General features: G+C 31.0%; 12 protein-coding genes, 1 long non-coding RNA gene and 2 other non-coding genes across 21 annotated transcripts; 10 read left to right on the top strand and 5 right to left on the bottom strand.

Annotated features, from left to right (window-relative positions):
* Nucleotides 1–2,806: 2,806 nt before the first annotated feature.
* Nucleotides 2,807–5,322, top strand: LOC108472681 (pectinesterase). The gene is made up of 3 exons (XM_017774235.2): nt 2,807–3,198; nt 3,556–4,158; nt 4,396–5,322. Exons 1-3 carry the CDS (start codon nt 2,886–2,888, stop codon nt 5,082–5,084), a joined length of 1,605 nt encoding a protein of 534 aa, XP_017629724.2. The 5' UTR covers nt 2,807–2,885; the 3' UTR covers nt 5,085–5,322.
* Nucleotides 5,323–10,923: 5,601 nt separating this feature from the next.
* On the bottom strand, nt 10,924–22,646 carry LOC108451515 (1-phosphatidylinositol-3-phosphate 5-kinase FAB1A-like). Of its 5 annotated transcripts, XM_017749200.2 has the most exons (15): nt 22,464–22,641; nt 22,285–22,347; nt 21,928–22,033; nt 21,054–21,757; nt 19,984–20,721; nt 19,176–19,329; nt 18,673–19,017; nt 16,437–17,354; nt 16,019–16,350; nt 14,955–15,078; nt 14,697–14,867; nt 12,983–14,518; nt 12,476–12,742; nt 11,626–11,998; nt 10,924–11,455 (listed from the first exon to the last, which is right to left on the bottom strand). In XM_017749200.2, exons 4-14 carry the CDS (start codon nt 21,665–21,667, stop codon nt 11,663–11,665), a joined length of 5,535 nt encoding a protein of 1,844 aa, XP_017604689.1. In that variant the 5' UTR covers nt 21,668–21,757; nt 21,928–22,033; nt 22,285–22,347; nt 22,464–22,641; the 3' UTR covers nt 10,924–11,455; nt 11,626–11,662. The 5 variants fall into 5 exon arrangements, with proteins under 5 accessions (XP_017604689.1, XP_017604703.1, XP_052886510.1 ...); XM_017749214.2 differs by lacking the exon at nt 21,928–22,033 and having other exon boundaries at nt 22,464–22,646; XM_053030550.1 differs by having other exon boundaries at nt 10,924–11,998; nt 21,928–22,090; nt 22,464–22,645.
* Nucleotides 22,647–43,361: 20,715 nt separating this feature from the next.
* On the top strand, nt 43,362–49,956 carry LOC108486218 (AT-rich interactive domain-containing protein 4-like). Its single transcript, XM_017790172.2, has 15 exons — nt 43,362–45,040; nt 45,146–45,337; nt 45,593–45,646; nt 45,768–45,856; nt 46,046–46,319; nt 46,420–46,476; nt 46,783–46,814; nt 47,055–47,190; nt 47,280–47,453; nt 47,726–48,277; nt 48,608–48,745; nt 48,818–48,916; nt 49,139–49,239; nt 49,330–49,420; nt 49,541–49,956. The coding sequence occupies exons 1-15, from the start codon at nt 44,885–44,887 to the stop codon at nt 49,634–49,636; spliced, it is 2,241 nt and encodes a 746-aa protein (XP_017645661.1). The 5' UTR covers nt 43,362–44,884; the 3' UTR covers nt 49,637–49,956.
* Nucleotides 49,957–50,409: 453 nt separating this feature from the next.
* On the bottom strand, nt 50,410–53,764 carry LOC108483576 (uncharacterized). Of its 2 annotated transcripts, none has more exons than XM_017787052.2 (8): nt 53,581–53,764; nt 52,221–52,853; nt 52,062–52,154; nt 51,885–51,986; nt 51,721–51,786; nt 51,396–51,461; nt 51,194–51,262; nt 50,410–51,103 (listed from the first exon to the last, which is right to left on the bottom strand). In XM_017787052.2, exons 2-8 carry the CDS (start codon nt 52,797–52,799, stop codon nt 50,615–50,617), a joined length of 1,464 nt encoding a protein of 487 aa, XP_017642541.1. In that variant the 5' UTR covers nt 52,800–52,853; nt 53,581–53,764; the 3' UTR covers nt 50,410–50,614. The 2 variants fall into 2 exon arrangements, with proteins under 2 accessions (XP_017642541.1, XP_052887062.1); XM_053031102.1 differs by lacking the exon at nt 53,581–53,764 and adding an exon at nt 52,959–53,034.
* Nucleotides 53,765–66,085: 12,321 nt separating this feature from the next.
* Nucleotides 66,086–73,441, top strand: LOC108459249 (phosphoinositide phosphatase SAC3-like). Of its 2 annotated transcripts, none has more exons than XM_017758603.2 (17): nt 66,086–66,389; nt 66,476–66,825; nt 67,039–67,243; nt 67,334–67,499; nt 67,722–67,944; nt 68,060–68,136; nt 68,267–68,454; nt 68,555–68,652; nt 68,883–69,016; nt 69,145–69,273; nt 69,582–69,942; nt 70,562–70,683; nt 70,893–71,003; nt 71,451–71,618; nt 71,922–72,098; nt 72,524–72,635; nt 72,874–73,441. In XM_017758603.2, the coding sequence occupies exons 2-17, from the start codon at nt 66,712–66,714 to the stop codon at nt 72,991–72,993; spliced, it is 2,505 nt and encodes an 834-aa protein (XP_017614092.1). In that variant the 5' UTR covers nt 66,086–66,389; nt 66,476–66,711; the 3' UTR covers nt 72,994–73,441. The 2 variants fall into 2 exon arrangements, with proteins under 2 accessions (XP_017614092.1, XP_017614098.1); XM_017758609.2 differs by having other exon boundaries at nt 66,479–66,825.
* Nucleotides 73,442–73,551: 110 nt separating this feature from the next.
* On the bottom strand, nt 73,552–74,826 carry LOC128295344 (uncharacterized). The gene is made up of 2 exons (XR_008285711.1): nt 74,580–74,826; nt 73,552–73,767 (listed from the first exon to the last, which is right to left on the bottom strand). It is a non-coding gene; the product is annotated as an uncharacterized LOC128295344 (long non-coding RNA).
* Nucleotides 74,057–74,128, bottom strand: TRNAP-UGG (transfer RNA proline (anticodon UGG)). The gene has a single exon. It is a non-coding gene; the product is annotated as a tRNA-Pro (tRNA).
* An 804-nt stretch (nt 74,827–75,630) lies between the features above and the next one.
* On the top strand, nt 75,631–80,663 carry LOC108481007 (sucrose synthase). The gene is made up of 11 exons (XM_017784171.2): nt 75,631–75,746; nt 75,832–75,946; nt 76,611–76,762; nt 76,831–77,476; nt 77,539–77,712; nt 77,796–77,912; nt 77,995–78,161; nt 78,275–78,499; nt 78,581–79,144; nt 79,247–79,385; nt 80,386–80,663. Exons 1-11 carry the CDS (start codon nt 75,682–75,684, stop codon nt 80,416–80,418), a joined length of 2,397 nt encoding a protein of 798 aa, XP_017639660.1. The 5' UTR covers nt 75,631–75,681; the 3' UTR covers nt 80,419–80,663.
* Nucleotides 80,664–85,233: 4,570 nt separating this feature from the next.
* On the top strand, nt 85,234–85,966 carry LOC108485179 (auxin-responsive protein SAUR76-like). The gene has a single exon (XM_017789026.2). It carries the CDS (start codon nt 85,309–85,311, stop codon nt 85,681–85,683), a length of 375 nt encoding a protein of 124 aa, XP_017644515.1. The 5' UTR covers nt 85,234–85,308; the 3' UTR covers nt 85,684–85,966.
* A 13,471-nt stretch (nt 85,967–99,437) lies between these two features.
* On the bottom strand, nt 99,438–100,989 carry LOC108485233 (protein SMALL AUXIN UP-REGULATED RNA 10-like). Its single transcript, XM_017789071.2, has 3 exons — nt 100,718–100,989; nt 99,786–100,315; nt 99,438–99,708 (listed from the first exon to the last, which is right to left on the bottom strand). The coding sequence occupies exons 2-3, from the start codon at nt 100,242–100,244 to the stop codon at nt 99,694–99,696; spliced, it is 474 nt and encodes a 157-aa protein (XP_017644560.1). The 5' UTR covers nt 100,245–100,315; nt 100,718–100,989; the 3' UTR covers nt 99,438–99,693.
* Nucleotides 100,990–102,601: 1,612 nt separating this feature from the next.
* TRNAA-UGC (transfer RNA alanine (anticodon UGC)) lies at nt 102,602–102,674 on the top strand. Its single transcript has one exon. It is a non-coding gene; the product is annotated as a tRNA-Ala (tRNA).
* A 10,864-nt stretch (nt 102,675–113,538) lies between these two features.
* Nucleotides 113,539–120,414, top strand: LOC108481484 (respiratory burst oxidase homolog protein E). The gene is made up of 14 exons (XM_017784612.2): nt 113,539–114,688; nt 114,801–114,960; nt 115,297–115,345; nt 115,606–115,719; nt 116,164–116,586; nt 116,670–117,056; nt 117,136–117,231; nt 117,307–117,422; nt 117,508–117,678; nt 117,758–117,914; nt 118,010–118,219; nt 118,332–118,460; nt 118,786–118,864; nt 119,949–120,414. Exons 1-14 carry the CDS (start codon nt 114,058–114,060, stop codon nt 120,056–120,058), a joined length of 2,832 nt encoding a protein of 943 aa, XP_017640101.1. The 5' UTR covers nt 113,539–114,057; the 3' UTR covers nt 120,059–120,414.
* Nucleotides 120,415–123,029: 2,615 nt separating this feature from the next.
* Nucleotides 123,030–123,599, top strand: LOC108472669 (uncharacterized). The gene has a single exon (XM_017774226.2). It carries the CDS (start codon nt 123,030–123,032, stop codon nt 123,597–123,599), a length of 570 nt encoding a protein of 189 aa, XP_017629715.2.
* A 5,889-nt stretch (nt 123,600–129,488) lies between these two features.
* Nucleotides 129,489–130,288, top strand: LOC108481948 (pectinesterase inhibitor 3-like). The gene has a single exon (XM_017785049.2). The coding sequence runs from the start codon at nt 129,578–129,580 to the stop codon at nt 130,142–130,144; it is 567 nt and encodes a 188-aa protein (XP_017640538.1). The 5' UTR covers nt 129,489–129,577; the 3' UTR covers nt 130,145–130,288.
* A 762-nt stretch (nt 130,289–131,050) lies between these two features.
* LOC108452875 (uncharacterized) lies at nt 131,051–137,710 on the top strand. The gene is made up of 17 exons (XM_017750656.2): nt 131,051–131,723; nt 131,835–132,354; nt 132,445–132,702; nt 132,803–132,894; nt 133,206–133,415; nt 133,490–133,894; nt 134,155–134,321; nt 134,415–134,508; nt 134,631–134,687; nt 134,833–134,967; nt 135,082–135,153; nt 135,322–135,588; nt 135,688–135,816; nt 135,964–136,065; nt 136,166–136,245; nt 136,375–136,509; nt 136,876–137,710. Exons 1-17 carry the CDS (start codon nt 131,238–131,240, stop codon nt 137,459–137,461), a joined length of 3,795 nt encoding a protein of 1,264 aa, XP_017606145.1. The 5' UTR covers nt 131,051–131,237; the 3' UTR covers nt 137,462–137,710.
* Nucleotides 137,711–144,179: the final 6,469 nt, after the last annotated feature.

The raw sequence follows: 144,179 nt of genomic DNA on the forward strand, positions 1-144,179 counted from the left end.
AATGTTATGCACAAAATACCCAATAATTCATTTAAAGATGTATTAGGTACCATGGTTTTCCATTTCCTTCGGCAATGTGTGACTTTATTTTTGTTTGTGAGAGATTTGACCATGTAAGTTGCCCTTGGTTCACACTGTGATGCTATTCTTTTTCATACTAATTACAATAAATTTAAGAGAAAATTTATATATTTACATAAAGGGTTGAATGCTTAAATTAGGTTGCATATTTTAAGAGTTGCTCACATAAGAGTTAAATATTTCAAAATGATCCTATAAGGGTCTAATATTTATAAAAATACTTAAATGAAAACTTTTCACGCGTTTTAACTCAGTTTAGTATAAAAGACATAATAGTTGAATCAAATATTGTTTAAAAGAAAAGAAAATAATAAAAACATAATTTAAAAATTAATATACGACGTTTGAGAAGCCCTTATTTGAGCACATTTAAAAAAGTTTACCTTTATTTTAATATTTTTGAAAAGGCTTAGCCCTTATTTGACTATTTTAAAAAGTTTGACCTTTATTTGAGCACATTTGTAAAGATTAAGCCCTTGTATGACTAATTTAAAAGGTTTGACTATTATATGAGTAGCCCTAAAATGTTGGGTTCCTACTTGAGCATTAACCTTACATAAAGTGATACTTGAAAAATTAAAGTTCTTAAAATCTCAACTTTACCATTGAGCCAAGTTCTCATTGGTCAGATTCTCCTTTATGAATAAATTCCTGTTTAAAAACTTATGACATATGTAACTCTTGTCATGCACTTATAATAATATAATAATATATTAACTATGATATAATTAGACCTATTTATAAATCGGGTTATTTGTCCAAGCCTTAAGATCCAATCAATTTTTGGGAGGGTTTGGACAAAAATATTATACACGAAAAATGAAATTGGACAAAAAAATTAGGCCCATTTAAAATATAGACTAGGCACGGGCTCAAATATTCAAGGCCTGAGCTTAGCCTAAATTATTTTCTATATTTATAATATATTTTATTATGCTATTTATATATATTATAATTTATAAAACATAAAAAACTAAATCTATTGTAATATATAATATTATAATGTAAACACTAAAAAATGTTAAAATGCCTATATATATAATTTTAATAAATACCAACAAGTGTTGGATGCAGTGGTAAGGCACATTATACTTCCAATGGAAGAACAATGTTGGAACCTTGGAGACAACATTATTGGGAGGGGCAACCATAAACCCCAAACATGGACCATAAAATAGATATGAAAAGTACCAAAAAAAATAAAATTTTAATAAATGAAGAAATATATAAGATTATTAAATATTAAATTTAAAATAATTAAATATTGTTAAAAAATCTAAAAATATGGACGAGTCTAAAATGAGTTTGAGTTAGCCATTTACAAATATAAGTGGGTTTAGGCAAAATTTTAAACTCATATTTTGAGCGGAGACAAGTTTGAGTAAATATAAAGTATGTTAATATCATCCTTAAACTCAACTTGACCCATAAACACCTCTAGTTATAATCATATGTTTCTCACGGCATTATTTAGAGTCAAGGTAAATATAGGATATTAATATATGGTTTAATATATAACTTCTATATATTTAAAACATTATATATGTAATACATATCATATATATATATATGGGTTAGTATTTGGTACATTAGTAAAATATTTTTTTATTCCACAAACAAGTATTAAAAATTGTCATATATCTTTTTTTAGAAATTAATTTTTTAATATTTTACTATACTTTTTAGAATACTTGTCGATCTTTAACCTTACTTGCAAACTCTGAAAGCTCCACTAGTATCAAATATTTCCCCACATATAAATATTCTAAAAAAAGTTAAAACTAGTAGTCTCTTATGCAGGTCTTTGATGAAATTAAAGACCCATAAGAAGTACAAGTAGTATAGGCTGGGAAATGGCTAAGAAAATGATATGAATGGAAGGGATAAAAGGCGATCAGGAATTTTTTAATCAATTTCCTTCGAGATCAACTCATAAGAAAGGATCAAGATACTTTGATTTCTTATGTTTTCGAAAACATGATGTAGATTCCAACATATTGTACATGCTAATTCAAATTGGTGAATCTTCTAATTTAATATTATTAATATTACTTATTCAACAAAGTTGATTGATTGATACGCGTTGATTTTCTGTTACTATAAATCGAGGACATAATAGTTGATCCAATAGCTGCTTCAGCGGTTGCAATAACTATAACAAAAATTGAGAAAATATTTCCTTTTAATTGTCGACTATAAAAAAAAATCAAAAAATGCTACAAAATTTATATTAACCGCAATCAAATTAACTTCTCAATACAAAGATTTAAGTAATTTTATTATATGTTTTGATCATATCTACTTTTTTTATACAATACCTAGAAATATCTATAGCCCTTTTCCAACCCATAAATAAGATGATAATGCGCTTCAGCGCACTCAAATCTATATTCTTCTGCATTGACAATAATACTCATGCCAATTATGTTAAAATTCAATTAACTCTTCAATTTTCGTAAAATACAAAAATCAAATTTCAGTAAATTAAAGTAAAATTACAATATCACAATTTTAATAAAGTAGCTCTTAAATATATACCATGTACATATTGTTATTATAAATGACTTGAGAGAGAAATTTTACGAAATAGATGACATGGACATCGATCTTAGCAACATTGCCATGTCATGTACGGTCGTAGAAAAAATAGACACTTAAACTAACATGTTTTATGCCACGAATCATTTAAGTCCAAAACCAGGCATCCCTCCCTATAAATATCGACACCCCATAATTTCCTACAACTCACAACACATTCATACAAGCTACATTACTTGTCTAAATTCGGCATAGCTGCTGCTTCTATGATAAATTTCTCAGAAACGACAATGCTGGAATTCATCACTATGTTTAGGGTAATGGGTCTTGTCCTAATGGTGACCCAAGGTTGTTTAGCCGCCAACCAAAAACATGTTGATGAGCAATGCAGGTTTACTAGATACTCTACCCTTTGTGTTGACACAATGACAGGGTTGGGGTCTGAAAATCAAAAGCCTGACATTTTGTCAGCTCTTATAAACAAAACCATCTTAGAGACCCAGCTTCCTACTTCCTACTTCACCAAATTCACCACTGATCTCCATGTCGATGAAGCCCAACATGTCAATTCCATCACAGGTTTGCCGACAAAACTCAACACTTTTTTGGCTAATGTATATGATGTGGTAATTTAGTTTTATATAATTTGATTTTATTATATTATATTATACATATGATGTGGTAATTTAGTTTTTACTATTATAAAATTTTTAGTATGACTTAATCAGTGACATTAATTATATTAATTTAACTAGATTGTGACACATTAGGTAAAAATTATTATATAACAAATATAAATTTATAAATTCGAGTCGATAAATACAGAGAACTTTATATTACATGTTTAATTGACATTAATTTCGGATTCAATCCTTGAAGAATCCTTTCTGTTTTTCCTTTCTTTTTTAGCTAAAAAGCACAACGTTTCTCATGCAGGATACTGTGAAGGGCTATTGAGCATGTCTTTAAAGCGGCTCGACCAGTCATTATTAGCTCTTAAGAATTCTCGTAACAAAAACAAACATGACATCCAGACATGGATAAGTGCTGCCTTGACATACCAACAAGCTTGTAAAGACTCTGCCGACGGTCATAATTTCTCCAATGGTGACTTGATGAGACAAATATCTCAAAAAATGGATTACTTGTCTCAATTGGGCAGCAACACTTTAGCCCTTGTCAATAGGATACCTAGTGGGTTAACCCATTTCACCAAGTCCCGCCGGCTAGCTGAGGCTGATCGGGTTTTCCCTGAATGGTTATCGGCGAAAGATCGGAAACTACTTCAAGTGCCGGCAGTAAAAGCCAATGCTGTAGTGGCAAAAGATGGATCGGGAAATTATAAAACAATCTCGGAAGCTATTAATGCTGCTTCTGGGGGACGATTTGTGATTTACGTAAAAGCTGGAGTTTATAAAGAAAAAATTCGTACTAATAAAGATGGTATTACTTTAGTTGGAGATGGTAAATATAGTACTATCATCGTTGGTAGTGACAGTGTAAATGGTGGCTCTTCCATGCCCGGTTCCGCCACATTTAGTAAGTTTTTTTTATCTCTTATAATCTTGTCCTATATTTTAAGGTCTAATTGTGAATTTAATCCCTCTATTATGTTGAAATTTGATATTTAATCTTTATAATTTAATTTAACATAATATGATCACTCTATTTTTATAATGTTATTAATTAGTCTAAATCAATAACATATTTAATTGTTGTCATTAAAGAATGTCATCAATTCTAATTGTTTTCTTCGACTTTTCTTGTGATTCTTAGCTGTTACCGGTGACGGATTTATAGCTCGAGATATCGGATTTCAAAATACAGCCGGTCCTCAAGGAGAACAAGCCTTAGCTCTTTACGTTGCCTCCGATCGTTCGGTTTTCTATAGGTGCAGCATTGCAGGGTACCAGGACACATTGTACGCACTTTCCCTGCGTCAATTCTATAGAGAATGCGATATTTACGGCACAGTCGATTTCATATTCGGTAATGCGGCCGCAGTTTTCCAAAGTTGCACATTGGCACTTCGTCGCCCTTCCGGCTACAATGTGATCCTTGCGAATGGACGGTCGGATCCCGGACAAAACACCGGCTTCTCGGTTCAGAATTGTCGGATCGTGCCAAGCTCAGATTTTTCTCCCGTTAAACATAGCTTTGAATCATATCTTGGTAGGCCCTGGAAACAATATTCTCGAGCAGTAGTCATGGAATCAACAATAGACAATGCCATCGCTTCAAGAGGTTGGGTCGAATGGCCCGGAGAAGGGGGTTACTCAAAATCGTTGTATTTTGCCGAGTATGCAAATGTCGGACCCGGAGCTGGAACTTCCGGGAGGGTAACCTGGCCAGGATTCCATGTTATGGGGCGTGATGAAGCTGCCAAATTTACAGTTGATAGGTTCATTGCTGGAAATTTTTGGCTGCCTTCAACTGGAGTAACTTTCATCTCAGGCCTCCAGTAATTTATGTAGAAAAATAAATATAAGGGCATGGATTAATTAATATCCCCTACATACACAAATTACATGGTTATTATTGTACAAGGTGTAAATATAAGATAAGATATATATATATATACATACATATAAAGCATGAATTATTATTCGGTCAATTATTATTGAAATAAATAAAAATTTGACATCATTTTAGACTCGTTTGTATTTATTTTTACTTTAATGAATAAAATAATTTTTCATTAAATATTATGTTACCCCATATTATAACGATGACATTAAATATTGTTATTGTGAGTTTAAAGTTAGAGACTAGATATATATTTGGATTCTAATGCAGCAATTGTAGTAATTATTGAGGGTATTAAACTAAAAACAATTATATAATTAAAATTTTGAGTTATTTAATTTTTATAAAATTATTGAAAATATATTAAATTATAACTTCATTAATAAAATAATATGTACAATATTTTTATTATTTATGTAAAGATCATTTGCTTATTTAAGTAATAATATAATTTTTATTTTACATATTTATTAAATTATTAAGGAAAATTATTTTATAAATTTATTATATAATAAATTCCATGACTTGAATAATAATCCAAAAGAGTTAGAAAATATAAAACAACCCAAAAGGGTTATACTTATAAAAAGAAAACCCAAATGGGGTTATAAATGTTAGTTGTATATTTATTATATGATAAATTTAATTCTTTAACTAAATAATAATTCATTGTATATTTGGTATTATAATAAAAATTAAAATATATAGTTAATTTAAATGATATTAAATAATTTAAAATAATAATATATGAAATATATATTTTAAATAATTAATTATACATAAAATATTACAAAAAATTAAATATAATGTTAACTATATTTAAATAATTCAATATAATTATATTTTTAAATAATTTTGAATAATTTAATATAATAATATATTAAATATATATTTTTATAATTTAAGTAAAAATCTTTTGACTGATTTTGACTTAAAGTAGTGGCTTTGGATGGATGAAGAAAGAAAGGCCCCAAAAGACTTTAACCGTTAGTTGGTCAACGTCTCAATATACAGTGCTTAATTAATGTGGTAACAGTTCCATCTTGATGGACTCAACTCACATGTGCCCAATACAAGCTGTCCACCTCTATTTATTACAATTCTTTTGGGTTATATATTCATTTCAATTTTGTTCGGATATTAAAAATCTATTAATATATTAATTTGAATAAATAAATTAAATTAATCTCTAAATAAATCGTTTAGAATTGGAATTCAGAATAAAAAGCGATAGTTAAATTTATTTATAATTTTATCGATTTTAATTATTTATTTAAATGTTATTAAAATAGTGATCGAATTAGTTGAATCGAAGGTTATATCTTATGCTTATATTCAAATGTATTTTTCTACATTTGAGAAACAAATATTTCAATGTATTGATGGTGAATAAATTTATACATAATGATGAATTATGTGATGTCATTGTTATTAATTTTAATTCATTATTGAAATAATAAAATTTAATTATTTATATTTTTTCAAAAAATTAACAAGATTTCCACATAGATCTATGTTGTGATAATGTAAAAATATATATTAAATTGTGGGTGAAAACATTTATATAATAAATTTATAAAAGTAATTGATATAAAAATTGAATTTGATTTGATTTTGATTGAAATGATAAAATTGAGAGAAGTAAGATTTTGATGTTTTGAATTTAAATTTTATAATTTTTAATTATATACATATTTTTAAATTTATCAAAATATAAAAAGCATAAATACCTAGGCTATGGAGGGCTTGGTTCGCAAGTTTGAACGGGTCCTTGAGAAAGCTCCTATGGAGGATGATACATCATTTATTGAGGAGGTTATGGTCGTTGAAGATGCATGCAATGATGAGGTGAATGTTTAATTTTGTGTGTTCACTTACGGCTAAACATGCTGCAATAGAAAATCTCATGCTTCAGTTATTTGAAGCTCCACTGGATTCGACAAAAGATGTGTTGATTGTTGATTGTAATGGTTCTAATTCAGTTTAATATGAATTGGTTGATGTAATCGCTTTATGTTGTGTTTTAATCTACAAAAAAAAAGGCATAAATACCTCTAAATTTATATTTATTATTTTATAAAACAGAAAAATATTTGATAATTTTTAATTGAATTGATGGATACTACTTGATTCAATCAATTTTATTATTTTAAAATCAAACCAACCGAATAAATCTAAAACCAATAAAATTAATAAGGTTAATAAAAATTGGTCTAATTAAATTAAAAATTAATAATTTAATCGATTTGACTATTACTCTGATTTAGGTAACCTTAACAAAACCTATAAGTTAAATGATGAAGTGGAATATGATGATGAGTTTTGTTATGATAAAAGTTTGCACTTTTTGCTTTTGTGGAATACCTTATTGTGAGAATGGGGTCATGTCTGCATTCAAATGAGTGTAGCTTTTAAACAAATTCCAGCCTCTTATTAGACCTTCATAAATGTATGTACATATATTGGGTGGTTAGGGAAATAGATCATAATTTGGGTTTACAATAATATTTTATTTGACATTTTGTTAGATTATGTGTGGTGTCATTTCCACTGCTATAATTATTATTGTAATATCTATATTATTTAATTTTTATTAAAATAATATTACGAGTCAATTGAATAGAAATTATTACATTACCTTTACATATAAGAAATAAACTATATTTTTATAAGATTTAGAAAAAAGGTATAAAATCTGCATAATTTGAGATTAGAACTCATGGCACCAGCATTTATAAAAATTAACTAACACTTTAACCAATTCTTTAATTTGGTCAATTTTAATTTTCATATTTTTAAAATTTTAAATTTTAATCTTGATCCAATGATAACAATTAAATTTATTGTGTTAAATTAAAATACAAGTACTAAATTTACAATTTACACTAAGTATAAGATCTAATAACAAAATTTAACATTTTTTAATTCTATAAGAGTCTTAATAAAAGTTGGTGTGAATAAAATTATTTCGAAATAAGGTGAAGTTGATTCAAATTATAAAACTTTTTATCATTAAATTAAATTTAATTTAATTTGAATTTTTAATTTCGGAGTAGACTTAGAAAAATATCCATTGACCATTAGAGTCTTAATGCTTGAAATCCCGTAGGCCCTAAAGTGATTAACTAGTGCCCCAAAAAACAAAAGCTAAAAAGCAAACTCTCCTTTGCCACACAAATCATCGAGAAGGTGAACATGACAGTTTTAGATTAATACGATAATTAATGATAAATAAGACGGTTTTTGGAGGAAAATAAATGGTTACAACTAATGTGGTTCGAACTGAATTAATTAGATTAAGAATTGATCGGTATATAAATTCAAAAGAAAATATTAAATTGTTAATTGAGTCTTAACTTGATTGATATGGATATTATTACCAATACAGGAGGATGTGGGTTTGAGTACGCTGAAGCACATTACTCTCCGATTTATAAGTTGTGGAGGAATTATAAGTAGATTTAAATATTATGATAAAACGACACGGTATGATCAATATCTAACATCAATTTGATAGCTAAATATATGCAATACACACCACAAATTTTTATACCAATACTAAATGAGCATAAACCAAAGAAGATGGGTGGTGATTTTAGTCCTGCCTAAGTATAAATCAATTATATTGGAAAAAAATAAATAAATAAAAAAAATTTTGTCGACCTTATGCACTTCTAATAAATTTCGTGAATTTCTTTGGGCTCTCATCAGAATTGGGAGACAAATCTCCTAAGCTAAAATTGAGCATAGACATCTCGAGAACAATACTTCCACCGTTGAGGGTGAGACCGACCTTCTCTTAAAAATACTATTTTCTTTTAAAAACTACCATTACCTTCTTAAAAAAATTATCATTAATTGAAAAAAAATTTTCAGTATTCTTTGAAATTTGAAATTTTATCTTTTGGCATAATTTAATCTCTACTTTTATAATATTATTAGCAACTCCAAATTGATAACACTATCAATTGTTATCATTGAAATAATGACATGAATTTCTTTAACTGTTATCTGGTCACACGGTCAATGTCATGAAAATCCAATCAATCATGTTCAACCAATAATAAATATTTATATACTTGTCGACTGATACTTAAGACCATTTTTCTTTAATCCATTTCATCAATTTAACAGTAATAACTAGTAGTGTTATTATTTTGGTCCTCTTAACAACATTATAAAAATAAAGAGATCAAATTATGTCATGTTAAAATAGATGGGATCAATTCTAACTTTCATCATAGTAGAGAGACAAAACCACAGTTAAACCAAAATAAAAAATAATGGGAAACAATATATATGGGTTAAAATACTTGGGAGATCCCTGTATTATCGGGATTGTATCAAATTAGTCCCTATATTATTAATGGATCAATTTAGCCCCTATACTATTAAAAAGAATTAAATAAGTTCAAATTGTAATAGAGTTAACATTTGTTGTATAAAAAATATCTTGAATTTTTTTTTTCAATTCTACACAAAAGGCTTCATTTACAAAACCATAAAAACTTTAAAAATATTAACTCTATTAAACCGTAAATGTTGACTCTGTCAACTTGACCCTATTTAATTTTTTTAATAGTACAGGGATTAAATTGATCAATTTGATAATAAAGGGACTAATTTGATACAACTCCTATAATACAAGGATCTCATGGGTAGTCTCACCCTATAATACAGGGATCTCATAGGTACTCTCACTCTATAAACGTTTGGTTGTTTTTGTGGTTGGAAATCAATTTGGTTGTTTTTGTGGTTGGAAATCAACTTCCTTTTTTTCTTCTCAAATTTTCAATTTTTGGATCCATTCTTTAGTTTCTCTTTTTGCTTTTTGCTTTTTGCTTTTTGGTCCACCATGGAAACATAATTTTCCATCAAATGTACAATTGTAAACCTTTTTTCGAAGGCAATTAAGTTAAATTGGAATTTAGCAATAATGGTGAGATATGGATTGCAAAGAATTGAATGAGATTAGTCTATTTCTGTTAGCCTTTATGAAACTTGGAAAAAGTGTTTCTTGAGAGGAATGCTTACCCACAAATGGGGTGGAGATGATTTGTTTTAATTATTTCAAGTTATTTTAAAACGAAACATATAATTAATTTTGATTTGATCTTAGCTTATTCAACAACTAAATCATACTTTTCACTATCTAATCACACGAGAAAGCTCTCAAATGGGATAAGTAGGGCGAGATTAGTCTTTAATATCATACCAAACGTTCCAAAATAACGACAGTGGACCACCATTAGATTAGTCTCAAATAGGTCGATTTTCTCTTTAAAATTTTCGAAACCAATTGCATTCTAAAATTATGACTCATATTACAAAATTCATTTTCTAATCACATCTCAAAATTTGAAGATTATACTAATCAAGTTTTTTTTTTTAAACTATTTTTAAAAGAGCTGTGGAAAGTTTTTTCCTTTTTACTTTTGCCTTTTTTTTTTGTTAAGGTTTAATTTTTTTATTTTTAAATTATCCATATAGGATCTTATGTGTCAATGGTGAAATTAACGGTTTAGTACCGAAAAGACTTGATTAATATGATCATTAAAATTTAAGAACCAATTTAAAATGTGAAACATAATTGAAAACGTTTGAATTTAAGGGTTAGCTTTATATACAGTTAGTGAAAAACTCTAATCCCACAAGTAAATTCAACTACAAACACCTATCCCTTTTCTAGTAAAAGAACTTATTTTTCTTTATTTTATTTCATCCAAACTGTAAGGACTAAATTAGTAAATAGAAAAACTAATAACAATGCAAAATTAATTTATGTTACAAATAACCATTCCGCCTATCTTCCATAAATATTTTAAACATGCCAACAGAACTGTTGTTTTTTTAAGAATAATATCACAATACCTGTACTTTGAAAACGTCCGAAAATGTCCAATACCTTAACTATCAATGCTTGTTCAATTATAATACTTGTACTTTCATAAATTGTCAAATATTGTACTTGTACTTTTTAAAAAAACATAGTGGTGCTTCTACTTTGAAAAAGTCCAATATGGTACCTGAATTGTAAAAGTACATATTGATAGTTCAAATACTACAATGAAAATTTCCAAAATATAAACACCGCATTAGACATTTTTAGAAAATAAAAGTACCAAATGTAATATTATCCAAAAGAAAAACCTTATTTTATAATATAAAAATATATACACATACATATAATCTGTAAAACTTGTTAAACACGATTATAACAAGTGTTTATAGTAAACACGAGCGTAACATGAATATTTGGATTACCTTATTTGACTGGATATCTCACTTGAATTAAACATCCTGCTTATAACTAAAAAAATAACAGATGCATACATTGATGATGATGATGATACAAAGTGGCAGCCATTTAGAAATTACAATTGGATGGAAGAAAAAAAAAAAAAAAAAAAAAGAGGCAAAAATTATATTTTCTTTTAAAAAATAAAAGAAGGTGAAAAGAAAGAAAGGTATTGAACTTACATATTGAGTCTTGACACACAGGCAGAAGGATTGCACATCATTGTTGAAGGAGACCACTTTGTGTACTGTTATTATTTTCTTCACAAAGGTCTGTCTGTGACCCGCTTGGAACAATCGTTGGAGGAGACCACTGATCTGGCACCATGAGAAAATAAGCTGTCATGGCTTTTCTGAATCGTTTCTTGTATTGTTGGGGTGATATCACTGTCGGTGAGGTGTTTTTAGGCCCTCCAAGGATGCCTGAGGTCTTCACCCATGTTTCAAGGTGTTTGTCCCATGTGTATTGCCTCATGAAATCGATTATTCCGAGAATAAGCTCGTTTTTTTCCTCATCCACACCAACAAGTAATGAGTAGTCCATTACATCGATTAACTGTGAAATGTGACTATAATCGTTAGAAAAATAAGCATTCAACTCTAACTAGCAAATGTGACCATTGGATCAATTTAATTAGCTTGCATGCCACTGGCAATGCATTGAAACCCATAATGTAAAACATTCTATGCATGGAACGCAACTAGAACTCAGACTCAAGCCCTAACAATGAACCTCAAAAAAGGAAACTGGATGAATGGAAATGGCTATCCAAAGTAGGAGGGTCTCCTACCATCGTACCTGTTATGCCTAATAATGAGAGCAAGTTCCAGAAATAGAATAAATGTGAAGAGTTTCATCTATGTTTAATTGCAAATAAAAACAGCACAAGCAAGAAAACTCAAACCTACATTTTCAGACAGCCCGCTAAAATATATGCTACACCACCAGAACAAAAATTTTCCTTACCAGGAGCTTGAAAGAACTAAAATTTAAAAATAAAAGGAAATTCTTCAAAAAGGGATTGAAACTTACTGCAAGAAAGGAAGTGTCATTCCAGACAGCCCTCTCCAACAACCGTTTTGCCTTGCTTCCAACAAAAATTGGAGAAGTCGGCATTGCTTCAATCAAATTCTGATCCAGAAGAACTTTGTTGCTGCCACTTGTATCAGGATTATACCTAGACCGAGATGATCCTTTAAGGTCATAAAGCCTTGTAATATTACGCCTGAAGAGAAGATTTTCCATCACCAACATGTCCATTTTGGACTCCTTCCCTCCTTTAAGGTGCTTTGATGAAACCTTAAAAACAATGACCCCAGAAGAAAATTTAAACTCAAAAATCAAGGTATCACAAAATGAGAAAAGTGTAATTTAGTTTCGGAACTCTAATTCAGTAAAAACTAAAATAGAACAAAGCATGCAAAATTGAAAATCTCCTCGTCCTGATGCACTCAAGCTACTCCTTTCCTAGATTTCAAGTGATAACATAGCATATTTTGACACAAATAATTACAACAGTAATACTAAAAAAAATAATACCTGGTACATGCCCAATATCTTGGCCAGGCAAGTTGGGCTTCTTGTATTGATTGACTCAGACAAATATTTGAAATAAGCTGGTCCAAACTTAACAAATGATTCTAATTCTGTCTTTGTAACTTGTTTGATGATAAACCGATCATCTAAAGTTTTTGCAAAGAAGACATTGCTCTTGCCACCTTGGGCACCCCACTTCTTACAACGACTGAGAGACCGTACAAAATCTAGCTCAGAAGGGCAGCAAGTCCTCCTCAAGCTCTCAAACCGCTTTGCATAATAGCATGTTACAGAATACTTCACCTTCCCAAGGGGACCATCATCTGTAAAAGAAACCCTAGCATGCAGATCTTTTGTATACAAGAGAGGGTCAGAAACCAGGGAGCCTGACCCAGACAAAGACAAGATACTATCATCACCAGATCCAAAACTTCTGTAAGCCTCAGATGATACGTCACTAAAAGAATTAAGTGAGAGTAGATTTACTGATTCAAAAAGCGACGATGAAACTGCAGAATCTGCAGCATCTTTTGGTCTCTCCACCTCAGACATCTGTGAATGATAATCTGATGAGACAAGTGCATAGGCTATAATACTAGTGGGCTCATCATCATAAACAGGCACTACTGTATCATTAACACCAAGAGGAAGCAACAACCTGGCACCACATTGCCTTTCCAACTCCATAAATGAAGATACATAAACTGGACTATGGTCGTTGATACTTAGCTTTCGAGGATTGAATGAAGAGTTCTTGTTAAATGAGCTGTAGAAATTTGGAAATGGCATGTTTGCCCAGCTCATTGACTTCTCCAGGCTTTCAAGTTTCTTAGCAGGCAAAGAAGGCTGAGGAGAACGAGTCACCTCCCCTTCACCACGATCACTAGCAAGAACTCCCAGATCCAAATTTACTGCACCTGACACATCCACTGCAACTGAATCAGGAGCAGAGTAACCATTCTCCTTAGAATTCATGCTAGCTGGGTGACTTTTACCAGTCCATGCTGCCTCAAGGGTGTCAGATAAATTTGCCATAATTGGCAATTCCCCTTCTGACCGGGCCCTTTGTACTACTTTTCCAGATTCAGGAGAATCAGAATTCTCACTGGTATTTATACTAGAAGAAACAGAAGGTTCAGCCTCCTTCCTGTTATTAAAATCCTCGCCTATGCCCTTTTCTGGGTGATCTCCACCTGATTTGTCAATTACACCAGCATTGCCTCCTTGATTCATTTTTATGTTAGGCTTGGTCTCAACTAGGGCAGATTCGCAACTATTGAAGGATTTACTTGGTTTGGGACTGACATTCATCTCAGGAAGCTTTTCCATAGAATTTACAGGCTTCAACCCAAGTTTAGGAATGGGGCTGCTCATAACTTCCTGTATATTATTGTTAATTGAACCGCATACATGTATCAGTCGTTGGTCCCAAACATAAGACAGAAAGAGTATTTGCCTCCGTAACTTATTCATCTCAAGAATGTCAATAACAGGATGGCCAGCTTTAAGCTCCTTACAAAGTGCTTCCTGTAAAGATTCCTAAGGGAACAGTAAACAGATTAAAAACCAGACAGCATGTCAGACTGATTTATGCATAAAAGAAAGAGGAAATAACACAGGATTAAACTTCTGAACAGGTAACTGGTAAAATCTGACAGCAACTGCTGCTCAAAAGGGAAGGGGAGAGTGGGCAGATGGTGCATAAAAAAGCAACTACCTGAAGTTCTTCTCTATCCTTTTGGAGCATTGCTTCCAATTCCTCGATACAGATGTTTCTTTCAGGTGCCTTAATGCCACAATCTTGTGACCCTGGGCCTGATAGTTTCTCTGAGATCTTTCGAAGAGCATTGTACATTTCAGTAAATAAAAATTCTGCCCTGTTACTCACCTGCAAACCAAAATTAATGGTATTGTAGGTATTATCTTATTCAAAAATAACTTTAAGAACTTGAACAGGGATTTATGATATTCAAACCTCATTTGCTTCACATTGTATCCACTCCTGATTATCATAATTAAATTCCAGTTTTGAAGGTGGAAGATATACGGAATGAACATCAATGGAGGCATATCGAAAACAAGCAACCATTCTCCCGAAACTGCACATGGTAAAACAGTACAATAAGAGGACACTTCACTTGATCATATCAAAACATCTTTTCCATTTTTTAATTTATATTCCATACCACTAATGAACCTACCCTTTGCATCCCCTTAATGGCCAAAAATTCTCCTTATCCAGAAGGTACATGCAGGGAGTTTACCTTAGGAAATCAAACCATTAGGCTTATCTTGAGGCAAAAACCACTAGGCCAAGTTCAGGTCACACGTGTACAAAGGTATATGCCCTTATCAGTGCTCAAACTACATAATGAACTTGTTTTCCTCATCACTTTCTGACCAATAAACTATACTGTGAAAGAACAGCATTATAGCAACAAGGAGACTCAAGAACTAATATGGGCATAAGAATGTAGCCGGGCTACCTGGATGAATCCACTGATGAGTAACAAATTTCAGAAACCAACTTATGCCAACAATCTATATTCCAAACTCCCAAATAGAGCACAATCATGCAATTCAGAGTATATATTTTTTGGGGAAATAAGTTAATGCATTTTCCGTTTTGCAAAAATAAAATACACATAGATGAACACACATCTGGAGTTGGGTGACTTGTGTTGCGTTATCCCTAGGACTTTTATACTAAGTAAACATAAACCACAAGAGAATCAAATAAATCAGCCACCTTCCCCTCTGATTAAAGCATAGCTCATGCTTTTTGACAATGTGCTTCAGAAATACATAGTTAACACGGAACCACCAAAATGACACAAATAAATAACATTCAATCAATGGTTCACAGAGAAAGCAAATTGATTGCTTATAGATTAGATAGAAATCATAGGAACAGACTAAACAGAAGAAAAAGACCACTCTTCCAGAAGCACCATCTTTGCTAGTGATCACTCAATTCAAAACAGTAATATTTACTCTTTAATATAAGCAATACTTCATATTTCTTAAGTAAAAACTTACCCATAGAATCGAAGACAATCTCTGTGAAGGGAATGACCACAGCTTGCAACTCTGCTAGCAGCTGCATGGTTAGAAAAGCTCAGCTCCAAAAATTTCCCAAAGGATAAACCCCAAGCAGCATCAGACATTACAACTCTTCGAGTGGCTGGAGGGAACCCATTGGTCCGAGGGCATTTCAAGCACCTATGCCACATCCAAATCTTGCCTTCCCGCTCTCCGGATAAGGGAGGCTCTGACAGCTTCTTAACAGATATTGTCAGGCTACCTTGCCGATGAGTATAACAATAAACATGTGCCTCAGATGGCATCTCACATGAACGACAATGGAAGCTCTGATAAGAAGAATAATAAAGTTGTAGTAATGAGAAGAAAAGAGTAGGATAAGTTCTATACATGAAATAACAGAGATAACAATTACCTGATCAAACAGATTATCTCGTAAAAATCGCCCCAAAGGCTTATCAAAGCTCCCATAATACTTGATTCGAAAGAGAAGGGATCGTTCACACACAGATCCCTTCAACACACAACGTGTTGATAAAGACACCAAAATGCTCTGGTGGTCTGAAGGTGAAAGAGGAAACTCTTCCTTCGAGGACCCCATCTCTTCAGATTTGTTGCTAATCTCTTGCTTTGAGGATTGCAACTCTCTGCTGCCCAGATGATTGGCAGCCATCACGCTACTGCCATCAGCATGATTACTGCCACCAGGATCATCACATTGCTCTGCTGCTTCTGATAATCTTTGACAAAGAGAAATAAATGGGTCACTCATTATAGCTTCTCCATTGCTAGTTGTTTTAGTTCGAAGAGATTCTTTAGGATCCACTTTATTGTCCTTACAAAATGCATGACTTATGGAGGAAACACTGTTATAAGAGATATCATCCCTCAAAGCAGAGAGTGAATTCAAGGAAGCAATAGCTTCATCAGAGTCCGAGGCAGATTCCTTGGACGTAGTGTGAGGACCTTTTGACAAGCTAGATGAACTGACCCCTACAGATTGGCAAGGGGGGTCAATGTTGGCAGATGATGAGCTATCTGAGATGACAACTTCGTTGGATTTCTGAAAATTATTTATAGGTTGAGAAGCCACAGGCTTCCCAGAGGATGGGACGGTAAAACCAGGTATGGTGGAAATAGACCTGTCAATACTTGATGGTTTATTGGGTAAGGCAACATTTATAGGAGACTTTAAAGGGAGCTCCGGAAGTGTAGCACCTTCATCTGCAAGAAATGATGTTTCGAGAGCCAAGTGATAAGCTGCAAAAACTCCATATTGGACCACATGTTTTACCTTTTTCAGTTCATCTCCATGGGCACCCTTGAGCAAAATCTGAAACAAAAGTAAGCATTGGACCGACCTTAGCACCAAACATCTTTACCTTGGAAAATATATTACAAAGATCAAGAAATGTACTTGCCATATAAGCGGCATGACGTGACCCACTATAGCTTTATGCAGTCACACTATATGTATCTAAGCATCCTAAGTAGCAAACCAACCTGATTGTGAACAACAATAATTTAATCCCGAAATTGTGCATCACAAAGAGCACCTAAGTGGGCTATTGCTGTCACATGGTGCTCTAATTGAGAGTTTAAAAAAATGGTCTGGAGGATGTGAATATTGAAAGGCATGTTGAGGTGGCAGAATTATGGAGAAATAGCAGATGGGTTCTCCCACCTGAAAGCTATAGGACACACAAAAATGATGCCAGATGGCCAGAGCATCCCTTTTTCATATTAACAGAGGAAGGTAATTTGTCATCTATGATAAAGGGAATTGCTCTATTGGAAGAGTTTGAGGGTGGTTAAAATAAGTAGTGAAGCCATTTCTTGGTACAAAACTTTTAGATGAAAAGCAGGTTGTCCCCGAAAAAGTGTTGCTTGCTTTGAAATGTGGAGTGCAAACTAAGATCATATAAAATAAACGCATCATAGGGAGAAGAAATGTAAGTTATCGATCGGATGAAGCTAACTGCATCAGCTCTTTCTCAGATTGCAGTTACTCCAGGTAGATTTGGCCAAGTATTCTACGAAAAAGACACAGTAGTAGGCAAGTCTAAAGCTAGAAAATGGTAGTTAATTGGAAGATTGAAATTCATAATATGATTGTAAAGCTCCATAGACAGTAAGAACTACTTCGGCTACAGCTGTGTACAACATGGATGGAAAGGAACACCAGTGTTCATCAAAATGCAAAATGACTTCTCTGAAATGTTAACTAAAAGAATTGCAGGTATTCACATGCACTTAAAAGACGTTAAAATAGTGGACTTGGGGGTTAGGTGGCAAATGAATGTCGAGTATACTTCCATGATTGCTCACTATTTTTACAAAACCTGGCCTCTTTACCCCTTTCTTAAGTTTAGCCTGAAGGTTGTTTTAGAATTTTTTGAGTTTCGATTAAGGTGTTTGCGTTGCAGAGCATGTTGTATCTTTAATGCATCTTCAATTACCAAGAACATCATAAATAAAATATAGCCTAGGTAAAATATATAAACAATAGCCCTACTTTCATGCAAAAGTTTAGATGACTAAAATGTTAGTATAATCACAAGTTATACAGGAAAGATTTTCCAAAACACAAACAGATTTTGTATCTCAGCACTAGGGCAGATATTTGTGCCAGGTAAACTGAAAAGACTTACAGTATAACCCAGAGGCTTTGGGCAACCCTCAAAAAACATTAGAGTCTTTGTCAATTTCTTCCCACCTTGACCAGCACTTCCATGCTCCTCAAGAAATTTCTCCACATGGAACACATCGCAGTACCCCAGCTTCGGCGATGTTAGATGATCAATGGATGGAACTATCTGAGCACCAGTGCAGCGGGCTATACGCTCTAAGAGTGGCCTCTTAATATTGAGAACAAGTGATATGTCGTTGGAAAGAAGGTACTCTTGAGCATACCGTGACACAGATTTTTCCACCAAGAGAACATTAGGATGATGTGCATCGATTTTAGCAACTGCCATCTTCAAATGGTCCATTTCCTGAAAAAGAGGGTAAGCTCGTAAAAGCAAATATTAGCGTTAACTGCTTCATGTTCTAGCAGGTGGGACCAAAGGAATATTTCCTGGCTTTGACCCTTATTAGGAACCTGGGGTTAATAAACAAACCAACATTGAAGGAAAGAGACAAAAATACAAACCTGCTGCAACAATGTATCAAAACTTGACAAGTGGTTAGAAATACGCTGATATTCCAGAGCTCCTCCAAGGATTAGAAAACGAGGTTTATCTTTTTTTGATGACATTCGACGATGGGCCACATTTTTCTTACAGACAACTCCTCTAACCACAGCACTAAAACAGTTGTTTAAAAAAATCAGAAACTCATCTGCATAACTAAATGGTAGATAGAAAGAAGAATATAAGAGCCACAGAACCTACAAAAGCCTTCTTTTGGCAACACTTGCATTAATAATTAACTGTACTTTCTTTTCTATTAAGGCCAATATATATAACTACCACGCGAAAGAAATACACAATCACTCTAAGATTATTATCTATCAGTTGCCTCAGATAAACATTAAGAATCATTGCAAAAGCGTTCTGAATACTAGGCTACAGAGGAGAGAAATTCACAAATGATGTCTGATCAGATATGTGAGGGATATGATTGCCAAAGAACTTTAGACTTGTGTGCCACAATAAAGTCAAAGAACTAGGATCAGTGCTCATCACAGGAGGAAAAACATATGAACCATTTAATATTTTGGAAAATAATCAAACTTTAACACATATATTATATAGATACTGGAAGTATATTCAAACAATATAATAAATATCTTCAAGACATAATGAGTCAGCTCATGCCATGAAACATAGTTAACTCTCTGAATTCAATAATTGAATCTATTACTAACAAAAAACTTTCTAAAGGTGCTCATACAGGTGAAGTTGCATCGTTTTCACAGAACAATTAGCAAATTTTCAAATTGAGTTCAGTGATATTACCTTTCACAGCGACGCCCAGAAGCTATGCATTTAACTTTCACATATCCTCCTGGATCCATTCCTCCTCCCTTACTTGTATCTGGCTTCAGAAGTGTTGCGGCTTCCCATGACAAAGATGTGATTATATCCAACCAACTCTCTCCACCATCCTCGTCACCCACATGGATGTTTTCAACCTGCAAAAGCTGAGATACCAAAGCCCTAAAATGCCCTTCCACCACATTTTTCATGGCTTGTCTATGCTCCTCACCAGACTTAACCCTACTACGATACTCCCCACTTCCAAAGCTATTTGAAGGGCGTAAATATCCCCACTCCCCTGTAGCACCCTCATCATCGTCCTCATCATCAAATAGAGCAGCTTCTCTCTCATCCTCTTCATCTTCAGGTTCTGGAAGGAGCCACAGTAGCCCATTGTTCTCAAAATCAACAGGCTCAGCATCTGTACCATCCACATAATAAGCAAGAGCTTCATCCTGATCAGTGTTTTCTTGCTCATTTACTTCTTCAAATTTCTTGATTCCGTCCACACTTTGTGTATCGAAATTCTCAGCTAATGGTGAACCACTCAAATTTTTTGAGTCAATGTCCTCGCCATCAGGATGCACTTTATCTGATTCATAAACACAGCCAATTTTGTCGATATTGATAGCACTAGAAAACTCCTCAGCAAGAGCATAACGCCTACATTCTGAATTTGAACGATATGCACCATAACCACCATCTTCGTCATCACTCCTGAAACCAGCAGTTAAGAAAGTAATAAGTATTGAGCAATAGCTCAAAATCATCATAAAATAAAAGCACAAGAACTCAAGATTATGTATTCCAGTCAAGGCAGGCTGTGTTATTCGAACATGAATTGAAAAGGTAACACAAAAGCATGGAGCAAATAAGCAATGGTTCGTGTAGGCACAATCTAAATCGTGAAGAATGCATTGCTCAAACCCTCACCCCTCTCAACAAGCATTGGGTAAAAACATATACAAAGGCATGTCAAATTAAAGGGTGAGATAGGTAAAAAAACACTTTATGCCGACTCAAAAATATGTTAGCAGGGGGGACGGTACCTGTAACTACAAAGACCAAAATGGTTGGAAGAATCCACCATGGCTGAACTTGGATTTGTGCTCATCCCAGATGTCTCATTGTTTTGTTCAGTAGGTGCATTCATCTGGGCAGATTCACAAGGACTAAGACCAGAATTATAGTTCACACGGTGGTATGGCCCAGTTGAAAACAGAGTAGAACCAACAGTGCTGCTACCACTATTACAGGTGCAGCTGGACTTGGTACTGACCAAGCTTGTTGCAGATGGTGATGGACTGAGACCAGGACTAGGCGCCTTGGTCTCGCTATCAACAGCTGCTATGCCCTGCTCCCATTGCTTGAAGCAATAATTGCATACTCTAATCCTTTCCCAATCTTCCCGACCAGTCCTCGGCTCAGCAGATGAGGCAGGAACTGAGTTTTCTGTACACTTGGCACAAAAAACTCGGCCACAAATTCGACAATGATGCCTACGATTAAATACTGTAAATTGGGAATCACACTCGTAGCATACCCTACAACTATGATCAGGCATCCAAAAATCCTTTGACACATTCGGTGGCTCAGTCCTCCAAGGTATCCACGACTTAACTATATCAACCAGGTCAGATAGTTTGTTGTCAGGGGAGCCCATCGACAACTATTCCATCTAATCCCAGTCATCATACTTCATTCATTCTCCACACTCCCAACCACAACCACAGGAGTTGACTACCCCCAATACCTGGCCATATTAAAACCTCAAACAAATTAGAAAGATTAAACAAGTTCTAACCGTAACCACAACTCTGAAACTTATAAATCTAAACAAAAATGGGGGAACCACTTGATCAACTTGCAATTACATCAAAAGCGTTACACTAATTATACGTTTTCAAAAGAAAATCAAACTACCTGAAATACTAGCACTTCAAAGTTCAAATTCCAACATCCGAAGCCCTAATACAATCTCTTGCTCCTTTTTTCCCCCTTCGTCAGTTATACTGACAACTTCTCTTCACTGCTCGATCCAATAAACAAAGAAATCCAACAATCAATGAACTGGCACTTATAAACCCTAAAATACAAATTAATCAGCTACCTCTCAGTAAGACCGATTTAAAAAAGTGAAAAAAAAGAACCATATAATCGGATTAAAACTCCAATTGGATCTTCTAGCACCGACAAATCCCATCAATAAAACTAAATTGCTCGTGTAATTATTCAAAGCTCAATTAACACGTCAAGTACTTGTATAAAAAGGGAACTTACATTGGAACTGCAGAAAGAGAAGAATCGAAATCAAAAATGGTTCGCCGCCAGACTTTAATTTCGCTGCAAAATATGACGGCGCTGATGAAATTAAACTCAAATATACACGATTTAATTTTCCAAAAATAAACAAAATAATATGAATTTTAAACAAAAAGATTCATAATATTTGAATATACCTTCTTATTTTCTTCTTCGATTAACGTTTTTTTTTTTCTTTTCTCTGAAAGTCTGCTTTTTGTTGTATCCATTTCCTCGTTTATTTGATTTTTTAAGTATTTTTAGATTTTAACTTTTTCTAGATTAATTTTCATAAATACAAACTGTCCTTTTCTTTTTAGTTGAATGGTATTACATTTTATTATATATTTTTTTCTTACAAGATGTTTTAGATTTTTGTTCTTTTCTTATTATAATTCGTGTAATAAATTTTCGTCAAATTATTATAAATTAATTTAAATAATATTACCACGAAATCTGGAAAAATGTAGAAAATGTTTTCAAATAATATTATATTAAATTTTATACCATTGTTTTATTATTAAAATTATTTAATTTAAGTAAAAAGCCCTTAAACTTTTTAAAAGAACAATTAAGTCCCGCTTTTTTCACTTTGTTGAGTCAAAATATATTAAATAGGCCCTTGGCTATTAACTTTAACGATTAATGTTAAAAGCCACTCACATCACATTACCACGACATGATATGTGACAAAAATTATAAAAATAAAAATTATAGAAATTATTAAATTTTAATAAAAAATATTTAAAATTATAAAATTGTAAAATATAAAATGGTAATTTTTATAAAAATCATAAAAATATAAAATGTATCAAAATGTCATTTAACTATTAACTTTAATCGTTGACCGTTAAAGTTAACAACCTCAATTTTTTAGTTAAATTCATCACATATCACAACACGAGTGACACGTGGCGAAAAATGATAAAAATAAAAATAAATAAAAATTTTAGAAAATTTATAAAATGTTTTTAGTACAATATTTTTATAATTTTCTTACGACTTTACAAAATGTTATATTTTTTATATTTCTATATATTTTGTTTGATTTAAATTTTATAGTTTTTTATAATTTTAACGATTTTTATAAAAAATTAGTTTTAATAAATTTTAAGTAGTTTTTTATTAAATTTTAATAATTTTTGTAACTTTTATTTATTTTTATCAATTTTTTGCCACATGTAACGTGGTTATGACACGTGGTGGCTTTAATTGAAAAAAATTAGGAGCGATTAACTTTAACTGTCAATTTTGTTAAAGTTAAAGGTCAAAGAGCTTTTTTTGATTCATTTTAGCAGTTCAAGTACTAAATTAAGTAAAAAAAAAATGGCAAGGGCTTAATTACTTTTTTAAAAATGTTTAAAAATTTTTTAATGCATTTTAAATGTTCAAATACCCAATTAAGTGAAAAAAACTTAATTACTCTTTTTAAAAATTTAAAACTTATTACCCTTTAAACTTTTAATTTAATAATAAAAGTGGCCTATTATTTTTAACAGAGGGTGGTCTTTTTTTTTATAACATGAATATAATTATGCTCTATGTGCTAATTTAATTTTACTTGTAATTATTTTAAAATGTATTATTGATTTTATATTTGTAATTATAATTGTGTATTTATTTAAATATTTAATTTAATGTAAATCCTTTCGCTAAATTAGTTTTTAAAAATATCTTCCAGTGTTTATCCTGAATATATTTTAGCTTTAATTTAATTATGTGTTATGCATAATGTGAAATTTAAATTTCAATGATTATAATTTTTATCAATTTAATCATTATTTTTAAAATAAATTTAATTTTTGACTTTTTAAAACAAAAATCGAATTTTTCTTTTTTGAGATATTTAAAATTTTAAACACGACACATACGTAGACTTCATTATAAAAATTTTGAATTTTTATAAACTTTTATAATTTTTTACTTTTTATTTTTGAATATTTTATATTTTTAAATTATTTATTAATATAGCATAAAAGTCAAATAGTATCATGTCAAGATAAAATATAGGTGGACTGTCATGAGTTATCACACCATTATCGTTTAATCAACATTTCCATTAAAAATGTGATTTGATTATTTTAAAAGATTGACAGTTAAATTTAACTAAAAAAAGAATAAAAGTCAAATTGAAAAAATATAAATATTAAAGACTAAATTTAACATATACTTGTATTTTATACTGGTTTAATTCTATTAATAATTATTTGCTTTTATTATTTTTGTACCTAAATTGCTATCGACACTTCTTTAATTCATTTTAAAATCTTTCACTATATCAAGTGATGTGTTTAGATATAAACATATTATGATGTTTTGTGTTGGTTTAATTATCATTATAATTATTTAAATATATATTATTCGAGATTGTACATATAAATACAATTGCACAATATAAATAATTTAATTTAATTTAATTTAAAATATTTCACTAAATTAACTTCAAAATAAATCTTTCACTAGGTATATTTGTGTGATGAAAAATAAAATTAAATAAATTTTGCATTAAAATATTCTATTTTAATTTTTATTAAAATATAAATGAGTTCATTCAGTAAAAATAAAATATATAGATAGATTTTATACTTTTATGAAATTTAATTTTAAGTTAAAAATAATATATTTGAAGAATTCAACATTTAAAAAATTACAAATTAATTGTAAAATATAAAATTATTTTTTTGTTGTGGTGAGAGATGTTTGACGAAGGACGATAAGTAGGAGCTCACGATGAGACTTATATTCGTGATGATTGTATTTTTTAGGATAAAAATTTTCAATATATTTTAAATTTTTTCTTTGATTCGTATTTCATTGAGCTTAATTTCTAATGAACTGGAATTGTGTTAAAAATTATGTATTCCAAAAAAAAATCTTTTCACTCTTACTTTAACTATGAAATTTTTTTTTTAAACTTGTTAAATTCTAATGGTTGTATTGAGGTTTCGAGATAAACACATAATTTACTGAATCATAAATATAGTAAAATTATTTAGGCAAAATTTTAATTTTGTTCTTATTATGTTTTTATAATTAAATTTAATTATTATTATGATTTTTTTATGTTTTAATTAAATATTAATTTATTTTTATGAAAAAAATTTTGGGCTAAGACCAATCAATTCGAGCCCAATATAATCTTATTTTTGACAAGTTAAATAAACATATCAAAAGATACTTAGTAAGGGTCGATTTATGGTGGGCATCTAAAATAACTCACTTCAAATTTATTCTAGATTTGCTTGCCGCATTAGTTAGGTAAAAAACACAGAATTTTCATTTTCCATGCAAAAAAAAAAAAATTTGTAATGAACCGAAAGTTACGGTATCGGAAATTGAGTCTTGAGTACTGTTTCTGTGAAATTTATTCATGAATATTTATTAGAAATATTTATATATTATAGTTGAATGGTTATTTAGTGTTTAATTAAGTGAAGTAGCTTGAATTTAGTTTAAAGGGCTAAATTGCATAAGGAATAAAAGTTTAATTATAGATTAAAGAAATAAAAGGACTAATCTAGTAATTAGACCCTAAGTGCCATGTGTGTGTTAATATTGAATAACGTGTGTAATAGTTGGTATATATGTGTAATAGCTATAAGATATTTTATGTTATAGCTATTACACATGTTAGTTTTATATTTATTATAGGTTAATAATAGTATAATAAGTAAAATTGATAAAATAGAAAAAGAAGATAGAAAGACTAACAGAGAGCAAACGTGAAAGAAAGAAGAAAGAAAGAAAGAAAGAAAAAAGGGAAATTTTAGGATTAAGGCCTTAAAGTTTGATTGGTAAGTTGTTTTAGTTCATTTTCTTATGATTTTTATGTTTATGGATGCCTAATTCAAAGTTCTACATGTATGAGGTTAAAATGGAGAAAATAGAGAATTTTAGATATTGATTTAGTTGAATAAATTGAGGTTTTATGGGTTAAATTGATAGAAATTAAAGTTAGAAGTGATTAGTTAAAGGAATTTCTAAGTTAGGTTTAAATAGGGACTAAGTTGAATAGAGCTCAAAATTTATGTTTTATAATGAATTTTATGAGTTAGAAATTGTTAATGAGTTGATTAAAAGAGAATATGAAGCTTAAGTTAAAGAAAAAAAGATTAGTAATGGAAAAAGGACGAAATTAGAATTTTTGTAAAAGTTTGGTAGAAAGTGAAAATGTGTTTTATGAATTAATACATTGATGATTTTTAATTGTATGATTGTTATTAGCAAACGTAGCACCGGATACGTCATCAAAGAAGGGAAAAGAGAAGTGAACGAAGATATCGATTAAATTCGATAAATAGTGGTTTGTATTTCTATAAACCGAGCTTAATCGTTATTGCTATATTTGATATTTATATTGTTTGAAAATGTGAATGAGGTAAGTAATTTTACCATATTGAAATGAATGTGATTTTGAATACTCTATTAACAGTGTCGGGCTAGTCGGATATAGTTGACATGTCATAGGAATTGGAAGTATTGGGATATTTCGACATTGAGTCGATAAGACACTATGTGTCGACTCATCATTAAAGTTTGGTTTGTTCCGATGAAGTACTTTGTGTACTATAATGTTAAAGTTTGGATTTATTCGATGAAGCACTATGTGCTTATCCCGGAGTGTGGGTTGGATCCGTGTATCCGTCGATGTCCGAAAGTTATGTTAATAAGGGTAAATAAAGTAAAGATTATTAAAGTCTTGATTGATATTGAATAATAGCAATAATGTGTTTGAATTATCATGTTTTAAAGTTTATTAAGCTATTGTTTATAGAAATACCACGAGAGTATTCTCAGTGTGCGGTTTGTTTCGTCTTGTGCAGCTAGGTCTGAAAGTATAAGGACTCAAAGATACAAGTGATCCCCAAACTCAAATTGGTGAAGTTTCTATCTTTTGGAAAATGGCATTGTACCTAGGATATCTTTTGGTCATTTTGAAAGTATCTAAGTTGTTAAGTGATATTTTAGTATGTTTTGTAAATGTTACCAAAACCTTAAGTATGGTATGTTTTGATATGTTAGTGAAGAGTAATAAGAGGAAGTGTTGGTAAATATTGTAGAGAGAAGAAATGAAGATGTTATAAACTTAGTTAGCAATATTTTATACTAAAATAGATTTGGAAAGTAGCGGTAGTCCAACTTTAAAAATATACCAAAAATAGTATAAAGTGAATTATATAATGAATAAAATTTTTAATTTAAGCTTAATGAATCTATTTTTATATGGAAGAAATAAAATAGGTAAAAGAGTTGTATTTTATGAGATATTTACGTTTTGGTGAAACAGGGTTAGAACAATTTCTGGATTCCCTGTTCTGACTTTTGAAATTCACCATAAATTGTGTATTAAGAATTAGGACTCAAACTTTATTTGTATGGATTCCTTATTGAGTCTATTTTTAATTGAAACAAATGGCATAGTCATTGGATTTCTATACAGGAATAAATTTGATTCGTAGTGCACAAGGGTCAGAGTAGCTGAACCCTGAAATAGGGGAGACTTTTTCTAATAAACTGTACTAATTGGCTTGACCAAAAATTCTAGAAAAAAATTAGTAAGTATATATATGAGTCTAGTTTCAAGGAAAATTTATGGAATTAGATTTCGAGTTTCGTAACTCAAGATATGATTTTTTTAGCGACCGTGACGCAGATGGATAGTTTACTACGAAAACTGTTTAAGTGCTAAGATAAGTTTTGTAATGTCTCTTGCTCGACTCCGGCGATGGTCTCGGGTAGGGGGATGTTACAAGCTTGATTGGTATCAGGGCTAATTAGGTTTAGTCGGTTCTAGGACTAAATCGAATGTCAATGTGAATCTAGAGGTACATGCCATTACTGAGTCAAATTTGAGTTGGGATTGGATGCTGATATGTTTATTGAATATTTTTGTTTTATAGCATTAAGAATGTCTGATAAAAGCATTGAGGATACTGATCAAGAGATGTATAGTGAGGATGATGAACCGTATAATGTGAATGAATTGGAGTCTGCAACTCCAAGTGTGAATCCAGTAGGAAATCAACCAAATGTTGGAAGTGATAATACTGAAGTCTTTAGAATAATCGTCGATGCCCTTCAAAAAGCGGTAAGAACTATGCCTGCTACGTCTTCTATCCCTATTACCCGAAAAGCTCCAATTAAATAATTGAGAAAATATGGAGCTACAGAATTTTTGGGTGCGAAGGGAATTGATTCGACTATTGCTGAAAATTGGTTAAAGACTATAAAGAGAGTTCTGAAGCAACTTGAATGTACACCACAAGAAAGCTTAGTGTGTGTTGTCTCATTACTGCAAGATGAAGCTTTCGTATGGTGGGAATCAGTGATTCAGAATGTACTTGAGGAACAGATAAGTTGGGACTTCTTTCAAAAAGAGTTTCAAAAGAAGTATTTGGGAGAAATGTACATAGAGGACAAAAGACAAGAGTTCTTAACATTGAAACAAGGTGAGATGCTCATAGTGGATTATGAACGAGAATTTCTGAGATTGAGCAGATATGCCACTGAGTTTGTACCGACTGAAGCCGGCCGATGTAAAAGATTTTTAAGAGGATTACGTGATGAATTTAGACTACAGTTTATGCCTCTTAGAATCACTGAGTTTGTGGATTTAATGGAAAGAGCTAAGATGATTGAACAAATTTTCGGAAGGGATAAAAAGTCTGAAGTTGCTCGTTCGACTAAAAAATGTCCCGGAATGGTTAGTTCAAGTCCGCAGCCTAAGCGGTCAAATGAATCACAAGGTAATTGGAGATTTAGTTCTCGATCGGAAAGGAGTGATCGAGGTCGGCAAAGACAGACTACTGTGTCTACTGGCAGTATCCGAAGTCCAGTTTAGAATACTGAAATTCCAATATGTGAGCATTGTGGAAACCGACACAAAGAGGAATGTAGAAAGTTGGCTGGAGGTTGTTTCCGTTGTGGAGCTACCGATCACTTTATTAAAGATTGCCCAAAGATATCTGGAACAACACCGACAATAGTGCAAAGATCTGAATTTGCTTCCAGAGGCCGGGGATCAGGCCGAAGTAGTTCGTTTGCTAGAGGTGGTACTAGAAGAACTAGTGAGAGTGCTACACAACAATCTAAAGCTAGAGCTCCAGCTCGAGCGTATGTTGTGAGGACTCGAGAAGAGAAAGATGCTCACGATGTGGTGACAGGTATATTCTTATTGAATTCAGCACCCGTTTATGCTTTAATAGACCTTGGGTCATCACATTCATATGTTAATATGAAAGTAGATGAGACAAAAAAATTAGAGTCTAAATTGTCTAAAGTTATGATAGAAGTGTCTAGTCCACTGGGACAAACTACTTTAGTGAACCATATATGTCAAAGATGTTCGTTAATGATTCAAGATAGAATATTCCCTGTTGATCAGTTGATTATGCCATTTGGCGAATTTGATGTTATTTTGGGAATGGACTGGTTATCAGAACATGGAGTGATTTTAGACTGTTATAAGAAGAAGTTTATTGTTCAGAATGAAAGTGAAGATAGAATTGAAGTAAATGGTATTCGGACTAGTGGATCAACTCGTATTGTTTCGGCCATTAAAGCTAGCAAGCTTCTTCATCGAGGTTGTAATGCTTTCTTAGCATATGTGATTAATTCGGATTCAGTTGAAAGTCAGTGTAGTAAAATTCGGATTGTATGTATTCTAATGTATTCCCTGAGGAATTACCTGGATTACCTCCTGATCGAGAGGTAGAATTTGTGATTGAAGTCTACCCAGGTACAGATCCGGTATCGATACCTCCGTACCGTATGGCACCTACTGAGCTAAAGGAATTAAAAGTACAGTTGCAAGACTTATTGGACAGAGGTTTTATACGACCTAGTACATCACCATGGGGAGCTCCAATGTTATTTGTTAAGAAGAAAGATGGGTCGATGCGGTTGTGCATTGATTATCGACAACTCAACAAAGTGACTGTCAAGAACAAGTATCCACTTCCCCGAATAGATGATTTGTTTGATCAACTGAAAGGAGCTTCTGTATTTTCAAAGATTGATATGAGGTCAGGATACTATCAGTTGAAAGTAAAAGAGTGCGACATATTGAAGATGATTATTAAATGCGAGGTATGGGCATTATGAATTTTTAGTGATGCCATTTGATCGACAATTCGCTCTTTGCTTTTATGGATCTTATGAATCGGATTTTTCAACCATACTTGGATCGGTTCGTAGTAGTTTTATCGACGATATTTTGGTGTATTCAAGTCGAAAAAAATCAGAGCAACATCTCCGATTGTTTTGCAAATACTACGAGAAAAGCAATTATACGGAAAATTGAGCAAGTGTGAATTCTGGTTATCAGAAGTTGTGTTTCTTGGTCATGTCGTATCAGCAGATGGAATTAGAGTGGATCCAAAGAAGATTGAAGTAGTTATTCAGTGGAAAGTTCCTAAGAATGTATCAGAGGTACGCAGTTTTCTCGGATTGGCTGGTTACTATCGAAGATTCGTCAACGGATTTTTAAAGATAGCCTTACCGATGACCAAGCTACTACAGAAGAATATTCCATTTGTTTGGAACGAGCAATGTCAGAAAAGTTTTGAAGCATTAAAACGAATGTTAACAGAGGCACCGGTGTTGACTTTACCAGAATCAAAACGAGATTTTGTAGTGTACAGTGATACTTCATTGAGTGGACTGGGATGTGTACTGATGTAGAACGGAAAAGTCATTACTTATGCTTCACGGCAACTGAAACCGCATGAACGCAACTATCCAACTCATGATTTAGAATTAACAGCTGTAATTTTTGCCTTGAAGATTTGGAGGCACTATCTTTATGGTGAAAAGTGCTAAGTTTATACGGATCATAAAAGTTTGAAGTATCTGCTTTCGCAAAAAGAATTGAATCTGAGACAAAGGCATTGGATAGAGCTTCTAAAAGACTATGATTGTGTCATAGACTATCATCTAGGGAAGGCTAATGTAGTAGCCGACGCCTTGAGTAGAAAAAGTCGTGATTGAATTACGAGCAATGTTTGCACAACTTAGTATCATCGAAGATGGAAGCCTTTTGATGAATTAAGAATAAAGCCGTAATGTTTGATCGAATCGATCAGCACAGTTAGAAGATGATAAGTTGTTAAAGAAAAGAGATGATTCGAATGGTACAACGAAAATTTTAGCATTGATGGAAATGGTCGTCTAAGATTTCGAATCGACTTTGCATTCGAATAATTACGAGTTGAAAGAGTTAATTCTTGAGAAGCTCATAATATTCCATTTGTATTTCATCCTGGAGATATGAAAATGTATCGTGATTTGCGTGAATTGTATTGGTGGTCGAGAATGAAAAAGGATATAACTGAATATGTGGCAAAGTGTTTGACTTGTCAAAGAGTGAAGGCAGAACATCAAATTCCATCGGGATTACTTCAACCCATCAATATTCACGAATGGAAATGAGACCGAATAACGATGGACTTTGTGGCGGGATTACCGATGTCTACAAGTAAAAAGAATACTATTTGGGTAATAGTTGATCGACTTACGAAGTCACTCATTTCTTAGTTTGTGAGAACCGATTGGTCGTTAAAGAAACTTCTTGAGGTTTATGTTCGGAAATCATTAGATTACATGGTATTCCAAAATCAATAATTTCTGACAGAGATCCAAGGTTTACGTCAAGGTTTTAGAAGCAATTACATGAATCTTTTGGTACTCGACTTCACTTTAGTACAGCTTTTCATCCACAGACTGATGGTCAATTTGAACGGGTAATACAAATTTTAGAAGATATGCTTCGAGCCTCTATGATTGATTTTGAGTCTAACTGGGAATATTATTTGTCATTAGCCGAATTTGTGTATAATAACAGTTTCGATCAAGTATCTGAGATGGCACCGTATGAGGCTTTGTATGGACGAAGATGCCGATCACCCGTATGTTGGACAGAACTGAATGAGAAGAAGATGATTGGACCTAAATTGGTTCAAGAAACGGAAAGTACAGTTAAGAAAATTCGGGAAAGATTGAAAACTGCTTTTGATAGACAGAAATCGTATGCAGATTTGAAACTACGGGATATTGAATATTCAGTCGGGGATAAAGTATTTTTAAAGGTTTTACCTTGGAAGAAAATTCTAAGATTTGGTCAAAAAGAAAAATTAAGTCCTCGTTTTATTGGGCCTTACGAAGTTATTGAGAGAATTGGACCAGTAACGTATCGATTGGCCTTACCTCCTGAACTACAGAAAATACACGATGTCTTCCATGTTTCTATGCTAAGAACATATCGATCGGATCCTTCACATGTTATTACGACTGAGAATGTAGAGATTCGACTTGACTTATCGTATGAAGAAGAACCAGTTGAGATTCTAGCACGAGAGGTAAAAGAATTACGTAATAAACGTATTCCTTTAGTAAAAGTGTTATGGCGAAGTCACAGTGTTGAAGAAGCTACGTGGGAACCGGAAGAAGCGATGAGATCTCAATACCCCATCTCTTTTCGTAAATTTCGAGGACGAATTTTATTAAGGGAGAGAATTGTAATGAACCGAAAGTTACTGTATCGGAAATTGAGTCTTGAGTCTTGTTTACAGAAAATTTATTCATGAATATTTATTAGAAATATTTATGAATTATAGTTGAATGGTTATTTAGTGTTTAATTAAGTGAAGTAGCTTGAATTTAGTTTAAAGGGCTAAATTGCATAAGGAATAAAAGTTTAATTATAGATTAAAGAAATAAAAGGACTAATCTAGTAATTAGACCCTAAGTGCCATGTGTGTGTTAATATTGAATAACGTGTGTAATAGTTGGTATATATGTGTAATAGCTATAAGATATTTTATGTTATAGCTATTACACATGTTAGTTTTATATTTATTATAGGTTAATAATAGTATAATAAGTAAAATTGATAAAATAGAAAAGAAGATAGAAAGACTAACAGAGAGCAAGCGTGAAAGAAAGAAGAAAGAAAGAAATAAATAAAAAAAGGGAAATTTGAGGATTAAGGCCCTAAAGTTTGATTGGTAAGTTGTTTTAGCTCATTTTCTTATGATTTTTATGTTTATGGATGCCTAATTCAAAGTTCTACATGTATGAAGTTAAAATGGAGAAAAATAGAGAATTTTAGATATTGATTTAGTTGAATAAATTGAGGTTTTATGGGTTAAATTGATAGAAATTGAAGTTAGAAGTGATTAGTTAAAGAAATTTCTAAGTTAGGTTTAAATAGGGACTAAGTTGAATAGAGCTCAAAATTTATGTTTTATAATGAATTTTATGAGTTAGAAATTGTTAATGAGTTGATTAAAGAGAATATGAAGCTTAAGTTAAAGAAAAAAGATTAGTAATGGAAAAAGGACGAAATTGGAATTTTTGTAAAAGTTTGGTAGAAAGTGAAAATGTGTTTTATGAATTAATATATTGATGATTTTTAATTGTATGATTGTTAGTAGCAAACGTAGCACGGATCGTTATCAAAGAAGGAAAAGAGAAAGTGAGCGAAGATATCGATTAAATTCGATAAATAGTGGTTTGTATTTCTATAAACCGAGCTTAATCGTTATTGCTATATTTGATATTTATATTGTATGAAAATGTGAATGAGGTAAGTATTTTTACCATATTGAAATGAATGTGATTTTGAATACCCTATTAATATTGTCGGGCTAGTCGGATATAGTTGACATGTCATAGGAATTGGAAGTATTGGGATATTCTGACATTGAGTCGATGAGACACTATGTGTCGACTACTGTTAAAGTTTTGGATTTGTTCTGATGAAGTACTTTGTGTACTATAATGTTAAAGTTCCAGATTTATTCAGATGAAGCACTATGTGCTTATCCCGGAGTGTGGGTTGGATCCGTGTATCCGTTAGTGTCCGAGTTATGTTAATAAGGGTAAATAAAGTAATGATTATTAAAGTACTGATTGATATTGAATAATAGCAATAATGTGTTTGAATTACTATGTTTTAAAGTTGATTAAGCTATTGTTTATAGAAATACCACTGAGAGTATTCTCGGTGACGGTTTGTTTCCGTCTGCTGAGCTAGGTCTGAAAGTATAAAGACTCAAATATACAAGCCGATCCCCAAACTCAAATTGGTGAAGTTTCTATCTTTTGGAAAATGGCATTGTACCTAGGATGTCTTTTGGTCATTTTGAAAGTATCTAAGTTGTTAAGTGATATTTTGGTATGTTTTGTAAATGTTACCAAAACCTTAAGTATGGTATGTTTTGATATGTTAGTGAAGAGTAATAAGAGGAAGTGTTGGTAAATATTGTAGAGAGAAGAAATGAAGATGTTATAAACTTAGTTATCAACATTTTATACTAAAACAGAATTGGACAGTAGCGGTAGTCCAACTTTGAAAATATACCAAAAATAGTATAAAGTGAATTAGATAATGAATAAAATTTGTAATTGAAGCTTAATGAATCTATTTTATATGGAAGAAATAAAATAGGTAAAAGAGTTGTATTTTATGAGATATTTACGTTTTGGTGAAACAGGGTTAGAACAATTTTTGAATTTCTTGTTTTGACTTTAGAAGTTCACCATAAATTGTGTATTAAGAATTAGGGCTCAAACTTTATTTGTATGGATTCCTTATTGACTCTATTTTTAATTGAAACAAATGGCATAGTCATTGGATTTCTGTACAGGAAGAAATTTGATTCGTAGTGCATAAGGGTCAGAGTAGCAAAACCCTGAAACAGGGGAGACTTTTTCTAATAAACTGTACTAATTGGCTTGACCAAAAATTCTAGAAAAAAATTAGTAAATAGATATATGAGTCTAGTTTCAGGGAAAATTTACGGAATTAGATTTTGAGTTTCGTAACTCGAGATATGATTTTTTTAGCGACCGTGACGCAGATGGATAGTTTACTACGAAAACTGTTTAAGTGCTAAGATAAGTTTTGTAATGTCTCCTGCTCGACTCCGGCGACGGTCTCGGGTAGGGGGACGTTACAAAACTACTATAAACCTAGAAGATGTACCTTTAATAATTAACCTTACAATCAATGGACTTGATAACTAAAAAGTGTTTGACTGACCTATTCAAGTTATGTTATTCCACATTTTGTGCTATATTATTGTTGATGCAATTGGCGAGTAGCTAGATTGATATATCAAAGCTCATATGTTACACTTGATAGGAAGAATACCATTTTCAGATAAATTTGGCAAAATTAATTTTGTTGATACATTCAACTAGGAGTAACGATTCCAACATTCATTTACATGATACTTTGCAAGATATCTCGATGTAATATTAATAAAATAAACATTTATTGTCAGCTTTTGCAAGCATATGCATGGATACAAATGTCACAATAAGGGTTCATCCCTTCCAAATCATACAAGTTTTCACTTATTTGAAGGTTAAAAAAAATATCATGTTTAATATCTTATTAGGTATTAAACTATGAATATTCATCATGTCTCTTGCATTTAATATTTGAATATATTTAGAAGTCACTTAAATCATATTAGTTATATAATAAATCTTACTTTGATGTGACCAAAAATCAATCAGCAAACTAGTGAAGGTAATATGTTGCTGACATGGTCGTGTTTAATTAATATAATTATTAATTTAAATGAATATAATTGTATTTACTTTTAAATATTTGTAATTTGTGTGGAAGTCTTATTTATATAATGACACTATTGTCGTTTTATCGATGAAAACGTACCAATATGATTATGTTAGAAGGCGTAGGTGCCAATTATAAGTTTTCACATAGTTTAATGGCAACACTTTAATCGGGTGAACAAAAAATTAAACTGATGCAAGCTATTTTGATTTATTTGGAGAACATCGATAAACTTTGTAATGGTAATTTAAGAGGTCACAAAAATAAGTATTCTGCATGAAGGTTATATTGATATTTGGGAGCACTATGCTTAGTAAGGCATTGGAGGGAACGAGATCCTACATAATGATTTTTGAGCATCGAATATATAGTGGTTTAGGCAAATGGGTCAAGTGTGTTTACATTCTAAAAGGGATATCCTCATATTAAGCTTGAGCCGTCGAACTTGTGGAGCTTCTACACTGCAGCCGCCTATCCAGCATGTGCTGGAGCCACTATCCAAGCTATCATCTTGATTAGATTTATCTTGCATGCCTTTGCAGTGTACTATCCGAGCATGTCCTCATATCATTTTGCTGAAGGAGTAAGTCAATTGAATGTCGCTCATTCACCACTTAGGACATTGATGACGAATATTGCAAGTATCGAGCCCAATTTTACCCAGCTCGTTCCTCTGACAAGCCTGCACACACCTTAACCCCTTTATCTATTGCAACATTTTTACCGATAGGCCACCTAAGTCTTTATTTGATTTTCTTTTCCACTGACAACTAAAGGGAATGCAGCCGAAAGTAAGGATAGAGCTTTGATCTAGGCTCTATTGCGAAATAACATTCTCGTTATAAAATTATTGAGAAATGATTAAAATACCTTTATATGGCAAATTTATCATATTACTTCTTATTTCAATTTCTTATAATTCAAAATTAAGTCATTGTATGGTGAAAGTTATACTTTTACTCTCCTCTAAATTAAAATGAGAAATTTAAAATTAGTTTTTATACTTTCAAATCTTTCTCGATTTGGTCTAAGAGTAATTTTCATCACATCAATACATATTCCAATTTATCCTCACATCAATTAATTACTTAGTCAAATTGCGTTTTAGACCTCCAACATTTCAAAATTTACAATTTGATATTTTTTCTACATTCTCACATCCACAATTCTACTCATTAATTTTCATCTACAATATCCATTTACTTCCAGAAAAATCTCTTTCTAACTCATTTAGTAAATTTTGTTGGAATTTCATAGTACGTGGCATTATGCGTAATTCTTTAGATGTACATTTTAAAGCGATGAAGTGTGTGTATATTGCCCTATCTTAAGTAGACCATTGACCATGGTTTCATTTAAAGCGAACTTCAAGGTTATTTATCATGGGAATTGCTTATGCAAACTGGGGTTTAGATTTGGATGGTCGAAGATCAATAATCGACTATTGTATTTTCTTGGGTGGTAATCTTATTTCTGTGAAAAATAAAATAGAATAAAATAAATAAAAATAAAGAACACATAAATTTTACGTGGAAACCCTTTCGGGAAAAAAACCACGGGCAGAGGAGAAGAAAATTCACTATGTCGAAAAATTTTTACTCTAATACAAGAGGAATAGACTATGTCTATTTATAGGCTTGCAAAGCCATATTCTAGTAGGATTGAAACACCTTATCCTAATCAATATAAAATAGATGGAGTTTAATAAGGTTTAAAACCTTATTCTAAAATAAAATAAAAGAAGTCTAGTTCTATATGGATTTTACTTTTATTTTATTTTCCATCGTATTTTATTTAAATAAAATTTGGGTCACTTAATTCTAACAATCTCCACCTTGACACAAATTCTCAATGAACAAGTTCTTCATCGCGAACTTTCAATAAACAAGTTCTTCACCTCTTCCAAAAACCCCTTAAGGGTTTAACTTCAACAATGAACACCAACCAAGTCTAAGCAATGCTCAAACTTGGTTATAGGAAGTGACTTAGTCATCATATCTGCAGGATTTTCATGAGTGCTAATTTTGCTCACAACAATATCACCACGAGCAATAATATCACGAACAAAATGATACCGAATATCAATGTGTTTTGTTCTCTCATGAAACATTTGATCTTTTGTAAGAAAGATGGCACTCATGACCGTCACAAAATCTTGTCTTGATTTGAAGGTCTTCATTGAGTTCACTAAATAGTCCCTTCAACCAAATAGCTTCTTTACAAGCCTCAAGAATCGCCATGTACTCAGACGATTGGTAGACAAAGCGGTATAGTTTGCAAAGTGGCTTTCCAACTAATTGCACAACCTCCGATTGTAAAGACGTAACTGTGAGAGATCTTCTTCTATCAAGGTCTCCAGCAAAATCAGCATCAACATACCCTATAACTCCATCTTTAGTTCTTCCAAACGTAAGCAAACATTAGTAGTGCCTCGTAAGTATCTTAAAATCCATGAATCGCTTTCCAATGTTCTTTACCGAGATTCGCCATGTATCGCTAAGCTGCCCGATTGCATATGATAAATCGGGCGTGAACAAACCATAGCATACATGAGAGATCCTCTGCACTAGAGTATGGAACATGTGACATGTACTCAATCTCATTATCGATTGAGGAGATAAGGCCGATGAAAGTCGAAATGGGTCGCTAAAGGAGTACTAACGAGCTTAGCACTCTGCATATTGAACACGCAAAGAACTTTCTCAATGTACCCTTCCGACTTAGGTACAATTTACTTGCTTTTCTATCTCGAGAATCTCCATACCAAGTATCTTCTTTCTTTGGTCCTAAATCTTTCATCTCAAATTCTTCACTTAGTTGGGCTTTAACCTTTCTTATCTCTCTTTTATCTTTTCTTGCTATCAACATGTCATCAACATAAAGAAGTAGATACACAAAAGAACCATCATTTTTTTTCTTAAAGTAGACACAACTGTCAAAACTACTTCTTTTGAAATCATGAGAAGTCATAAAAGAATCAAACCTCTTGTACCCTTGTCTTGGTGATTGTTTCAAACCGTAAAGGGACTTTTTCAGCAAGCAAACATAGTCCTCTTTTACGAGACTATAAAACCCTCGGTTGTTGCATGTAAATATCTTCCTCAAGTTCTCCATGCAAAATGCGTTTTTACATCTAACCGCTCAAGCTCCAAATCATGCATGGCCACAATACCAAGCAAAGCTCGAATCGAACTATGCTTAACAACTGGAGAGAACACATCGTGAAGTCCACTCACGGAATTTGATGTAACCCTTTGCAACAAGCCTTGCTTTATATCTGGGTTCTTCAACTCACGAGTCCCTTCTTTCTTTTAAACACCCATTTACAACGAATGACCTTTTTACCTTTAGGAAGTTTTACAAGATCCCATGTTACTGTTTTTGTGAAGTGATTCCATCTCCTCTTGCATAGCAAACATCCACTTTTACGAGTCTTCACACTAATCGCCTCGAGAATAATTAAATGGCTCTTGATTCGCATCTATATCTTCACCACATTTAAAGCATAAGCAACTAGATCAACCTCGGCATACTTCTTTGGAGGTTTAATTTCTCTTCTTGTCCTGTTTTTGGCGATAGAGTATTGCGGTGAAGAAGCAACTCTATTCTCAATTTTGTCTTGGCTTGAGGAGTTGATTCGTATTAATCGATGCTCCACCTTTTTGGTTTTCTTTATTGGAAGAGTCTTTAAGAGATAAGTTAGGTAGCATAGCGGTTTCATCAAAACAACATCTCTGCTAATCACAACTTTTCTATTTTCGGGACACCATAACTTATAGCCTTTTACACCACTTTATAACCAAGAAAACGCATTTAATGGATCTCGGTTCCAATTTTCCATTATCAACATGAGCATCGCAGGACACCCAAAATCTTTAAATCGAATAATTAGCGGGATTACGGACCATACCTCTTGTGGAGTCTTTTTCTCAATGGCAGCGGATGGAGATCGGTTGATCAAAAACATGCAGATGAGGTCGCTTCGCCCAAATGACTTCGTAAGTTGGCATTTGACAACATACATCGAACTTTCTCCATGATCGTTCTGTTCATTCGTTCTGCAACACCGCTTTTCTTTGTGGAGTATGATGAATCGTCAAGTGTCTCATGATCCTTCCGACTTGCACAATCTATTAAACTCATCGAGCGAACTCTAAGCCATTGTGCATGCGGAGGTATTTTATCTGTTTTCCCATCTGTTTTTCAATCATAATTTTCCAAGACTTAAATGTGGAAAACACATCGCTTTTCGCTTGGGAAGAACGCCCAAACTTTTCGGAAAAATCATCAATAAAGGTTAGCATATAATTAGCTCCACCTCTCGAAGGCACTCGGACGGCCCCCACGATCGAATGGATATACTCCAACGTTTCCTTCGTGTTATGGATTCCTCTAGTGAATCGAACTCTCTTTGCTTCCCAAAAACACAGTGCTCACGAAATTCGGTTTGCAAATTCCTTGCCCATTAAGAAGTCCTCTTTGCTTAATTACGCCATGCCATTCTCACTCATATGCCCTAGGCGCATATGCCAAAGTTTAGTAATATCATCATCGACAAGGAAGAGGAAGCGGCAATTGCATCACCGATAATGATAGAACCACAGAAAACATATAACTTGGCAATCTTTCTTTGCCCTTTCATCACAACAAGGGACCCTTTGAAATCTTTAAAACCCCACTTTCAGTTTGTGTATCTGCCCTTTTGAATCAAGAGTACTCAACGAAATTAAATTTCTTTTCAATTCGGAACATGCCGCACGTCACTAAGTGTTCTGACAACTCCATCAAACATCTTAACTTTAATTGTTCCAACACCTGCGATTTTACATGAAGCATTATTTCCCATCAAAACAACACCTTCAGATACTGTTTCATAAGTTGTAAACCAATCCCGATTGGGACTCATGTGGAAGGTGCAGCCTGAATCAAGTATCCACTCCTCGCTTACTTTAGAATCATTGATAGAAGCAACTAGAAGTTCACCATCGCTGTAGTCTTCTACAACATCAGCTTCACCGGAATTTTCTGGCTGTTTTCCCTTTTGATTCGCGACCTCCCTTTTAATCTTATTTTGTAGCTTATAGCACTTTTCAGATTTAATGTGCCCTTTCTTCTTGCGAAGTTGCAAGTTTTACCTCTGTTTGAAGATTTGATCTACCCTTAGATTTACCACGAGGATTCCGTTCTGTGTTCTACCACGATCATCATCAACATTCCAGTCTTGTCTCCCACGAACAATGAGACCCTCTCCCTGAGAGTTGGGTTTAACCACAAGATGCTTCATCTTATCATACGAGGTTAAAGAATCATAAACCTCATCAACTGTGAGAGACTCGCGGCTATATAAAATCGTGTCTCTAAAGGTTGAATAAGGCGGGCAACGAACAAAGTAGAATCAACCCTAGATCTTCCTTATCATCTTGAACCTCCATGGCCTCCAAGTTTGAGAGAATTTCTTTAAACACCATTAAGTGTTAGTGTCTGACGCACCTTCCTCCAAACGATGAGCATAAAGACGCCGCTTCATATGCAACTTGCTTGTTAGAGTTTTCGACATACATATTTGTTCTAGCCTCTTCCATAATGCGTGGCGGTTTTCTCTTTCATCACATCCTGCAAAATTTCGTTGGACAAATGCGGATGTAATTGTGTTAATGCCTTTCGATCCTTACGCTTCTTCTCTTCATCTCGTTAATGTCGAAGGCATCTTATCTATCCTAGCGGGGCATCCTTTAGATCCATCTGCAAGAAGCGCTTGCATCTTAATTTGCCACAACGCAAATCGGTGTTGCGATCCAACAATGAATTTCATACTTCAAAGACGCCATTACCGTGATCGAGATGAATAACCGGAAGCTCGATACCAATTTGTGAAAAATAAAATAGAATAAAATAAATAAAAATAAAGAACACATAAATTTTACGTGGAAACCCTTTCGGAAAAAAACCACAGGCAGAGGAGAAGAAAATTCACTATGTCGAAAAATTTTTACTCTAATACAAGAGGAATAGACTATGTCTATTTATAGGCTTGCAAAGCCATATTCTAGTAGGATTGAAACACCTTATCCTAATCAATATAAAATAGATGGAGTTTAATAAGGTTTAAAAACCTTATTCTAAAATAAAATAAAAGAAGTCTAGTTCTATATGGATTTTACTTTTATTTTATTTTCCATCGTATTTTATTTAAATAAGAATTTGGGTCACTTAATTCTAACAATTTCAAAAATAAAAAGTGGTTTTTCAATCCACTCCTGAAGTCGAGTATTAAAGTGTTGCATATGCAGTCGTTAATATTTTCTAGATTGAGTCACGTTTAGTGAACTCCATATAGTAAGAGATGATATATCGATTTTGTGGTACGATAACTCGAATGATATAACTATTTATTCTTTTTATCGGCTTATTTATGCAATTTAATAAGAAGAAACTTCACATTTATTATTAAAACTTAAAAATAGTTTCGTTTACCTATGAGGTATTGGTTCAATAGCAAAGTTGAGTCTTGGAAATTATTTTGGTTAGGTAGTTAATTTGAATTGAATTAGTTGTTTAATTTTTGTTCAATTTAGTGTTCTTAGTGATTGATTTTATTGTAATTATTGCAAATTTAGTAAACTTTTAAATTAAGTTAAAATTTTCACGAATAAAATGATATGTTAAACTTTAAATACAAAAAAATAATATTACAAAAAAAAAAAATTATCCAATTAAACTCTCTTTCAATCTAACCATTTACTTAAACATTTAATGCAACTCAAATTTGACAATAAATATATCTAAAGAAATTTAAACACATTTATATTTATTATATCAAAAGTAAAACTAAGAATAGTGACAAGGGCTAGACTAAAGGTGTTCAAAGAGGTTATATTTAAAAGGTTTTTTTTCTTAAGCCCAACTTGGGATGGGCTTGTGTTAATTTTATGGCCCATTTCACTATTACAAAATAACAATAACACCACATGGTGTATGGAAGAATTTTCTAATTATAATAAAATCTTAAATAATGTATAAAGTATGAGTTGCTAATGTTGGTTATGTCACATCAATCAATCATTGATTAGCTAATAGGAACAGTAAGTTAGATAATAGGAACAGTAAGTGTAGTTGAAGTTGGGAATTTTAGTTTAATGTTTGAGATATAAAATTATCAAAATTATATGTTGTTGATATATAAAAATTATTAAAAATTATTAAAAAATTAAAAATAATCTATAAAATAATTTCTCAAATGATTAGAAAACTTGATTAATATGATATTAATACTATAATGATTTAATTATATTATTTAGTAATTTGGGGACTAAATTAAAATTTAAAACATGATTTTGAGACCTTTACGATTAACCTTAAAAATTGAATTATTATAGTAAAATGTTAGTGAATTACTTAAATTAGACACTGTTCATGACTTTACCATTTCCATACTTTTAAATTATATGTTTTCTGGGAACAAAGAAGGTCAAATCACCAGAATGAAGAAGATGATAAAAAAAAATCCTAAGGTTTGTTATGAAACAAAAAAGAATCAAAAGCGATTTTTAACCGGCAAAAACATAACACATGAACTAGGAAGACAAAGACCAATTGTTTTTAGCAGAAATTAAGATAAAGTGTGGAAGAAAAGATAAGCAGCACTAGTTAAATCCTGGCAAATGGGTCCCAGTTCTTTATAAAGTGAGCAGCAGAATTCTTCCATGAAACCAAACAAGAACATTTACTTAAAAAACCCAACATCTATTAATGATCTTCTTTCTTTTTTCCTGTTTGGGTTTTTAAATTCTGTTAATTAATTAAATAAATGATAATACTTTTTTTTAAAAATGGTCATTTAATTAAAAAACCCAACACCCAAAATTGATGATGAATTCATGAGCATGATCATATGGAACAAAGAAGAAGTAAAATACACTTTCTTATGGGGATCTTTTGTAGAACTAGTAAAATGGGATTTTTTAAAAATATTATTAATTTTCTTTTTTTAACGAAGAACACAGAAAAAAGAAATGCAGAGAGCAGAGATGATAAAAGAAATTTCTTTTTATTTTTGGGGATTCTCAAAGTTTGACAACAAGTAATAATGTAGTTGAAAAATAATATCTTTTCAATTACGGTAACATGATGTTAATTGTTAGGCTTTTACCATCAAACAAACGTGAAAGAAACAGATTAAAATATAAAAAAAAAGTCAATTAAGAAATTTAATTTAACAAATTGGTTTTCTTTTTTCCCATTTTTTGTTTGTGTTTTTGGATTTGATTTTAGATATATGAGAATGTGATTGGGGAAAAAGGAAACTGTAGTAATTAAAATGCATACTGACAACAAAGGGGAAAAAAAAGGGCTTTTGAGGCTGTTTGATTTTTAATTAAACAATCCAAAATAAAAAGGTTTTAATTTTAGCTGCAATTATTTATTGCGTGACTTTGATTTTTATCGGATTTTGATTTTGGGTTTTTATTTTTATTCCTTTTTTTTTTTTATCAAAGGGGTGTGTGTGTGAGGGGGAATTTTTATTAGGCGAAAGCAAAGATGTGTCCTTTCGGGGTTTTTTATTAGAGATTTCTTTATTATTAGAGTGTGTCTTCATAAACTTAGGGTTCCTTTTTTTCTTCTTTACTTTTTCGATTTTTGTTTGCTTCCTTCTGTTTGTAAGGAATTTTGCTCATTTGGGTCTTCGATTCTCTTACTAATCTCATTTGGGTGGGTGAGTTTTCTTCAATTTTTGTACTCTCTCAACTTTTTGGTGTTTTAGGGATTTTGATTTCAAGTCCCTGCAAATACAAATGGAACTTCCTTTTAGTCTCTTATTACATCTCTGGTAGAATTTTGAAAAAATTCCAGAGGTTTTTGAGTTTTCAGATTCACTGTAGGCTTTTTAGCGTTTTGATTTGATTTCACAGTTAGTATTCTTTTTAAGTTTTTGGGAAGAAGAGGCATTGGTAACTTAGTGGCAAGCTTGAGTTTTGTTGGTTCTGGCATGTTTGCATGATGTTTAGTGCTCAAGGGTCTTCAAGGAACCATTGCAGTCTCCTTGCAGTTCTTTGTGGCGGTAAAGTTTCTGATAATAAGCAAAAGCAACCTGTTTCTGATGATAAGCCCAGATACCCGTTTCCAGAGCTTTCTTCTTCAGGGCGCCTTGAGGTATGTATATACATATAATGCGGATAGTTCTACATTTATTTTTAAGTATCATTTTAGTACAAGTTTTGTTATAATGTGATGACATTTTTATGCGTGTGAGTACAGGTTCAGCTTCTGAATAATCCTAGTATTGATGAGTTCCGGCGGGTTTTTGAATCATTTGAGCCTAATATTGTTTACTTACAAGGAGAGCAGATTGCTGATAGTGAAGAAATTGGCTCCCTGTTTTTGGGGGATGTTGACTTGTCTACTCCAGAAGCTTTATGTGGAGTCTTTGGTTCTACATTTCCTACCACTGTGAGTGATGATGCTTGACTCGGTTATGATTTAGATAGTTGTGATTTTTGAAATTATACGATAAAGGGATAAGGTGCTAGAGATATAGGAAAGGATTGTTTTTTTTTTTTCTTCTTATTATTACTTTTTAAGTCTTTCTCCTTTTAAGTTCCTTTTACATATGTTGTTTTGTTTTGTTCTATGATTTCCTTTTACAAGTTTTGCTAAGTTCATTGCTTATTTGAAATTGATTGTAAATGTCGAATGTTTATGTAGGTTTACTTAGAGATTCCCAATGGTGTCAAATTGGCAGAGGGACTTCACTCCAAGGTAAATTATTGATCATGATCATGAACAAACGATTCTTTTCTTTTCTTCTTCTTCTTTTTTTCTTTTTTCTTTTTTATTTTATGTTTAAATAGAAGTTGTTGACATTCATTTGTCATTACAGGGAGTACCTTATGTTATATATTGGAAAAATACATTCTCTCGTTATGTTGCTTGCCATTTTCGTCAAGCACTGTTATCAGTGATTCAAAGGTACAAATCTTCTGCTTGTGCTCGTTTTCAAGAGCAGTTGCTGATAGTGCTGTTTACTCTGATAACACAAATTTTTGTACTTAGCTTTAGATGACTTAACCTATATTAAGACTTATTGAGATATTGTCTACATCTGTAATAAATTTTACTGGGAGACCATTCTAAAGTTTTAGTTTTGGTCTATTGCAGTTCATGTAGCCATACATGGGATGCATTCCAATTTGCAAATGCTTCTTTTAAACTGTACTGTGTACGGAACAACAATATTGTCTCTTCTAATAGTCAAAAGCAAAGTATTAAGCCAGGACCACATCTACTTGGGGAGCCTCCCAAGATTGATGTTTCTCAACCAGAGGTAGATATGCAAGAGCAAGAAGACTCTCCTGAAAATCTTCCTGCCATAAAGATATATGATGATGATGTGACTATGAGGTTTCTTGTTTGTGGATCTCCATGTACATTGGTAGGTTTGAGTTCTAATTGTTCTGTTCTTGAAACAATAATCATGTACTAATACTTTGTTCATCCTGGTTTATATTGGTTACTAACTATATGTCTTGCAGGATGCTGTCCTTTTGGGATCTTTGGAGGATGGCCTTAATGCCCTCTTAAGCATTGAAGTAAGTTCGTATAAGGTTTTTTTTTTTTTTGAATTTCTATTATATATTAGTTTCTTTTACCATCTTTTGTACACCATTATCTAAGAGATTATTTGTCTCGTCTGTGTCTAATATAGTTATATGATCCATGCATACATTCAATTGGCTTGATGTTCATACTTGGGAGAAGAGCATCTTGCATTATTCCCATGATTATATATATGTAGTGTGCCATTGTTGTGTGCGTATGTGAGAGCATAATCTGTTCTAGTACTTTGATTCTCTTTTATCCACTTATTAACTATATTCCATTGTCATTTGTTTCAGATACGAGGGAGCAAACTCCATAACCGAGCAAGGTACTTGACAAATTTGAGCTTAGTTATAGTTTCTTTCGGGATGGGGATTTTTGGCTTTGTGTTGGTCTTGGATTTTTTTATTTGGGGGGGGGGGGCAAAGAAAGAACTTTCGGGTTTTGAGTTGAATGTTTGTGACTTTGATATTTTGTTGTATGGAGTTTCCGTTCCCCATACTACTGCATCCTCGAAGTTACTTTTGTGCATTATCATCAATATACTTATGGGGTTCCACTCTTATAGTGCTCCACCACCACCTCTTCAGGCGGGGACATTTTCTCGTGGTGTAGTCACCATGCGTTGCGACTTTTCAACTTGCAGTTCGGCTCACATATCACTTTTAGTGTCTGGTAGCGCACAAACTTGTTTTAATGATCAGGCAAGTAATTGTGATTGGGTTAATTGCAAGTGCTGTTTACTTTAAGTTCATGCCTGAAACTCTTTTGTTCTTTCGTGTTGTTGTCTCAGCTTTTGGAAAATCATATAAAAAATGAGCTTATTGAGAAGAGTCAACTAGTCCATGCACAATCAAGTTCCGAGGAGAGCAAATTGCCTTCATCCGAGCCTCGTAGATCAACCTCAATTGCCTGTGGAGCAAGTGTGTTTGAAGTGTGCATGAAGGTTCCCACATGGGCTTCGCAGGTCTGATTTACTCTTTAACCATATTTCTCTTTCCATGGGCTTCTCAAGAGCTTTTTTTGAATTTTGCATGTGCGATGATTGGTCCTTGTCAACTTTTTATTTTTTTAACCATAAACTTCATTAGAGGTTATAAACATTTGAACCAAAAATTTTGAATTATGCTTTGAGGTATACTTATGAAGCCTTTTCCATGATGGTAATTTAATCATTTTCGAGTTAGCTTGATTTTTATTTTGAAATCGTGATGTGTTTTTTGGGATGACTTTTGACAGGTTCTGCGGCAACTTGCACCAGATGTGTCATACCGCAGCCTAGTTATGCTGGGGATTGCTAGCATTCAAGGTTTGTCGGTTGCATCTTTTGAAAAAGATGATGCTGAACGTCTTCTTTTCTTTTGCAAAAAGCTGAGCAAAGATCCCCTCTTGGGTAGTTCTCTAATTTCCAGAACTCCCAGTTGGTTGGTGCCGCCGGCACCTAGTCGTAAAAGACCAGAGCCGTATAAAGACACTAAATCTCTAAACTGTACCATCATGGAAGGTGTAAATGGTTTGACAAGACCAAAAATCAATGTTGCTGCTATGAGGCCAATTCCTCACACCCAGCGTCATAAGATGCTTCCCTTTTCTGGATTTTCTGAGGCTGAGAGATATGATGGTGACCAAGGAAAGGTTAACTTGCCATTAGCTCCTGTGAAGCAACCTGCTCCTGTTACACACCGGAAAGCATTGTCGAGTTCTTATCAAGCCCAGCAAATTATTTCTTTAAATCCATTACCCCTTAAGAAACATGGTTGTGGTAGAGCCCCGATACAGGTTTGCTCAGAGGTTAGTCATCTTCTTTGAATTTCAAGTGAAGAATTTGAAAATATTATCCACATGTATTATGTGTTCTAGTTGTTGCAGAAGATTTAGGAAAGTCATGCATTTCTTCGCAATCTATTTAAACTTCTCCTTTATATTATTTGAATGTGATAATTATTTGTGCTTCATGGATCATGTTTACGAGAATAAAAATTAAAAAAAATTGTGGTTTTCTGCTTCATCATGAACAAAGATAGGTGTTCGAGTCAATCTTATTGTGCAACCAGAGTAGTATATCTGTAATTTTCTCCTAATACATAGACTTTTTTCTCCTGTTGGTTTATTTTCTGGCAGGAAGAATTTTTGAGAGATGTAATGCAGTTTCTGATTTTTCGAGGACATACTCGGCTTGTTCCTCAAGGAGGGTTAGCTGAGTTTCCTGATGCCATTCTGAATGCGAAGCGTCTTGACCTTTTTAACTTGTATAGAGAGGTAAGTTACTGCTTGTGCTAAATATGATTGAAGTCCGGCAAAAAAATCGTACTGAAAGATTGGACCTAACAGGTGGTGTCGAGAGGAGGCTTTAATGTCGGGAATGGCATAAATTGGAAAGGACAAGTATTTTCGAAGATGCGCAATCACACATTGACGAATAGAATGACTGTATGTTTTGAAATTGTTCGCCTTATTAGTTTTACTTTGTCATAGTACTTCCTTTCCATGTTAAACGCATAACCGCTGTTTCAAATGTTCTTTCTTTTTGATCCTTAAGTTCTTTGAATTCTTGTATGTATGGTTCATTCTATCAAGTTTTAACTTGCCGGCTTTATAGGCTTTCAAATTTTGGGACAATAACCGTTGCCTTTTCCTCTAATTTTACCTTAGGGGGTGGGCAACACTCTGAAAAGACATTACGAGACTTACCTTTTAGAGTATGAATTGGCTCACGACGATGTGGATGGAGAATGCTGCTTGTTATGTCACAGGTCTCTTTCTCTCTCTTGTTTGCTCACACATACACACATAAGCCGAACTGTTTGCAGTACTGACAGTGGTTAGTTTGTGTGTCAAAACAGTAGCGCAGCTGGTGATTGGGTAAACTGTGGAGTTTGTGACGAATGGGCTCACTTCGGCTGTGATAGGCGGCAGGGGCTTGGAGCCTTTAAGGTATATCATTCACCATCTTCAGGATCGAATACAATAACAGTTTCATTGTTTGCAATTTCGGGTCGATTTTGTTTCCCGACCTTAAACGGCTGTGATTAACTTGACACTTGTGAACTACAGGATTATGCGAAAACAGACGGGCTGGAGTACGTTTGTCCACACTGCAGCATCTCGAGTTTTAAGAAGAAAGCAGCGAAAACTATGAATGGTTATTGACAAAACTTTGACACTCACTTTAGATCCCCCAACTTAGAAATTTGTCTCATTGTCCCTTTTTTTTTTTTTTGTCATTTTCATTTTTCTTTACTCACTATAACGCATGAGATAAGGCACGATATTAGGAAATGTAATTATTGTATTGTAATCCCCCATTGTTGTTCTCATATATAGATCACGCCATTAACGAAGTTCCCCCTCAACCCTTAATTCCACCAATATTTTGTAATCTGGTAAACAGAGATGAGTAATTGTAGAAAAAATTAACATTTCCCTATTTTACTCAATTAGATTTAATGAGGTAGTTTTTTGTTAAACAATTATTTCACGCTGTTTTTTTCATCAATTTAGTCATTAGTTTGGACGGCTTGTTGTACGGATTTTTTTTTTTTTATAAAATTTTAATGATATTGTTTGTTTCGTTTAATATATTAGATCGTGTAAAGTTTACAAATTTTAGTCTTTACATGTTAATTTTGTTTAATGAAAAATAATTTAATGATGATTGATCTGACATTAAATTGTTTTCGATCTTATTTTTTGTGTACATAATTGTTGTGTTTAAATGACAGTGTCATTCCATTAATTTTCAACATCAGTAAGCTCTTTAATTTGATTGAATACCACATGCAGGGATTAAAATGGCAGTTTTTAAAGTGTACATGAGTTATAATATTCCTTTTAAGTAGTGGGATTAAAATGAACTCCAAAATATGATACAAGGACTTATATGGTAAACTCTAAACATAGTCTATATAGTAGGTATAAACATGTTTTATGTCAAACTTTTAAGTTCGAGATAACTAAAAATCTGGGTCATAGTTGAAGACTAAATATATAAACCAGTATTATATGTACATATATTAGCATACACTTTCCTGGAAAGAAAAAGCAAAACATAGAGAACAAAGAAGACAATGGAAGTCCTATAACTACTTTGTTAAATGTAAGACCAGCATCTCTGGTTTGGAGTTTTCATCATTTGGCAGTACACAAAGTGTTGACTTCTTGTTTGAAGGTACCATTGCAACCATTGATCTTTTCAATCATGAAATTACCATCAGAGGTTGATTGATGAATCCCGACACCAGACAAGTTGCCAGTGCCACTGCTGTTACTACTGTTGGAATTCCGAACACCACCCTCACTGCTGCTGCTGCAGGTGGTGGTGTTGTGAACTCTATCGTCATTGCTTATAATACTGTTGGTGAAACCAAATTTCTTCCTTTCCTCGGAAACAGGACCTGATGATGACGAGGGCGATGCCTTCCCGTTGGATATGGCAGCGGCGAGCGCAATCGGCATAAGGCATAGACCTTTACTTTGCAGATATTGCATGGCTATTGTCACATTGGATTCCATGAGTTTCACCACTTCTTGTTCAAAAACAACTTGTTCGGGAGATGGTGAACAATCAACTCCATCACTTCCCATTGCCAAGGGTGTTAGTGTCAAGCCATTAGATCCCTAATGGAACAGACATAAGAAAAGTTGTAGTTTAGCATTAAAATCTTAATGAGATCCTGGGAATTTCGATGTTAGACGAGAATTTGACACCTCAGCTTGGCCATCAGTTATGAGAGGAACTACTGCCCCTGCTGCTCCTAGCCTACTCATGCTTAGTACCTGCAAATAGTTTTCATAATCACCACGTTTACTTATGGTAACTAAAACGCCATTAAACGTTTTTAATGGTTTCAGATTATTTCTTTTGAAGCTTGGCTTGGATGTTGTGATATTAACAAGAATTTAGTCCTACCTTGACTTGGAGTTGAAGGAACCTGACATACTCGATGATTGCGTCAAGCATAGAGGCCTTGTCAGTCTGCAAAGTTCATCAACATTAATTCTTAATTGAACAATTCAGTGTAATTTTTCTTTAAGTACTCGTGTCCAACGTATATTTGGACATGAGTTTGGGGGTATGACCCTTCTAGGACCCTCAAAAACATATAGAAAATTTGCATATATTCATGTTAGATATATACCCGTATCTAACACACCTACCCAAGTCTAAGTAAAACAACAAATGTGCTCGAATTAGGCTTTAAAGACCAAAGAAAATTACATAAAGAAGATGATACCTTATTGGAGTTCGGTACAAGTTCTTGCAGATTCTTCATCCTTTCAGCAATCTTCTCCCTTCGAAGCTGCAATTGATCGAATAATAGAACAAAGGCTGATCTCAAAAAACCAACTCAAGAGTATTAACTTTGATGACAGGAAGTATTACAACTGAGTGACTGACCCTCTCTGCGATGCTGTGTGGATCAGTAGCCTGACCTCGACGTGCTCTAACTTGAGGCTTCCCAGTTCCATTGCAACCTTTGTTCGGTGCAGGTGATGAACTCTATATTAAAAGTACAAAACTAGTAAGCTTAGCCGAAATGCTAGACAAAACAATGAGAATTACTATTACAAATACCTGCAGCAGAGATGGTAAGTCTATCATTGTATCTGTCATCGGACGGTCGGCAGGAAAAGACAAGTAACTAGAATTTTGCATATCTTGTTTTTCCTGATACACATTATATAAGCAACAACCAAACTAAAACAATGCTGGTTGAGCAAGAGACGGTAATACCTTTGCATTGATCGGCGCGGATAAGTTCTCGAGTTGCAGAAATTTATCGATTTCAACAAATCTGTTAATATTACCATCATCAACATTTCCATTATCTCCTTGAAGACTAGAGCTTTGCATTTGGGTTTGTCCCATAGGAAGGGAAGAAATTAGACCATCATAAGGTTGTGGCTGCCAAAATTGCGGTATCGAACAAAGGGTTTCTAGGCCTGTAAGTGATCTCTGAAATTCAGAAGATTCACCTCCATTGCATATTACATCCCCTCCCTCGTTAAATGATTGAGACAGGGTGGTCATATCACCGACAACTTGAAGACCCTTTAATGAACCAGAGGAATGAACACCTGCATTAAACTGCAGTCCCAAACTTTCGCAATTCGTTTGCGGCCCAACACCTAAAGGAGTACTCTGTGTAGCTAAGCACTCCATCCCGTGGTTCATACCGATCATGCTTATAGGCGAACTAGGCAGCAGTGCATTTGGCTGATCAGGTTCACTAAGAACCCAAGGTGATCTTTCCTTAAAATTCACATCCGACCAAGACGAAGAAGCAAAATACTGATCGAGATAATCATCCATTGTTTTATATACAAAGCTCACAATTTACAATCTCCAAATACTTCAGGATTTGACCTGCAGGAGACCGTAATAAGGAACACCATTAATCCATGATGAAAGTTTTATAGCATGAATTGCTGTTTAAGGAACCACTTGAAAAATGTAGATATGTACACATACATAGCACATGCCATAGAAATATATAAAATTATAGAAAGAATTCTCTGTTACAACCAAAGAATCATGACCTGACCATGTGATTAATTGACAATAAGCTATATATATATATATATATATATAACATGAAGCAAATCAAGTGGTGGGAATGGGATATATGTACCGAAGAAAGTTTAAGATGCTAAATCTGTGTTTTTCTTTATGGTGAATATATATAAAAATATTAAAAGTATAATAAAAAAGTACTGAAGTTAAAAGTTAAAACTTTCCATTAATAAAGATGGAAAAAAATATCATTTTAAAACAAAAATACTGCAACAGTCTCATTATTTTACCCTTTTTACAGCAAAAACACTCGAAACCAAACCCAAAAACCCTTATACAAGATCAAAACAGTTTTGCATCAGTTAATAATTTATACCATATTGAACCCATTTTTTCAGACACCCAATACAATAACATGCAAACTGGGTTTCTAACAAAACCCCCCAAACCTGCAGGTAACAACCTTAAAACAGACAGAGCATAAAAAAAGAAAAGAAAAAAAAAAGACAAAACATATGACCAAATACTAAGTTTTTATACTCAGAAGACAAAATGAAGATTAAACTATAAAACCACTTACAGAGTGAAGGAGTGTCAGCAGTAGGAAACAGTAGAAGACGATATTATTAAATTTCTAATTTATTTTGTTAGAATCCAGAAAGGGCGAGTGTAGCAGCTGTACTACAACAAGTGAAAGAAAAGATGTTGAGCTTTTGACGTAGAAAAAAACCGCTCCTCCTTTTATTAGCTCTAACTCTGCCCCCCGGCCCGGTCTGCTTTTATTTTACAACATATTAAAAAAAATAATATAATTTTTGGTCTTCAATTTTGCAATTAGGTCCATTTTCGTATCTTTATTTTTTCTCATAATGGTACTTTAATTTGTCAACCAAATTTATTTTAATTCTTAAATTTAGATTTTGTCTAGATGATTAATGTTCTTGAAACAGAACTAGATTGGTCAGTGAGACTAGTTGATCGAGAACTGATCAGTATATTGGTCCAAACAAAAAGATCGAATTGAAAATTTCTCAAATCTGATAAAAATTCAAAATTGAGACAAAAAATAATTGAACTGGTTTAAATTTTTAAAAATTATAAATTATTTAATTAATTATTATTAGTTTAATAATTGAACCGATCAAATCGATTAAGTCAGACCCACTGATTCATTTTACTGTTATAGTATTGAAATAGTATTAAAAATATATTTTATATGATTACTTATATTTTATAATTAAGTTTAAAATTTTAAGAAATATTATTTAAATAGAATTTTATTTTCTTTAAGTTATTTAAATCAAATTTAAGTCAAGCCAAACTGGGACATGAAAATGCTTGTCCAATAAAATGGTAAATTTACGTTGTAACCCCTTTAACAATTAAAAAGAAAATATAAATTAGTATAATGGTAAGCCCCAAAGATTTTTGATTCATCTTTAGTCCCTTAATCAATTTTCTGGTTTCGTTTTTGCTTGTTGAGTCTAAAATTTTATTGATAATATATCAGATTATTTTATATATATATATATAGGATGACCCTACTTATAAAGTTAAAAACTCTACCGACAATATATCAAATAATTATATATATGATAACTATTGGATACATTGGTCGAAGATAAGGTTAAGATATTGCCATATGTCCCTTTCATTATATTTAAGAAATATTAAACTAAATAAATTGAACACATTGTGATTTCTTAATTCCGCATATGAAATTAAAAAGTTTCAACGCCATTGAATCAAACAATTATCATATATATATATATATATATATATATAAACAATGTTAAGAATCGTTAATAAATAATAATAAATAACACATAATAACTTTTTACTATTTTTATGAAATAAAAAAGATATTAACAGTGTATCAAATAATATTTATATCAATAATTTTAAATTGATTTCTTTTGAATGGTTGTATAAAATTAATTAAATTAATCATTATAATATAATATTACCATGCGAATATATATTTTTATATTAAAGTTTATATAATAAAATTATTAATTTATTACATTTTATGTAAAATATAGAAAATAAGAATGAATGGTCATACTAAGGCATAAATGCAGGAACAAACAAAATGAATTTGCTGAATTTGGGACTTTAATTTTGTGTGTAATTCGGAATAATTTACTTAAGTGAATTATAGTAAGTCTTTATTTGAAATATTAAAACCTAAGGTATGATATCCATCATGGCTTCATTTCAATCAAGTCCTTTGCTATTACAAATAGGGGCGAATTCAAGGATCAGGTAAGGGCTCTTCTCAAAATAAATTTTATTTTGTTTTAGTCCCTTCAAAATTTTAAGATTAGAAGTTAATATATGATAATTTTTACTTTGCTCCTCAAAATGAAAAAATAATATTTAGTCCCTTAAAAAGAATGATGAAATTATTAATTTTATATATATATATATATATATATATATATGATAAAATTACACTTTTTCCTTCTAAAAATTATAATTTTAAATCCGACTCCTAAAAGATTTTCTGCCTTCATCCCTAATTATAAACAAGGACATGGCTGACTAAATTTTTAAATCAAAAAGCAAAAAAATAATTTCTAAAAATATTAAATATTTAAGCTATTCTTTTATTAGAAAAAAGAAATTAATTTTTTTTATAATCCAATGCTTAAAGAACAATAAATATTTGGCAATTGAGTCTTAACTTGATTAGCATCGATATTGTTGCCAGTACAGGAGGACGTGAGTTCGAGTGCGCTGAAGCGTATTCTCCTACTTTTTAAAGGTAGTGGAGGGGCTATGGGTAGTTTTAAACTTTGCATCAAAAAGAGTAGATATGATAAGAACTTATAATGAGATTAATGTTAAAAAAAAAAAGAACCATAGATACTTTACATTTGAAGTTCTGGGGTTGCAGGTAGAGGTGTTCATGAGTGGGGTTGAGATCCGATTCCAAAATACTTTTCAACTGCAGATTCATTTTTGGGCCAAGCCCAAAAAGATCATTTTACTGTTCAAAAATTAATAAAAATATCATAAATATGTTTTTAGTTGTTATTTTATATATTTTTATAATTAAATTTTAATTTTAAAATAATTTTTTATTCTTTAAATTGAATTTGAACCGAACCGATTCAAAGTGCAAAAATCTTTATCCAAATCAGCCCAAATTAAATCAAGTTTACCGAGCCGAACAGGCTATCCAACTCTTACACAAGTCTAGTGGAGGATATCGTGAACAGTTTTTTAAAGCATCTAAGTGATGGAATTGCATACTAATCCAATAATTTGTATAAAGCTAATTTTATTGAAAATGATTAATTTCAAAAGTGCATAAGTTTCTTCATCAAATTTGACAAAAATAAAATCCTTAAAATAGGACCATTTTAGAAAGTTAAATATCTTTTAAATAAATTCTCGAATTTAAATATTACAGATAGAATATTAAAACTTAACTGTTGAATATAGTACGTTACCAAATAAATAAAAAGAAATATTACATGATAATTTTAAACAGGACATGATGAGAAAAGACACAAGCACAACATAAGTACGGAAACATGTCCTAAGATAAAACTGTGTAAGAATTCACAAGAATTTTACAATCTCAATTCCATCAGATCAAATTGGGGGTAGTAGATTCTACCATTCTTTTTCTCTTTGAAACTTGAAAAAAAGCTAACCCTCTGTTTTTGATGTGTGCATGGAGAGTCTCAATCATCCTCACTGGATAAACATAGCTGAGAAGCATATTAAACATTATGCTTGACTAAATGGCCATTTCATTGACATATTCATTCTTTTATTCAACAACTTTCTATAAAAAAATTGACATATATTTTAATCGTGTTGATACAAAGAAGTGGTTTGGATGGTTGAAATCAATTCACACAGTGAATGTGCGGAGAGTTGTAAGATTGATCGAGAAATTCTTTTAACATAAGAACAATATGGTATTTTGTGAGTATTCGATGAGGGTACTTGTAGATTTTTCATGTGAGTTCCATGAAGCCAACAATCCCACTAAAATAAGAGATTCATTGAGTTATGATAGGCTTTTGATGCTTGTGTTTGAAAGTTATGAAGAGTTTTGTCTTCACAGATTATCTTGAGTAGATCTTGATGTGACTGGATAAGGTCCATGAGCATAAAAAAGACGGGTGTTGATAACATATAAAAAGATGTGTTTTTAATAGACGAGCTTCTCTGGTCAAAATGGTTAACTTGACGAGATCTTAAAGCCAAGGTGTATATATAAAACAAATTGTCTATGCATTTTATGTCAAGAGTCAATCTACTTTTGTTTTTCACTTGCATGATTACTAAGTAAGAGAATGCTATAACAAGGATACATGGATGCATGCAAATGCATCTAAGGAAGGTTAACGTTTACGAGTATGGCAAAAATGGTGACCATCCACTCGGGTTGCTCCATGACTGACGAGATCTATCATAAGATGTATTGTGTTGAAAGACTAACAAGCTTAGGCAGATAGAAATGAAACACCTATATTCATAAGCTATTCGGATGCAACTAAAAAAAATTCGAAATTAACACCATCAATATGTTCAAGCTTAATTAATAAACTTGTCAATTTAAGCTCAAGCACAAATACCCACTTAAAAACAAGTAATTGAGCTTCAGCTATGCCTTACACTGAAGTATTCTGCTTTTGAAATTCAGATGAAAATTTTTCTATGTTAAATTGTTTTTATTAGTTGGTATAGACTCCTAGTCCATGTTCATGGCTTAAGCTATCGACAAATTTAGTATCGTCTTTAGTTAGAATTTTGTCTCTCAATTTTATCGAAAGTTTCAAAAGATTCACAAAATAAGAACGTCTCGATATGCATAAATAAGCGGAACCATAGCAAAGTGAAGAGTTTGCACATGATTTAACTCTACCCCATGACCTATGGCATATGTTATCACTTGAGCTAGCTCTATTGAGAGTCCTACAAGTTCATAGATCAGAGGTCATACTAAGCTAGTCAAGAAATTCTTAATTGCTCAACAAGTCAAGTCATAGTTACCAAAAAAACAAGGAATGATGTTGAACAATCATGCATAGTGGGATTCAAGAGGCACCAAAGAACAGATTCTTTAGTTGAAAAATGGCAAAGCAATGCAGAATCACAAACAAAAAACGTATGAAACTCAAAATCAAAAACATACATAACATATGCCAATCAGCAGCAAAGTAAACCAAATATATACCACAAAAAATTCATAGATTAATCCATTTGGAAAAAAAAAAACTCAAAAAGTAAACCCAACTCACATTTCCTTGGTACTTCTTGTCCTTAGCAACCTTTCATCAAACATCATATCTTCCCTTTCATCTTTAAATTCCCCACATTGAAAAAAAAAATCCCAGTAAACAGTTTCCTACAAGTTGGACATTCCGATTCTTTTTACAACCTGTTCTCCATCACCAATCGAAAAAAGCAATGGAACAATCTTTAAAAACGACAAAAAAATCATTGCCTCACATAAAAGCATCTCCCCCCCCCCACCTATCAAAAGCTTCGATTTGAAGTATGTTGCGAGAGTGCAGTGGTCGTCAATATAACTTACTCACTGTTCCTTGAAGTTTAGAAAGCTACATATTTGACCATGGGAATGCAGTGAATACAGTGACCGTGAGAGCAACCTTTGATGTTGAACGACCTGTTTTTGTTGCTTCGGTTCGACGCAGATTCTGGAGATAAATGATGGGTCTTTGTTGGTTCTGGTGTTTGATGATTCTCTAAGCTCAGTTATGGAGTTATCAGTGAAGGGTTTCTTTGCTTTTTCCATAAAAAGGTCTTTGAGTGCTTGAAATTAAGCTAACGCGAATAATCGTTATAGTATAATAAGGTTTGTGAACTGGACAATGATATTTTATTGAAGGTTAATAACTCCCTGTACTTTTTTACATTTATCATTTAGTCCTACATATTTTCGGATTTAAAATTTTAAGCACTATTACTAATATGGTTAAAATTATTTTGTTAAATTTATTAATTTAATATTTCGAAATTAAAAAACTCATTTTACAAGTGTGTAATATAAAAAAATTGTAATAGATTTAATTTTAAAATAAAATTTAAATAGCGTTAACGAATATACTAAATCCAAAAAGTGAAATGAAATTTATTATAAAAATTCAGAAAAAAACGTTTTAAAAATTATAAACATAATTAAATAACAATAATGTTTCTATTAAGTTTTTTGGAGTTTGAGTTGGGTTTGGGCTAATTGATTAATGGGTTTAAGGTTGAGTTTTTATTCATGTAGCCCTATTTAATTTTTTTAATCATTTTTGGATTTGGGCTAGGTTAGGGTTTTTTCTTTAATTTTGGTTAAGAATTTTGGCTCCAAAACATTAGAAACCTGTTGTATCAATTTTTATGGATTCACAGTTTAGTTTAGTCTAAAACAGTTTACAATTCAACTGATTTAATCTTTCTTCTCGAACTCGAACTGACATTCTGATCAATTTTTAACTTCAAACGACTGATTTGATCTGGTTTAAACAAGAGAACAACATCAAAGATAGCTAAGGACTTCAACACTTTGGTTGAAGACATATGCTCCAACCAATAGCATGCTGATCCCCACATGTCCTCGTGGACAACAACCTTAAAAGATAACTAAGGACTCCAGCATAAAACTCCGATATACTCACTCATATTATCATTACTCTACTAAAAGATTTCTCAAGTTCCCAACACTGACATAAGCATCGAAGAGCACAAACTCTAAAATTCTCGTCTTCTCATAGTTTTCCCACTTTCTTGCAGGCCCAAAAAACTCATCAACCCAACTACCAGACAGACATAAATAAATTTACTTTTACAAAAAAATATAAAATAAAATTAAAATGGACAGGAAATCAAAGGGAAATTTGAGAAATAACTCTGTGGGCTAGAATTAGAGCTTAAGGTTGCCTTGAATTAGAGCTTGAATGTTTGGGATTTTGCTTTTCTTTGAAAAACATGGTTCAAAATGGAGCCAGGCATATGTTTCCTGCAATTGTTATAACAAAAATTTGGAAAACTTTTTCATAATCTCTCATATCGTAAAATAAGGTTAAAATTAAGAAATTTGTTGCAATAAGAAACATGTAAAAACCTAGATACATATAGACATGTAAACTCAAAATAAAAATAGAATGTGATAAAAGTACCATAGAGACAGGGGTCGAAAAATGAACAAATTAATTCCCGTACATCAGATCAATGACCAAATTGATTTTTCTATTAAATATTTCACCCACTTCTATTATTAAAAATTGGTTACTGCATGTCAGCATGAGATACACATGACATACTATGTATCTCTGTTTAGTTATTTTGTCAACCACGTAAATTTTTTTAAAAAAAAATTTGTGAATATCGAACATAAAAATATTTATTAAAAAAAAGCTTTTACCTCTTTTTCTATTCTTTTCTCTCAAGTGAAAGTATTTTTTTTCATGCTATTTTCAACGCGAGAAAATTGTAGTCAAGTTCGTTGACAATAATGCTCTATAGGAAACATTTAGGAACCCTAATTCCAAGCTTTTAGGAACAACATTTTTGGACACAAATCAAAATAGATTCATTTTAATCCCCTTTTTTTAGGTCCCTTAAACTACGTTGCCGACACTCAAATTCTTGACGTTTTGCCCTTTGTTTGATTTGAGTTTCAATGAGGCCACTACGTCAATAATTGAGCACATGATATTACCAAGTTTTCAAGCAGCAGTTGAAAATTATTTATAATAGAAATGTCAAATTTTAGTTTTGGTCCCTATACTATATTTAAAATTTAAATTTTAGTCCATGTACTTTAATTTAATATAACTTGATTCTCTAATTTTATAATATTATTTGTTAGTTTAAATAGCTCGGTTAAAATAATGATGTGGAGTTCTTTTTAAAAATAGTTCATCATGTTGATATGAAATTTTTCTTTGTTAGAGGATTTAAAAAAATTACATATTTGGACTGGTCAATGATATTATATAAATAAAGAGGTAAAATAATATTAAATTAAAATATAATAACTAAATTCTAAATTTAAAATAGCATAAGGACCAAAACAGGAATTTGGCCTACCAACTGAGTACATTCATGATTCAACAGCGACAGTCCACGTTGCTTTGAACCCAAGCATGTCCTTATGCGACGATATAACATTGATAGAAAATGGTTTTAGCCTTTTAGCCTTATAAGATAAAGGGTTTCTTTCGACTAATAAAATATTTTATAATTAATTTTATGCGCTATTAATATATAATAATATAATACATTATCACTAAATAAAGTAAAAGATAATAGAAGTTTTATAAATAAATATTAAAATTTAAACTCTAATCTTAAACTTTAAACTCGAGAGTTATTAATATTTATTTATAATAGTTATAATTAATTAATGTTTAAATAAAGTTATTAACATTTATTTATAAGGTCTTTTATATTTTTTATGTAATGATAATGGATTATGTTATTATTCAAATATTATTTCTATATATAAAACAAAAGCCTGACCTATATATCACATTGAGATTTTATAAAAATAATTATTTTATTCACGAACCAATAAATTAAAATAATTTCACATATGAACCTACGATATTGACATTTTTTATTAATTTAGTATACTCTAAAAATATATGGTACCATCTCTATAAAAAGCCAAATTTATGTTACTAAGAGGAAAGGTTATTATTAATACAAGCCAAAAGACATCATTGTTTTATGTGACAAATGAACCTAATTCTTTGTACGACACTGAATTTCATGTCTAATCTAAGATTGTAGGTTTATTATTACATTTTGAAGCAAAATTTTAATAATAAATTTGACACATTGCTTGGATTTCACAAACTGCAAAAATAGTTAGACACATCTACTAATTCATGGGAAAACACCATTTAAAGAAACTAATGTCACCCTCAACTTGATTTTGTTCATTGTTTTAAGCTAATCTCAATGATGTTAGGATATTGGGTTAATTTCACTAAATGTCCATAAATATGAGCTAAATTTTAAATCAGATTGAAATAAAACGTGGAATCAATTCTTCAAATTAAAGTATCGTCTTGAATTGTGTTAATTCGAAAAAAATAAGCATTTCGCTTAAGAAATTCTAATTTAATCTATCGTATGTTTTGTTAATGTCTAATTTTAGACGTCCAAAGATGCCCTTTCAGAAATGAAATTGTCTTGTAATTGTCTCTTTCCAATGAATACATTCTGAAAAAGAGAAATTAGATCTTTTAAGATTGGTTTTAACTTGTTCTCTAAGATTTGAGTAAGAATCTTATACATGGTAGAGCAAAGACTAATAGACGTAAAATTATTAGCCATTTACGAATAATCTTTCTTTGGTACGGGGACAATAAAGGTTCTGTTCACATCCTTAACCATTTTCTTTTTATCTAAGAACTCTCATGTAACATTATCAACATCTGTTTTAATTAGATCCCAATATTCTTAAAAAATTAAAGCTGGAAATCCATCCGGTCTTGGGGACTTTAAGGCCTTCATTTGAAAGCTTAAGCGTGATCATGGGTTGGATTGGAGTTGAGTTGAGCTTAAATATAATATTAATGCATTTTATGCTTGTCGAGATCTAGTCCGACTTAATATATAAGCTTAAACTTTTGCCTGAACTCACCCATATTTGTAAATGGCTAATCCAAGTTCACTTGTATTAATTTTTAAAAAAATATTTATATTATTTTTAATTTAATATTTAATAATTTAATTTTTAATTTATCAAAATATTATATATAAGCAACTTACATTTTTTAAAATATGTTTACATATTAGTGTTATATATCACTATATATTTAATTTTTGTTTTATAAATTACATAATATAATATATTACAAACTTAGAAAATGGGTTGCACCAAGTTAGGCTCTGACATTGAATGCTTGAGCCCGAGTTTGACCCATATTTTAAACGAGCTTTATTTTTATTGCCCAATTCCTTTTTTTTGGCCTAATATTTTTTCCAAACTCTCTTAAACTTCGAGTAGGCCTTTGGGCTTGGGGGTATAACCCGTCCCTTTAATGGCAAAGCTAGAGTTTTTTTGGAGAGACCGAATTTGAATTATAAATTTTCGAGAGAGCTAAAAATATAATTTTTTTCATTGTATTAATGTAAAATTTTGCAATTTTCAAATGATTAAACAATATTTTTTTTGTTTTTAAAGAGAGTATAATTGAATTTTAAAATTTAATAAGGGCTAAAATACAATTTTACTATTAAATTAACTTTAAACTTTGAAAATACTCAAGGAACTAAAAAATAAAATTTTCAATTTTGGGTCCAGGGATCTAGCCTACCACTCTAGCTTCACCCCTCGTTCTTAAATAGCTCTATAATGGCACCCAATGATAGTAATTCTCCTTCCCTTAATTTATAACTTGACTTTGTATAATAAAAATGATATTTAATGCCAAACCTAACGACTAGTTTAACAGAATGACTTGATTGGAACAATATTTTAATTAGCTTAAGAATTTAATTAAATTGTTTTTAAAATTTAAGGACGAATTTTCAATTTGATCATACTTCAGGGATGTTCGATGAAATTAACCCTAAGATATATAAGAAAAAAAAGTTATATATATACGTATAGTATATATTGTTGCTTTAATCATCAAAGCTAAGGCTACATTTTCGATCTCGTGCTGTGTAGGCTACATGGTCCTCTGAATCTCGTGCGGTAACTTAATCAAGTGATGCTGAAACGTGGGCTACGTGCAATTTGCACAACTCTCTCCTCCCACCATATTAAATTCACAGTTATACGAGACTAAAGAACCTCTTGGATATTATTAAATCATTCTTGACCATACATATCAACATTAAAATAAAATGTTATAAGTGATAATGACATCATGGTATTGTTGGTTAAAATCGAGATTTTCAATTCTTAAGTATTTGAGTCCGGGTTTTATTATGTAGAATTGTAACAGGTGGGTCACTTATATGTTTTGTTTAGATTTTCTGTTATTCTTTAATGTTTTTGCTTTGTATCGATATAATTTTTTGTTGTAATTGCTCGAAACATATAACTTTAACGGTTGTGATCCGATTGTCCTATCTATTTGATACACATGTGGAGGAATTTTTTCACTCCACAAATAGGGGTTGAAATTTTGCCACATGTTCTATCTATTTATTTTTGAAAATTTTTAAATATAACTTCAGGAGATATAACAAAATCTTAACTCTTGCTTAAGAAACTAAACAGTGTACTAAATAATTATCCTATAACTAAACTACTTTAGTTAACAAAATATAATTAATATACAAAATTAAAGGCATAATGATTTATTTAGTTTTTCAACTTTATAAAAAAGTTTTTCTAAGGCACAATAATTATATACAATTTATTCTTATGGAGGTTTTAGAATTAAATTGGTGGTTAAATTAGTCGATCATTAATTTTGTATTCGATCGATTTAAAGTAAATAAATTATTAAAAATTTAAAACTAATAATTATTTAAAAATTATAAAATTTGTTCACCCGCTCTAGTTTAATCGGTTTTTTAACATGGTTCAATTGACACGTATTGGTTTGCAAGTCAATTGATTTTTACCGCTCACTGGACCAATATCCTATTGATTTCTGATCCAACTGGTTTGACTGACTGGTTCGGTCCAAACAACGTCGTTGTTAACCTATTTTCCGTTGTTATGTAAGTAGAAAGGTTTAATGCATAAATTGGTTCTTGAATTTGACATTTTTTCTAATGTGGTATTTTTTGTGTTATTTTTTGGTCTAATGTAGTACATGTATTTAACAAAAGTTATACATTATGGTATCCGAAGATAATGATGTTAACTTTTTAGTGTTTAATTCGGGCTTTAGAGTTGATTTAATGAAATTCATTATTAGCTAATAATATTTGTAATTAACTTACATCAAATTAACCCTAAAACCCAAATTATATCACATCCAACATACTGTATTTGATAAATTAAACACAAAATTAAACAAATTCATAATTAGCACTAAAATTATTATATTTACAAAATCATGAAAATTCAAATATAATAATATTAACAATTAACTTTCATCAAATCAACCCTAAAACACGAATTAAATACTAAAGAATTATTATAATCACTTTTGGTACTAAAATATATAAATATAAGATTAGATTAAAAAAAAACTAATATAATTACCGCATTAAAAAGAAATGTGGAACTCGGGTACTAAAATCTTAATGAATTAATTAAGGTCAACGGAGAAAATCAACTCAAATCTCAATCTTAAAATTTTCCAACATATGATCATCACAATTTAAGAAATAATAATAATCGTAAAACATAAGTTAATTAAGTTTAATAAATTTAATGTTATTACGTGGATGTACGGTCAACTAAGGCAAAGTTGTGGCTTTCATTTTGTATTACTTTTTGGATCTGAAGAAAAAAGGTTTATTAATTATTCTAGGTCAAAATCTATTTATTAGTCCTCTATTTTAGTAAAATTTTGAGATTTAGTATTTATATTTGAAAAATTCAAAATTAAATCCTTCTATATTTTTTTATTAAATGTTTTCCATCAATTTTGTCAGTTTGGTATGTTTATTAATATCTCACCAAATTTCAAAGGTTTAATTTTGGCTTTAGTCCTTCTACTACGCTAAAATTTAGGGCTTAATTGCATTCAGTTGTAATGTAAATTTATTATTTTAATAATATTTTATTAAATTTTCATGCGATCCTAACTATTTGACTTATTAACAATAAAGGAAGCAACAATTGATATTATCAATTTGGGCCTACTAATAACACCATAAAATAAAAGTAGAAGAATCAAATTATACTAAATTAATGGGATTAAATATCTAAATTTCAACATAATAAAGTGACTTAAACCATAATTGAACCAAATCTAAAAACTTTCTAAGTTGAAGTATATGCGAAAAGTTTGAACCATTGGACTAAGATTTTTAAATAAACAAAATAAGAGGATTTAATCTTCAATTTTTCAACTAAAGGGATTAAATCACAAACGTTTTTGAAGTATAGGGGCTAAAGACATATTTGATCCATTACTATATAAAATATTAATTTTAAGTTTGTTTTCATATCTTGAATACACAACATCATCATCAATCAAAACATTTCACATTTCACCAACGACAGCAACAAAAACAAACAAAAAATAGGCTAAAAACAACAATAACAGTAATATTATCATCACTAATATTAGCCTAGCAGCTTACTTTTTTATTTATTTATTTTTTGAAAATTTCTCGAATCTGCGAAAAATCTATTTTTTTATTATTACTATTATTTTTTTTTCTCTTCCCAGCTCGATATTATCTTCCATTTTTGCGAAGATTTACTTGCCGTGATTGAAGAATTATCATAAAATTTTTGACGAATTTTGAGAGATTTTTCCGGTAAGTTGTTAACGGAGAAAGAGAGAGTTGGCGGAGCCGGAATACGGTGTTTTGAGTTTTCATTTCATTGCTCTGTTTTTTTGTAGAAGATGATGTATTTGAAGCAGCCGAGTTCAATTATATGCAAAGGTGGATCAATGTTTAGGCAAGAATAAGGTGTTTTCTGTCATTTGCAGCTAAAAAAATCGAAATTAAGAAACGTTTTTCTGCTTTAGTGCATGTTTTTTTGTTGAATTCCCTGAGCCTGAGGCTCGGGGGGGAAGATCTGAAAGCTAGAAATTTGAAATACGAAGGAAAAAACAAAAAGAAAAGGAAGCTTATCATGGAATCTTCCGTAGCAGAATACTATAATAATGTTAACAATAATGGAGGCTCCTCTTCGCAATCTCAAACTTCTACCTGTATGCAGAAATTCAGACTCTACGAAACTCAATCGGTAAATTTTTTTCTTTGATTTATATGTCTTTTCATTTTATTAATTTTGTTTTTGGTTCGCTTTGATCCCTTTTTATGATCTGTTTAATTTTATTTGTTAATAACTTGAGATTTAATTTTAGTTAAAATAGCATTGATTTAAGTTTGAAACGTTAAATTAAGTGGTTGAATTTTATTTTTGATTAATTTGCATTGTAAATGTTTTGTGTCTCAGAATTTTTATATGATTGGAAGGAATAAGAGTAGAATTTATTGGAGAGTATTAAAGATTGATCGGCTTGATCCTTTTGAGCTAAATATTCGTGAAGATTCTACCACGTATACAGAGTTTGAATGCTCTGAGTTGTTGAGGAGAATACATGAAGGAAATAAATCTACCGGTGGATTGAAATTTGTTACTGCTTGTTATGGCATTGTTGGTATGGATGTTGAAATTTGTAATATGACTTTAGGGACTGTTAATGTTATGTAAATTCTTATCCAATACTGTTTTTTTGGTGATGTTTTAGGGTTTATTAAATTCCTGGGGCCTTACTATATGCTGCTTATTACAAAACGAAGACGCATTGGAGCAATTTTCGGACACAATGTATATGCAGTTTCGAAAAGTGAGATGATTCCCCTCCCAAATTCATCTGTTAACCCAAGCATTGCGGACTTTAGGAAAGAGAACAGGTCTTCTTCTATTCTGTTAAAGAACTTTGTCTACTGCTAGAGAGTCATTGTTTTGCAGAAAGATGTTCTATTCTATTATGTTCTGTTGTGTGAAAAGTAGAAAATTGTCTGTATGTGATAGAGTCTCCTTTGTGTTTGTTTTTAACCCAAGTGCTTTTATTCTGCTTTGCATTTTACACATATGGTTTGTAATTTGATATTTTTTGTTTCGTTTGTGTTTAGGTACAAGAAGCTCCTAAGCTCAGTGGATCTTACAAAGGACTTCTTCTTCAGCTATTCATACAATGTTATGTGTAGTCTTCAAAAGAACTTGTATAATAATGAACCAGGTGAGGTTCTTTATGAGACCATGTTTGTTTGGAATGAGTTCCTGACCCGAGGAATCCGCAATCACCTCAAGAATACTCTATGGACAGTTGCCTTGGTGTATGGCTTCTTTAAGCAGGTTAAGGATGGATGCTTGGCTAATTTTTTTTATTTATTTTTGCTGTGCTCAATGGATGGATAGTTATAATTTCTTTCTAAGCTTCATAGTTTGACATTAGGGTCTGTGAATGTAGGCATCCTTTTCTGTATCTGGAAGGAGTTTCAAACTTATGCTCATTGCAAGACGATCCCGTCACTATGCAGGTACCAGGTAAGAAAGTTGTCCAACATTGGCGGTAAAAAGCTTAGTTTATTGTTCTTGAACTTCCTGTGAAATGGAATCAAGCTTACGTTAAGGGCTTAAACTCTTTGTCATCACACGCATCTGATTTTGCATTTAGGTATTTGAAACGAGGAGTAAATGAAAAAGGCAGTGTAGCTAATGATGTTGAGACAGAGCAAATTGTCTTTGAGGATGTATCTGACGGGTTTCCCACCCAAATAACTTCCATAGTCCAGAACCGAGGCTCAATCCCACTCTTTTGGTCTCAAGAAACCTCACGATTGAATCTAAAACCAGATATCATACGTATGTGTTTGTAATGTATGAGAGTACTCTAGGTGTTGCTGCAACCGTTTTTTTTATGTTCAGAAAAAAGGAAAGCCTTATCCTTTTTTATTTTTTCCAGTGTCTAAGAAGGACCAAAGTTATGAAGCAACCAGACTTCATTTTGAAAATCTTGTCGAGAGATATGGCAACCCTATAATTATTTTGAATTTGATTAAGGTACGAAGATTATTCTGCTTATGCTTTCATCATTCTCTTTATAATTATTCCATCTTTTTATTACTTCTGAACCTGCTATATCCCATAAAGATATTACATGTGGTAGAAAATTTTCATATAGTACCATTTCTATGGTGTCAAAGAGGGTAGCGGACTTGGGTACTTAGCTTCAGTATATGACTTATTTGATAATCGGATTCTGAGCACAATTGCTTTTGTGTGATGAACAGACGCAAGAGAAGAAGCCTCGAGAATCAATTCTCCGTCAAGAGTTTGCAAATGCTATTGATTTTATTAATAAAGATTTGTCAGAAGAGAACCGTTTGAGATTCCTTCACTGGGATCTACACAAACATTCTCGGAGGTATACGTTCTAAGCTTGTTATTTTTTATCCTAACTGACATATATTTTCCTTTCTCCCTATTCTATCATTCCTCTTTGCTAGAGTTTGATTCCTAACCAACAGAAAAACTCCATTTTTTCCCTTCCAGCAAATCGACAAATGTTTTGCTACTTTTGGGTAAAGTGGCCAATTATGCATTAACGCTAACAGGTTTCTTTTATTGTCGGGTGACATCAGCCTTGAGACCTGAGGAGTGTATGACATGGCCTTCCTCTGAGTAAGTTTATCATATTTCATTAACTTTAAGTTTCATGTGTGAAATGTTTGCAAAGATGTTTGCAGTTAGCTTTTCTATAATGAGCCCCCTTTCTCTCTCAGTTCTCTTTTGTAACCCTTTCATAAATCAGGTTTTCAAATTTGCAATGTACTAGATTCTTGCATTAGATAAATACTTGACTTTTTATTTAATTATGGTGGGATACTAGGAATTTATAATGCCATATAAAATATTGAACAATGATCATTTCTGCTGTGCTATCTGCTATGAGTTGAAAATGGCATTTTGGTTCTGAAATTTTGGTGCAGGAATATTGATGATGGTGACATGTTGCCCCTGAAATGTTCCAATGATACTGAGGATATTTACAGATCAGGGAGAAATTATTCTGGAGAAACTAATGTTGCTAATGGAAATCATTCTGTCAAGCCTCCCACATTCCAAAGAGGAGTGCTTAGGACCAATTGTATAGATTGCTTGGATCGTACGAATGTTGCACAGTATGCATATGGATTGGCTGCTCTTGGAAGCCAGCTTCATGCTTTAGGGATTAAAGATTCCCCAAAAATAGACCTCAATGATCCTTTGGCAGATGAATTAATGAGTCTCTATGAGAGAATGGGCGACACACTTGCGCATCAATATGGTGGCTCTGCAGCTCACAATAAGGTAATCCAACTTTTCTGATCTTACTTGTAACCATATTTGTTTTGCAAAGCTTGAATAGAATTCGCTTCTCTAAATTCTGTCTCTTTTAGTTGTTGTTTTTTCCTTGAAGCTGCCAATGCAAAATATATGGTTAATATTAAGTAGCAGTGAATTTGGAAATTTATGTTATTTATGTCTACAGTTAGGTTTTTCTCTAAAGTTTGGTCAAAAACCATATTGTTGACAATTTTTGATAGAAATATGTTTCCCTTTTTGAAAAGGTTAATGCTCCCGAACTTTTGGAATGTTGATCTATCTTAAATGCATTCTATGCTTCATGCTTTTTCTCTTTTTGATTTGAGAGCGAGAATTTTGCTTGTCAGTAGTCATTATCTGAGTTAACATAATTTGAACAAGAAATAAAAAGAATCAAATAACCTTTTTGAGTATTTTTACGTGATTGTGATATTTGTAGTTTGAGAAGTTATGGTCAATGGATTAGAAGGGCAACATAGTAACTGAATTGTTACTTAAGACACGCATTCTTATACTAGTGTTGTGTTGCCTGTCAAAATTTAGTACTAAATGCAATCTTCAGTTGTTAACTTTCTGTTCCTTCATATATTTTATATCTATGCAGATATTTTCTCAGAGAAGGGGTCAATGGAGAGCAGCAACGCAGTCCCAAGAATTTTTTAGGACACTTCAACGTTATTATAGCAATGCATACATAGATGCGGAGAAACAAAATGCAATTAATATGTAGGTTTCAGTTTTTATTTGTATTACTCTTTTGGGTGAAAATTGATGGCTGCCTCTCTACCAGTTTGAAGTATATAAAAATTTGGTCTTTTGGGGGGTAATAAAAGGCTGGCCTTATCTCCTTTGGAGTTAGTTTTACCTTTCTTTTAGAAGCTTCTTGATTTCATTTATTAAATGTCCTTGATTCTTTTTAATATTTCTCTATGCAGATTCCTCGGGCATTTCCAGCCTCAGCCTGGTAAACCTGCACTTTGGGAGCTGGGTTCCTACCAGCATTATAGGGGAAGAAATGGGGAAACAATTATGGACCAAGATGGAAGGTAACTTTATCTTGATCAACATCTCTTTACGGAATCTTAGCAGAATTGATTTGTTAGACGTGCTGTCGTGTTTAATTGGTTTTACATGGCTACTAATAAATATCATTGAAGTTTTAATTTATCAAAACAATAGTCTTGGTAGCACTGGGATGGGTTGATGCTGCTGCGTCCACTGCATGCATTCTGTCACTTGTGTTTTCAATCCAAAACATAAGTCTATCACTGGTGTTCACAGTTTGACTTTCACTCTCTTAATATGACATAATGGGATAATAGGTTGTAACTTGTATGTGGATATGATGCTTTTCATTAACATTTTATTTTCGTCCACTGGCTTTTGATTTAATAGTTAGTCATCTGGTTATTTTGCTTACAATTTTATCTTGTCGATTGAGAGGAAAATCTCACAGCTGCTTGTCTCTTCACTTCGTAACGCTTGATTTTCAGGTCACTTTTCAAAAGATCCTTCTCTGATGGAAACATTCTTTGGCAAAGTGAGTCACCTATGATGGCCAAAAACGGCAAGCAAGAGAAATCATTGAATTCAACTTTGCCTGGCCTTTCAGAGTCATCACCTGAGATATCAACTTGTGAAAGTGATATAACATATTCAAGGTCCTTTGCTTTCCATTCTCATTATTACTTGTCCTAAGCTAGGGCTATCGTGTTGTCCGATGAGATGGAATTTGCATCTTCATTTGCATGGATCATATAATGTCTATAATCTGCATGTTTAGCCAAACCATTGTTTTGTATCAACAGTATCATATTTAATTTTTGTTTATACATTGCTTCGTGAATCAGCCGGTGGAATCACATGTTTCATAGTTTACCAAATTAATGGATTTTCCGCAGCATATTATAGTAGTCTCAGTAAGTCTTATAATTGATAAGGCTATTTTCCAATTTTTTGTGTAGGTATACTCCCTCAATGCCTCGAAGGCAGCTCTTCGGGGACATGCAAAGAGACCGCTGTCTTGAAACCGGTCAAATTTTCTTCTCTGAATGTGGGGATGGCTTCAATTACTCTAACTTTGTCGACCTGGACTGTATTTCATCATCCGGAAATTCTTGCGAGGATGAACCATTTGATAGGTACTTCCTTTTCTGTAGTTCATGGATGTTTTTAAAGCTCAAACTTTAAAACTTCATGACACATAATATAATATATTTTAAATTTCTATTGTTTGTATAAATTTTATCTAAATGGTACCTCTGTAACAAATGCTTGTTGCCTGTACTGTCGTTTAAACTTTAAATGAGCCGCTAACCCAAAAATGGATGTTATTTATGTTTTTCTTTAGAATGGATTCAATCAAACTTTTTCTTCCCAATACCTCAGCATAGTAGTCATTATCAAAACGAGTTATAATGTAATAGTCCATAATTAGCATGCATGCAATTTTAGGCTCAGTCTTCTCGATTTATTATAATTACTATAAAATAAAATCTTGGAATAAATGCTGCATACGAATTGTGTGAGCAAAATATGGTTCAGTCATTTTCTTGAATATCTGCAGGTCATCAGTTCTTACAAGCTCTTCGATCGCTGGTCTTTCGTTGGAGAATGTTGTAAATGGTGTAATGGGGGAAGCAACTCCATCCAGTAGCGAATGTGGATCAAGTATGAAGGTCAGTATTCTTACTGTTGGTAGAAAGTTCTCGATTTCTGTTTACCATTTGTAACATAGATGATTACTAACTAGAAATCACTCAACAGTCAAAAAGAAACGAAAAACACGTCAAGACATTGAATTTTATTGGAAAATAGTTTACTCAAGACATGTATCTCTTTGAAAACTAGAAAGTCGAGCTCTGAGTTTATTCTATGCAAAATATAAATGGCTAACCCTTCGTACATATTATGCAGGGAAGGCAGCAAACCGGAACTGAGCTATCTTTCGGTAATTCACAACAGTCCAACGTTCTTGAGGAATTCTCAGATAGTTTTGTGCAGTGGGTGAACTCCGGAGAGATGCTTTGTTATTAAACTTTTGGTTTCATTCTCCTCAAGTCGGTTGTCAACGACTCCACGGATTCAAGCTGCTGCACCGTTACAAACTATCCAAGGAAACCAATAACAAAAACCGAGAAGCGGAAGCAGTTGTACCGGTACTCTCTTTATGTAAAGATTATCCTGAACGAGTAAATAGTCAACAGTTTAAAAAAAGAAAAAAAAATTCTTTTTGGAGTTCATTTATTTATTTGTAATTCCTTTGGTTAAAAATGAACGTAATAGGGCATCAATGTTTGTAAATATATATTTTTTTATGAACCATCTGTGTTTGGAATGAGCTCCAACTTTCTAGGATTTCATGTCATTGATTATATATTTGGTTTCAAGTTTTATCCATAGGCAGACATGAAACTGACATTGTAGTTAAAAGAAACTAGTGTATTTGGATGAAAGATCATTTATAGGACCAATATTTGCATTTTGCCTCCAGGCTTCAGTCAAAGTTTTAGAGACTCAATTTGGGTCATTTTAGGTCATTACCACTTACTTGTTCAAGTTTCAGCTTGGGAGTTGAATCGGTTATTTTCAAAATTTTTATGATAAACTTGGAATCAATCGGATTTTTCACAGGCATAAAAACAATTAATGTATTTGGCAGTTTTCGAAAAGAAAATAGAAAAATATTTGATGCATTGTAGGTATATAAATTTTATGCATCAAAATAACATCACAGTAGAATAACAGAGTCGAGGGTGGGATACTTTTTAGTGACAACTCTGGCTTGCTGGTTCGACGTGGTATTGTGAGCTGAAAAAAGTATTAAGAGTGGTATCATGTTTATATATATATATATAACACATATATAATAGCAACGTATTTCTATCACACACATGCGCAAACTGCATGTAAATAAAACTACTCAAATAAAGTTTATTATTTGCTTTCTTAAAAACTCAAATTCAAAATAAATTTTGTATATAAACAACTTTTAATCTCCAGATGAAATATGAGAATCGATTGTGACGGGGTTTTGTTTTAGCACTCATAAGACAAGAAAAAGTCTCGTAACAAACAAAAATTCGAAAGAGTCTGGAAAGGGGCGTTCCGAGAATCGAACTCGGGACCTCTCGCACCCAAAGCGAGAATCTTACCACTAGACCAAACGCCCACTTTGATTACATTGTGATTCTAATTTTAAGACCATATCATAGTTTGAGAGCTACCTGCTGACACCCAACTATTTATTTTATTTGGCAAGACAATTTAATAATTTTAAAATGTTTTGGTAAAAAAATTTGCAAAGGCACCCTTTTTTAGCCAGATTCACAAGTCTAGTTAATATCATCAATGTATCTAACTATAAATTTATTATATATATAGTTGGAAAAACCGAATCCAACTATTATCATCATCTAAGACCAAAAACAAAGATATGGGAGTAAGTATGCCAGCGTCATTAAAACATAGGGAGATACCTTCAAAAATTGTCCTAATCCTATATGCTATAAGAATGAGGAAAATTCGGGTGATATGCTCTAACCGAATTCTACGAGCAGCAGTTTTCTTCAGCCTGGGTTAATCAAATAAAACGAAGATGGCAGTAGGGAGGCACGGTTTACCTTGTTTACTACAAAGTGAGGAGCTGTGGATCAAGGCGTTGGAAGAGGGGAGATAATGAGAGGATATGAGAGAGAGGGAGAAAGAGGCTCCAAGCTTTGGGTCTTATGTATAGCAGACCCTTAGCTTCGGTCTTGAGGTGTCATATGCTGGGTTTTCATAGGAAGGTCAGAGGTAAGTGAGTAAATGATCTATTATTATAGGTCTAAGTAAGATGATAAAATTTGCTTTTAGTTACCTCAAATGGGATATGGTGGTTGGATTCTGGCTTAGCAGTTAATAAGTGGGGCCTCTCGAGTGTTGAGTTGAAAGATATCTTCGAAGGATTTGTTTAGACTACTTGTAAGTTCACTACTCGATCCCCAAGGACTAAGATGTAACAAACGTAAACCTTAAACCCTATATCTTAAACTTGCAATGTCTTCGTTAGATGATGGTTTATGTTATTCCAAGGTTGCTGTTCTTATTTTGACCTTCTGGTAGCCTGTTATTTTGGAATTCTTTGTTCTCAAATTTTCAATCTTGGAGAAACAAATCTTTCCAGTCAAAAACCCTGTTTTCATGGGGTTTTCCTGCTTAAATTTCTCTAAAAAAACAGTGCCATATAGACAGATGCATACATACATCATTAAACGTTTTTAAGTACTAACATGGATTGGTTCAGTTGATAGAGTACTTACAAGTACTTTGATAAACATCAATAATTTCATTTAACAAATGATCTATGAGTATCACTTTTAACCGTTTACCCTTACTCACTTTTAAAAAAAAGGTTCATTTTATTTTTATTAATGGGGATCAAAATTAAATATTTAATTTGGATATAAAGGACCTGATGCCGCAAAAACTTGGTTGAACAAGAAAATAGACTTTGCTTAACATTGAAAAGTTTTCAATTGAATTGGAGAATTTAAGGTGGTAGGATAGGAAAATTCTTTTAGCCTTCTAGAATAGTATGAATGATGTACGTCTGTTTGAACATGTTGGTCCTTATCCATCTCCTTTTAATATACATATATATATATATATATGATAGTTTTGGATAATGTCTTCTTCCCCCCTACATCTTATTACACTTCAAACATCTGTTTTGAATTGGAAGAAATGGCTGAGCGTTTCGATGAGACCCTCACTTCCCACAGGAACGAGATTTTGCCCTTTCTTTTAAGGTAATTTGAATTACATCTTTCAAACCCAAAAGATTGCTCTTAAAATTCGCATTAAAAGTTGTAATTCTTTTGGTTTTTATTGTAGGATTGAGGGCAAAGGAAAAGGAATACTGCAACACCATCAAATTGCTCTCCTCATTGAAGATAATAGAAAGAAGCTTGCTGATGGGGCATTTTATGAAATTTTGAGGGCTATTCAGGTAATAATAATAATAATAATAATAATAATAATAATAATAATAATAAGGTCAAATTCTGCTTTTGGTCTCTCAAGTTTCAAAAATGCTCAAATTTGGTATTTAGTGCTTATTATTTACCCTCTAAAATGTATAAAGTTATTAGTTAGTAATAGTAATAGTAATAGTAAAATTGTACTTTGTTCCCGAAAATGATAAGTTTTTATTTACTCCTTACAAATTATAAAGATATTAGCTAATACAATGGTAAAATTGCATTTTAAATCATATTGAAATATATAACATAATTCCGCCTAAAAAAATTTACTCAATATTAGAGGCAACGTAACAATTTTTTTTTTTTGGAGATGCCGAAATTGAATTAGAAATTCTGTAAGAGTCTAAGTACAATTTTACCATTGTGATAGCTTATAACTTTAGAATTAGAAGGACTAGATCATAATTTATCATTTTGGGAGAGCAAAAATGTAATTTTATCATGTATTAACTTATAAATTTACAAATTTTAAAAGGACTAAAGCACAATTTTTTTCATTTTTAAGGGGCAGAATCAGTGCCTCCCCTTGGTAAAATTAAAGCATAAGGACTAAATCCTAAATTTTAGTATGGTAAAGGGACCAAAACCATAATTTTCATTTTGTTGATTTTGGTCATATTTGTGTTATAGGAAGCAACAGTGTCACCTCCATGGGTTGCATTAGCTATTAGGCCAAGGCCTGGGGTTTGGAAATACATTAAAGTGAATGTCCACACTCTTGTTGTTGAGGACCTCACTGTTTCTAAATATCTTCATTTCAAAGAACAGCTTGTTGATGGAAGGTAACTTGTTTTATTTTAATCTTGCTTTCTTACCATTAACCTTTGTCTTAATTTCTTTTGTTTTGCAGTGCAAATGGTAACTTTGTTTTGGAATTGGATTTTGAGCCCTTCAATGCCTCTTTCCCTCGCCCGACTCTTTCCAACTCAATCGGTAACGGCGCTGAGTTCCTCAACCGTCACCTTTCAGCAACATTGTTCCACGATGACAACGAGAACATGCACCCTTTGCTCGAATTCCTCAAACTCCATTGCCTACCGAGACTCCGAATGCCGGATCTGAACATGATGTTGTTGAATGATAAAATCCAAAACTTGAATGCACTCCGACATGTTTTGAGAAAGGCCGAGGAGTATCTTGACACGTTGCCTTCCGAGATACTGTATGCCGAATTCAAACATGAGTTTCGGGAAATTGGTTTGGAGCCAGGTTGGGGTGATACAGCCGAGCATGTGCTTGAGATGATCCGAATCCTTTCGGACCTTCTCGAGGCACCTAACCCTTACAACCTAGAGAAGTTCCTTGGGAGAGTGCCTATGGTATTCAATGTTGTCATACTTTCCCCACATGGATACTTTGCTCAAGACAATGTTTTGGGATACCCCGACACCGGTGGCCAAGTCGTTTACATCTTGGATCAAGTTCGAGCCTTGGAGAACGAGATGATCCACCGTATCAAACAACAAGGACTCGACATTACACCTCGTATCCTTATCGTACGTGTTATTGATTACTAGTGTTGTTTATGAACTTTTTTAACCATGCTTTGTTTTATCAGATCACTAGGCTTCTCCCCGATGCTGTCGGAACAACGTGCAGTGAACGAGTTGAGAAAGTACATGGAACAGAGTATTCGGATATTCTTCGAGTACCCTTTAGAACAGAAAACGGAATCGTACGTCAATGGATCTCTAGATTCGAAGTTTGGCCCTACTTAGAAACTTACACTGAGGTGAACCATATACATACCGTTGATTTCACTTTGTCTCCTTCGGATATTTTTCTTACATGTCATTACATTATGTTTGCTTTAAGGATGTTGCTAATGAAATCACGAAAGAGTTGCGAGGCAAACCTGATTTAATCATCGGAAACTATAGTGATGGTAACATCGTTGCCTCATTGCTGGCGCATAAGTTGGGAGTTACACAGGTTCGTGATAAACGATCTTTTGTCGGTTCACCTTTGGTCGTATTTCAGATTGATTGACTCATTTTTTTAATCTCCTATATAGTGTACGATCGCCCACGCTTTGGAGAAGACGAAGTATCCGAATTCGGATTTATACTGGAAGGAGCTTGAGGATAAATACCATTTCTCTTGCCAATTTACAGCTGATCTCATTGCAATGAACCATACTGATTTCATCATCACAAGTACTTTCCAAGAAATTGCAGGAAGGTATACATACATACTTGTATATATATATGATGTATTTATGCACGTATATATATACGATGTGCTTCGTAAGTACTCGATTTGATATGTTTTTCAATATATGTGTATGATTTCAGCAAGGACAGTGTTGGACAATATGAGAGTCACGCGGCTTTCACTCTTCCTGGTCTTTACCGAGTCGTACACGGCATCGATGTGTTTGATCCCAAATTCAACATCGTCTCCCCTGGCGCTGACATGAGCACATTCTTCCCTTACACCAACGAGAAGCAGCGGTTGAAACATTTCCATCCTGAAATTGAAGACCTTCTTTACGGTAAAGTCGAGAATGAAGAATACATGTAAGTGTTCGTCATATCTTAGCAAAAACCCTAATTTGAAAACGATTTTACTTACACATCAAGCTATCATTTATCCAACAGATGTGTGCTAAACGATCGTAATAAGCCAATCCTGTTCACAATGGCAAGGCTAGACCGTGTCAAGAACTTAACTGGCCTCGTTGAGTGGTATGGGAAGAACCCGAAGTTACGCAAGCTGGTTAACCTTGTCGTCGTAGCCGGCGACCGGAGAAAAGAATCAAAGGATTTGGAAGAGAAAGCTGAAATGAAGAAGATGTTTGAACTCATAGAAAAATACAAATTAAACGGTCAATTTCGATGGATATCGTCCCAAATGAACCGTATTCGGAACGGTGAACTTTACCGTTACGTTTGCGACACAAAAGGCGCCTTCGTACAACCAGCATTGTACGAAGCCTTTGGATTGACAGTCGTTGAGGCAATGACTTGTGGTTTGCCTACATTCGCCACATGCAATGGAGGACCTGCCGAGATTATCGTCCATGGGAAATCCGGGTTCAACATTGATCCATACCAGGGCGACAAAGCCGCCGAGATCATCGTAGGTTTCTTCGAGAAATGTAAGAAAGACCCATCTCATTGGAATGAAATCTCCAATGGTGGATTGAAACGTATCCAAGAGAAGTAAGCTCTTTTTTGTTGTTACTTGTTACCTACGTTAACTATATAGTCTTTGCGGTAATTCTTTTTCCTTTTTTTTTTTTATTTACATTTTTGAAAATTTAGATACACATGGAAGATTTACTCCGAGAGATTATTGACCCTGACCGGAGTTTATAGCTTTTGGAAGCACGTTTCCAAGCTTGACCGCCGCAAGAGCCGTCGTTATCTGGAGATGTTTTACGCACTAAATTACCGGAAGCTGGTATTTCTCACGTCCATTTCTCCCTTTTTTTTTTCAAGAGTCAAATTCTAGTTTTAGTCCTTGTACTATACTTAATTTTAAAATTTAATCATTATACTTTTAATTTCACATAATTTAATATTATTATTTAGTCTTAAATCACTAACACTTCGAAAAGATTCTGTTAGTAAGCTGATGTGGCTTTTTCTAAAAGAGAAAATTTAAATTTGAAAATAGATTTTTAATGCCATTTAAAAGGCTAAAATTATGGTTATAAAAAATACTTATTTTGCGCTAATTTGTCATTAAAAAAAAAATTAGCCGACTGAAGGAATTCTTTTAATAGTTTTAGTGATTTCAACTAAGATATAATATTAATAGGGTAAACTACGTGGACATTTTTCTTTTTCAGTCACTCAATCATGAAAAGTTATAAAATGGTCACTAAATTATTTAATTTTATCTTTTTTAGTCACCCAACTGGCTTGGATTTTGGGGTGTTTCCATCTTTACATTAGCCTGCTAGTGGTAAAAAGAAAGACAAAATTGAATAGTTGAATGACCGTTTTATAACTTTTTATAGTTGGATGATCATTTTATAATTTTTCATAGTTGAGTGACCGAAAAAGGAAAAAAAAATCCTAATTATGTGACCTTTATTGTAGTTTACCCAGATTAATAATAGGAGAAGAATCAAATTATGGCAAATAAAACTGACGTGGAATTAAAAAAATTCAAAATCTGAATTTTTTTATATAATTTAAGGGTTGAAATTATGGTTATTAAAATTCAAAATCACATTAGCTGACTAACAAAATTTCTTCATGGTGTTAGTCATTTGGACTAAATCATAACAACAATAATAATGGTAGGATCAAATTGTGCTAATTTAAAGTATATAAAACTAAATCTCCAAATTAAATATAGTATAAGGACGAAAATTATAATTTAACTTATCATTTTATATGGTTCCTATATGAAAAGCTATTGTTAATGTTGTTTTTTTTTTAATTTATTTCAGGTTGAATCAGTTCCTCTAACAGGTGAGGAGTGAAATATTAAATGAGAAGTCATTGTCTGAGAATAATAATAAAAATATTGCTGTTTTTGGAATTTCTATTTGGCTTTTAATATTATTTAAATACACATAGCAATTCTTTTGCCTCCAATCAAATAATTTTTATATATGATTTTAGATTCTATATTAAAATGTATAATTTTATAGATCATTAGTGAATTAATGCTGTCATATTTTATAAAATAATGTAAACATAATATTAATGTAATTTTCTGGATAAACTCCCTAGTTGATCATTTAGCTTTTACAACGCTTTCATTTTGGTCACTCAAAATGAAATCCTTGCAATTTCATCACTCAACTTTAAGGGGTGCTTTCATTTTAGTCACCCAACCGTTAAATCTCTAACGGCGGTTGATTGCACACGTCATATCATGTTTACACTTTCATTTTGGTCATAAAAAAAAACCTATTTTAAGTGTTGATTAGAGTAAAAAAACATTTAAGATTAAAGTGAAAAAGTCGTAGAAACTGCTTTAAAAAATTGACAAATTGTACTTGTTTACCCCATTGCTAAAAGTTCTATTTTTTTAACATTAAAATTTTAAATTTTAAAACATTAAAATCAATTAAATAAATTATTGAAAGAATTTTATCTCTTGATAGTGTCAATCGATTTGTTACTATAATATTGAAATTAATTAATTTAATCTTCTTTTAAATTTTGAAATTTTAAAATTTTACTTTATTTTACCAAATTAAAATTAACTAAAATAACTCATATTTAATAATTGCCTATGAAAAGTATTTAGACTAATTTTTCAAACCTAGGCCAGCTTAGCCCAAAAAATGAGTTTACCTTTTTTCCTAAGCCTGACCCAATTTAAGAAAGGTAAACCCGGCCTACCCATATTTAATTTTTTAGATTAATTTTTATTTAAAAATATTTTTTAAAAGCCATAATACAATAAATGCGCTAAAAAAGGCTAAATTAAAAAGTTTAAAAGTATTTATATTAAAAAATTACCATAAATAAAATAAATATTTTATTATATTAAAACATAAATAAATATAATAAATGTTTTATTGTATTAAATATAATTTTATATTTCATATTTTGGGTTGGGTTATTTAGTTGGGTAAGTTTTTTTTTTTTTAAATTTTGGGTAATGAGTTTAATTGTTATTAGGCTAGTGATTTAATATAAATATATATAATTATTATTTAACATATATAATTAATATAATTATTTTTTATTACATAATATATTCAATTCGGGCTTGGGCCAAGAAATATGACCCAAGGCCCGATCCATATAGAAAGCAAACATTAATTTTTACTCAACTCCATTTTTTGAATCTCATATTGTTTTCAAACCTTCACATTTTTCGACTGAACCTTCAAATTTAAACGAATGACCCGACTCATAAGCAGATGTAACAGTATAAACATTGTGTTTTCACTAATTATTTTCAATCTTATCCACTGATCTAGGTTCTGTTCATTGAAATTGAAAAACAACATAACGTGATCATATCAAATTAGACAAACCATAAATAATACTTAATTGATTTTTTTCAAATCTTAAAATTAATTAATTGAGTGGGAAAAAACAAGGAGTACTAAATCATGCGTTTAATAGTGACAAAATCCCATTAATTTGATTATCAATCGCATATACATTCCAATTAATCTTATCTATTGACCTACATTATCATTGGCTCCCATTCCAATAAGGAATTGATAATATTATTGTTCTCAGTGAATATTTTATCTCATGTAATTAGTTCAGATTTAACGTGTCGTGACCAGTTGTCCAATAAAATCGATTCACAAAGTTAGAGGTGTCTCGATTGGTGGACCTATAAAACTTAATGAGGAAGTGTTAGTACAAAGAATGAGAATAATTATGTAGTCAATTGGGCGTGTAGGGGGACAATATCTTCAATTGTTGGGGAATTGGTCTGTGAGTCGACCTCCTCAACATAATTCTTGAAGACTTAACTTTTCAAGGTTTGTGACTTCTTCATTCAACAATATTGTCTCTAAAGTTTAAACCTAACTTCTTTCCCTAAAAGTACAATGTATTTTACTACTTACCCAACACTTATATAATAAATAAATAAAATACATGATAAATTTTGTGACATAAAATTAAAAAAGTACGATGTAGCAAATACTAGGTTTTAAAATTTTTACTAAATAAATTCCTTTTAGTGATATAATAGATATAGTAATTGAATCCACATGGGGAGGGTACGTGTGTGATAGAGGTAATTTAATATGTTGATGGTTCACATTTTTGGGACATTAATTTGATACCATGTGTTGTTCACATGCCACTGCTCATTGACCGCCGAAATTGTTACATTCACCACATAAATATTGTTCCCATATGATATCATCTGACATTGACATACATGACTAAGGTATAAACTTTAAAGTCTTTGCACCAAATATTAATTGTTCATCAATTGACACCTATATAAGTTTAATACTAATAAAACAAATTTTCCTACATCGAATTTTAGTTACCTAACATCGTTATTACAGTAACAATTAAGAGTATTAAGAGTATATAGAGTATTTAAATGTGTCTTTTTTTATTAAAAAGTTTAAAGAAGAGTTGGATCTCATGTGTTGGCCTGATAATAAAGGTGTTTGTCGTCTTAGGTGTAATTTTAGTTCAAGTCATATTAGTCACGTTGTTGTTAAAACTTTGCCCTTCTCTTGTAATTCATTAAAAAAAAATTGAAGAAGAATTACGAATAGGAATAAAGTAAATTATATGAACAAAGACAGAATGTAATGGTCAACTAAGATGAAGATTAAAAATTTTGAGTTTAAAATTTAAAATTTTATATTAAAACCACTTAAATTGAATTCAAGAGAGGACAAAATAAAATTTTTATTAAAAAAACTCAAAAATCAAATTGAACTATTAATATTAGAGAGTAATTTAATTGCAATTGTTAAAAATGACTAAACTATATTAGTAGTCACTCAACTCTTTTTTTTTCTTTTTTGGTCACACAACTGTGAAAAATTACAAAATGATCATCTAATTATTAGTAAATTTTATTTTTGGTCACCCAACTATGAAAAGTTACAAAATAGTAACTCAACTGCTCAATTATGTCCATTTTGTCAGTCAACTCTCTTGGGTTTTTGGGTGTTTCTATTTTTATGTTAGACAGTTGGTGACCAAAAAAGACAAAACTAATAATTTGGTGACCGTTTTGTAACTTTTCATAATTAATTGACAAAAAAAAAACATAATTAAGTGATTACTAATGTAGTTTACCAAAAAAAAAGTCGAAGTCATGTTGTGCCTTGGATATGCCCGAAAATAGATTGTCAATAAATTAATAAATAATTTTAAAATCATTAAAATTAAATATGAATATTATTTTTCTTAATAGGTGACATCTTTTGATTCTCTAATATAATATAAACTAGTATGGTTTCACTCACATTTCACGTTTGGTTATTTATTAGTTAAATTATAAAGTAAAAATTTAAAGGTTACAATATATTAAAAGTTATTGTACTTTTTTTATATTAGAATTTAATTCTCATACTTTTATTTTCAGAATTTAGTACCTCTATTTTGTGAAATTAAAAATTTTGGTTCATTTGTTAACACCGTTATAATTCTTCTATTGAATTTGCTAGTGTTTTGAATTTAAAAAAAAATCACTTGGTATCCATGAAATAAAAATAGACATTGTAATATACTTGGATTTAATGGAGAATTTTAACAGTGTTAACAATTATTAAAAATTCACATAAGCGTTTTAATCAAAGTAAAATACTTACACTAGCAAATGAAATTTTAAGAATTGAGATACTAAATTATATCAAAATTAAATTTAAAATTTAAGAACAATATATAGATCAAAACTGAAATTTAACCATTCTTATATAATTTCAAAAGAATAAAGCTGGGATGAAAACTACAATTTAACCGTATTTTTAAAAAATAGTCATCTCCTCATATATATATATATATAAAAGAAAAAAAAAGACGTGTGTCATGAATTAGTGCTTTCCTTTTATATTAGTAGCATAGATTATCATTACATCAAATATAAATTTTATTCCTAATTGTATTTATTTAGTTGTTAAGCAAATATTTTAGGGCAATACATACAAAACACCCACACTAATCAATAGCTTCTCTTTAAGCAATTTGTCCTTCTATTAAACTTTGGTTAAAATATGCTAATGGTGCCAATATAAGTGATTGAAGTATATGTATATATATATAATCAAAAGCTGACCCTTTATGTGTGTGTTTTTTTTTGGGTACATGACCTTTTATGTTGTATGCATGTATTTCATTATTTAAAGAGTTGAAGTTGAATCTTCCACTTATTTATTTTTATATCACTACTTACATTAATAATATATTGTATTAAAATTTTCTTTGCCAACTTCTAAATTGAAAATTAAGGAAAATAATATTGTTAAGAGAGATAGTCATGAATTCAAAATATGAATCGTAAAACGGACATGAAGAATAAGAAATTTAAATATCTAAATCCTATTTTATTGTCTACAAAAGTAAAGCATGTTCGATTTTCTCAAACTCATTATAAATAGTAATTAGAATATTTGCAAATATTTAAATCCGCACTATCAATTGTGGTACTTATACTAAACAAGAGACAAAGGGCATTATATGTCAAATTTTCAAAATTAAGGGACCAATTACAAAAGTCTAAATTCATAGTCCACAGCCCGACCCGGAAATCACAGGTCCATCGTTTTACAATACCCGAATCCATTGTGTAACTATTTGAACCGAAATTACAATTTCACCCTTTCCTAACTCCTTTATAAACGAACCTTCGTGCCCATTTCATAAATCAAAATCACTCTCTTTAGTCATTTACTTTTCAAGAATTCCTTCAAACCTCAACAATGGCTAAAGGCGGCAATAAGCTGACGAAGCTGAAGTCCGTTTTGAAGAAGCTAAACTCATTCAACAACAACAAGCATCAAAGCCGGCCGACAACGTCGAGCTCCGCCGTGGCGGCTTCGGACATCGACGAATTCTCATCGGCCAATCTCCATGCCGTCTACGTCGGAAAATCACGGCGGAGGTACCTTATCAGCTCAGACATTGTCGAGAACCCGTTGTTCCGTGAACTGGCGGAACGATCCGGAGATCAAAACGACGCCGTCATCAACGTGCCGTGCGAGGTTGTGTTGTTTGAACACTTGCTTTGGATGCTCGAAAACGCCGATCCTCAACCTGAGTCATTGGAGGAGCTCGTCGAGTTTTACGCTTGTTGATTTTTTTTTTCCTTTTTTTTATTTTTGAAAATCAGAAGAAATGTTCCCGTGTGGTCGTTCGCATGGTACCGAAGTTGTACATTATGTGATAATGTTGAGAACGGTGATGAAAATTTGGAGGGTGATCAGACAGTTAACGACAGAAAATCGATTTCAATGGCGAGGATTTAACCGAGTTCATGCCCCGGTGAAGAGATTTATATTTGTGTATGTCATTGTTGTTCTTTGTCATTTTTCTTAAAAAAATTTTAAGAGATTAATGAATGTTCATTAATTTTACAAATGTGTTGGATTCCACTGATAAAAAGATTCAAAGTAAAATCTCGAGCTTAAATTATATGGATTGCTTACCACTTAATGGAGGGGAAGTCTTGTTTCGAAGGATTCGACATAAAATCATAAAATTTAAGGTTTTAAATTTTTAAAGGTTTTAAAGTAGTAAGTATATCATCTGGTTGAAGAGATATTCGATTTTAAATTTGATCCAAATTTAATGTAATTATCGAAAACTAGAGGATAAGGAATGGAGAAGATATGGGTGTGATGTTGAAATCATGGACATCATTCAATCTTTATCTCAAACATGACCAAAAAGAAGAGAGGAAAATCTTTATCTCAAACATTCATAATGCTTGAAGAAAAGTACAGTACAGCAAGTTTTTGGGCTCCAACTTCTATGTTTTGTCTTCCTTTTACATAGGCAATATTATTTTATTTTATTAATTAAAATATGTTTCAAGTATTTTGTTTTTTTTATATATTTAGGATTTAATTTCTTTATTTTATTTTTAGAAATTTAATTTATGTATAATATTTGAAAATTAAAAATATTCGTTAGAAAATCATGTAATAAAAAATGGGGTTATAATAGACTTAAATTTAATAAAGAATATTAACAATGCTACACATAAATCAAATTATAATAACATATGTATTTACTTGCATTGAAACTTAGATTTGTCATGTTAAAAAAAAAAACACGGTTAATAAAATTTATGATGACTGCTTCTTTTTCTTAACCGTTGTATATACACGCATGCTTACAAATTGATCCGTTTGTTTTCAATACGTTCAAAATCAAATTTCTCTAGTAAAAATATCACGAAAGCCTCTGTATTAAGAGTTAGATAATATTTTACCCCTCTACTAAAAAATGAACAAATTAATTCATATACGTTAGATTAAAGAGCAGATTAGTCTACCGCCTGAATTAATATAATGATAGTATTTAAAGAAACTTAATTAAAACATTCTGAAAGCTAGAGTCCTTATGATGGAATTAATCATTTATTGAATTTAGTGTGTTAGTGAAGTAAACTTGCTGGCACATGCCCCCTCTGCCTTGCTGGAAAATTGCCCCAAATAAGCAAATCAAAGCCCTAAAATGTCACCTTTTCCCATTACATGAAAAAAATATGCACCACCAAATTTATTATTTAAGCAGCTAAAAACAGAGTGTATTTAACTTTTCTTTGGGGGGGGCCAGCAAGTACGACAATTTTGTGGATTAAGAACATCAACACCAAACAAAACTCTTTGGTAAAATTATCATGAAGGTCCTTGTATTAAAAATTAGATTATATTTTACTTTTTTTCTCATAAAATAAATAAATTAATGCTTGTACGTTAAATCAAAATGCAAACAGGTTAGTTCAGTTAACTTTTCATTTCTACTACTAAAAAACCAACAGTTACACATGACGTGCAGTGCATACCTCACGTTGACGTATAGGAATCAATTTACTTTTTAATCTTACATGCAATGACTAATTTGTTTATTTTTCAGTAAATGAGATTAAATACAATCCGACTCCTAATAAAAACATTTCTACAGTAATTTTACCATTTGCTTTTGTTTAATGTCTTAAAGTATAAATAATATAAAGAAAAAATAATTTAATTTAGTAATATTCTCAATCTATATTAAGAAATGTATTGTTCAATTTGCTAATGATTGGGTTGTTGTTATTTATTTGTTTGAGAATTGAGATGCTTTATTTGTTTATTTATTTATTTTAGATATACCCACACGCTCTGCTAGCTTTGTTGCCTTTTGTTGGTTACACCTCCTCCCCCCGCCCCCCTTTTTTTCAATTGACAGCATATCAAAAATGTCTAATTATGTGTCTAGTCCTTGAATTCTTCGAGCTTGTTTATTTCTAACAATTGAATCCTTTTATATGCTTGATCTAAAAATAATTTTGTTAAATTAAAATGTCACATATTTAAATATTCATTGAGCCACATGATATCGTTTGGTATAAGTACCAAATTAGGATAAAATTAAATTAAGTACCCAATTAAACGTTGAACCCAAACTCAGGTACCAAATGGTATATTAACCAATTAAAAACAATTTTTTATGTGAAAAAAAATGAAGGCGACACGTTGATACATTAAAGTCTATGAAGTTAGGAGATTGGATAGTTTAAAATAATGTTTAAATAAATTGGCGGTGGTGACTTGAGATTGATTAAACTTTGAGATTATTTTATTAAAAGTTAGAAATTAATTAATGGCTCTTAAAAATAATCTCAAATTTTAATTATTTTTTAAAGCCAATAAAGAGAATAATTGAAGCATAAAAAATTGAACAAAAGTCAAATTGAAAGCATAAAAATTTGAAAAATTAGAATTAGAGTCCACACCAAGTAATGCTTATCATTAATAAAATTCATGACAGCTAATTAAAGTGATAATTGTTTTGACATTCTTTTTTTTTTTTGTGGATGAGATAATAAACAATTTTAATTACTTATATTTTATATTATTTATTATATTTTTATATTGGATTTAAAATAATATTTTAGTTTTATTCTTGAATTTTGAATATTAAAAACTATGTTATTAAAATTGAAAATTATACCTTCTTGTTTATATTATATTACAATTTTGTTGTAATTTAAATTATTTAGTTTTTGAGTTTCGCTTTTATTAGTATTTTATTAATATAAAACTAAGACCTTTGTACAAATATGGACTCGTCTCACCAAATTATTTATGGTCATTTTTAATTATTTTATAACATTTCAATAATTTTTTATCTTGAATCCCGAACTCAAACTTAAACACAAACCTTTGAGTTCAAGGTTTGGGGGTTAAGTTTAGGTTCAGGATTTGAGGTTCATAGTTCAAGGTAAAAAATTTATTAAAATTATGTGTCAATGATAAAATTTTTTCTTGAAATGTCATTAAATAATTAGAAAAAGACTATAAATAATGTGATGAGAAGAGTTCATAAATTAATTTATCCATTACACGTATTAATATTCAACATTTAGTTTTTCTTTTCAATAAAACATAAAAAAAGTTTGAATTTCATTTTATTTTCTTTCTAACTTACAATATTTTAATTATCAAAACAACTAATATATTTTAATAGTTTAATCATTTTCAATAATTTAAATAATATTTTTATATTAATTAAATAAATACATAAAATCACATACAACAAATCGAGTTAAAGAAATAATGAAAATTTTATTCTAAACTATATTTTTACGAAAAAATTCTTTTTATATCTTTTGCTGTAAGTTGGAAAAAATATTTTTTAAAAAAAATTTGTAAGTGAATTTAATAAGCTATCATATCTTTTATTTATTAATTTTATTTCACATATAATTTAAATATATTTATTTTTATTTTTAATTTCATTTGTAAAAAAATTATATAAATTGGCAACTAAAAGTAATAATAAATTTAATTTGTTGATGAATGTATAATGGTAAATTGGTAATTAAGATTTAGGGACTGAAAAAAACAAAAAAGAAACTCAAATTAAGGGATGGAGTGACAGCAAATAGATGAAGACAAAGCTAGGGGAGCTACCTTCCATAAATAAAATATAATTAAAATGATTTTTAAAAAAAAGAAAGAAAAAAAAAGACAAGCGGCATTTGCGGCTTTTTAGGGCAAGATGCTGTCCATCTCTCTGCTTGTCCTTTTCTGTAAATAACAGCTGCTATGTCTATGTGGGGAATATTTGTCTTTTCATTCTCAGCCACTCCCTCACTCACTCCTCTCCTAATTTTTCCAACTCTTTTTTTTCTTTTTGAAATTAGGATATTCATTATCGGTAACTGTCTCTCTAGATGATTAGTCATAAAAACGCTCTATTTAGAACTGTATGAATAGATATCAAATTCTCGAGTACATAATTAAGAGTTTTGATGCTTAAATATAATAAAATATTAAAAATTAAGACAAATTATTTAGTGCATAAGGAGTGAAGTTTCAAAACTCTACAAACAAAATTAAGAGTTTGTGGAATAAATACTAACAATGTATTATATATTCACCCTTATATTGATAAAATTTTATAACGAAAACCGCAATATAAAATTTTAGAGTCCAATGTAATATAATTAATTAGCAAAAAGTAATTTTAAGTATTTTTCGTTAACTAAATAATAAATCTAACTAAATGAATCAAACATAGTATTATAACATACTCACCGATAATGTGCTAAATAATCTCTATTGCTAAAAGTAATCTTACATGTTAAAAGACGAATTGTTAAAAGATATAGGTATAAATGAGACAAGGTTCTAAAACCTTAAAAAATTCAATTTAAAATTTAAAATTTTAATGAAATAAATAATTTAGGGACAAATATAAAATTATACATGAATTTTGGTCTAATATGTAATTTGATACAAGAATTTTAATTTGGTGCAACTATACAAATGGATCTTTTATTGTAGTTCAAATATATACATGAAATTTTGATTTTGATTCAATTATATATATTTAAAGAAATAAATACATCGGTTTATTTTTATATTGAATAAATATAATTATTTGTATATGTGTCATGTTAGTGATTTGTAAAAATTGAATCAAATTAACATTTACCACTATACCCAACACTTGTTGATAAAATATCACGTGTTTTTAAGTAATATTATATCAAATTAGTAAAATTTTACATTCTAATAACCGATGTCCATATGTTGGGCCGATCAAACTAGATTTTAAAAATTTTAAGCTGACCCGATTGTCCAAAAGCCGATATTATTGTTTAAAAATAATAAATATTAAAAATATATTATTTTATATTAATATTTACATATTTATAATTCACTTCAAATAAAATTATTTACAACATATATATATTAAAAAATATGTGAGTGAAAATAAAATTATATAATACATATATTTATAAAAGTTCACAAAAAATGAGGTCATATTTTTATAGATTTTATATAAAAAATAAAATGACAAAAATATCTTCAAAACATATTTATTATTTTGTAAAATATTTGGATATTTGGTAAATTTTTTAATTGAAATGGGACTTGATTGATGAGTGAAATCAATTCAACCAATCATTTAATATATACTAAATTTTGACATACGTTCTTGCTAGATGCTCGTTTGGCATAGGTTTAAACAGTATTACATCTATCTCCATCTTTGATATTGTATAGAAAAATTAATGAAAAGTATAATAATGCAAGTTCAAATATTATTATTTTCATTATATGTATTTTTGTCTAAACTTATAAAATACATAAAGACATAAATAATTGAAAATATATTTTTTACTTTGTAAATATTTTTAAATAATTTATTAATTAAATTGAGACCCGTAGAAACTCGAAAATTACTTAATAAAGTATAGGTTATAGATAATGTGTAAGTAAAATAAATGAGATAAGAACAAAGATGCATTCATGATGTTAATTTAAATCTTATATGTAAATGGAAAAAGAATGAGAGAGCTCACGTGGGATTGTGTCGTGGAAATGGGATTTTGGGGGTGAAGGATGAGGAACTTTTTTCATTAATTTTACATAATTATTGTTATTATTAATTCTAAAATATAGTAATATAATTTTTAAGAAATTACTACAATCATGATTAACTTTCCAACATGAGATTCTTTTGGCATTTTTAATGTTTATTTTATAGTTTATGTTTGAAGTTTGTAGATGTTCTTTCTAACAATATTCGGGGTTTATAGAATAGATGATATAATTTTGTACCCTTGAACTTGGCAATCAAGTCCATTTTAGCACTTGTGGTTTTTCTTGGTTCACTTTGGTATATGAACTTGGAAACTAAATCCATTTCGGTCACTGAACTTAATTCCGTCAAGATTTGATTACGTGACTAGTGTTCTTGGAATATGATTGGATTGGTCAGTCAAACTGATTGGATTAAGAACTGACCAGTACGCTAGTTCAAACAAAAAGATTGAACCGATTAAATTTTATTTTTTAAACTTTTTATGAATTTTAAATTATTTATTTAATTATTATTGGTCTAGTAGCTGAATCGATAATTGAATAGAGAACAAGCGGTTTGATTGGTTCAACCACCAGTTCAATTATTAAAACACTATGCATGACACGTTAAGATTATATCACGTCATCACCTAAAAATTTATATAATTTTTTTAATTTTCAAGTGATAATATAACACAATCTCAAGGTGTTATATCTTTATTTTCAAGTTCGAGAATCAAAATAAAAATATTTACCCTCACACATACAGCAAAGATTTGGATGAAAATATTTTGTTAAATTCTCAACAATGATTTACATGAAAAGGTAGGATTGTTTGATAAATTAGGTATTAAAATCTCATTTTTCACAAACATTATATTTATAATATATTATGTACATTGCACCTTATTATTATTCCTACACATCCTCTTTGATATTGATATCATCTAATAAGATTTTTCACTTTAAGAAGATATGACATGACTTGATCTGCTCAACACCAAACCTACAACTCCATGTTACAGATCATTTCCAAAATCATGTTACATGCCTCACATGACTTACTTTTAAAGTTTCAACTAATTATTACTATTAATAATTAACTAAATTTATGAATATGATTTGGGTTTAAAATATTCTTTTCTATTTTTAAGTTTGAATCCGATTCGATTTGATTTATCATAGTATAATCAGTACATTTTGTGTTTATCGAGCTGAGCTAAAATACGATGTGAAAGTAATAAAAAGAGTACATATTATGATTGAAATATAAGATTTACTAAATGTTGCATTTTAAAGATATTTTAAATATTAATTCATATAGTTAAACCATGGGTCATGAACCAACTTTAACTTTTTATTATTATACTATACATCATTTAAGTCTCATCATATGTGAAATTCAATAATTATATTAGAATTATGTAAATATAATATGTTTTCTTTTAAGTTTATAAGTACAAATAAATAATATCAAAATCAATTATAATCAAAATCAAGTATAGTGAAGTACAATCAAATTAATATCCGAAACGAAATCAGAATAATTTTGAAGACAACCCATGCACAATGAAATTTAAGTATAGTGAGAGTCGAATTTAAGGCATTACCATCCCAATAATCTCAACTTTTGCTGACATGAGCAAAGCTTGAGCAAGTACAACTTGAACCCAGACCATACTTAAGTCAGTAAACATCCTTAACCATCAGGCCATCACGTGAAATTTTTAGTAATAGATTATTAATATAAGTTGTAATTAATATGTCCAACGTATATATATTATAGATATAGACATGAGTAGGAGCATGAGAGGCCCAATTGAAGCTGCCATTGATGAGTCTCCTTCAAGCCTGTTTTCTAAATAAAAAACTCGAATATATATAATTTAAAATTTTTTTCGATTTGATCTTTAAATTATGTTTGTTTTTCTATTTTGGTATTTTTTTCTTACTTTAATACTTAAGATATCTTTTGGTTATAGATTTTAGTTCAAAATTGTAACGTGTTAAAATAAAAACTTTGTCCAATAAAATCATACCATCTGTCTTAATTTTCCAATGTGATTTGCATGAAAAGAAAAAGCTTTTCTTTATAATTAAACGACATGGAAAAATTATGACAATAGCATAGTTTTATTGGACTAGAGTTTTTTCAACGAAAATAAAACTTAAATATCCAAATGGAATAAAACAAAAGTTTAAGTACTAAAGTAATAAATAGGCATTTCTTAGGGGTCAAATAGTGAATAAAGCCTAAAAGTAGAAATCATGAAAACATGAAATCTCTGGTTGACATGAAACAGCCAGTAATGGTGATAATGGCATTGAGAGGGTGGGGGCCATTCAATTCAACGCAAACTCATGAGTTGTATACCAATTTGCATGTTAAAGTAAAAGCATGCATATATATATATATATATCCTAATCACACACCTGAAATTTTTTATCCTAATCACAAAATTTCAATACCATCCATCTAAATTTAATTTAATTCGATTTAATAATAAAAATTAATAATTTAAATTTAAAATGATTTAAACTTGAAATGGATTGAACTCAAAATTAATTACCTGAAATTATTGATAAAAAAAAAAACTAGAATAATATGATCCCTCTGTCACCCTCATAATAAAAAGGGTAATCTTGTATTCAAGATATGGAAAGAGCTATTAGGTGCTCCATTTTTATAGTTCACATTGAGGCTAAAATTATATAGAAAACCTCCCAGATTCTACGAGTGAATAAAAAATTAAATTTATATTAGATTTTACTTGAATCACCTCATTTATTTTTTTGAAGAGAAATTGATTTAGGCCCTGGTTGGATGGTTGGAAGAAAAGAAGTATTCCTTGTTAATATGCCTCAAATGATCCATATCTTGTGGTTAAATATTGATCAACACATTGAACTATCCATGTGGTCAAAGCCCTCATAGTCTAGGCACAACAACTAATTATTAGGAGTGCACTCTACCATTGAGTTAATAGCTTGTTGCGAGGGCCTCCCACTAGGGTTCTGCTATGCCCAAAGCGAAAGAGGTCCCATCCTTCGCTTTCCTTTTTACACCCTTAAGTCGCGACAGGAAAGGACCTAGGGGCATATAAGGAGATTTTATCAACTTGTTTTGACATATAGATACTTATGATTTTTTGTATTTTTAAGGGTTAAATCACTTTTTGGGGCCGCAACTTTGGCAATTTTTCCTAAAGTAGGGCTTGAACTTTATTTGGTCTAAGTTACGCCCTAAGCTTGATAATTATTCTTACATTGGGGCTTAAACTTTTTTTTATCAAAGTTAAGACCTGAACTTAATAATTGTTCTCATATTGAGGCTTAAACTTTTTTTTTGTCCAAGTTAATCCTTAAAAACCCTAAAGTTCAAGTCTCAATATGGGAACAATTGCCAAGTTTATGCCCCTATGCGGGAACAATTGCCTAAATTTTTTTTTATCCAAGTTAGGACCTGAACATGATAATTATTCTCATATTGAGGCTTAAACTTTTTTTTATCGAAGTTAATCCTAATAATTTGAATATATCTAGACCTAATTAGAAACAAATTTAAACCAACCCAAACATGAGTGGACTTACAAGATTAAAATCTAAAGAAAACCATACATATTTTATAGAGGGCAAAATTAAACTTAAAATCTCGAAATTTTTAAAACTTCAATCCTATCCATAAACCTAAGCTTGGTTCACATAACTTTTTTTGTATTCTTCTTGCATTTGAGTAATAAAATACACCATGTTCAATGGAAACATTGTCGCTTTTTTCATATATATCTATATATATATGCTATCATTTTCATGGGTGGCTCAAGAAATAAATTTGTTTGGAAGAGGGGGAGGGGCTAAAGCATTGCATTCAACTATTACAAGCATAGGTATCTTTCAGACATTACTGTATTTTTACTCTCAATGGTATCGTTGTTATCACTACAATCCAAATATTCAAGACCATATTTAAACGACATCACATGTGATGTTCTCAAAGTCTAAAATCCCACGTTCCCACCGAGCTATAACTATGGGTTCTATTCATCCTCTCAGAAAAAAAAAAAAACATATCTAGACTTGAGTGAAGGGACTAAAATGCAATTTGTGATAAAGAATAGGGACTTTTTACTGTACTGTTGCCTTATAATTGTCTAAATCATTGAATCCAATAAAGTATATTAAAATTACTCCTTTGGGTGATATTTTTGCTCCTTTTTATAATGCATTTTTGCTCTTTTTTTGTTTCAATTAAAAGGACTGAAATGAAATTCGAAGTATAATACAGGGGCTTCTATGGTGAACAAAAGTTCAGGTCAAAAAGAAAAGAACAGCACGCAAGTAGCCATGCATGTGCAACAAGGAAAAAGAGGACCACCTCAACGTGGATAATGATAATTAATGAACATATTGAATGCTTATGTTCTTTTACATGTGTAGGACTAAAATAGAAGAAAATCAAAATATGGCCAAAAAGATTTATGTCAAAAGCTAGGGCGGAACCTTGCTGGAGTTAGAGGAGACCTTGACTCTTCAAATTTTTGGAAAATATTGATTATGCCCTTTAAAATTTTTAATTAGAACCCTTTAAAATATTTAAAAATTTTAATTAAATCTCATGAAATTTTTAAAAAATTTAAGTAGGTCCTCCCAAACTTAGCATCATTCATGGGTAGTCAAAAGCTTAACATGAAATTTTGAATATATGTGCATGAGGGGGAAAAAAGAGGAATAATGAGATTATTTTCCTTTTGATTCAATAATGAGTTAGTAGGATCCCAAGTTCAATTTATTTTAATTTAGTTTATTTATGCAATTATTTTAAAGAGAATCCATCAAATAAGTTTGAAATTTGAACCCTTCTTTTTTAATCTTAGAGAAGTAATGATATTTTATTTTTTACAATTTTAAGAGGAAGGAAGGTCTAATTGTGGTTTTAACCCTTCGACTATACTACAACTTGAGATTCTATCTTTCTATTTTAATTGACATAATTTAGTGTAGTTATTTTTGGAAAGTTATTCATAGATCTAAATTGATAATAGTGTTAATTTCAACCATTAAGGTAATTGGGTGTGATTTGTGAATTTTTCTTCTTCTCTGAGAGCAAGCTTAAGCATTGAACTGACATTTAAATGAATTATCGGTTGAAAATACTTAATTGAATTTTTATATAATATTGCTTGTGTAGTCAAATAACAATAAAACAAATTTCATATCATATCAGTTTAGACCTAAAAGGATAAACTTACGTTATTTATCAAATCATTCTAAAATAGATAGAAAAGTTAACATGTGTTTATTTTACTGACATAGCATACACGTGAATGCTACATTAGTAATTAATTAATTTTTTAATATATAAAAATTCAAAAAATATAAAATATTTTTAATTTTTAAAAATTAATTGTTGAGGTGGCATACACATGGACTTCCACGTGGCTGCCATATCAACAAATATTAACTTTTCCATCAATTTTGAGGTGATTTGATAATCAATGTAAATTCAAAAGCTAAAAGAGGTGAAATTTTAAATGAATGGTTAAAATGATTTTTTTTTTATGAAATTAAAGGATTAAATATGTAATTTTCCTTTTATTGTTTCTTATGAAATATGCTATAATCATTGGTTTGAAATAGATTGAATTATTGGGGCCCAAAAGAGTTGGAAATGAGTTCCCATGTTTGAAATGGAAAGTTTAGTCTTGGGGGATTAATGAAGCCTCCCATGGAATGGAACTATGAGGAGGAGAAAATGATTACTTCAAGTTTTGAAAATGCTTTCAATTGCGTGGAGGATTAAATTACTTCAAGTATAAATTATGAAGTTACACGTTATTTATATAAGATGAAACTCGAATCACATAATGAAAAATTTTCAGATCCTTCTCTTGTCACTAAGTTAAAAAATTATTGGCTAAATTAATTTACTCTTCAACTTATAATATAGCTTAACGAAAAAAATGGTATGACTTAGGGTTTATTAGCAAATTAACCTCTAAATTATACCCAATTTTCAGTTTGACACTTAAATTCTTTTGGGTTAGATTTAGTATTAAAGTATCAATTTTGTCTTAATTTACCCACAATAAGAATATAATATGTGGCACGATTTGATTGGATACCATATGCTTATACTAAAATGATAGTTTTGTTACTTTTCAAGTAAAAGACTTGAAATTTAAGTAAAATTAGAAGCCAATTTGCTAACAAAAATATTTACATTTTAACAAAATCTAACCAATTGTATTGAGAAAACTTTTGTGAAGCTCATCTTAGCAAAAGAAATAAAGAAAAAGAAGCCCATCACACCCTTCAATACCAAGTATGGCCCATGGACAAGGATTTACCAAATCTACATGTCATTGGGCCAAGCCCATGTTTCCAAGGAGCCTAGTCACTACTAGTTGCCAACTATGGCAAGTTGTCATATGAACAGACCACAAACTTCAGCCTAATTATGATTTTCTTTATTGTATCATACTCAATTTAAAAATTTTGTTGGATTGAGTTTTAGTTCGATTGGTATAAGTATTGTTGCCAATGCAAGATGACGTGGGTTTGAGTATGATCAGAACCTATAATGAAATTATTTAAAAATTTTAAAAAAATTGTTTTTATACTTTTAATTCAATATAATTTAGTTAGTCCACATATATAATTTTTAAAAACATAAAGCGAAATCCCAGATTTTCATTTTTCAATTATAATTATTAAAATAGATATATAAGTTGAAAAGAAATTTCAAACTCAATTTTATAATATACGATGAAAACCGTAACTTAATAATAAATTCATTCTTCATTTAGTGATTAGAACTACGAATAAATATTAATAATAGTAGGAGAAGAAGACGATGCCAATTAAAGTATAAAGATTAAATTTCTAATAAATATAGTATATGGACAAAGATTTTGACCATTAATTCGTACCTTTTAATGATGTTAGTAATTTAGCCTAATAAAAATACCCATGTCAAATTAAAGTATAGGGGCTAAATGCTCGAATTTATTATAATACAAGTGCATACCATAATTTGACCATGAACTCATTTTGGACTATGACATAGCACTAATAATAATAGGACCTATGCCAAAATTTGACCATAATTTGACCATAAACTCGTACCTATCAATGGGGTTAATGATTTGGATTAAGGCATAACATTAATAATAGTAAAGAGAACTTGTACTAAGTTATAGGGACTATATCCCCAATTATGTATAGTAGAGGGGCAAAAACCTGAATTTTAACCATAAATTGTTACCTAATATCATTGCTCTCACCGACATGTTGGTGAATAAACAAATTGAGAACTGTGGGTGTTGTTCTAGTACCAAATTGTTTTAGGTTTAATGATTAGGCAGAAATGGGACAACTCATTCATAAGATTTGGTTGGAGCATACTTTCCAAAAGCACATGACGGTACAAATAATATATAATCACTTGCATTGCACCTCCCAACCAAAATAAAAATTGAGGGTTAAAATATGCTTTTAGTCCCTGTACTTTAAAAGTTAAAGTCCTCCTACTTTATTGATTGAAAAATCTTAGTCCAATCATTAATATCATAAATATTTTCGGTCATATTTGCTAACTTGGAATTTCGATTAGACTGTACAGAAACTATCAATGACGAAAATTTTAACTTTTAAAAGTACAAAGGACTGAACCTTAAATTCCATACAAGTAAGGAACTAACAACATATTTTAACCAAAACAGAGTATTTTTCATCCAACTACACTATAACACCATGTGCTAAAGGTTCCTAATATTCCATTCAACTGAACAGCAAACCAACAAAACGACGACCGGAATGTGGTTATCTCATTCGGCATTCGAGACAAGACTCGAAACTGATGAACGAAGGGAGGAAGCATGTATGATGCTTGTTCCTAGGGATCTAACAGGGTAATTGACTCAACTATGCGAATGACAAGCCTAAAACCAGATACTAATCCGTAAAAGCTTAACCATCTTGCGATTCGACATCGGATTTCCTAATCGGGGACTGATTCGTTATGGTTTTATGAACAATAAAAGTGTTCCATTACCAATCAAACATTATATGGCAATCACATTCAAGTAAAGGACACAAAGGTTTCACCATTTGCCCCCCTCATTACATTCATTCCATAAAACCTGAATTTTCCTATCTAAAAAGCTTCCTACTGATTGCAAATTAACAAGAAAAGAAGAAGAAAAGGAAAAGTTTTGCATACAAAAGAGATCTTGCTTTAACCTCGAAGTTCTTGGCACGATTACTCGTTCGGCCTGATGTTCAATGAATCTCCACCTGCAAATGAAAACATATGGGAACTTCATATTGGGGCACAGTTTATGAACAATAAATCATTTAAGGTAGGCATTTACCTCTTCGGAAATCGAGTTATCAAGTATAGGGTAACCTTTAGGATGGTTCTCTATACACTGCAAGAGATACTTGAAGATCTCGATCTCACACGGGAGAGTAAGGCCGCCATTATGATCGTACCCAAATTCATCCTTCGCTTTTTCCAACAAAACCTTAAAGACGGGATGAGTGAGGTACGTCGTGGGGATGATAAACCTCCGAAGCTCTGGCCCAACATAAACTGCCAAGTACCCTTTTGGAACATCAGGAGGCGGTTCAGGACTAGGGCAGCTTTCCTCATCGGAATCGCATGCCATAACATTCGTTAACCTTCGGTTAATCACTCGCCGGTTTTCTTCCGGATGCAAGGCGTTTGGCCTCGAGCCTAACGTCACAGTTTGCCACTTATGAAGAATTTCTTTTAGTTTAACAATTTGCCGGATTTTGGTCAACTTGCTACCACCATGATCATTCATCATTAAAACTTGACACCACAACAGTGAAAAATGAAACCAGGATTGGAATTTTGTAGTGTTTTTTGGATATTGCACTACATCATGTTCATACATAATAAACATCCGAATTAGTACATTACAAAACATAAACCGAACCAATCTAAACCGGAATAACAAAACATACATTAGATCTGCAGAAAAACTAAGGCTAGCCTAATTTTCAATAACCTAATCATGATCATCCTCCAACAATGAAAAATCAATGTAAATTGAACCCTTTTTAAAAATTGTAATCCAAATTCTGATATTTCTGACCAACAATTCAATTGAAACCTTAAACCATGCTAAGAAAAAAAAACATTATCGACAAAACAACAAGACAAAACTGTCCCTTTCACATAAATTCTTCTTCTTTTTCCTTGTCATATCAACCTGACCCAGATTTTATTTCTCAAAAAAGTCAAATAGGAAGGAAAAAATACAAACTTTATTAATACCTGAATATGGGGGAGGAATTAGCAAAGAACCCAATGAAGAAAAGCCATTGCAGAGGAGGAAAAGAAGAGGCTTTATGAGAATGGTTAAGCAAAAACTCTCCAATTAGAGAAATTGAAAGAATAAAAAGGAAAATTTTAAAAAATATTAGAAAATAAATATTGGGTTTTTTAAAATTGAAAATAAATAATGGTTAGGAAAATCAAAGTTGGGGTTGTTTTAAATTTGGAGGATTATTAATAAAAGTTGATGGCTCAATGGCTAAAGCGAGTGTATCGGAGATTGGAGTTTTCCGGCTTTTATGCTTACTTTTTCGGTTCTTATACAGATTTGTGCTAACAAAGGCTAACATGGATACTCAATTTGAGTTATATCAAAATCTATTTAAGTTTGAGGTGAATTAGAGATATGATTGAGTTATTCAAGTTCGAGTTTAAGTTTAATTAAGTTTTTTATCAATTTTCATATTCAAGCCTAAGAGCAAATTCAAATTATTTTTTAGTAGAAGTTGAATTTAATTATAATTTTTCATAGAGCAAAATATAAATTTATTATGTATTAATTTATAATTTTATCATTTTGAAGAGATTAAATAGATTTTCTTTTTCTCATTTTTGGGGGCTAAAGTATAACTTTTATTATATATTAATTTATAATTTATATATAAGAGGATTTAATTGAAAATTTTTCATTTTAGAGCTAAGGTGTAATGTCATTATATATTAAATTATAGTTTCTCTGTTTATAAGGGGATTGAACTGAAAATTTTTTTTTTTTTGGGAGGGGGCCAAGGCCTTGCTTGTCTCCCTTAGATTAACCTCCGCTCAAGTTTGCACTTAAGCTCAATTAAGCTTATATGTATTCAAGCTCAAATCCGACTCGATAATTAAGCTTAAGGTTTGTAACATATATTAAGCGAAATAATGTAATGTAAATAATATAAAACTATTTAAAATAAAACAACTTGATAAGGCTCACAAACCAATAAATCGAGAATTACTAAGTTTGAATTCGACTTAACTAATAGCACAATCTTTAGCTAAACTAAATAGTCACCAAATTAAATTTAAGCTATTTTTAGTTGATAAGACTATAATCGAAACTTATTTAGACCTAAACCAAAATAAATCTACTCAGGACTTAAATATGGTGAGACATAAATCACGATAAATATAGGATAACTCATACATAATTATTAATAATGGTAATATTATATTATTTGATGATATATTATTATTAGAGAAATTTAGTTCAAATCAATTTTAAAAGGAACAAACAATAGTAATATTTTTAGTCAATGGTATAGTAATAAATTTAGCTATCAAAGTTTACATATTTTGCCAATCAACATTTAAACATTTTGTCAAATTGATCTTGATCTAACAAATTTAGGTCGCAACATTAATATATTTTGTCGATATTTACACATAATATATAAATATTAAGATCTAAACTTGTTATTATATGAATCAAAATTATGTACAATTGAAAGAGAACAGTCGTTATGATTGATTACCATTAATTGCTCACTTTTAAAATTGTCGTAAATTAAATTGCTCCATTTTTTTAAAGAAACCAATTTACCCAACATCAAAATTAGAAAAGACTGGAGATATGTTTTTATCGTAAATACAAACCTTATAAATTTTATTTTGATTAAAGTAACAAAAGGGGACCACCTTAATAACTCTTGCTTTGTTGTAGTTTTATCTTTTTATATATCAACCGATACTAATTAGGACTTATGATGGTTCGGTTCATAATATACTTATAATGATAAAAAAATAATAAATTTTATTCAAAATATTCAATGAATAATTACATTCGAGATTTAGCTGGCTGTTTCCCTCAGTAATATATTTTGTCTGGAAACGAAGAGTCGTGGAGGGGATGTAGCTCAAATGGTAGAGCGCTCGCTTTGCATGCGAGAGGCACGGGGTTCGATCCCCCGCATCTCCATACCATTTTACATTTTGATTCTATTAAATTTTGGTCAAATTTTTTTATTAGACCCTATACTTTGCCTAAATTATGGATTTGGCACCTATACTTTAATTTGATCAATTTTAATCATTTTACTTTTTTGAATTGGTCAGTTTTAGCCCTGACCAAACGGTAGTAGCTAAATCCATGATTTTAGTAGCTATGTTTTCAAATTTTGAATTTTTTATCTTAATAAAAACGATAGTTGTTAAAATCTATTAACTAGTTTTTTAGTAGTAATATATAAAAATAATAAGTTTTATATGTCATTACACATATGATAATATGATGAAGACTAAAATTTCAAAATTCTGAAAGCACATGGACTGAAAATCACCAAATTTAAAATATAAGGATTTAAATCCACAATTTTACATAGTACAGGTACTAAAAATAGAATTTAACCTTAAATTTTGGTTGTTACATTTTTTGGGCTTTCTAGAGTGGGATTTTGGATTGCCAAAGAACTACCAAGAGGTCTGCTTCTTATTTGCAATATGGGTTCATTTCTTATGTTTTGATTCTATGGAAATTGTTATTTATTAAGAAAAATGAGATCCCAATGTAGTTTTTAATTCATCACACTTCACCATTATTTTTATAATTTCATCAAAACCAATCTCACTACCTATCTAAACGAACCTTCAAAAAAATATCAATAAATGAATTTTTTCGCACACTACTCACCGTTTTAGTAATTAATATTTTTTCATATTCCTACTTTTATTTTTAATCTCTTACAGATTAATTTTACTAACCATCCAAATAAACTTTCAGAAAAACTAAATTTTCATCTGCAATACTCAATTTTATCACTACAGTAATTAATACCACCTTACCCTTATTTTTAATTTCAAAAAGGATTCAAATAAATTGCTAGAATATATTTTTCATCTACTACAATGTATTGACCACAAAGGACTTGTGGGCAATTTATGTAATATATCCCAATAAAAGAAAGGTATAGTTAATTTGACATGCATTATCTCTGTCGGTCTATTTGAAGTCATTGAAAGAAAGCAGCCTAAGACATGACTCATGGTTAACCCCAAGAATTAGTGGTTGTTGTTGTTGACAACTTTGTAAGTTAAATCTATCACTTATGACATGCATGACCCTATAAGGAATTATTGAATTAATGGTGATCAAAATAGTTATATATAGTGGATTCGAAATTTATGAAATTACAAGTAAATATCAGCGAAAGAGATGGGCATTTAAAAATGATAAATTTGTTATAGATTTTTTTAAAATTTTGTAAATTTATTTTTGACTTTTTTAAAGTAATATTTTAGCTTCGCTTTTGAGTAAGGAGCTAATTGTTTCTTAAGTAAAAGTTCGGGTTTGAATATTGTAGATAAAGAAAACAATGTTAGAAAATTTTTTTCCTTTTATTTAAGAATTTAACCTGACTGATTTTCAAATTTAATCAAGATATATTATCTGATTACCGATTATTGAAGACGTAACAACGTGGAATTTATTTAATCTCTTGCCTCAAATTGATGTTTAGGTTGGTAGAGATTTAGGGGACTAGGCCTCTAGAAGGTTTAAGCTTGTGGTGATGAATAAATGGTAGCTAATTATATATTGCTTAATTCTATGGTAAGTTTGAGAACGAAACATAGAAGCAAATGAAGCACACTGTGAGTCAAATGCATGAACCACTCAGCCAAATTTACTTCATAGTGAAGAATTTGTTAATCGGAGGTGTGAGACAAAAGCATAGTCTCCAAATGCTGAACAGATTCTGTGTTGCTGTCAATGTGATTGCCTGCTTTGGATCCTTTGTTCGGCCCCATTTGTGAATGGGTTAATTCAATCAAACATCTTAAACTATCGTTTAGTTTTTAAATTAGTCCCTAAACTTTAAAATATTTTAATAGAATTCTCAAAGTATCAAAATTGTATCGATCAAGTCCTAGCAGTCAATTTAGGCATTAATTCTAGTTTGAATTGAGTTGGAGCATATTTTTTTAAAAAATGGGTCAAATTTTAAACATAGTGTACATGGGCGTATCTAGGGGAGGTATTGCCCATGCCCCCAAGCTAAGAGTTATATATCAATTTCAGCTCCTTTCTAAACAAGTTTTTTACTTTTAGCCCCTCAAACTTCTAAAACTTTATTCTGCCCACCTCTCTCAATAACAAAATTGTTGGCTTCACCCCTGATTGTGTTCCTAATATAAAGAAGTGTTAATACTGTTTTTGGAGAGTAAAATAGACACCAAAAGCCTAGAAATTACAATGTCTCAAATATTAATGCTCATGACATCATTCATATGCAAATTCCATGCACCAAGGATTGGCTCTTTGAGCAGCTCTAATTCATTTCAATAAAACCTAAGCTGGCCATACACCAGATATACATATACGTGTTTTACATATGTTATAAATTAAATTTGAGTTAACATTTAATATTTAAATTGATAAAAATATCTAATTGATACAATATTAATAATTTAAAAATTAGAGAACATAATAAAATTTAAAACCAACTCAAAATTTTTAATAACATTTAATTGACATGATAGTAATACTTGAATTCAAAGGATCATAACTCCGTACTCATATCATATGAGTTACTGATGGACTGAGAGGGTGATAGACATATTGATTGATAGGTTCCACCTAAATGAGGTCTGATTGCACCTAAAGAAATCCTATATAGCTTTTGTTATTTAGTAGCAGTTGGTACGAAACAGTACAAAAACAAAAGGGACGTAATTGTAAATATTTGTTTCCCCTCATTACCTAAACTGCAAACCTTAGTGTTTCTTTCTCATATGACAAAATCTTTTACTCTATTCACTGTTGATTACATCTCAGATTAGCCTGCATATTTAAGACCAAAAGAGGTTTTAAGAACTATTAGCATTTTAAGGCGAATTTAGGGACGCGGGCAAGAGTTTTAGATCCCTCAAAATAGAAAAATTATAATTTAATCTTTTTTTAAATGATTAAATTTAAAATTAATAAATAGTAAAATTACACTTTAATCCCTAATAAAAAAAAGATATTCCAGCTCATGGAAAAGTTAGAATTATCTTTAGACAACTACTTCTTAATTTTGTTTACTTTCTTAATATATATATACACAGGATGGTGAACAAAGTCAATGGGAGTTGGTTGAGTTTTACCTTTCAGTATGGAACTTGCTAGGCTCTTTCTCCCCCATATTAAACGACAAAGTACATGTGTGCCATGCATGGTAGTTGATATTGGTACCGATCAGTACGTACTGTTTCGATTCTAAATTCTTTCTAAGTAAATTAAATTTCATTCCTATTAAAATTTTAGTACTTCTTAATAGTTTTGGTGTGTTTTAATTCATTTAAACCAGTATTAACTTTTTCGGACTGCATTAATTAATACAAGATTTTGATATTTTAAACCACCTTTTAATTTTTTGTATCTTAACAATTTTCTTTTTTCTTAAATTACATTTAAAATTAAAATATAGTTATTAAATATGATTAATAGTTTTCAAATTTATATTTACATAAAAATATATTTATATGGGTGTATATTTAATATACAATTTATTAAGAAACTAAATATTAGAGTTTATTTTTATGTGAGAAAAATATTTATAAATACCGATTTAATCTACAGGGAAGGGATTGTGTGCCTTTGCTCGGAGGTTTTTTTATCGGTAGTCCAACAATGGAGGCAATAGAGTTAGCATCGGCAACTAGGGTTCCGATTAGAAGAAAAAGGTTACTAACTAAGTGACTATAATATAATAAATCGATAATGTTAATGAAAATATAATAATTTTTTAAAATTCGATGATAATTAAATTAAAACTAAAATTGAAGCGATAATCTAATGGGGATTTATTCGCATAATGTATATCACCTTTACGTAATAAAGGGAATGCTATAATGATAAGATAATCAACTTGTTGCTTATCTTGACTTGGCTGTAATTTTCAATTTAAAACAGGGATGTGACAAGCAATTATTCATTATAACGATGAGGTGCAAATATTAACATTTAAGTTAAAATGTTTAAAACAAATCTCCAATTATTCTTTTAACTAAGTTCTTGTATTTTTATTGCATTTAAATAAGTTTCTATCTTTGATTTGTAACTAAATAAATTTGGGTAAATTATATAGCTAAATTATTAGTAAGTTTATGTTTTAGTTACTAAACTTCAAAAATTTATGAAATGATTGTTGAATTATTAAAAAATTTTCATTTAAGTCGTTATGTTGCTAAAATTGCTATTGTTTCACATCACTAGCACCAATCGAAAACTCTCTTTTCACTTCTCTTTTATAGTTCAATTTTTTTCACAAAACAACTTTGAACATCACGAATTTGTGAACCAAATTACAAACAATTTTTTTTTTTATCTTAGACACTAATCTTCAAATCAACTTGGGTCTAAGGTATTTTCTTTTACTCGTTGATAGGCACTGATTCACCATACCAATTATCAAATCGCTGTTTACAACCTACTAGCGGGCAATTAAAAGAAAAGCTTAATAGCCCGATGACATAAATAAAAACTTTCGAATAATTTAGTGACTATTTTGTAATTTTTTAAATTTAAGTGACCAAACTATAAATTTAGTAATAATTTAGTGACCTTAAATGTGTTTACCCATAAACTTTTACTCTAAATTTTTGATTGAATTTGACGTCATGGTTACCATGCACCAACACAGTAAGGATATTGCCAACTCACCAAAATTATCTATAAAAATCAATTTTATTTTAGTAATTAAATTCACGAAATTAAAAACCAACCCACACTTCCTTTACAATTTTCTCCACCAACCCATTGTGCATAATTTTATCATGTATATTTTATCAATAACTTTCTAATTTTTATTACTTTATTATTAATTTCTTATTGTTTTCAAAAATATATTAGTTAAAATTTTATTTTTAATATTATTCTTCCTCTTTTTTTTGCCTACTTATATAAAGGGCAAAACTTAACCCAAGTCACTAAACTATTAGTAGATTTATGTTCTGGTCATTTAACTTTAAAAGGATACAAAATGGTCACTATTCTAAAATTCTCATTTAAGTCACTAAACTATTGAAAGTTTTTATTTAATTAAGTTATTGGATTGTTAAAATTTTAAGTTTGGCTAGTGAGCTCCAAGCGATGATTTAACGATCGGTACAATGAATCAGTATTTATTGATGAACAGAAGAACATGCCTTAGATCCAAGTTGATCTAACGATCAATGTCAAAGATTGGAGAAGAAATCTATTTGGAATTTGGTTTGCAGATTTGTGGCATTCAAAGTTGTTTCATGAAAAAATTAAACTATAGAAGAGAATAATGAGAGCTTTCAATGCAGGCTATATAAACAAAGAACGTCACACACAACGATTTTAACAGTCCAGTGAGTTAAATGAAAATTTTTAAATACTTCAGTAACTATTTTATAACTTTCAAAGTTAATAACCAAAACATAAACTTACTAATAAATTAATGACTATATGTAATTTGAGTTTAAAACTTAACATCCATATGTCCCACCCTCAAATCATTAAATGTACAAAGAAAATAAATAAATAAACAAAAGCTATGTTAATTAAAGTTTAAAGGCTCATTTTATCGTCTCAAGTGTGGCTTGAATCCGAATTGTGTTAGTTGCGTTTGTTGTTTGAGTTTTATCCTATTATTGTAATTAAAAAAAATTGTTAATGTTGATGCATGCAAATACTGCAATAATGTAAATGATTGCTCCTCTTAAACCATCACTAATTATCAATACTTAGGCTAGTATATTTGCAAAATATTAATTACTAATTAATGGATTAAAGTTCACAATTAATGCATGTTGTGTCTCTGTCGTCACACCTGTCACACACCCCCCCCCCAAAATATAGGGACTTCCCCCTTCAAATAGTAGCAGTACTTTTGTATTTAATTTATAAAGTTTTCTTAGGGTTTGGAGGAGAGAAAACATGAATTTTACATCTCAACTAATGTATGATAAAAGCAAATTAAATTGCATGAAAACCCTTTTGTACTAGATTGAAATTAAACTTAACCTACATTTTAAGTTTTTGGGCCTTTTTTTTTTCTTCTTAAATTTAACCATACATAAATTGGAACGTGGACAACATCTAATTTCACTTTCACTTAACTCCTTTGGAACAAAAAAAAAAATCCACTTAACTCCCTATTTATTTATTCTATATATGGGAGTTATAGATGCTAAAAAAACCATGTTTTTGTGTGTTTGTGTATTAAAGAGGCTGATTTTTCTATTTATATGATATGATCCCTTTAATGTGACGTTCTAGGTAGGTCTATATGCATATCAATTCGTATTCTATTCTAAAATTAACATGTGTTCTCCAGAGATGGGTTCGTTTGCATGATGATGCGAACACCCCATGTGCGAATCCATACGGAGATGCGAACCCTCCACACACGGACCCACGTAAGTGAAGTATACAGACTATTACTATTAGAGTGAAGAGGATCGGGTCGGTCTTAGTCGGGTAGTTGGGTAATGGTTGGTAATAGTGAACATCATAGCAATTCTAAATGAAATAAAAGAAAAAGTGAATAAATAAATATTTTAATTGAGTCTTTGAAGTATTAATATTATATCAATTAGATCCTTTCGTGAATTTAATCATCAGTTTGGATGTTAAATGTTCGCTTAGATATGTCGTTGAGCATATTTAAAAATATGTAGATCAAACTTTAAATATATATATTATATATATTGCAAGGACAAATTTGAATCTAATGTGTGAAATAAAATAGAACATCTTTAACATGTTGGATCCGAGTTATTCGTGTTTAAAATTCTATCCATATGTTTTAGATATACAAAATGTCAAATCTATACTGACTAAGCTTAACGAAAGGACAATGGTTTATACAATATTTATACTTTAAAGAATCAATTAAAACGCCTTGAAGCTTAAGACCCAATTTAAAATTTAACCATGATTTGAGAATGCAGGATACAATTAACCCTATTTTTATATTATTCAAATTACTATGTCTTATACATACAATAGATCATTTAAATAAATGTCACGTCATAAAATTATTTTAGGAATCATGAATAAATAATAAAATATTGAGAGATCAAATTACAATTTTATCATTATACAGACTTGTGATTTCATAAACATATATAATTTTCATTTCGAAAGGCTAAAACCACATCAAGCCCCTAAATCCGTGTATAATATATGTTCAAATCCGATACTATCAAATTCTGATATATATATATATATATATATGGAACAACTCCATGTTAGAAGGTTGATTGAATGCTCATAATACAACAACCCATTAATTCAAGAAAAAGATTACAAATTTGAAAAAGAAAGAATGATGCTTTAGTGAAAGCAAAGTTGGTGTAATATATGAATTGTGGGTGCAGCAAGCAAATTGTGTTGTAGCCATTAAAAAGTACACGAATCATATATGCCTATACTTTCAATATGTACTACAAAATGTTTGCATGATCCCTGCCTTCTAGAAATGGCTTACAAAATTTGACAGCTCTTTGCCAACTTCCAATCCAACAAATTTTATTTTAAAGAAGGAAAAAATATATTATTACATCATCTTCATTCAAACTTTTTAAATCTATATAGTTAGTAGAATGATGGCTGCCATCATTTTTAATGAGGATGAAATTAACAATTTCTTAATACATAAAAATGGATAAATTAGCATTCAGTCCCTGACTTTGATAACTTTTTTCCGTTTTGGTCATTGAACTTTTTTGGGTCTACATTACTTTTGGAATTTGTCATTTTTTTTTATCAATTTGGTCCTTGAATTTGGGTTCCGTTAATATATGATGACTTGGTACTCTAAGATTATGCTGTGTCATCAACTAAAATATTTTAAAATTCTTATTTTTAAAAAAATTATAATTTTTATGGACTTTTTAAATTTCCAAGTGATGATACGGCACAATCTCAGTGTGCCAAGTCATCATGCCATTAAGAAAAGTTGTCAAATATTAGGACAATATGGACAAAAAAATTAGGGATAAAATTGAAAAAAATAGCAATTTCATAGATTAATTGTTGTTTTATCCCTTAAAAATAGGATAATTGAAAATTTTGAAATGAAAAAATTTAGACCATTTTTAAAAATATATATATTTTAAAAATTACCAATATAATTTTGAAATACATATTATTCATTATATATTTTATTTGTTACACCAAATTTAGACAAAGACATCAATATAGTATATATAGATGTATAAATCTAAGCTAATGCTAATTTTTTATTTAAAATTTCTGACAAAACTTATTAATATTTTTCCCAATACTTCATGCCCTTCATGACAAAATCCAATGCTATTACACAAATATTATATACATTCTTGCCGGAAGATTTGAATGTAATATTGTTGTGAGGTTGAGGGAAGTCAATTTTTTAGGATATGAATTATAAAATTTATGAAATATTAAAAATGTAATTTTATAATTTTTTAATGATTAAATTGATTTTTTCATACGGGGATTAAGTATAATTTTATCATAGATTAATTTATAGTTTTATTATTTTTAAAGGGACTAAATTAAAATTCTTATTTTAAGGGGTCAAAGCTTTTGCCAACTCCTAGTTATCGGTTATCAAATAAAATTATTGGTGATACTCTAAGTTTGGTACTTATAAAGGTGCTAATGAATACTCAACCAACTAATCTAAGCCATGTTAGAAACTTCGGAAAGGATTAAATTGAATTTTTTTTATATTAAAAAAATTAAAATGTAAATTTACCATAAATTATTTTGTATTTTATATTCTTTTAGATGATGTGTTTTTGGTGAGCCTAACTCAATATGAAAAAATATAAGAAATTTGGTGAAAAAGTCAAACTTATGTATAATGGAGTGTCAAAATGAAACAAGTAAAATTACCTTTTGTCTTTTAACAGAGATGTTGAGCAGAATTCTATCAACTTTATTCTTTCTAAATTATGAATTAGACGAAGAGCAAAAAGGAAAAAAGTTTACAATGGAATTACCTTGGGGTAAACTAAAGCCTACTTATAGCCACTGCCGTGTATTCTTTTATGTTTTTCAAGCTTGTAGGGAATTTAAATTTCTAATTCTGTTGCCGATTGAGTCTTAATTCGATTGTTATCAATATTTTTACTAATGTAGAAGAACGTAAGTTTAAATGCGCTAAAGCGCATATTATCCTCCTATTTAAAAATTATGAATAGTTTTAAACATTGTTATCTCTAATAACTTTAAACCTAATTGAATTAATATTAATATTGATATTATTATTAGTTTCCAACCCTATATTTCATTATTTATTATTAAATGGATGATAAATAAGGAGAAATTAAAGAATAAAAAGCAGTTGTTTTATCTTTCTAGATTGATATAGTTGAGAAAGTGGGAAACACGAACATGACAACTATTATATCGATTATGATTATTTTATGTTTATTAAAATCTTATTTCTTCCCTTTATATCAACAGCTGTAATTATATAGTTTATATGGTTTTTTTTTTTTCTCATCATGCAGACCCAAAAAGCAGTATGCTCTCACTTTAGGTTTACAGAAATTGTTTTATTTTTTCCTTAAGATCTAATAATTGGTATTTATATATATTTTTAAAAATATATAGAGATTTAACACATTATTCTTTTTAATAATTTTATTTTTTGACATAATACTAAGAACTATTTATAGCCCCTTCTCCAACCCATAACATGTCTTATATTGACGATAATATTCATATCAATCGAACTAAGATTTAACGAGATATGAAAATATATATATAAGCAGTAATTTGATTAATTAGTATGAGATAATGTTAATGATTGCAATATTACTATGATTATGGATTAAGATAAGTTGAACCATCTAATAATTTAGAATGTTATTATAATATGTTAATAATTAACATTGACTTATACATTAATAATAATATTAATACCAGTTTGCATGATTTCTCTACAAAGAGCATCTAAATTAGAACAACTAAAAGATATTCACATGATTTTTCACTTTTCTAAAATTCTCTACCATTATTATATTTATATTTATATTAATAGTATATGATGTTTTTAAAAGAAATTAATGTCATACTCTAATTCACTACCAAAGGTTACGTCGAGAGGCCAAAATGAGTTTTTTTTTTACGATAAATTTGTATATATGAAAAAAATTATTTAGTCCCTTAAAAATTATGAATTATAAAATAATATATGATAAAATTACATTTTAACCTTTTAAAAATTTTATGATTTAATCGTGAACCTCTAAAAGATTTCATGACTTCACTCACGTGATTGACATTATATAAAATTATATATTACCTTATTTATCAATTTACTCCCCATGAAAAAAATGATTTCACCAATAACCAAATGGTGATCTAAACCTAACATTCAAAAATGTTTTTTTATAAAAAAACTCATAAAACTTTTTCTTCCTTAATAAATAAAATAAATACAACAAACATTTATTGGATTGAATGGTATCATTTCGATTTTTCTAGGTAAGATCTAGGATTCAAATTTTATAAATGAAAAAAATTAGAAACAAGGTTTTCAAAATCGAATTGGTAGTCAAAATTGATTCAATTAGTCCCGTTAATTTTGTCCTATTTAATTAAATAAAGTATTAAAATTTATAAAATATTAGAAAAATTAGTTTCAAGCGATTTACAAATTAATCAATTTAATCCTTCTATTCGAACTAGTATCTTAATCCAACTGATCGATTTAATCTGATTTAAACAATAATAATTGAAAAAGCTCTAAATATCTCAATTTAAATTTAGATACCAAAGTCACAAACCCAGAAAGTAAAATAAAAGTAACCAAAAAAACATTTAAAAAACCAGACCGCCGCTTCCTAAAAACAGGGTAGAATTGGATCATAAAATAATAGCCAAATATATTCCAAACTCTCACCTTCCACATTGACCTCTCATCACCTTAAAAGAAAAGAAAATTAAAATTAAAAATAAATATAAAAAAATAAAACTCATTTTTATTTGTTTACGTTTCGCTTTGTTATTATATACCCAAGTCTCTTTTCTTATCCTTCCTCACTACCCGACTAGTAAATATAATTAATTTTTTTTAATTATTTGTCATATTAATGAGGGAAAATTTTTTTTTTCAAAAAAATTGTTTGGCAAAACCTCAACTACTCTGCAATAAGCACACGATTAATCTCCCCAAAAGCGTTGAAATCGTGTTAACTGATCGGTTGAGAAGTGTTTCTCTTGTTGTTGTTGTTGTTGTTTTGTATTAATAATCCCACCCCATTGTTTTTTGTTTTTTCATAAAAGAAAATCAGAAGAAAAAAAAATAAAGCAATTTTAATTTTATTTAGAAGAAAGAGAACGTACCTTTTGATTAATGAAGTCGCCGGCGTCGTTTCATTCGTTCGGAGGGAGTAGTTCCAAGCTTTCTAATTATAGCCGGTCATTTGAATTGCCGGAAGACTTTGATGATCTTGCAGGAGATGAATATGGAGTTGGTGGAGCAATGTTGCCGATTTTTCTCAGCGGTTTACAGAGGAATAACCAGCAAGACTTAGTTGAAGTTACGCTTGAGCTCGAGAATGATTCCATTGTGTTTTGCAGCGTAACGCCGAGTACGACTCCACAACAGGTTGGTGCAGAAGAAAAGGAAGGTGGTTCCGTTAACGGTTCGTCGGGGATTTTAGCGAGAAGCTTATCGGCGACGTCGAGGATCCGGAGGAAGTTCGCGTGGTTGAAATCGGGATCGTCATCGAGAGCTTCATCTTCGGCGGCGGAGGTTGATCAGATTCAAGACCGTAGGATTACGGCTCGCGATGAGAGGAGAATCAAAGCTAAGCTTCAACGAACGAAATCCAGCGCCGAACGAGCTTTGAAAGGGCTGAGGTTCATCAGTAAAAACACCGGCGAAAATGACGCGGTGGAGATGTGGAAACGAGTTGAGTCGAGGTTCGTGTCGTTAGCCAAAGACGGTTTGCTTGCTAGAGAAGATTTCGGTGAATGTATAGGTCCGTACTATCAAGTCCCCGATACTCTGTTTGGCAACTAAGAAAATCTTTATTTTGTCATCCAATACTCTGTTTGGCAGCGAAGAAAATAATTCTTTTTCTTTTTTCATAGGTATGGTGGATTCAAAGGAATTCGCAGTAGGCATATTCGATGCATTAGCAAGACGAAGACGACAAAGAATCGAGAAAATAACAAAAGAGGAGCTTCATGATTTCTGGTCACAGATTTCAGATCAGAGTTTCGACGCGCGTCTTCAGATTTTCTTCGACATGTTAGTTTTTTTTCTCTCTTTATTTTATCTTTTTTTTAAACGATCTTTTGCCGCTAAAAACAACGCTGACGATCGAAAGTTTTGATCGGCAAAAAACGATTTTGATCTTTGAATTGATTGGTTGAGAGCAGTAATTTTAAGTTGTTACGTGAAGCACCTGATTTCTTGCCCACTGAATAAAAAAGCTGACGGCTTATGGCCCAGTTGGACGAGGTTGCTTTATGGTCTATGTTTTGTGGGAACTCGACAAGAGTTTAAAATGCTGCGTTTATTTTATTTTATTTTATTTTTACTTTGCTCTTTTATAATTGTATTTTGATGAAAATAAATTTGCAGGGCTGATAGCAATGAAGATGGAAGAGTCACAAGGGAAGAAGTACAAGAGGTAATAAAATGATTATTAATTATAGATGATTTGTCTGCTCATTTATTTATTTTTTTCTATTCTTTAAATATTTGTCAAGTATTTATGGTAATTTTTATCCATTGTAGAATTTAAAAAAAAATGTACCAAATAATTATGAATTGTGTAAAAATGCCCAAAATGCAATTACTTTCAAAATTGACTTAAATATTGCAATGTCATTTATCTTTTTTGTTGTTGCTGATTTTTTTAAATTATATATATATATATTCAAAATGCAGCTTATAATGCTTAGTGCTTCAGCCAACAAGCTATCCAAGCTAAAAGAACAAGCTGAAGAGTATGCATCACTAATCATGGAAGAATTGGATCCTGAGAATTTTGGGTACATTGAGGTAAATTGCTTTGCTTGTTTTAAACAAAAAAAGTCAAATTATGATTTTGGTCCTTCTAATATGCTCAAATTTAGGATTTAATTTCTGTATTTTAATTTGACATTATTTCATTAGTTTAGTTTTATAATATTATTTGTTAGTCCAAACAGTTAAGCATCATTAACTATTCCGGTTAAAATAGTGATATAGATTTTTTTTATGAGTTGAAAGAGATGGTTTTATGAAAAAGTTCATATCAGCATTGTAGCTGGAATAGTTACAGTCTAAACTACCTGGATTAACTAATTATATTATATAATTACAGAGATTAAATTATGATAAATCAAAATATAAGAATTAAATCTCAAATTTGAGAATAGTAAAGGGACCAAAATCAAATTTTAACCCAAAAATTATTTGGGGGAATTAAATAGGATGTTGTATGTCAATTTGGGTTGATTTCAGTTATGGCAATTGGAAACGTTACTCCTGCAAAGGGATACATACATGAACTACAGTAGACCACTTAGCACAGCAAGTGTTGGTTGGAGTCAAAACTTAAGTTCCGTTAGACCCAAAAGCATGTTCCGAAGAATGTGCTTTAAACTCCGGTGCTTGCTACTAGAAAACTGGCGAAGGGGATGGGTCTTGTTGCTTTGGATTATGGCAATGGCTACCCTTTTTGTTTGGAAATTCATGCAATACAAAAACAGGGCAGCATTTCAAGTTATGGGGTATTGCTTATGTACTGCCAAAGGGTCTGCCGAGACACTCAAGCTCAACATGGCTTTGATTCTTTTACCGGTTTGTCGCAACACATTGACTTGGCTTCGTTCCACTAAAGCAAGATCCTTTGTACCTTTTGATGACAGCATTAATTTTCACAAGGTAAGAACAAAAAAAAAGGGCTTTTATTTAAATGAAGTTTGTAAAAATGTAAACCTCAATGATTTTACTCCCTTAATTTACAGACAATTGCATGTGCAATAGCTATTGGAGTGTTGGTTCATGGTGGAAGTCATTTGGCATGTGATTTCATCCGTTTAACTAATGCTCCACCTGAGAAATTTGCTCTCATAGCATCTGATTTTAGTCACGGCAAACGACCGACATACCTGGAACTTTTGATCGGTATTCTAGGCATTACGGGGATAGCTATGGTGATTTTCATGGCCATTGCGTTTATATTAGCAACAAGTCACTTCCGAAGAAACATCTTGAGATTCCCTGCACCTTTCAATAGATTGACAGGCTTCAATGCTTTCTGGTATTCTCATCATCTTCTTGGCCTTGTCTACATTTTGCTGGTTATCCATGGAACATTCTTGTATTTGTCTCACCAGTGGTACCAGAGATCGGTAAGAACTTCAAAATTTCAGACAATGACAGAGAGTAACATACCAACTTGCTACGTACTAAAAATGTTTGTGTTTGCAGACATGGATGTACATAGCTGTTCCATTGCTGCTTTACATGGGAGAACGTACTGTAAGAGCATGTAGAGCAGAACATTATTCAGTAAAAATATTCAAGGTAATTTTATCAAATTCTTCTCTTTACTCTTCTATTGTTTAGCTAAACTCTTAAGCATTTGAGCTCAATGCACAGGTCTCAGTACTACCAGGAGATGTCTTCAGCATGGTTATGTCGAAACCGCAAGGATTCAAGTACAAAAGTGGGCAGTACATATTTCTGCAGTGCCCATCAATCTCCCCATTTGAATGGTATGATTTTGGGGTTTAGGGTTTACGATTTAGGGTGTCTTGTGTTTTGGAACATCATTTGTTCTTTTTTTTTTTTTTTTTGCAGGCACCCATTTTCTATAACTTCTGCACCAGGAGATGAGTATCTTAGTGTTCATATCAGAACAGTTGGAGACTGGACTAAGGAACTTAAACGAGTTTTCACCGAAGTTAACGACTCACCGTTCGTTATAGGCCGAGCGAGATTCGGTGGCCCTGGATACATTGATAATAACTGGTAAGAATATATACTTCTTATATTCAAATTACACTACGGAACCGGCAAGTATTTAACGCAATATGCTTCATCGGTGCAGCCAACCTAAGTTACTCGTCGACGGTCCATATGGGGCTCCAGCACAAGACTACAGGAACTATGATGTTCTACTCCTTGTGGGACTAGGAATTGGAGCTACCCCTTTCATTAGCATCCTTAGAGATCTTTTAAACAATTCAAGACCAGAAGATCAAATGGTATATACATTCAAGCCACTTGCTACAAGACGATTTTCAGCATAAATTTTATTATCATTTACTTTTCATTTCATAATGGGAATTTGATGGTATAGGATTTAGCCACAGAAATGAGTAGATCAGATGATAGTTGGAACAGTCTTGCATCTTCGAATTACACCGCGAATTCAAGTTTGACTATCGGCGGAAAAAAGAAGTCACCGCCGAGGACTCGAAATGCTTACTTCTATTGGGTCACAAGGGAATCAGGTTCCTTTGAATGGTTTAAAGGAGTAATGGATGAAGTTGCAGAAATGGATCACAAAGTAAATAATCTGCCATTATTTGAATAAGCTTCATAATCTGCCATTATTTGAATAAGCTTCCAATAGTAAATAAATAACCTAATCCTTGTTATTTTTAATCTTTGAAAAACAGGGTCAAATTGAGCTGCACAACTACCTTACAAGTGTTTATGAAGAAGGAGATGCAAGATCAACCTTGATAACAATGGTCCAAGCTTTAAATCATGCTAAACATGGTGTTGACATCTTATCAGGAACCAGAGTAAGATTTTTCTGTTCTCATTACCTAGATAACTTAAAAAAATGATAAACATCATAAACATACTCCCAAAAAAGTCATTTTCCATTACCATTTATTTAATGTTATCAGTTGTTAGATCATGTGAAATCTTCATATAATATGGATTTTAGTAATTAAGAGAGTAGATGACTGAAAATGTGCAGAGCATGTCATTCTCTTCATTGTCAACATCTATATAAAAAATTTTCTTGGCATATCCTTTTCTCACCTACCAAACAGCCATTAAAAATTCCCATTAGTATATTTCTTTCTAACCCTTTTGGATATTTAATGATTTGCTTCACAGGTAAGGACTCATTTTGCAAGGCCCAACTGGAAAGAAGTCTTCAGAAAAATAGCTTCAAAACATCCTCATGCCACAGTAGGTAAATACATTTCTAACCAAATAAACAAAAAAAAAGTATTAAATTATTAATCAAAGAGACATATATATATATTTTAAAAAGGATCTGAAAGTGAGAAATGAGATTTAGATTCTGCCAACGAGACTGCTCATAATTGGCTCCTATTCATTTCAACCTACTACGTGAACATTAAAAAGTAAAGCCATCAAAAGGCTGTACGCAATCAATTTATGAAGAATATATATAAATATATATATATATGTGCTTACGACATTTCAGCTTAACTCACAGCTGTCATGTTTAATCGAATTAATAGCTTAGAATCAAAAGAAAGAAAGAAAGGAAGATTGAAGACTTTTGATTTCAATCAAGAACATGCTTATAGGACTAGCTTTTGATATGGATTAATTTCGGTTTGAGTAATTTTAGGTTTATGTGATTTAAGTTTGAGATAGGGGTAAAGTTAGAATTTTTTTTAATGGGTTCAAACTAAATTATATGTTTGTAAGAGAGCTAAACCGCAACTTCACTTTTGTATTGGCTTATATTGATTTTTAAAATGACTAAATCGAAACTCTAACACTTTAGGGGCCAAATAATAATTATACAATATATTAATTTAAGATTTTATGAAATTTGGGTCTAGAGCAACAATTTCTCATCTTAGGGGCCAAGGCCCTCATCTACCCATTCCCTCCTTCCTGGGTGAGAATTAGTCTTTTAGGTTAGATCTTTTCGAATTCTAATCACTTCGAGTTAGGACATAGACAAGGGCAAATAGTGGTCTTAACACTTGGTCACAAAAATGATAAATTTTCCTTTTGACCCCTTCAAAATTTATGAAATTACAGGTTAGTATAATAATAAAATTACTCTTTAACCTACCAGAATTTATAATTCATCTTTAGCCCTTAAAATAATAATCTAGCTTCACCCTGATTTCGAATGTAAGTAATTTCAATTTACTTGTAGTCCTTTTGAGTTAGAGTTGAACATGTTAGAAAACTATTTACTATTTATGATTAAAATTTGATTTTGAATTGATCGGAATAATTTTTCAAGAAACGGGGTGATTAATAAAAATTGTAATGGTTAAAAACTGCAGGTGTGTTCTACTGTGGAATGCCAGTGTTGGCAAAAGAATTGAAGAAACTCTCAGTGGAATTGAGTCACCTGACATCAACGAGATTTGAATTCCACAAAGAATATTTCTGAGGCATTATCTAATTCCATTAATGGAGTAAATAGATGCCAGTCAACCTACTATTCGTTTTTTTGTAACTATATATATTCAAAGAAATATAGCTGATATATATAAATAAATATATACATACATACATACATGGTATTCATAACTATAATCTATGTTAATAGGATAAATCGTTTTTTTCTAAAATATTTGTGTCCTTAGATATAATATATATTTGAATATAAATATATTATATGTACTTAGAGACTCAAATTGAGTTCTGAGTAACTGTAAATATAAAATCTAATAGCATTGAGATATAAACATTTTCTATTTTTTTTCATTTTTGTTGAGAACAATGTTGATGATAAAAGTTCAGTTATCGTTGCAGTTTTCTGATAAAATAATAGCATACTTTGACGATGATCATGATAATAATCCCACCATGTTGGAGATTTATCTTTTATTTATTTTATAGTTCGTATTCAAGGTTCGTGATTATTCCTTTTAATAATATTGTTTTCAAAATTTTAATTTTTACTTTTTAAGAATTAGTATTGCTAAATGTATTTTGATAGTTTGAGAAAATAAATAATAATTTTTAAATCCCAAAGTAGAATTGAGGCCTAAAATCAAATTTCAAAATTCAGAAATAAATTTGATTTAAATTAAAAACTCGAAAATTTACAAAGAAATATCATTTGGGATACAATATTGGTGTGTTTAGATTTTATAAGTAAAGTTGAGAGTGTGGCATATATTAAGTGAGTAAAAGTCGATTAAATTTGATTTTATTGAAAATTTTAGTTTATTCGATATTGGTTAGATCAATTATACTAGTTTAACTAGATAAAAGTAAGGTTAAATGATTAAGTCGGTTGATTATCAAGTCTATTATATTTTAAATATAATATATATTATTTTAATTTATTTCAAATAAAAGGGGAAATTCGGTTAACCGATTTAATTTGTCAAATTTAAGTTGATTTGGTTATGTCAATTAAATTAAAATCGAATGATTGGTTGTTATTATAAGTTAGTCAATTAAGTTGGTTATATATCCAATGGTAGATCTTTATGTTTGGTGGGGAAAACAAAGGTTTAAGGAAGAAGAAGATAAATTGTGGCAGATCAAAAGATAGTAAAAGAAAATTGATGATGTGGCATACACAATGAACAATTGTTATATATTTAATTTTTAGGTGATTAAAATGATAAATTCCTCCAACGGCAATGATGAAAAATGTAAGGATTTTTCTTTCATTAAAATGATAAATTTCTCTAACAGCATAATTATGATAATTTTTTTATGGTCAAAATGAAAACACTATAAATATTGAGTGACCAACTGGATAATTTATTCAAAATAAAAAATAAAAAAAAAGTTAATATGAGACTCTCTTGGGAAATTTAAAAACTCAAATATCATGTAACAAATACTAATTCATTTGACGGAATGGATGTAAATCATTGTATTCTATATATTTGTATTTTCAACTTTCGAGCATTATGTCAATGAGATCCAATCGTGTTGAGTTGAATTATTCAATTAAGTGCTTGTAATAATTAATTCTGACTAGAATTGTTGATATAATTAATTGAATATATAATTTTCAAAAAAACAAATGAACTGAACCGGATGGGCTAGTTGGTACAGAATACCAGTCTCGAGTAAGGGAGAGAACGTATTAACCCACGAATTGATATAAGTCAGTTGGATCTAGATTAAAAATTAGTTGAGCCGGTGGTTGAACCAAAATTTATGATTTATTTATATTTCTTAGAAACTTTTGAATAATATATTTAATTAAAATCGAATTGAAAATCGATAACCTAATCGGTTCGACCACCGATTTAATTCTAAAAACCATGCTTGGAATGTATATGATACTCATTTTGCTTGTTTTCTTTCTTAAACTTATATACACCTATTGAATCGAGCAATGAATGAAGCGTTTGACACTTATTAAGCAAGGTTTCAAGTTCAAACTTTGTCGATAGAGAAAAATATTTGAGAGAAATTTATCCTTCATTTAAGAATTCGATCGAGGTCAATTTTAAATTTAATTGAGGATAGTGTAACTCAAATATAATTAAAATAATAAAATTTAAATTTAATTTTTTTTTTTACCTATCCTTCATTTCTTTTTCAGCAATAATAACTTGAAAACTTAAAGACATGAAATGCTTCTAGAAACCCAAAAATATAAATATAAATTATTAAACAAAATAGTTAGTTACCCACGAAATTCTGCTAATCTCCCAATCCCACAATTAAGCACGCAAGGTAAACGTAACGCAGTGAATTCTTTAACAGACAGACCATTTATCTATTGCCACGTGTCTTATCGTCACCCCACAGCCACGTTCCCCCCCTATCTCTCACCCTCAGCCATACCGTATGACATATATAAGTTAAAATTTGTTTTTAGTCCATATACTTTTAAAAAATATGAGATTTAATCCCTATACCATCGTATCAATAGTAGAATCATCGCTTCAAGTTTACTAACTGGACTTTAAAAAAATCTCAATAGCTGAGTGACTTAAATAAAAACTTTCAAATAGTTCAATGACTATTCTATAAGTTTTGAAGTTGAATAATCGAAACGTAAACTTATGAATAATTTAGTGACCTTGAGTGTAGTTTATCTCTTTTTATTTAAAAATCCCTATCCGATAATTAAATTTGTAAGGATTTTCAGTCAAAATTTATTAATTTAGTATATTGATTAGATTACTCTTATGTGATGTGGCATATGAGAGATGAAAAATAAATATGTTAAGTAGATAATTTTTATCAGAAACTACAAAAGGGAGGTATAATTTTTAATTTTAAAAAAGTAGAAGGATTTAATATGAAAATTTTAAAATCTCAATTTTTATACAAGTACTAACGGCATATTCTAACCACATATATACACACTATATATGTATAGATCCGACATTAATTTTCCATTACAATCCACAAACAAAAGCAGAACCGAACCAAGAAAGATGGAACAGCTGTTGGATTCTGGGTTCGAAGCTTTAGCATTCAACTGTATAAGTTTCGGGATTTTCACCATTGTTAACAATGTATGGACGTGGGTCGCCGCTATCACCGCTGCCATTAGTTTTTGGAGGATCAGAGCCGCCGGCGTCGCCTCCTCGTCACGTTCCGTTACCAAACCCAACCTGAAACCGTGGTCTACGTCCATAATCGATCGTGCCGGAGATGACCCAAAGCAGACCCTTTTTCCATCAGCTCTGGTTTCGGCTCCAGCCGTCGTTACGGGAACGATCAGTGGTTCGCCGTCAGTTTGCGATGATATTAGAGTGTCGACAACTAAAGGAGAGAAGTTCAAGTTGAGCGTTTACTGTGGAGGAGAGAGCGACGACGTCGACAGCGAAATGACGGTGACGGGACGGAGTTGCGGCGGGGAGTGGTGGGATAGTTGGGAAAGAGTCTTGAGAGTGAGAAAAGGGGAAAGGGGTTGGTACCGTTATCAGGATTTAACGGCGATTAACGGCAACGTTGTTAGGTTATGGGATGATAAATTGATAATGAAGAATCTACGGCAATAAACAGATCGAGGTTTACTGTATGGTAGTTTGGTGTTTATTGGAATTAGTACCTCTATCATTAAATTTATTAATTTAATCTTTATATTATAATTCTATCTATAAATAAATAAAAATAATGTTTAACTCCAAATAATTCTTTTGTAAAACCATAAAAAAATTCAAATATTAATTATGTTAACAGTAAATGACTATTTTTGAGCGGTAAATGTTAACCGTTGAAATTTAGATAAATTTGATTATTTTAATAATATAATGACTAAATTAATCTATTTGATAATAAAGAGATTAATTTGATTTGATCTTTATAACGAAGGACATGCCAAGTACAGTCACTCATTAAACCGTAAATGTTACCTTTTTATTCTTTATAATAGTACAATGATTAATTTGATCCATGTAAAGATAGAGAGGCTAATTTGATTCAATTCTTATAATAGAGGGACTTACCAAGTCCGTTCACTAATAAAGATATACAGGAATAATGAATAAATATCGAATAAATATCAAAATTATACATAAATTTGAGTATAATGTGCAATCTAATACATAAATTTTAATTTAGTGCAATTATATATATAACTTAATTGTTGTTTAAATATATACATACAATTTTAATTTTAATTCAATTGTGCTGATTTTAAAAAATTAAATACAACCTTCACCTATTTTTTACCTTATTAATTGTATGTTTCTGTCTTTTGCATATATTTTGTTGAAGGAAACATAATGCCCCTTTTGACAATGACCTAGCAAAATGAATATATATATATATATATTATGCCCTAAATCTTTTATGGTTAGATAATAAAACAAATGAGGGATGATAATTCCATGCTAATAATATATATATTTTAATCTATAGGTTAAATTTGACTGTGATTATGGGTGGAATCAGGCCGTAACAAAAATTTCAAATATGTTTTATAGGTTTGGGCTTAGCCTGGTTTCAAATGGGTCTAAAATTTTACTCAATTTTGACCCAAATAAAAAAGTTAAAATTTGGACATGGCCCAACTCTTTCAGATTAATTTTTTGTATTATTATTTATATAAAATAAATTTAAAAATATAATACATCAAATACATTAAAAATATTAAAGTAAATATTTCTCAACAAATTGAAATTAAAATATTAAAATATTTTATACTTAAATAACACTAAGATATGTGTAAATTAACAAGAAAATACCTCTAAAATAGTAGCAAAATTAACAGTAAAATGAGAGTTATATAATATCCAAACAATAACAACAAAATAGTAGCAATATAATAGTAAAATGATAGCAAAACCTCAACAGTTTTTGTTTTCCCAAATTTGGGCCGAGTCGAGCCGAAAAAGCTTACCCAAGGCATTTGCTAAATGGGTTTTTTTTTTTACCCAAGTTCATTTTTCGAATCTATATTTTTGCCTAAACCCTCCTACTTTTTGATCTGGGCCATCAGGTTAATCAAATCATTTGACAATGTTATTTTTAATAAGATTATATAAAATATTTTATTAAAAATATATAATATGAATATATTCAATATATATAAAAAAAGTATGCATGTAATTATTTCTTTATATTTTTAAAACTAATAAAATTATTATGATTGAAATTGCATCCTTACCAACAATCAAGCAAATTATTAGTAGTGTATAAATAGGAAAATATTGCACCAACTATAATAGGATGAAAATACAAAATGCATCTTTTAAAAAAAATACAAAGGAAACGTTATATATAGTATGAAATACAAAGGAATTCTGCAAAAAAATAGTTGGGACATGAACATATTCATGATATGCATGTATTCACCTCTATTAATCGACCTACAAATTTTATATTCTCTTTTCTATGTTTGTTTTTGGACTTATTAGCTCTAAAAATTCAAATTTATTATTTATTTAATATAAAAAAATTAAAATATATTTATGCTGATATTATATATTTTTATAATTAAAATTAAGTTTTTTTTTTAGATAGGAGGAAGGGATGGGGTTGCATGGTTTGAATTTGTGTCAAATGAGTATCTAACAAGAGTTTTAACTATTGTTTCATGCAAGTCAGGACCAACATGCATTTAAATGCACATTGTGTAAACTTAAACTATGGTGAATCTAATCTATTGAACTAGATAAATAATTTAACCCTTGAATAGGTCTATTCACCGATATCATTTTTATTTTTATCACAATTAACATTTTTTTTCCATGTGAAGGAATCAAATCTGGAATGGATTCTGGTTAAGGTTTGTACAATATTTGTTAGGTTTGTATTGCGAGTCCATAAAAGAAAAGTAAGGAAGAGGATAAGGTAGCAAAGGAGACTGAGCGTTGTAAAGTGTTTAGGGTTGCTAAAAGGCCAAGAGACCGCTTTTCTCATTATCTTGGAGGGTATTTATAGAGGGGAGATCCAATGTTCAGTGATGCCACGTTGCCGACAAATCTAAGTAATGGTGATCGTGCTATTGGGTAGGTGGCAAGGTTGTCGTACGTGGGTTGTTCTCATACATGGTACTATTATGAAATTCCCTTAGCTGAGCGAGGTTGTTATGCCTAGTGTTCCTTTAGTGGTCTCCTCTCGGAATGGAGTGTGTTCTCGCTAAAAGCGAGTGACCTAATAAATGTGGTGCCTGGGTGACTAATCATCAGGCGTTGTAAGATGGTAGGCCATCCAGGTAATCTTCAACTAATGAGTTAAGTGTTGTGAAGCGAAGGACCATCCTTGGACAATTTTAAAATGTCTTCTCATGATGTCACGTGTCCAAATCAAATAGAAATATAATAAATTATAAAATTCAATATACAAATCAATATGACTAGAACATAATAAAAATTTGATCAAAATGAAATTTAAATTATTTAATATAAAATGGAGTTGGGACAATATGTGTCGGCTGATACAACCCGTATATGCCACAATGGGCATGAACTCTTTTTATGGCTTCAACAAAGTGGCATCTTCCATTTGTGAATTTAGTGGCAAAGGGCCCATTTTGTGATGTGATCCAAACTCCAATCCCCACAGTCTAGTTTGGTGTATATACATAGATATTTACAAAAGCAAACTTCAATTCAAATAAAACAGTAAGTCTAAGACTGATTAAATTAAAAATTAGAGTTAAATTAATTGAATCAAGAATCAAGGTTCAACTACTTCAACCTTTAGTTCAATTCTTACAATCATTGGTTAAATCGACACACCAAAGTTAGTGGTACACACCCATAGACGCATTGATTACGAGGCTTCAAGAAACTCAAAAATAAAGTATAAATACTCTTTCTTCTTCCTTTATACTATCACACCTTTGCTAATTTAAGCATAGGAAAGATTCCAAAGCTCAAGCACCGGCGCTCGTTATCTCGGAGTCCAGCTCGACTAATTAAGCTCATACCACCAACCAAAAAAGCATCAACATGGTTCACTTATAATTGACCTTGCAACTCAGCATTAACATGGACAAAACTAGATCTTCAATGTCCCATCCAGAACAGCACGGTAATTTCTACACACCAGACATTGGCCAACTCTCATGTTTTGGCTGGAACATGATACAGTTTACAAGTGCTTGGCCATATCAAGCACAAGCATTGTTGCCGTTGGATGGAATCAAGTAATATGTATGTATATATTTATGCATACTTGTGAATATATTTTTTATGTTGTTTTTTAATGAAAGCCACGTTTTATGTCCTTAATTAATATTTAAAAATAAATACATGTTAAGTCTAAAAACAACTAAAGAATTCTATTATTAAAATATTAAATAATGCTAACAAATAGTTAGAAATAGGAGGAACCTACTTCTTTCCCTAACACTTGAATCAAGTTTGAATCTTGAACTCAATATTATTATAAGAACTTTTCTAAACAGAATTATACTTAGACTGTGAAAATAACTATAACACTTGTAATTATTAAAAATATATCAAATAATAGTGTGTGTATATATAGCAGGTTGGCGGCCCCTGCTACACAGTCTCTCGCACATGATCTTGTTTCAGCATGGAAAACGTCATATGCTTGGGTGTTGGTACCAAGGGCTTTATTAATTTTCTTTTGGATTAAATTGTATTAAGAATAAGTTGATTTGTGAATTTTGATATCTTTATTTTTACTCTTGTATTGCATATAAGTTTTGGGTTTAGTTTATATTTTTAATTTAATAATTTTAGTTTTATATTTATTAAAATTTAAAATTTTAATTACAACTTAAACGATGATCATTAAATTCATTAATTAAAGCTACAACTTACACATAGTACATGAACTAAAAATAAAATTTAACTTTTATTTTTATTTTTATAAAATCCTTTAGCATTAAATAGTCACATTATACCTTAATTAAATCTAAATTGAGTTAAATCGAACTTTTAAATAAACGACAAAACTCTCCCTTTGCTATATTTCTCATTTACAAAACTTAAAACTCCAAACATTACTTGAAACCATCAAACTTCTTACAAAGATTGTTGAAACAGAAATCATTAAAATCAAAACAAAAAAACCATCAAAACTTGGTGTGCTGTTTCTAGAATAAACAATGTCCAAAGTGTGTTAACTATTTGTTGCTTGATGTTCATTGGGGGATATGATATAACAGAGAGATCCAAAGCTAATAAATAGAAATGTTGGGTCGGTGAGATCTCTATTTAATTATTTGTTGTTTGCATTGGTCTGCTGCCTGTCACTGCGGTGCATTAACTCTCAATCCTTTTCATCACCTTCAATTCCCACCACTACCCTTCATTCTCCGCATTATAACAATTATTATACACTCGAGGTTAAAAAAAAAATTAATAGAGTTTTAATTTAATTAATATGGATATTATTATTAATACAAAAAGACGTAAATTTAAGTATGTTGAAGTGCATTATCCTTCTATATATAAGTTGTGGAGAAATCATGAATAATTCTAAATATCATGTAAAAAAAATTAATCAAAATTTATAATAAAATTATTCAAAAATAAAAATAAAAACACCATAAAACATTAAAATAATAACATTAAGAACACATAATAATGTTATTAATATCTCAATGGTTATATATAATAACTAAAGATGTCTATGTGTGGAGTTGGGCTGAATTTAAATCCAGCCATGTATTTTATATCAACATTATATTAAACCTAATCATGCGTCGGATCACTTGTCTAAATTCGAAGATTCATCCAAAAAATAAGAGGGTTTAAACAAAAATATAGGTCCGAAAAATGGACTTAGATAAAATAAGGCCCATTTTCTAAATGGACCAGGCTTCAAGTATGATTCTTTTGGCTCTGGCCCAAACCAACCCGAATCTACCTAAAAAAATTATGCTACTATTTTGCTACTATTATGTTGTTATTGTTTGGATATTTTATAACTATTGTTTTATTGTTAATTTTGCTACTATTTTAGAGGCATTTGTTTGCCAAGTTGCAAGTTTCTTAGTGTTATTTAAGTATAAAGTTTTTTTAACGTATTTTTAATTTATTAAAAAAATTATTTTTAATATTTTTAGTGTATTTGATGTATTATATTTTTAAATTTTTTATATAAAAAAATTAATACGAGCGGGTTAGGTTGAGCTTGGGTTTAGCATTTTTATTTGAGTCGGGCTTAGGTAATACTTCAGACCATGTTTTTAGTCAACCCGGACCCAAACCTAAAAAATGAACCTAATATTTGGCATTGACTCGACTCATGATCAAATCTATGCTCATCCAAACTTAATTAATTTAAAATATAACCTTCAAGTTTTGTCAAAATATATTCATATTTATAAATAATTAATGTAAACTCATTTATACAAAGATATAATTTATTTAGTATTTAATAATTTTATATAATAAATTAAAGTTGAGGATAATTTAGTCATTTAACGAACTATAATCATATGCCACTATACCAACGTTCACTCTCCCATTATAAAAGTCTTTCTTCTCCAACAAAAAAACTCACCAAAAATGAAACTCTGAAACAGTCACTTAGCTGTTAACAGCACTCAACAATGGCGACCACCCTTTTCTTCCTCCTATTTTTCACCCCCTTCCTCTACTCCGCCGCCGCACCAAATCATAATGCACCGCAAGATCTGGTCCGTTCATCATGCATCAACGCCAGCTACCCCTCACTCTGCCTCCGCACACTATCATCCTACTCTGGCCCCACCGGCACCCCACGCGACTTAGCCCAAGCCGCCGTTAAAGTCAGCCTCGCCCGCGCCCGCAAAGCTTCGACCTACTTAAAAACCAGCGTCACGGGGAAAAGCAAAAGGGAACGAGCGGCTCTAAGCGACTGCGTGGAGCAAATGGCTGAGTCGGTGGATGAGCTAAGCAAAACGTTGAGTGAGTTGAAGCATTTGAGAGGCGAAACGTTCGAGTTCCAGATGAGCAATGCACGGACGTGGGTGAGTGCGGCGCTGACGTATGAGGACACGTGTGTTGATGGGTTCGAAGTGGTTGATCGGGAGGTGAAAGGTGATGTGAAGAAGAAGATCACAAATGTGGCTATGGTTACAAGTAATGCTTTGTATATGATTCGTAGGCTTGACGAAAGTGGTGGTCTGAACCGTTGATCATGATGAATTGGACGGTTGTGATTTTATCTGGCTCATTGATTTTATGGTGTTTTTTTTCTTTTTTAATCTTATTTTCGGAGAAGTTGTATGTAATTGTAATGTAATATTATTTTTATAACAGCCTCATTTCTCTCTTAAAAATTTGATTTTTTACATAACATTTACAATAATATAACTGATTAAAATGTAACATTTTAAATTTAAATGACTAAAATATAATTTGAAACAAATAAAATAATTATTTTAATAATTTACTCTTAATTTTATTAATCTATTAAACAACTTTTTAATGTAAATTCAATACTTATAAAATTCATTATTAATTATTCATCACTTTATTTTTCATAATCTTTTTTTTATAAATTTATCACATATATTTTTCACCCACATCGTGAGTGTATCATAATCTAATGGGAATAATGTTGATGAATCATATACCGAATCCGAATACATGAATCATGTTCGTGAAACTTATATTATTCAAACTATTTGTTCTTTTAAAGTATTCATGTTTGACCTATAAATATGTAATTATGACAATTAAAGATTATTCAAATACAAAAATATATATGATATATATTTATGTACTGAATTTTTAAAATTTTAAAACATTTCTTTTTGAAAATTAATTTAATAATCGTAAAATGATTTATATATTATACATATGAAAATTAATTTGAGAAATTATATTATGAAATTAAAACACTTTAGTACATTAATGGGTTTAGTCCATAAAAACATGAAGGGCCTAAAAGAAAAGTCCAAGACTATATATTTTTATGAAATTTAAAAAAGTTATTTTACTCTTTACACCATATTATTTATGGTCTATTTTAATTATTTAATTATATTTTAAATAAATTTTTTATTATTAATACATAATTTTAGTAATTTTATTATTTTAAACATAAATATTAATTTTTGAACCAGAACTTCAACCTTGTACCAAACTTCAAATTTTGAACCCTAGACAAGAAAAATAAAATCTAAAATTATTCTTTTCCACACTTACCCTTGTATTTTAAAACCCTACTTTCTATCTTTTAAACCCTGATTTATTCTTTGTGGCAAACGGCGCCGGTACTGCGATATGGAAGCCTTGGACTTCTTCCCGGACTCACCCACCGGTGATTTCTGCGACTCAGTACTCCGCCACTTCTCGAACTCCGACCAAGAAGACAGCCAACGCCTCTGCGCCACCGTTGGCGCAATGACTCAAGAACTGAAGGAACAAAATCTGCCTCTCTCACCGATCGCCTACTTCGGCGCCACGTGTTCTTCTCTCGACCGCCTAGGCTCCGAACCGGACTCCCCTCCTCACATCGTCCAGTCTCTCGCCACCGTCCTCTCTCTCCTTCTCCCCCGTATCCCCGTCGCCGTTTTGAAAAAGAAAGGAGATTTCGTTTCGAGGATGGTCGTTACGGTATTGAGATTGAATTCCGTTACGGAGGTCACGCTGACGTCAGGTTTGAAATGTTTAGCTCAGTTATTGATTGCTGGAGATAAAGTTAATTGGTCTGATTTATCGCAAAATTACGGGGTTCTAATCGGATACTTAACCGATTCCCGCTCTAAGGTAATATCTTTTATTTTTCCTTTCGTTGAATCCAAAAAAAAAAAAGAGAGAGTTGAATTTCAATCAAATTATGATTATTTTTAATTACTTGCGAATTAATTTTTGAAATAGGTGAGAAGGCAATCGCATTTGTGTATCCGTGATGTTTTACAAAGCTTGAGAGGGACACCGGTGCTGGCACCTGCGAGTGAAGCTATATCAAACTTATTCGAGAGGTTTCTTCTGCTCGCCGGCGGTTCAAATGCGAATTCGAGTGAAGCGGTTAAAGGAGCTCAGGAAGTTCTCTATGTTTTGGATGCTCTTAAGGACTCTCTTCCACTTTTGTCGATGAAATACATGACTACAATTCTTAAATATTATAAAACTTTATTGGAACTTCGGCAACCTCTTGTTACTAGGCGTGTAACTGATAGTTTGAATGTGGTTTGTACTTATCCGAACATAGAGGTTTCGGCTGAGGCATTGCTGGATTTGTTATCGTTTTTGGCTGTATCTGTCTCTGCAAGTGAAACTTCTCCAGTTAGCCTGACGTTTAATGCTCGTTTGTTGAGTTCTGGAATGATGAAAGTGCAGTCTCTTAACAGGCAACTTTGTGTGATTAAACTCCCCATTGTGTTCAGTGCACTCAAAGGTCTGGTATTTTAGTTTTTAGTTAGCAATTACTTTTAGTGAGAAATTGAGAAGATCTTCCATTATGATTGTTGGGTTTTTATTGTGATAGATATTCTGGGGTCGGAACATGAAGAGGCTATTTTTTCTGCTACGGAGGCTTTCAAGACCCTGATAGACGGCTGCATTGATGAGGGTTTGATCAAACAGGGAGTGGATCAGATTATTCATGCACAATCTGATGATAGAAAGTCAGGGCCAACTATAATTGAGAAAGTTTGTGCAATCATTGAGAGCTTACTTGATTATCATTATAGTGTGGCGTGGGATATGGCATTTCAAGTTGTTTCAACCATGTTTGATAAACTAGGTATTGGCAGTGCCTCTTGTTGCTTCTTTTCTATTCCTATTTTATTGAACGTGTGCTCTTTTAGATGAAGTAAAATTTCAACCTGGTTTCTATTCTATAGGGTATTACTCTTCATATTTTATGAAGGGTACTATTAAGAACTTGGCTGACATGCAAAGCTTGCCAGATGAAGATTTTCCTTACAGAAAACAGGTATTCGTTGAGCCTGAGAATCTTTATTTGGACTTAGCTTTTGTCATATGATGTATAAAATGGTAGTCAATGTTGACCACTGTGCTTACTATAAATATTCAAAGACCAATAAGAGTTAGAAATTAAAATACATATGGTATATATTTCTCCTACATCAGTTATCTTGTCATACTCAATTTTGCTTTGTTTCATGATTGATATGTGTTTCCACTTCGGTTTTTTCATTTCTGACCTGTTTCAATTTTGGTTTTTTTATAAGTTGCAATCTTGGAATTAACCTGTGGATATATTGACTGATTGTTCTTCTGCAGTTACATGAATGTGTTGGATCTGCTCTAGGTGCAATGGGGCCTGAGACATTTTTAGGAATTTTGCCTCTGAATTTTCAGGCTAATGACCTTTCAGAAGTAAATGTGTGGCTGTTTCCAATTCTGAAGCAGCATATTGTAGGTGCACGTTTGGGCTTCTTTTGTGAGACACTTTTGGGTCTGGTTGAAGAAATGAAGCAGAGATCTCGGAGGGTAAAATTCCTGTTGTTGGTATGTTCATCTTTTCTTTTTCTACACATTTCTTAATTACTCCTTACCTTTGGCAGCTTGGACTAGAAGGAAAGGTTTTCTCATCAAGAAGTGCAGATGCTCTTGCATACTCAGTGTGGTCCTTGTTGCCGTCTTTTTGTAATTATCCTTTGGATACTGCCAAAAGCTTCAAGGATCTTCTAAAGCCAATATGCAGTGCCCTTGATGAAGAACATGATATTCGTGGAATAATATGCTCTAGTTTGCAGATTCTGATTCAACAAAATAAGGGAATTAAGGAAGGAAAAGATGATGCTGACAGTTCTGAAATATGTCCTGCCAAACAGCGAGCGATATCTCATTATACCCCAGAGATCGCTGGGGAAAATTTAAATGTGCTAACTGCATCTGCTCCACAGTTATTGAAACTTTTGTCAGGAATCTTCATGAAATCTACAGTAGATGAGGGTGGTTCTTTGCAGGTACTTGTACTATCTTATTAAGGAAGTGCACAATCCCGTTTTGCCAGTCATCTTTTATCCTTAAGTATTTGCCTAGTTGGGAGGATAGGATGTAGGAAGGTAGAAAAGGTTTTCATCCAGTGGTTAAGCTATAAAGTAGGAAAGTGAATATAAACCTAACCATTAGGTAAAAATTTCTTATCGTTACTACCAATTGCAGCCTTAGATACTTGCATGTTAGTGTTCCCAATTTCATACTGAATTTTTTCCTCCATTTACAGTCCACGATTGGGGAGTTTGCTTCCATAGCACATAAGAACATTGTCAGAACCATATTTAAAAACACGATGGAAAGGCTTTTAGAAGTCACGCAACAGGCTGGGGTAGCTGAGGCATCAAATATGCAGGTCGATAATTCATCATCTAAAAGCTCATTATCTCTCAAAAGGTAACTTGCAGTGCTTAATATCTGTACATTTTGCAGGCATGGCAGTTCTATGGTCTTAATGATTGTATTCTTTCCTGTTGATATAAACTGCAGGGCACGGTTAATTGACCTGGCAGTGTCACTTTTGCCTGGTTTAGATGAGCCAGCATTAAATCTCTTATTCATTGCAATAAAACCTGCATTGCAGGTTGGTTTTATAATTCCATGCTATCTAGTGTTATTAATTATGACTCTTGTTTGGTTAAGTCTTATATTTTTGTTGAAGAAGAGTTTAGTTATTATGATAACAATTTTATTATTAATCTGCAGGATGTGGATGGCTTGATTCAGAAGAAAGCGTACAAAGTTCTTTCAATAGTTCTCAGGGTATCTCCTCATGCTAATACTTCTGAGTTATATTCTTCATTTGTCTCTGCATTTAGATGTATATTTTATAATTCATATCCAATTTCCAGTATATCTCACTCTGTCAATTTACACTTGATAAATATATTTTTTGTTTTCTGGTCAGAACCAAAAAGGATTTCTATCTGCCAAACTGGAGGAATTGCTTAAACTTATGATTGAAGTATTGCCATCATTGCACTTTTCTGCCAAACGTCACAGACTCGACTGTTTGTATGAGCTGATAACCCATGCCTCTAAGGTCACAACAAACTGATTTTAGTCTTTCATCTAGGCGGCGTACTATGTTTGCATGATTAAATCAATCATTCTAAGAATCTTTTTTTTGAAGATTAACTAATGTTTCTTTGTACAGGTGGATCCGAACCTGAGGAGACATGAGATTCTTAGTTCTTTCCTGACTGAGATAATCCTTGCTTTGAAAGAGGTATTTTGTCAATAGCTATTTGTTATGTCTGTCTAATTTTAATATCTTATGGAAGTAAAAATTACAGTATCTCATGTTATTTTCTGTTTGGGGCACTCTCATATCGTTCTGGAATTTCTTCCTACATATTCTCTCTGATTCCTTTTGTATGATACTACTTTTTTGCAGGCTAATAAGAAAACTAGAAATAGAGCTTATGAGGTCCTTGTCCAAATTGGCCATGAATATGGAGATCAAGATGACGGTGGACAGAGAGAACATCTGTTTAATATGGTTGCTAGAGGTTTGGCTGGAGAAACTCCTCATATGATTAGTGCTGCTGTGAAAGGCTTGGCTCGGTTGGCTTATGAGTTCTCTGATCTTGTTTCTTCTGCTTACAAGTTGCTTCCTTCCACATATCTTCTCCTTCAAAGAAAGAACAGAGAAATTATTAAAGTTTGTTCTCTCTCACACATGTATTTTTGCTAATGGTTCTGTTCCTTATTTTGCACTTTTGTATTGCATTACCTATGTCTATGATTGCTTATGATGCAGGCTAATTTGGGTTTGTTGAAAGTGTTGGTGGCCAAATCACAAGCTGAAGGCTTGCAAGCACACCTGGCCAGCTTGGTGGAAGGCTTGTTGAAGTGGCAAGATGATACCAAAAATCATTTTAAAGCTAAGGTTTGTGTTCCTCTTCATATACCATTGTTTTTGGTCATTGTTACAGGAGATGTTTTTATACAATTTAACTGTTCACAATGACAGTATTATTAGCCTTTTTGCATGTTCATATTTTTTTTGGCTTATGGATGTGTTTTCTTATTTCAGGTTAAGCTTCTTCTGGAAATGCTAGTTAGGAAATGTGGTATCGATGCTGTGAAGGCTGTGATGCCTGAAGAACACATGAAGCTCCTTACTAACATACGAAAGGTCTGTTGATGAATGTCATTTTGTTCAGATATATATACATAAATGTGGATATGTGAAGATTTCATTTTGAAGGATGTCACTCATCATTCTTAAAACACAGATCAAGGAGAGGAAAGAGAAGAAACAGGCTGTTAGCTCTGTGGAAAGTAAATCTCATCTGTCAAAGGCAACAACTTCCAGGTTTCTCACCTTGCTTCACTGCACCCATACAATCATTCATATAGCCATATAATATGTACAATCTCGTCTGTTTTCAGAGTCTTATTCATCGATACGCCTTTGATTTTCCATACTTGTTTGAATGTGCAGGCTTAGCAGATGGAATCATACGAAAATATTCTCTGATTTTGGTGATGACAATACAGATGACAGTGATGTGGAGATGGCTTCTGGCCAAAAGAGCAAAGCTTCCTCAAAGTTGAAATCAAAAGCATCTACACTTCGGTCAGTAAACCATATTACATTTTTTTTTTGGGTACAAATGTGATTTGAACCTAGGCTATCCTTGAAGAAGGTGAACACCTAACCAATAGGCCACAATTGCGTTCAAATCATATGACCTTTTAGTTCCATGATGTGGATTAGACTTGATGTGATCCCATCCCATACATCCTTGTTTATCTATCATGTTGGGTTGTTGACTCATTTAAATGGTATTGAAATTTCAAATAGATGCAATGTCTCATGATCTATAAACAGTTCCTTTTTGAGTGTATCGAGAATATCATCTGATGTATATAGCATATGCTCACTTTCTAGGTTACTGTTTTTTGTGCTTTCAAAACTGATAAATTAGAACTTCCGATTTAGGTCCAAGAAAACCCGGAGAGCAGAGAAGAGCTTGCCTGAGGACTTGCTTGACCAGCTAGAAGACGAGCCACTGGACTTGCTTGATCGGCATAAAACAAGATCCGCACTTCGATCATCTTCAAATCTCAAGCGGAAGCAAGATTCCGATGATGAACCAGAGTTCGACCCTGAGGGACGCTTGATAATTAACGAGGGAAGGAAGCCAAAGAAGGTTGCTGTATCAGACCCGGATTCAGATAGAAGAAGTGAAGTGCCAAGTCATTTCTCGGTTGGCTCTTCAAGAAACAACCAGAAGAGAAGGAAAACATCAGAGTCTGGATGGGCATACACGGGAAGCGAGTATGCTAGCAAGAAGGCTGGTGGGGATGTAAAGAGGAAGGATAAACTCGAACCATACGCATATTGGCCCCTTGATCGTAAGATGATGAGCCGTAGGCCGGAACATCGGGCAGCTGCAAGGAAAGGCATGGCAAGTGTGGTGAAAATGACAAAAAAGCTTGAAGGTAAGAGTGCCTCAACTGCACTCTCTTCTAAATTCATGAAGTTAAGGAAGATTCAAAAGAAAGGTGGCAAGCGAAAAAGGTGAAAAATGAAAATGGTGTAGGTTCTTTTTTTTTGCCTGTTGCATTAAAACCTACATACAGGCCAGAATTTTGGGTTTTTTTTTTTTAATTTAATTTAATCTTATGTTATTGTGTTTGTGTATATGATTGAAAATGTGGGTAATTGGTGTTTGTTTTATAACTTCCATTATATTGAATTCTAAAGCAACTTAAATCCTTTCAATATGTTTTTAAGAGGCTTTATTGTAGTTGTAATATTGTAGACTGCTAAAGCTTTGAGTCTTTAATTGGTGCATTGGGCTTTTATCCTTATACTATAAATTGGTCTGGTCCTGATATTGAATCATCTCATGTGTTTATAAAAATGGAACTAATGCCAATTTTTCCTTCAATGAACATGGCTAATTGGGGGATAGGTTTGTTCCGCGAAAAGAAAAGGATTTTCATATTGTAAAAATGGGATGTTGGTTTTATGGTTTATATTTGGAGTTTAGAGGTTATTCTTCTCAATATGTCGTCTTTAACGTTCGGATTTGCATTTCTTGTTTTATCACTGTATTTTGTCAATGAAGTTTTTGACTTAGAATTTTGAGATTTCAGCTTTGAGTTTTATCTTATTTGAATCATATATGGTTTTCTTCTATTCTTCATGTTGTCTTGAGTTAAAACTGAATTAAATTAGACAAACTCAAAACTCGAAAACTAAATCTTCGTTTGAACAACACCAAATTCTTCGCCATTAACTCTAAAACCATCTACTGTTATTAATATTATTATTTGAAAAACATAGCTACCTATCCATGCATTGAGGATTTTAAGATTTCATCTTCTAGTTTCAGAGGCTGTATATAGTTTTTTCCTTATATATATATATATATATTGTTTATGCTTTTATGGAGGTTAAATCTTAAGTTAAATCGAATCAAAATTTTTCAACGTTCTCCTATCTTTCAAAATTCAAAATCCAAATATTGAATAAAGTCTTTAAACCTTTTGCTATTAACCCTAACAAAATCAATTATGAATTCTTTGTCGTTAACCCTAAACAACATCAATTATTATTTGATGAATGAGCAATCCATCCATTCCAAAATCTATTGGAAACAGAATTAAATTAAATGATTGTTAAATTATCACTTTTATTAGGGAAATGATAAAAAGGATATGAACTCAAATATAATTAAACATATTTTTCTTTCAATTTAAAATTTTGAAGTGTTACCGATAAAACTAGACCGTGATTTCCCTTCCAAATAAGAAATGTTGATGTCTACTTCAAAAATGCCACTTTCCGACCGAATAATCTATGCCCAAAGTTTCTCGACTCATCCCAATCAAAATAATGGATCCTCATATGTTGTCTCATGGCACGACCAATTTTCTCAATTATTTCATCCCAATTTCTTAAAGATCACATATTTTAGCCATCCCTAAAATTGTTATGGTTGGGATTAATTATTCTGTTTTTCCTTGTCCCACATCCTTTTGTAACATTTTTCTTGTTGGATTACATTCATTCTTGTCCCACATTGTAAATTATCAGTTTCTTTTTATGTCGGGTTACTTTCAGTGAAAATATTGTATAAATCTCTGTATCATAGTGTAAAGTATATTTTATTGTTTAAGTTTTTAATTAAATTAGTGTCACAAGTCAATACTGCATCAACTCGATTATAGAATTTATTAAAATCTTCTTTCATAATTAAAATAAATTATTTTATTTAGGGGTGTTTTAGTCTTTATAATTATTATTTAAAAAGCCAACAAAACGTTTACATGTGATGAAATTTGAACTGATACCATTTGGAATATCTTGACTTTTGTCACTCAACCAAAATTTTATTTTAATTTATTTTATGCATACTTTATTACATCTATCAATTGTATATATTGATAAAGTTGTTGATTAAGTTGGTGTCATATATTAACTCGACACCAACTGAAAATTGATTATAGCACCGGGATAACTGATTGTTGTACATTTAGTATTCTTAATATGGTGTATTTGCATATTTAAATTTCGCTTTTACTTGCAATTTAATCTAATTATTTTTCATTTTAATGTCTTATATATTTCACATGTTATTATTAATTAATCTTAAACCATACCTTTCGTTATTTATTATATATTATTTTAAAACATCCCCATGTTTTAATTATGTTTAAAATTTTAGTTTTAATTTACGTGCTTTAAGAAGAAAAAAAAAGGAAAATGATCTCTTCCTTTATTCGGTTGAAAAATAATTAATTGTATGAGATGAAATTATTTAAATGATGTGTCATTAATTTAAAATACAATATTTCCAAAGGTTACAAAATTACCATTTTATTCTTTTAAATGTATATAAAAATATTTTGCCTGTGATTTTTTATCATTAAAAGGAAAATGACTTAACAAGATTTATACTTTTCTCCATTATATATATTGAATAATTTTATTATAAATTTCGATCATATCCGTTTTTGACAAAATGTCTAGAACTACTCATAATCATTTCCCAACCATAAATAAAAGGATAATACATTTAACGATTCGAATCCACGTTTTCTACTATATATTTAAATAGCTTGAGTGTATGGTTTTATTTGTGAAATAAGAATGTAAATAATTTGTTGAGACTTTAAACATACTTGAACAATTAAATTTTATTTAATTACTTCCGTAAAGTAAACACTTTTTATCTTCTTAATTACAAAAAAAATTATTATATAACTTTTTTATTTATAGAATAAAATTCAATGGGCTATTTAATTCTACATATACTATATGCCATTATTGCAGTTCACGTGGGGAAGATAGGACGATTATTATTATTATGAATTTCATTATATAAATAATTATTTTTATTTAGAAGAAAGAATATATATATATATCTATTGAGTATTAGCTTGATTGATATGAAAATTATTATTAATACGAAGAATGTGGGTTTGAATATGTTAAAGTATATTATTTTTCTATTTATAAGTCGAGAAAAACTATAAGTAATTTTAAATATTATATTAAAAACAGATATAATCATATATATATATAGTTGTATAGTTATATATGCAGTTTGTTTTAGTATTAATGTAAGGCTGTCATATATGGTCTGTAATCTGACATGAACAAAAACATTATTTATTTATGTATTAATTTATTAATGCATTAATTCCATTATTGCAAAGTCCTACAAAGATCCATGCATGTGCATGATGGTGAAGAAATCTTTATTTAATTTTCCTTTTTCTTTTTTTTAAATAAATAGAGCAAATAATGATATAAGCAAGTCGTATACATTTATTAAATGTCACTTTGTTATAAAGATTAATTATTAAAGTGATATTTATAAATACATTAATTGAAAATGTTAAATATTATAATGAGCTCATATATCAATCCCTATTTTATGTATTGATATAAATTAATGTGCAATCTTTTATATAGTTAAATTTGTTTGATAAAACTCTTAAATTTTATTAATATTGTATTTTATATATATATATATATTGCATGTATAGTCCATAGATATGGTGTTACAAAATGCCAAAAAATAAAAGAAGCCAAATATAGGTGGCAAAGCAATGATAATGGCTAATAAAATGCAAGGTCTAGGGTGTTTTTTTAAAAAAAATTAATTTGCTAGGGAAAAAAACCAAATAAAAACAGCTATGAAGGAAATGGTTTTCATTTAATTACTTGAAATAATTGCTAAGTTTCTAATAATTGAATCCTATGATCCTATCATATCATATAAATGAAAGAAGCATAGACCTAATTTGCCGGTGAAATTTTAAATATAAAGCATTGAAAATGATATATATATATATATATATATATAAAAGTAAGACTCAATTGGTATTAGGTTATTCTCTTCATTGGAACAATAGGGTCGTTATGCTCATTACTAAACTTGTTGATATATAATCAAAGTATATCTTTTTTTATCGGAGGTTGAATCAATCATTATCAGAAGAATTAAATCAAAAATTAGGATACATTCTGAGAAAATAAAACTTCCATCGAAGAGAAGCAAATGAAAGGCTTTCATAAAAATACTCGTAGAATCGAGAATGAAGTTTTTATTCTGTACATGCCAGATCATGAATTAGTAACTGCATTTAATATTATTGCCAATGTAGGAGGACGTGATTTCAAGTGCGCTGAAATGTATTATCTTCCTATTTAAGAGTTGAGGAAGAGTTACGACTAGTTCTAAACATTGTGTCAAAAAGAACAGTTATAAACAGAATATATCCTTATATACCCAAATCTTATTTACCAATGTCTAAAGAGTATCCTTATATACAACAATACTATATTTTTTTTGTCAATATCTCTTATTTATAAATAGTATATCAATCAATCTAAATTTTCCAAATTCGATAATTGTTTTATAAGAAAATTATAAACATTAAGATTCAATCCCTAAATTTACTAATATCTATTCGTAAATGAAGAATATTTAAGGAACCAAATAAATTAAATTTGATTTCATTTTTCATTAATATTTAAATTAAATTATACTAGTTTTAGATATTGGATGCAAAACTTAAACCAATGAAATTCCATTGGAGCAAACAAGAAATTCGTTAATGGAAAAAAAAAACCCTAACAATTAATTTTTATTGTTTGTGGGGTCGGAATAACATAATTAGGGATGAGCAAAAATCGATATAAATTCTTTTAATTTTTAGTAAAAATCAATTTGATAAAACGATGGGTAAAATGATGGTTAAAAATGGGAAAGGAAAGTGAAATTGTCTAGTTTTATGAAGAAATAAATATTAAATTTATACACAAACTTTGATTTAATGTACAATTTGATACATGAACTTTGATTTGATGCAATTATACACGCGAAGCTTGAATCGTGGTTCATATACACATTTAAAGAAATGAATATATACACATTTATTTTCATATTGGATTAATAGAATTGCTTGTGTATGCAACGTATCAATCTAAAACGGGACTAATTCGATAATGCTGATAGTGATTCGTGAAAATTTAATCAAATTAAAATTTCATTTATAAAATAGTAAAAAATCAAAGTTCATGTATAACATTTCACATTGCATCAAAATTTATATATAACTTCCATATTCATCTCTTTTATAAATAATAAAAAAATATTCAATTATTGGTGATCTTTAAAAGCCAAAATAGGGTTAAGAAAATAGAGGAAAATGTCATTCCTTGAACCCTAATTATAAATCTTTATCATCTCCATTATCAAATTTGGAAGGAAGCTAAAGGAAGGTTGATTGATAGAAACCCACCTTTCAACATATAGAGAGAGCATTAAAAATGGGTCCAATAATGTAAAAAATAATATATTTTAGCTATTTTTTAAATATTTTTTCTAAGTTGATAATTCAAAGGGACATTGAGACTCTTCTTTAGGGATATAGTTGAATCACCTGGATAGTGACCTTAGTGACACTCCATTATCATCCCTTACTTTTCTTTTTATCTATAAGCAAATATATATATATTTTATGTAGGTAAAGTTGGAATGTTTATATAAAATTATTAATTATAAAATTTTGGAGTTAACATAATTTTTTTATTATTATTTAGGTATAAATAAAAGGGTTTTTTTTTTTTAAGGGAGAGGAGGGGGTTGGGGCCTTGGCTAGTCCTCTACCTATGCCTCTATTTTATGTCATATCTTAATAATAGTTGTGTGAATTAATTATATATTTTATTTCTTTTTGACCTTTTGTTTGCTTCTTTCAATTAATTAAGAGAATGCATAATTTAGTGTTTTTAGTACTGTTTTTGTTAAAAAAAATGTTAGAGGTTAATATTTTTAAAATTTTAACTTAGATTGTTTAAAATATTATTTTTATTATGGATTGAGTTTTAGCTTGATTGGTATTGATATTGTTATCCGTGCAGGAAGACATGAATTCGAGTGTACTGAAGTGCATTATATTGGGAGATTTATATAAAAAAGAGATAAATTTTAAAATTACACACAAACTTTGATTTGTGCAATTTGATACATGAACTTTGATTGCGTTTTAAATGTATACATGAAATTTTAATTTTAATTCAATTGTATACGTTCAAAGGAATAAATACATCATTTATTTTTATATTAGATATATATAATTATTTGTATTGAAATATGTACACTTAAAATAGTGCTATATCAATAATCGTATTAGTAATTTGTGAAAACCGAGTTAAATTAATATTTCATGTATAAAATAGTACAAAATCAAAGTTCATATACTGAGATTGTACAATGAGCCAAAGTTTATATACAATTTTGAAATTTATCGTTATAAAAAATGGTAATTTATAAAATTTTGGAGTTAAAAAATTGCTTTTTATTTTTAGGTATAAAAAAAAAAGTTTAAAGAGGAGGTTGGGGGCTTGGTCAGCCTCTATATTATATCTTAACAATAGTTGTGTGAATTGTTGATTGAGTCTTAGTTTGATTGGCATAGGTATTGTTGTCGATGTAAAAGGACATAAGTTCGAGTGTATTAAAATAGAGATCGACACAAATTTTGGTTCTCATATTCCTATTTAAACATAAATACAGTCAATATTAATCTCTAATTTTTCAAAATTAGCCTTCAAATATATCTTTAATGAATAATATATCGACAAAGATCTTCTCGAAATCAAACTCCTTGAAGATCGAGTATCTTATTTACAAGAACTTCAATCGTATTGAAAATCTTGATACAATCATTACTTGACTTGATTCTTACGTAATATATCTCCGATAATAAGTTGCTAAA

The sequence above is a fragment of the Gossypium arboreum genome, chromosome 7, assembly GCF_025698485.1.
Source record: "Gossypium arboreum isolate Shixiya-1 chromosome 7, ASM2569848v2, whole genome shotgun sequence".
Classification (NCBI taxonomy): Eukaryota; Viridiplantae; Streptophyta; class Magnoliopsida; order Malvales; family Malvaceae; genus Gossypium; species Gossypium arboreum.

Coding starts and splice junctions, on each gene's coding strand:
- LOC108472681 (XM_017774235.2), top strand. CDS start 2,886: ATGATAAATTTCTCAGAAACGACAATGCTGGAATTCATCACTATGTTT. Junction 3,199..3,555: donor ACATGTCAATTCCATCACAG/GTTTGCCGACAA, acceptor TTTCTCATGCAG/GATACTGTGAAGGGCTATTG. Junction 4,159..4,395: donor GCCCGGTTCCGCCACATTTA/GTAAGTTTTTTT, acceptor TGTGATTCTTAG/CTGTTACCGGTGACGGATTT.
- LOC108486218 (XM_017790172.2), top strand. CDS start 44,885: ATGATGTTTAGTGCTCAAGGGTCTTCAAGGAACCATTGCAGTCTCCTT. Junction 45,041..45,145: donor CTTCTTCAGGGCGCCTTGAG/GTATGTATATAC, acceptor GTGTGAGTACAG/GTTCAGCTTCTGAATAATCC. Junction 45,857..46,045: donor CTGTTATCAGTGATTCAAAG/GTACAAATCTTC, acceptor GGTCTATTGCAG/TTCATGTAGCCATACATGGG.
- LOC108485179 (XM_017789026.2), top strand. CDS start 85,309: ATGGCTAAAGGCGGCAATAAGCTGACGAAGCTGAAGTCCGTTTTGAAG.
- LOC108459249 (XM_017758603.2), top strand. CDS start 66,712: ATGGAATCTTCCGTAGCAGAATACTATAATAATGTTAACAATAATGGA. Junction 69,017..69,144: donor CTACACAAACATTCTCGGAG/GTATACGTTCTA, acceptor TTTCCCTTCCAG/CAAATCGACAAATGTTTTGC. Junction 71,619..71,921: donor AGTGATATAACATATTCAAG/GTCCTTTGCTTT, acceptor TTTTTTGTGTAG/GTATACTCCCTCAATGCCTC.
- LOC108472669 (XM_017774226.2), top strand. CDS start 123,030: ATGGAACAGCTGTTGGATTCTGGGTTCGAAGCTTTAGCATTCAACTGT.
- LOC108451515 (XM_017749214.2), bottom strand. CDS start 21,667: ATGGGCTCCCCTGACAACAAACTATCTGACCTGGTTGATATAGTTAAG. Junction 17,355..18,672: donor CAAAGCCTCTGGGTTATACT/GTAAGTCTTTTC, acceptor CTTTTGTTTCAG/ATTTTGCTCAAGGGTGCCCA. Junction 15,079..16,018: donor GATTGTCTTCGATTCTATGG/GTAAGTTTTTAC, acceptor TACCATGTGCAG/TTTCGGGAGAATGGTTGCTT.
- LOC108481948 (XM_017785049.2), top strand. CDS start 129,578: ATGGCGACCACCCTTTTCTTCCTCCTATTTTTCACCCCCTTCCTCTAC.
- LOC108481484 (XM_017784612.2), top strand. CDS start 114,058: ATGAAGTCGCCGGCGTCGTTTCATTCGTTCGGAGGGAGTAGTTCCAAG. Junction 117,679..117,757: donor GGATACATTGATAATAACTG/GTAAGAATATAT, acceptor TCATCGGTGCAG/CCAACCTAAGTTACTCGTCG. Junction 118,461..118,785: donor ACATCTTATCAGGAACCAGA/GTAAGATTTTTC, acceptor TTTGCTTCACAG/GTAAGGACTCATTTTGCAAG.
- LOC108485233 (XM_017789071.2), bottom strand. CDS start 100,244: ATGATGAATGATCATGGTGGTAGCAAGTTGACCAAAATCCGGCAAATT.
- LOC108483576 (XM_017787052.2), bottom strand. CDS start 52,799: ATGGATGATTATCTCGATCAGTATTTTGCTTCTTCGTCTTGGTCGGAT. Junction 51,787..51,884: donor CACACAGCATCGCAGAGAGG/GTCAGTCACTCA, acceptor GATCAATTGCAG/CTTCGAAGGGAGAAGATTGC. Junction 51,263..51,395: donor TCCTTCAACTCCAAGTCAAG/GTAGGACTAAAT, acceptor AACTATTTGCAG/GTACTAAGCATGAGTAGGCT.
- LOC108481007 (XM_017784171.2), top strand. CDS start 75,682: ATGGCTGAGCGTTTCGATGAGACCCTCACTTCCCACAGGAACGAGATT. Junction 75,747..75,831: donor ATTTTGCCCTTTCTTTTAAG/GTAATTTGAATT, acceptor TTTTTATTGTAG/GATTGAGGGCAAAGGAAAAG. Junction 77,913..77,994: donor ATAAGTTGGGAGTTACACAG/GTTCGTGATAAA, acceptor TCTCCTATATAG/TGTACGATCGCCCACGCTTT.
- LOC108452875 (XM_017750656.2), top strand. CDS start 131,238: ATGGAAGCCTTGGACTTCTTCCCGGACTCACCCACCGGTGATTTCTGC. Junction 132,355..132,444: donor TGTGTTCAGTGCACTCAAAG/GTCTGGTATTTT, acceptor TTATTGTGATAG/ATATTCTGGGGTCGGAACAT. Junction 136,246..136,374: donor TCAAAGGCAACAACTTCCAG/GTTTCTCACCTT, acceptor TTGAATGTGCAG/GCTTAGCAGATGGAATCATA.